This window comes from Mytilus trossulus, chromosome 1 (assembly GCF_036588685.1).
Source record: "Mytilus trossulus isolate FHL-02 chromosome 1, PNRI_Mtr1.1.1.hap1, whole genome shotgun sequence".
NCBI lineage: Eukaryota > Metazoa > Mollusca > Bivalvia > Mytilida > Mytilidae > Mytilus > Mytilus trossulus.
Window position 1 is genome coordinate 6179648 of NC_086373.1, and position 144179 is coordinate 6323826.

Below are 144179 nucleotides of genomic sequence, written 5' to 3' on the forward strand. Positions count from 1 at the left end.
AACGTATACCTCGTGCCTTAAAAGCAAATAGGGAACGAATAAGAAACAGGGTATTATCCGAGCGTTGGAACGAGTACATATGCGCTAATAGGGGTATTTCATCTATAAGAACACATTGTTTCCACCAGAGATATGAACTTAATTGATTTTTTTTTTCTAAAAGATGCAACGTACAACAAACGTATCAAAAGCGAATAGGTAACGAATAGGTAACGAATAGGTAACAGGGTATTAACCGAACGCTTGAACGGGTACATGCGCGCTAATAGGGTCATTTCATGTCTAAGAACACATTGTTACCACCAGAGAAACGGACACAATTGAAAATCCTTTTCTAAAAGGTGCAACGTACAACAAACGTATTATAAGTGAATAGGTAACGAATAGGTAACAGGGTATTTACTGAGCGCTGGAACGGGTACATGCGCGCTAATAGGGTAATTTCATTTCTAAGAACACATTGTTACCACAAGAGACATGGAGACAATTAAAAATCCTTTTCTAGAAGGTGCAACGTACAACAAACGTATTATAAGTGAAAAAGTAACGAATAGGTAACGAATAGGTAACAGGGTATTAACCGAGCGCTGGAACGGGTTCATGCGCTCAAATAAGGTCATTTCATCTCTAAGAACACATTGTTACCACCAGAGACATGAACACAATTAAAAAACGATTTATTTCAAGGTGCAACGTATACCTCGTGCATTAAAAGCAATTAAGGAACGAATAAGTAACCGGGTATTATCCGAGCGCTGGAACGAGTACATATGCGCTAATAGGGGTATTACATCTATAAGAACACATTGTTACCACCAGAGATATGAACTTAATTGAAAATTCTTTACTGAAAGATGCAACGTACAACAAACGTATTAAAAGCGATTAAGTAACGAATAGGTAACGAATAGGTAACAGGGTATTAACCGAGCGCTTGAACGGGTACATGCGCGCTAATAGGGTCATTTCATCTCTAAAAACACATTTTTACCACCAGAGACACGGACACAATTGCAAATCCTTTTCTAAAAGATGCAACGTACAACAAACGTATTATAAGTGAATAGGTAACGAATAGGTAACTAGGTATTTAACGAGCGCTGGAACGGGTACATGCGCGCTAATAGAGTAATTTCATCTCTTAGAACACATTGTTACCACAAGAGACATGGAGACAATTAAAAATCCTTTTCTAAAAGGTGCAACGTACAACAAACGTATTATAAGTGAATAGGTAACAGGGTATTAACCGAGCGCTGGAACGGGTACTTGCGCACATTGTTACCACCAGAGACATGAACACAATTAAAAAACGATTTATTTCAAGGTGCAACGTATACCTCGTGCCTTAAAAGCAAATAGGGAACGAATAAGAAACAGGGTATTATCCGAGCGTTGGAACGAGTACATATGTGCTAATAGGGGTATTTCATCTATAAGAACACATTGTTTCCACCAGAGATATGAACTTAAATGAATTTTTTTTTCTAAAAGATGCAACGTACAACAAACGTATCAAAAGCGAATAGGTAACGAATAGGTAACGAATAGGTAACAGGGTATTAACCGAACGCTTGAACGGGTACATGCGCGCTAATAGGGTCATTTCATGTCTAAGAACACATTGTTACCACCAGAGAAACGGACACAATTGAAAATCCTTTTCTAAAAGGTGCAACGTACAACAAACGTATTATAAGTGAATAGGTAACGAATAGGTAACAGGGTATTTACTGAGCGCTGGAACGGGTACATGCGCGCTAATAGGGTAATTTCATTTCTAAGAACACATTGTTACCACAAGAGACATGGAGACAATTAAAAATCCTTTTCTAGAAGGTGCAACGTACAACAAACGTATTATAAGTGAAAAAGTAACGAATAGGTAACGAATAGGTAACAGGGTATTAACCGAGCGCTGGAACGGGTTCATGCGCTCAAATAAGGTCATTTCATCTCTAAGAACACATTGTTACCACCAGAGACATGAACACAATTAAAAAACGAATTATTTCAAGGTGCAACGTATACCTCGTGCATTAAAAGCAATTAAGGAACGAATAAGTAACCGGGTATTATCCGAGCGCTGGAACGAGTACATATGCGCTAATAGGGGTATTACATCTATAAGAACACATTGTTACCACCAGAGATATGAACTTAATTGAAAATTCTTTACTGAAAGATGCAACGTACAACAAACGTATTAAAAGCGATTAAGTAACGAATAGGTAACGAATAGGTAACAGGGTATTAACCGAGCGCTTGAACGGGTACATGCGCGCTAATAGGGTCATTTCATCTCTAAAAACACATTTTTACCACCAGAGACACGGACATAATTGCAAATCCTTTTCTAAAAGATGCAACGTACAACAAACGTATTATAAGTGAATAGGTAACGAATAGGTAACGAATAGGTAACTAGGTATTTAACGAGCGCTGGAACGGGTACATGCGCGCTAATAGAGTAATTTCATCTCTTAGAACACATTGTTACCACAAGAGACATGGAGACAATTAAAAATCCTTTTCTAAAAGGTGCAACGTACAACAAACGTATTATAAGTGAATAGGTAACAGGGTATTAACCGAGCGCTGGAACGGGTACTTGCGCACATTGTTACCACCAGAGACATGAACACAATTAAAAAACGATTTATTTCAAGGTGCAACGTATACCTCGTGCCTTAAAAGCAAATAGGGAACGAATAAGAAACAGGGTATTATCCGAGCGTTGGAACGAGTACATATGCGCTAATAGGGGTATTTCATCTATAAGAACACATTGTTTCCACCAGAGATATGAACTTAATTGATTTTTTTTTTCTAAAAGATGCAACGTACAACAAACGTATCAAAAGCGAATAGGTAACGAATAGGTAACAGGGTATTAACCGAACGCTTGAACGTGTACATGCGCGCTAATAGGGTCATTTCATGTCTAAGAACACATTGTTACCACCAGAGAAACGGACACAATTGAAAATCCTTTTCTAAAAGGTGCAACGTACAACAAACGTATTATAAGTGAATAGGTAACGAATAGGTAACAGGGTATTTACTGAGCGCTGGAACGGGTACATGCGCGCTAATAGGGTAATTTCATTTCTAAGAACACATTGTTACCACAAGAGACATGGAGACAATTAAAAATCCTTTTCTAGAAGGTGCAACGGACAACAAACGTATTATAAGTGAAAAAGTAACGAATAGGTAACGAATAGGTAACAGGGTATTAACCGAGCGCTGGAACGGGTTCATGCGCTCAAATAAGGTCATTTCATCTCTAAGAACACATTGTTACCACCAGAGACATGAACACAATTAAAAAACGATTTATTTCAAGGTGCAACGTATACCTCGTGCATTAAAAGCAATTAAGGAACGAATAAGTAACCGGGTATTATCCGAGCGCTGGAACGAGTACATATGCGCTAATAGGGGTTTTACATCTATAAGAACACATTGTTACCACCAGAGATATGAACTTAATTGAAAATTCTTTACTGAAAGATGCAACGTACAACAAACGTATTAAAAGCGATTAAGTAACGAATAGGTAACAGGGTATTAACCGAGCGCTTGAACGGGTACATGCGCGCTAATAGGGTCATTTCATCTCTAAAAACACATTTTTACCACCAGAGACACGGACACAATTGCAAATCCTTTTCTAAAAGATGCAACGTACAACAAACGTATTATAAGTGAATAGGTAACGAATAGGTAACTAGGTATTTAACGAGCGCTGGAACGGGTACATGCGCGCTAATAGGGTAATTTCATCTCTTAGAACACATTGTTACCACAAGAGACATGGAGACAATTAAAAATCCTTTTCTAAAAGGTGCAACGTACAACAAACGTATTATAAGTGAATAGGTAACGAATAGGTAACAGGGTATTAACCGAGCGCTGGAACGGGTACATGCGCTCTAAAAGGGTCATTTTATCTCTAAGAACACATTGTAACACCAGAGACATGAACGCAATTAAAAAACGATTTATTTCAAGGTGCAACGTATACCTCGTGCATTAAAAGCAAATAAGGAACGAATAAGTAACAGGGTATTATCCGAGCGCTGGAACGAGTACATACGCGCTAATAGGGGTATTACATCTATAAGAACACATTATTATCACTAGAGATATGAACTTAATTGAAAATTCTTTTCTAACAGGTGCAACGTACAACAAACTTTTTAAAAGCGAATAAATAACGAATATTTAACAGGGTATTATCCGAGCGCTGGAACGGATACAAATGCACTTATAGAGTTATATCACCTCTAAAAGCCCAAATCTTCCACCAGAGACAACAAAACATTTGAAAATGATGTTTTAAAAGGTGCAACGTAAGATACTCGTATTATAAGCGATTATAAGCGAGTGATGGAACGAATTAAACAAGGTAATATCATGCTCCGAAACGATGTACACCCTGCTTACATGTAACTCCACCACATTATGTTAGTATGTGCCTGTCCCTAGACAAGAGCCTGAAAATAAGTAGTAATCGTTTGTTTTTGTGTTACATATTTCCGTTTATTTGTTTGTATATGAAATACGGCCGTCGGTTTTGTTGTTTGAATTGTATGAGGTTGTCATGTCTGGGCCTTTTATAGGTGACTACACGGTTTGGGCTATGCTCATTGTTGAAGACTTGAAAACAATTAAAAAACGATTCATTTCAAGATGCACCGTATACCCCGCGCATTAAAAGCGAATAAGTAACGAACAGGTAACAGGTTATTTACCGAGCGCTGGAATGGGTACATGTGTTCTAATAGGGTCATTTCATCTCTAAGAACACATTGTTACCACCAGAGACATGAACACAATTAAAAAACGATTTATTTCAAGGTGCAACGTATACCTCGTGCATTAAAAGCAAATAAGGAACGGATAAGTAACGGTATTATCCGAGCGTTGGAACGAGTACATGCGCGCTAATAGGGTAATTTCATCTGTTAAAACATATTGTTACCACAAGAGACATGGAGATAATTAAAAATCCTTTTCTAAAAGTTGCAACGTACTACAAACGTATTATAAGTGAATAGGTAACGAATAGGTAACAGGGTATTAACCGAGCGCTGGAACGGGTACTTGCGCACATTGTTACCACCAGAGACATGAACACAATTAAAAAACGATTTATTTCAAGGTGCAACGTATACCTCGTGCCTTAAAAGCAAATAGGGAACGAATAAGAAACAGGGTATTATCCGAGCGTTGGAACGAGTACATATGCGCTAATAGGGGTATTTCATCTATAAGAACACATTATTTCCACCAGAGATATGAACTTAATTGAATTTTTTTTCCTAAAAGATGCAACGTACAACAAACGTATCAAAAGCGAATAGGTAACGAATAGGTAACGAATAGGTAACAGGGTATTAACCGAACGCTTGAACGGGTACATGCGCGCTAATAGGGTCATTTCATGTCTAAGAACACATTGTTACCACCAGAGACACGGACACAATTGAAAATCCTTTTCTAAAAGGTGCAACGTACAACAAACGTATTATAAGTGAATAGGTAACGAATATGTAACAGGGTATTTACTGAGCGCTGGAACGGGTACATGCGCGCTAATAGGGTAATTTCATTTCTAAGAACACATTGTTACCACAAGAGACATGGAGACAATTAAAAATCCTTTTCTAGAAGGTGCAACGTACAACAAACGTATTATAAGTGAAAAAGTAACGAATAGGTAACGAATAGGTAACAGGGTATTAACCGAGCGCTGGAACGGGTTCATGCGCTCAAATAAGGTCATTTCATCTCTAAGAACACATTGTTACCACCAGAGACATGAACACAATTAAAAAACGATTTATTTCAAGGTGCAACGTATACCTCGTGCATTAAAAGCAATTAAGGAACGAATAAGTAACCGGGTATTATCCGAGCGCTGGAACGAGTACATATGCGCTAATAGGGGTATTACATCTATAAGAACACATTGTTACCACCAGAGATATGAACTTAATTGAAAATTCTTTACTGAAAGATGCAACGTACAACAAACGTATTAAAAGCGATTAAGTAACGAATAGGTAACGAATAGGTAACAGGGTATTAACCGAGCGCTTGAACGGGTACATGCGCGCTAATAGGGTCATTTCATCTCTAAAAACACATTTTTACCACCAGAGACACGGACACAATTGCAAATCCTTTTCTAAAAGATGCAACGTACAACAAACGTATTATAAGTGAATAGGTAACGAATAGGTAACGAATAGGTAACTGGGTATTTAACGAGCGCTGGAACGGGTACATGCGCGCTAATAGGGTAATTTCATCTCTTAGAACACATTGTTACCACAAGAGACATGGAGACAATTAAAAATCCTTTTCTAAAAGGTGCAACGTACAACAAACGTATTATAAGTGAATAGGTAACGAATAGGTAACAGGGTATTAACCGAGCGCTGGAACGGGTACATGCGCTCTAAAAGGGTCATTTTATCTCTAAGAACACATTGTAACACCAGAGACATGAACGCAATTAAAAAACGATTTATTTCAAGGTGCAACGTATACCTCGTGCATTAAAAGCAAATAAGGAACGAATAAGTAACAGGGTATTATCCGAGCGCTGGAACGAGTACATACGCGCTAATAGGGGTATTACATCTATAAGAACACATTATTATCACTAGAGATATGAACTTAATTGAAAATTCTTTTCTAACAGGTGCAACGTACAACAAACTTTTTAAAAGCGAATAAATAACGAATATTTAACAGGGTATTATCCGAGCGCTGGAACGGATACAAATGCACTTATAGAGTTATATCACCTCTAAAAGCCCAAATCTTCCACCAGAGACAACAAAACATTTGAAAATGATGTTTTAAAAGGTGCAACGTAAGATACTCGTATTATAAGCGAATTATAAGCGAGTGATGGAACGAATTAAACAAGGTAATATCATGCTCCGAAACGATGTACACCCTGCTTACATGTTTAACTCCACCACATTATGTTAGTATGTGCCTGTCCCTAGACAAGAGCCTGAAAATAAGTAGTTATCGTTTGTTTTTGTGTTACATATTTCCGTTTATTTTTTTGTATATGAAATACGGCCGTCGGTTTTGTTGTTTGAATTGTATGAGGTTGTCATGTCTGGGCCTTTTATAGGTGACTACACGGTTTGGGCTATGCCCATTGTTGAAGGCCGTACAGTGAACTATAGTTGTTAATTTCTGTGTCATTTTGGTCTAATGTGGAGTGTTGTCTCATTGGCAATCATACTACATCTTCTTTTTTATGCAAGCGCTAACACTGTGATTTCATACTGTCGAACCAAGATCCATCTTCAAACATACAAACATAAAGCAGTTAAAAGGTAGAACGTATAAAAAACAAGTAATGAACAAATGCGTATCGAACATGAAGTAAAAGGATCGGTTGAGCACAAACACATATAAATAGGTCATAAAAAGATCATTTTACCTCAACAAATTTAGAACTATTACCATATGTAAGAGTATTAACAACTAGATTTGTAATTGCTAGCAATAACGGATGGCACCCTTCCCCCTATTACCATGTGAGCGGCAGCCATTTTGACAATTCCAAAGTCAAAGAGAGCATCTACAGATGTCTAGTAACATTTTTGCAAAGTTTCATTAAGTTTGAACATTTTGAAATTTTTGATATTTTTGCTGTTTCCATGGTTACGGCGGCCATTTTGAAAATTCTAACTTCAAAATCCAACTCTTCCTATGCCAGTTACCATTCCTGTAAAGTTTCATCCAGTTTACTCAAAATTCTTATTTTTGAAATTTTTGACTTTTTTGCATTGTTTCCAGGGTAACAAGACCTATTTTGGAAATTCCAACTCCAAATGCCACATCTACCAATGTTGCTCATCATTACTGTGAAGTTTCATGAAGTTTTGAGCATTTGGAGAATTTTGAAAATTTTGGTGTAGTTTCCATAGCAACATAGTAGTTCCAATGATCGCCAAAATCATCCAACACCTGTACATAGTGGGCACCTACATTGTTTTAAAATATGATGATTCTGAGTTGAAACATATCCAAACAGATCACCAAAAACCAAAAACTGATTTTTTCACAATTGTGCCGTTTCCATGGTAACGGCAGCCATATTAAACTATTCCATGCCATAATTAAAAAGGGGGAAGGATATTAAAAATCAAATAAGTAACGAATAGGTAACGAATAGGGAATAGGGAATAGGAAATAGGTAACGAATAGGCAACGAATAGGGAATAGGGAATAGGTAACGAATAGGCAACGAATAGGGAATAGGGAATAGGGAATAGGGAATAGGTAACGAATAGGTAACGAATAGGGAATAGGGAATAGGTAACGAATAGGCAACGAATAGGGAATAGGTAACGAATAGACAACGAATAGGGAATAGGGAATAGGTAACGAATAGGGAATAGGGAATAGGTAACGAATAGGCAACGAATAGGGAATAGGGAATAGGTAACGAATAGGGAATAGGGAATAGGGAATAGGTAACCAACTTGACGCCCATAAAAACTGTTCTAAATGAAATATTTAGGGTAAAAAACATCATTTTTAAATTTGAAGCGGACGACGTAAAATTCCGCGAACTTTTATGTTATATTGACGTCATGAATAAAACTCTACGGAAACGCATTGTCAACGTCATAAACAAGGTGATATACGGTCAGTGACTGTATATGACATATGAATATACGGTCAATGCAATTTGACTGCTCAAATAGCACAGTTGCAGTATATAATGAAGTAAACATAACCACATAATATAAGATTACAAGCACATAATAAAATGACACAACCACATCATATAAAGATGTTTGCACGTAATAAAAGGGAAACTGCACATCATATAAGGATATGTACACACCATATAAGGATATTTGTACATCATATAAGTATATTTGAACATCATATAATGATATTTCCACATAATATAAGTACATTTGCACATCATATAAGTATATTTGCACATCATATAAGTATATTTGCACATCATATAGGTATCTATGCACATCATTTAAGTATGTTTGCACATCATATAATGATGGTTGCACATCATATAAGGATATCGGACCACAGATGAATTATCACGTTGTGATTGGTTAAACACCGTCACGTGGTGACCCCCTATGAGACCGTATGGGGTTAGTAAGTTTCATATGGGGTTCATGACGCGTTAATGGCGACGTCATCTATTAATGTTGTTGTGTTTCATTGTTTATTTCTCAACAAAACGCCGCAGAAAAAGTCCAACGTCCGATAAATTCGTTATACGGTTAACTACCGACCCCCTACGGATCCATAGAGGGTGAATAAAATTCATAGGGGACTCGGCCTCCGGCCTCACCCCCTATGGATTTTACTAACCCTCTATGGATCCGTATGGGGTCAGTAGCGAACCATATAACTTATAATGTGCACATCATATAAGGATATTTGCACATCATATAAAGGTGTTTGCACATCATATAATGACAAGTGCACATCATATAAAAGTAAAAGCACAGCATATAAAGGTAAATGCACATCATATAAAGGTAAATGCACATCAAATAATGAAAATGGTCATAACAAGACAGTGTTGGCGTTCCAAACAAGTAGATACATTGATAGGACTCAGTGTCTGTAAATTGTGTCTTTTAAGGATAATGAAGTTTGTATCATGTAGATACATTGATAGGACACAGTGTCTGTTAATTGTGTCTTTTAAGGATAATTTAGTTTGTATCAAGTAGATACATTGATAGGACACAGTGTCTGTAAATTGTGTCTTTTAAGGATAATTTAGTTTGTATCAAGTAGATACATTGTTAGGACACAGTGTCTGTTAACTGTGTCTTTTAAGGACAATTTAGTTTGTATCAAGTAGATACATTGATAGGACTCAGTGTCTGTAAATTGTGTCTTTTAAGGATAATGAAGTTTGTATCATGTAGATACATTGATAGGACACAGTGTCTGCCAATTGTGTCTTTTAAGGATAATTTAGTTTGTATCAAGTAGATAAATTGATAGGACACAGTGTCTGTAAATTGTGTCTTTTAAGGATAATTTAGTTTGTATCAAGTAGATACATTGATAGGACTCAGTGTCTGTAAATTGTGTCTTTTAAGGATAATGTAGTTTGTATCAAGTAGATACATTGTTAGGACACGGTGTCTGTTAATTGTGTCTTTTAAGGATAATTTAGTTTGTATCAAGTAGATACATTGTTAGGACACAGTGTCTGTTAATTGTGTCTTTTAAGGATAATGTAGTTTGTATCAAGTAGATACATTGATATGACACAGCGTCTGTAAATTGTGTCTTTTAAGGATAATTTAGTTTGTATCAAGTAGATACATTGATAGGACATAGTGTCTGTAAATTGTGTCTTTTTAATTAAATATATTTTGATTTGTATCAAGTAGATACATCGATAGGACACAGTGTCTGTAAATTGTTCCTTTTTAGTAATTTTGATGTGTTTTAAGTAGATACATCAGATACATAGTGTACATGTCTAGTGGCTTTCGAAGCATTCCGTAAAATGTATAATTATGATATCATTTGGACACCACTTTTAGAATCACTTTAGGCACTTTTATTGCATGTAACTATATTTATTGCTTATATATCACTTGAAACAAAATAAAAGGGTTTATAGGACGGCTAACTGTTATCCGTAAAGAAAGATAATGTTGCAAAATTTTGCTAATATTGTTATCTCATTCTCAAAAACGGATCAATGTTGTCATGGTACATGTATAGAAATAACAGAAACTAAACTAAAATATTGTCTAATTTATTGGTTAAAAATATGAAATGCACAGACCAAAGGTCAAAGTCCCCTTATTCTCTGACTTTGGTGACAAGTACCAGTGTTCATGTGTTCTAAGTTTTAAAGGTTTGAATGCATGTAGGAATAATGGATTCAGTTTTAATTTTACTTTATCTCATGTGGGCAATTGTTTTTCTTATTTCATTACAGGGTAATTTAGATATAAATATATGTGGTCATTTAAAAGTACGGTCACGGCGGGTGTGTTGTGTCGCTACCGCATTTGTGGCGGTGGTCGAACTAAGTGTCCAATAACTCTTGACATAGCCACTGAGTTCGACCATGTGGCGAAAATAGCGACACAACATCTACAAATATATTATGCTTCTTATAATGGAATTATGTATCCGCTGAGCTTCTGTTTCCCAGGGCCAGCATCCGATATATTTTGGAAGCAATAATGTTAATAAGGATATTATATTGATATATAAGGAAATGACATTATAAGGAATAACAATAAGGTGGAAATAAGGAATAAGAATAATGTGGAAATAGGAATAAGGAATGGACAATAATGTGGAAATAAGAAATAAGGAATGGACATTAATGTGGAAATAAGGAATAAGGAATGGACTATAAGGTTTAATTATATATACTAGGGACTTGCCAATTATGTTTCTCGGCAGTCCCATTCTTTGTCAAGCCGTGGCCGTACAATTTTGTTCTTTTGCCAAATAAAATATTTCTTACTTTATATGTGTATGTCATTTGGCCACACGTTGTCTCAGATAACCGATATCATTTGTGAAACGGTTATTCCATAACGATCAACCAACTCGTGATGGCGTCCGTAAATTTTACAAAGGGATGATTTCAACTTCACCATTTGGAACTCTTGGTTTAATAACTTCCTTGTGATCAGTAACCCTCTATCAAGAAAATTATGATAAGAAATGAAAGCACTGGAATATCAATTGGGATTTATACACCCCGTATGCAGTTGCTGCTGGAATGTTGCTACTTAGAAATGGAAAGTTAATATTTGGAAAGCTGAAATCTTCCCTTATGGCATAAAGTTTTGTTTTCAACCGACCCTCATTGTCAATTTCTAGATGTAGGTGACATGAGGTTCTTTTTCGATATTTGTTCATAGGAATAATTGCAACTTCACCATTAGGAACTCTTGATTTAATAGCTTTCTTGTGAGCAGTAACCCTCTTATCAAGAAAATCATGATAGGAAATGCAAGCACGGGAATATCGTATCAATTGGGAGATATATACCCCGTATGCAGGTACTGCATGAATGTTGCTTCTTAGAAATGGAAAGTTCACAATTGAAAAACTGTAGTCATCTCTTTTGTCGTAAAGTTTTATTTTCAACCGACCCTCCTTGTCAATTTCTAGATGTAAGTCAAGATATGAGGCCGACTTAACTGTATCTGTAGTATCTTTTATCTCAAGTTCGATGGGATAGATGCGTTTCAGATAGTCACCAAATTTTGAATTATTTAGTGAAATAACATCATCTTTATAGTGGAAAGTAGAGTTAAAGGATATTGCTAACTTCTTATCTTTCTTCCTAAGAAGTTCCTGCATGAAATCAGCCTCTTAATAACAAAGAAACAAGTCGGAAAGTAGAGGGGCACAATTTGTTCCCATTGGAATGCCGGCAGTCTGTTGAAAAACACGGCCTCCGAACGTTAGAAATATGTTGTCAATCAAGAATCAAGCATCTTTTGTTTGAATCAGAGTGATCCTTTACAAAGTAGAATTTATCCCCCTGTAAGACAAGATATTAGTATCTACGTTGGCCATTCTTTTTTATGAAGCAAAGCAATACCAACTCTTTCAATTTGTCTTTTAGTTTGGAATGTGGAATACTTGTGTAAAGGGAAGAAAAGTCAAATGTTTTAATACTGTAACCAGATCAAAGAGAGTAAGATTGTATTTACTCTAAAAGATAGGCAGTTTCACAATATCTTTGAAGCCCGTCTCTGACTGCTGATAAATTAGATGTTAATAATTTAGATAGAGGTTTCGTGAAGCTTTTGAAAGACCCAAAAGTATACCGTTGTTTGTAAGGACACAATGTAGATTAGGTATCCAATACAATGATGGAAGATCCATTTCTTCATTTTTGGTTGAAATTCCAAAGGAACATAGAACAGACCTATGATTATCCAGGATTTCCTCTTTGGTAAGTGTCGTGAGGGTATATGTTGCGTTTCCAAGTGAATTGTCAATACCTTTATCAAGTTTATCTCGTTTATCAAGCAGTTAATGTAATGAGTTTCACACACAGAACGATGTTATTTGAGGACTTATCTGCAACAACAAATTTGTCATGAAGGTGAGGATAAGGGTTTGGCAACATTTTGGTCTTTAAAGATTGACGAAGCATGGGCATTGATAGACCCATTTAGTTAATTCGGGTTTGTATCAATGACCTCCCTGCCTTAATTCATTCGGAAAGAGTGTCTACGTATTCCTTCTCGCGCTTAGCCCATTGCCTGGCTTAATCCTCGACTGTATCCATCAAATTTTAAAGATGTATTTCCTATTGATGGATTTAAGCTCACGATATTTTGGACCTTTCGATAACACATTTCATAGAGAAGTGTTATTAACAATGTTGAGGTCACCGGTAATAACGTGGCCAGCCGGATTATATGTGAATTTCAATTCATCATGCTTTGCATTGGCAACAACCAATTTTGTCCGGTATGGAACCAGTCGACGATTGACAAAGGGAAATCTTAAAAAAGTGTGTAATAAAAGAATCAAATCGGTAATTGGCAAAGGGACTATTCTTAGGTTGATTTTTACTTATGACTTTCAGTATCCCTTTGGTATCTTTCGCCGCTCTTTTTATCACATCATATCACAATGCTTGCCATTCCGAGAACCGGACATTTCCGTTCGGTGTTTGATTTGTGCTGCTTAATCTTTGATTTTCTGTGTAGTGTTTTGTTGACTGTTAAAGTTCTTTCACACTTTTTGGTTTTTAATGATGGTGTTGTATTTCTTCGAATTTTGAATTCTGATTGGTCTTTATGTGTATCTGTTTATAAATGTCTTCTTATTATTACAAAGAAGGCGAAAGTACCAATATTTGTGCACTTCTTCAGTACGCCTAATATTTACTGAAACATTAGATTGATGCACTTCAATAATCATGCTTTTTTTAATTGACTTCGTTCGAGCAACTTTGAAGGGATATAATTCGGACTGTAATTGGGAATAAGTTTCACCCGCCATGACATTCCCAGGTTTATAGAGGTAGAACGACATTGTAAGCAAAAAGTAAAATCACAAAAATACTGAACTCACTCCGAGGAAAAGTAAATCGGAAAATCCCTAATCACATGGCAAAATTAAATGACACAACACATAAAACAATGGACAGCAACTGTCATATTCCTGACTTGGCACAGGCATTTTCAAATGTAGAAAATGGTAGATTGAACCTTGTTCATATTTGCTTCCACCTAGAGCGCTTCGATCCAAAAGAATTGCCGTATTTGTCCTATTGGAATCGAAATAATTCATGGGGACTTGAATCGCTCAGGGTAAAATATTTGTCATAAAGGGACAGCCCGTGGTAAAATCAAGATATATTCAAGCCCCCAGGATTTATTTCTTAAATAATTACATGAGATGTATGTTTAATTATAAAACGTTATTCTGATTGGCTACATTACAATCCCGCGTTACTCCTTACTCAACTTCATTATATGTCTCGGTTATTGTATAGAAAGGTATATACTATGAAAATAAGAGCGCGGGGCTTTGCCCCAAGCTCTTATTTTCATAGTATATACCTTTCTATACAATATCCAATTTAGCACATATTTACAACTTGAGTAATCCTGTAATTAGTCTATTGACATGTTTTGGCTGACTGGATGTAGCTCATTTACGTAGTTTTGTAAATCTACTCACTATAATATCATTGTAAAAATGGGATTTCAAAAGGCCCTTGACTTTAGAATGTAAAGAAGGTAGCTGCTGGTGTAAGTATGTTTATTGATATAAAGCGTTGTTTTACTATACATGTACTTATTTACATGGTAAGATGACAAAATGAATTCACCAAGAGCAGACAATTCTTAAATTGCAGTGAAAGCTTTACATTCTTGAAAACATTTTTTTAATTTCACATAAAACCTAAAACTATCTTAAAAATGCCTTTGAATGAGTACAAACAGTTGGACCCCCCTCCCACAGCTTTGGTTGAAATACCTATTAAAATGGCTGCATCTGCCCCTGGTATTTACCCATAGGTAGTCTAGTGGATAGTTTAGTTGCATGAAATATTTGTCACTGGACATTAGGCAACCAATTATCGACCAATTTATGACTAGATATATCAAATTGCTTTATTAATAATTTCCCTTCAAAAGATTCATGGTTGACTCTTTTTGTGTGCAAAGTAATTGCATGGAAGATAAAGGATTACAAATTTTAGATTAAGTTGTACTTTAATTATTATTACTCTTTATTTTATTGAAAGAAACTTTTGTAATTGTCAAAACAAAATTTAGATCAAAAGATTGATTAGTAGGATGTTAAAAATCTGTTTGAAAACTAATTGCAAACTATTTAGTTTAATTTGGAACACATAATTTATTTCAAAATAGTCAGTAGCAATTTTTGTTCTAATATCTTGATTACAATACAATGTAATCTTACCCTTGTGGTCATTCATGCGTAGTTACTTAGTTACTTAGTACACGGGAAAAGTATGTACTATGAGAATTAGAAGGCAAATTCACAAGCAATTTGATTGGACGAGAAGTTGTAAGTATGTGCTAAAGTAAAACTTATCATTCATGATGACACACGAGGTCCCACAATAAAGTGCACAGGTAAATTAAATAAAAACTTTCATGATCCTAGTTTAAAAAAGTATTTATAAGTATTGAATACTTCTTTTTGTAACTTCGTTGGATTGAAAAAGCGTTGAACGTGCGCACATTCTTAGAATGAAGCGCTTCCGCGCTTCATACAAAATGTACTTCGGTCAACGCTTTTACACCCTAATGAAGTTACAAAAAGAAGCATTCAATTCTTAACACTATCACAATCTTGAAATTGATAAAAAATAAACCCAGTTTGAACGGACATCAGAGACGCTGATACAATTAATAAAACATAATATAAGAAGATGTGATATGATTGCCAATGAGACAACTCTCCATTCAAGTCATAATTTGTAAAGTAAACTATTATAGGTCAAAGTACGGTCGTCAACACGGAGCCTGAGCTCTGCTTATGACATTTATGTAATTTTAAGATTTAGCATCTATACTAAAGCAAGATAACTAATCATAAACAGCAACAAGGAGATGAGCAATTCTGTATATAATAGTGCAGCATTCAAAATATCTGTATCAAAAACTTGAAATTTGCATCAACTATTTTGTCTCTTTCATGCTTTCCATTGATGCATTGTGCATGCCATTTTTAATGATTATGGTGTATGCAAACATTCTGATGATAAATATAACCTTCTAATGTATTCAATATTAAATGAGTTTGTAACATAGGAACAGTTGATGATAATAATCATTTTGTGAATAAACTTATACGTAAGATATGTTAGAAGATTAGATCCAAATTATATATATGTAATTTCTTTCTGTTGCGGATCATTGATTATTATGAAACAAAAAAAACCCTGTGCTTTATATGTTTCACAAAAGAATTTAGAATGTATCACTATATACCAAATGTATACTTGATGAGATGTCATTTTGTGAAAGAAGGACGAAAGATACCAAATTAAAGGGACAGTCAAACTTATAAATCTAAAACAAACTGACAACGCCTTGGCTAAAAATGAAAAAAAAACAAAAAACAGACAAACAATAGTACACATGACACAACATACCTGATAGAGAAATGCATCATTAATCTATGTTACCAGACAATTTAAAAATACTTATTTAAGCTTTCATTGAGACAAATTTTTATACAAAACTTCATTACAAGAAGGTTAAATTGCATTTTCTGAAATCAAGAAAAAAAACCCCGTTTGTATTGTAGTATATTTTATACATTTGGAATATGTATTTAAATACGCTGTTGGAAATTATAGTACATGTCAATAAAACACCATAACTTTGCACTTCATAAAATAACTTGCATTTGTTAATCAAACAGGTCAAATACGGAATCTTTTAAAGCCGATATTTAAAAAAAAACTCAATTCATTAAGCTTGTTATTCTAACAAATACTTCATAGCAATTTTGTTTTAATATGTACTGGAAAAGGTATTCCCAATAAACATGGTAATCTCATTACTTGTCACAATTAAAAACCAATTGTGCAGAGAACAATTGAAGGTCTCATCACCAAAAACCATGTAGTTTAGATGGTGACGTTGACTTCCCTTGTCACCATCTTACGGTGTTTATATATCTCAGCTTGTACGATTCGCTCGTGTATGTAACAATGTTTTAGATTTTAACGAGAGAAATTTATGTATTACTGAAAAATTGTTACACCAGGCCTTGAAGGCATAAAACTTTGCTCAGTGCTCGGAGCACAAAAATCATGCTCGAAACATCAAATCCAGCAATTTGATTGATTGATTTTCGAGTCTGAGTACAAAAATCAGGCTCGAAAGTTTTATGACCGTGAGGCCAGGGATTTCGATATCACAAACTGGTCAAAACATTTACTAAATTTTATCATCGGTATAAGGACATCATTCGTAAATATAGCTCAACATGCAGACTTCCTATATGTTTAGGTATTTCACATCCAATTTTTTATGGCAATAATCTTTATAAAGCACAAAAATGTCAGTATTGCTTATTTTAATCCATAAAAATAAAGTAATGACATACAACATATTGAATACTTGGACATGCTCTGTCAATTTGTAATTTGAATTTTTGGAAATACTTAGACTTTTCTACCTCAGGAAAAGATGACCTTAGCTGTATTTGCCAAAAGCAATTTTTGGTCCTCACTGCTCTTCAACTTCGTACTTTATTTGGCCTTTAAAAAAATAATCGTCGCTGAGGAATTGTGACATAGACAAAACGCGCGTCTGGCGCACATAGAACATTTCAATCCTGGTATCTGCAATGAGTTTATTTTGTTTCTCTAAATCTTTATCTATTCTACTTTAAAACATTATGATATTAAATTTATTATGTAAGTATCCGGTTCAGGGAATACAACCGGGATCTCAAACACTTTACTATTGAAAAGACATGTCAGGAAAATGACTGTGGATCATGCTTAGCACTAGATCGGCACAGTTAATTCAATTGTATATTTTTTCTAGATTTTTATGAAATGAGCGTAGTATTAAGATGCGGAGATAGTATTTAAGATAATAACAGTAAACAGATTTTATTGCGTTTCTTTTTGTAAATATTGAAAATAAACGTGGTTGCAGTTAATAGTAACATATTTACCACACCGGTATAGCACAGTCATGTGCACATAGGCATTGGCACGTGTCTCTGATATTTTTATAACTTTTATACCTTTTTTTTTTTACATATTGTATATATGTAAATATATGCACAGACAGGTGCCTGGACAATCAGGGTAATTACTTACATATAACAGTTTAAAAATACTTTTTTTTTTATGAATTTGGGAACCGAAGTGAACAAGTTATGAAATCTTAATAACCCTCAGTACAAAAGATGGCTTTAAAAAAACGTCCTTGACCCACAAGTTATGCAATCATTAGTGTAATTTAGTACAACACCATATTTTATTATGAAAAATACAAGTATAAATTATAAACACATTCACAATTAGGATCCAGAAACAAGCAACAATTGCTTATATTAATCTGTCTCCTTAGTGTAATTTAAATACAAGCTTTGTAGACGCATTGGATATAACTATCCGAGGCGAATTGCTAAATTACTTTTCATAACATGATTTAAAGTTGATTTTTTCATCTTTAACACTATCTGATAAAACCTCATGAATAAGTGATCGACCTAAATAGTGGGGTAACCGACGGGAACGACCTATATCACGGTGGGTATGGTTGTCCTGCGAGAGAACGTACTGTGCTGGTGATTCGGTCCTGACGGGTGCTGGTGGGTCCTGATTCTATGCTGGTGGGTTTGTTTACATTGTATCAGAACGGCAATAAAACGACTGTTTTGTTGCTTAATTTTTCTCTGATGCGTCATAAGTACCATGCAAAGTATATTACAACAATATTATATTGCAAAAGTCGTGCAAGTTCGTTTAACGGAATTGTCCTGACGCGGTGCTGGTGATAAGAAAAACGGTCCTGGTTCTGTGCTCCGATGTCCTGGTTCTGTGCCTTTTTATTTTAGTTAAAAGTGGCATATCTTCAAGATCATTGATGCTGTACTGTTATTGACTAATTAACTGTTGCCTGCTTTCTTGAAATTGACATTGTTTTGAATCCGTTTACTGTTATTATGCAAGAAAAAATACCCTATTTTTTTAATTTTTTTTTTAAATTAACTGTAATTTTATTTATTGGCCTGTTAATGGAACCCTTCTTGTCCCCTTTTAAGATAAGAAAATATGTTTACGATTTTCGGGATTACGATCATTTTGCAAGATCACCAAAATACGTTGTAATATATACAATACTTATAAAAAGTAGATGATGTGGTATGTTTGTTGTCAACGGACAAGTTTCCTTAAGAAACCAAAGGAAGTATGTGTTAATAACCATTCGTCATCGTAATACCTTCAACAAAAACCCATTATATAAAAATGTAAAAGGTTACCGTTTTGCACAAAAATGGAGAGAAAAAATATAGAACAAAGAACTTTCTGAGCCTTTGAATCATATATCTTTAGCAGCTTAAATCACATTTTTTTGTGAACAATTGAGAATGACAATAGTATTGAGGGTTTGTTTGATTGGTTTTTTTTGGGGAGGGGGGGGGGGGGGGGGGGGGGTAGGTAAGAGCGAGGTTGCAGTAAAAGTTTTAAGCTTGGGATAGTTTCCCGTAAGATTAAAAAGTTGTATTTTAAAAGAAAAATATATTTTATAGCCATTAAGAATCACTTGCTGTATCTGTAAGATTTTTTCAACATAACTTTTTTGTCTGAACGGTTATCCGGTTTTTTTCTCGAAAGTTCGATAGATCACTAAAACAAATCACTATTTTATGAAAAGGCAGACTAGAATATATCAGAGAATGAAGACGAGATAACCTAGAGACCACTATAAACAAAACTAAGATTTCTTAGCTTTTTCATTTCGAAATTCCAAAATAAATAAATATTTTTGATAAAGAATTACGGGGGAGGAAGTGAACAATGTGTCCTACAATGGTAACTTTGTACATACACAGAAAATGTTAGAAAATCAGGGCAGAAAAGCATTATTTAGTTTATATAGTAAAATATATGATGATTGTTTTAACCATGAAACTATGTTATCTCTTTTTGACACATATGTATCTAGTATATTAAATTATAGTTGTGAAGTCTGGGGACATCACAAAGCCGAAAATATTGAGAAAGTCCACTTAAGTTTTTTAAAACGTATATTGAAAGTCAAAACAACTACTGTTAATTATATGGTATATAGTGAATTAGGTAGATATCCATTGTACATCGAGAGATATTGTAGAATGCTTAGATATTGGTGTAAAGTATTGAAAACAGATAACTGTATTTTACAATCTTGCTACCAAGAAATGTTAGAAAGATCAATATTAAAACCTTGTGACAAACAAAATTGGGCATGTGAAATAAGAAACATATTATTTCGTTATTGTTGTCAAGATATATGGTTACACCAAAATGTTATTAATGTTGATCAGTTTTTGCTAGAAATTGTTAATAGAATGAAAGGTAGTTTTGTCAGTGAAATGAATGCTTTTTTCAATGAGTCATCAAAGTGTATTTTTTTATAAATATATACACGATCCAGATACTCTACAATTTTACCTACAAAAACCTGTAAACTATGTGTTTAAGATATATATTAGTAGATATAGATTGTCTGCACACTGCCTTAACATTGAAACTGGTAGATTTTGTAATATTGAAAGAGAAAACAGATTATGTAATATGTGTGATAAAAACATCATTGAAGATGAATACCATTATATTTTAGTATGTGAGAAATATTCTGATATAAGGAAAACATATATAAAACCATTTTATTGGAAAAAACCATCTAGTTACAAACTTTTACAATTATTGTCTGTTCATAACATCAAAGAGCTTAACAATCTAGGTAAATATCTTTATTTAGCTGATAAGATTCGTTATTCATAAGATTATACTTATATTTCATTATTTATATTATTTGTCGTCATTCTCCGCCATTGATACAAACTGTATTTGATTATAAAACATGTATGTAATTATTCACTGATGCTATTATATTTGTATATGTAAATTCTATAAGCTGTATTGCTTCTGAATAAAAGACTATTATTATTATTATTACTATATTTAAATATTTTTATGAATAAAAATCAAATGTGCCTTAATTATAATTGAAAATGAGTAAATGGAAAAAATACCTAACTAAAATACACTTTTATTTTAATATTGATAATATCACTAAGCTTTTAAGTTTTGTATGTCAAACACACCATCTCTGTAGTCCATTTGTTTTGCCTTTTCTTATATTGTGAATTCTTAGTATTATTATATTTAAATGTAGCCTTAATTTATATTTAAAAAAACCGAATCTAAAGGCAGATATATCAAACATTTTTGTATCCATCTATCCGTTTTCAGGACAGTAACAATCAACGTAAACACGCATGGAAAGTAAAATGCGTACTCGGCTGTCTGTAATCGATCATTTTTAGACACCCTCTTAAAAAACAAACCGGGGTGGGGGTTCAGAGATGCAAATTAAGTACTCAGATCAATATTTTATCTTTTTGTGTATGGTTTATGACCCCTTCTGTGGCTTGTCAATTACGAAATGTGCAAACTGCAAAAGTATCAAAACAGCACAGACAATGAATAATAGAGACATAATTTTGTACATATATCAAGGGGAAACTTCTTGCAAAGCATTAATATTTATAGTTCATTACTGTTTTTAGTAGAAAAAGAAAATTTGGTGAAAAGAAAATCACTATTTTTGAAGAAAATTCACAGACGTTTGTAAAGAGATTTTTGTTATGTTTAGCATTGGATCAACGCAAGGGTACATTATCCTTAAAAATCTATTTAAAAGTATTTGAAACTAAAGTTTGCTTTGTTAATTGTGCATTTCAAAATTCCCCAAGGGTTACTGGGAAATAGAAATATGGTCACTTGGTCTTCTCCTGACCGGCAGTAAAACGCTTGCCGAAGTGGGGCGTCCGTTTGGCTGTGCGGGATGTATCAAGTTCGCAGTCGCGTCCGGTCAGAATGGGGACGTTAAATCCTATGTCTCGTGTAAAGAGAGTGACACGCTCTTTGCACGTTAATAACCCTTGCAGCAACTCTTTGATGGGTCCGTAGGTGGCCTGCTACAAGGCAAAATTTCTGTTCCTATCCAATACATCCTCATTTTTCAGTGGCAGTCCAAATATCCACGACTATTGGCCTCTTTTATGACAAGACCTACCTATTGTATTTATTGTGAACTTGTTCTCGTCTTGAATATGCATGAACTATTTGCCACTGGACGTTAAGCAACCAACAATCGATCAATCAATAGCTTCATACTACCAATTGAGTTTAAAAAAGAAATTCTTAGATTAAACACCTACATTTAACTTTAAAAGGTCATAACAGTTTAAAACAATACAAATCTACACACACACAAAAACTGGCTTAATTTCAAATGGTTATCAACCTGAATCGCTATAAGATCATATATAAGCTCACCTGTGTCGAGGGGTCGTGTGAGGTTCATGTATTGTCTTGGCGTCCGCAATTACAAAAAGATCTTTTCTGAAATTACTTGACCAAATGTTACCAAATGATTTTTCAAGAGTGAATCTAGGAAAAACAATATTCATCAACAAATATGACCACTGTCTGTTAAAATGTATTCGAGTTTTTAGTTACAGCAGATTCCATCGAGTATATAGGCAAACATAATATCTTTGGTTAGCTTGCTTGTAAGCTAAACCGTACCCTCCTTTCGAAGTAGCCTGGTCCTACAGACAAAAAGATGTGTCATTTGTCGGACAAGTATACTCTTAAAGTAGGGTAGTTTACATAACCTAACAATGACTTTTCTGTTCATCAAGCAATATAACCAAAGATATTCCCTTTGTCTTCACACTCATTGAAATCGGCTTTAATATTGCAAAAGTTCAAGCAATTAGGGCAAAACTTTCCGAGTAAAAAAAATCAAAATGTCTTTCCACCTTGCACATTTCAGAAAATTCAGATCAGATAACGAAACTGGGTCCAGCAAAATTTATAAGCAATTTAAGATTTTGACCCTCACAGTTTCCATTCACCTTCCATTCATGATCATTAAATTGAACTGTAAAACATTTCTTGGTACCGTCTTAATTCCTTTATAAGTCTCATGTAAACATAATTATGACAATAACTGTTGTGTGCACAAGATTCACTGCACACTTTCAAATTTCTGCCGCTCATCAAACATTAAAATGTGAACTTAAGTTTTGAGACTTTTAATCGACACGATTGAGATTTTTGTATATGAGAACATGGTTTATCTATTAGTTGAAAATGCGGCTTTGGACTAGCTTTCAGTACCTGCGAGCATTCGTTGTTCAATAATGTGTGTCTTTGTGTAATTATTTAATGTGATAAATTGTTGTGTTGGTACACCACTGTAACAATGAAGGAGGAAATGAGGAGGGTTGGTTGGGTGGAAGTGGGGAGGGGTATGCGGAGCGCTGACAAACATGTCTATGCGGCATGGGCTTTGATCATTGTTGAGGCATCAATGTAAGGGGCATTTAATATATTAATAAAACTATTCTTATTTTAGATACTATATATTGTTCTCTGATATTGGACGAAAGATGTTGCCCTTTTATGTAATTATGTAATACAAGTTACGATCATTTGAAAACACATATTAAACAGCCAAATGGATGCACAAGAGCTAAATAGGAGTAATAGATCCTATTGACAACAATTAGCTGCCCAATTTTATTGATTTTGTAACATTTGTTCAAATATGACCAACTTCTAATCCAAAATCACCAGCACCGTATCAGGACCCACCAGCACAATGACAGGACCCACCAGCACAGTATCAGGACATGAGTAAATTGAGAAAATGCTAAATTTTTATAAATTGCAATGTTTTTTTACAAAATAGTTTTGTCGTGTGGATTGTGGTATAGAAAGCGGACTCTACGAGCATTTTTGTTTTAATTTTTTCAGTTTGAGATTTTCTGAAAATGAGCATTTTTGTGTTAGGCTAACTGAAACAGTTTAGAGGGTCAACTTTTCAATGGTTTATATATGAACCCATAAGAAACAAAATTGAAAAATCTCAACTGTTTTCTTCCATTTTTTATTAGTGAAAACGTCAAAAATCATCATTTTTGTCTTTGTTTACATTTTTTCATTGATCACCAGCACCCGTCAGGACCGAATCACCAGCACAGTACGTTCTCTCGCAGGACAACCATACCCACCGTGTATATTACTTCTTGAATATGTTTACTTAAATGTAAAACAGTGACTTTTTAAAAAATCTCGACTCACTGATTAAGCAACCGCACGCAGAATTTGATTGAAACCTGGCTAATCAGACCTCGTTTTAGCGACCTCAGTAACTTAACTTGACATACCGAATGCTTGTAGCTTGACATACTAGTCTCGATGTAAAATGATACTGATTATTAACCTCCGAGAGATATTATGTACTTACATGTACTTTAACAGAACTAGCGACCTTTATCAGTCGCTTACATAACTACTTGGGTTTGCGGGACGATATTTATACCTTGTATCACTGCATAGGTGTAAGTATAATGTAAATGAGTGAATCTGATCGCTATTATAAAAGTGAACGTGTTACGATAAAACATATATTTGTAAAAAAAACACATAAAATTATAAGAAAACGTTTGCATGTTTCGGAATACGGATATTATTTATTTTTCAAAACACTTGGATAACCGACAAAAGACTCATAGTGTTTTAGAAATGGGATATGAAAAAGGAACTACAGCAAAACGTCAAACTGTAACGCTTATTATCGAAGGAGAAAAACTGTGTGCATACAGAGAAGAATTGATTAATGTTTCTCCAGTTTTTAGGAAAATGCTAAGCTCAAAATTTAAAGAAACACATTCAGGTGAAATTGAATTTCCAGGGAAGAGTATGCTACCATTTAAGTGTTTCATGGAATGTTTGCAACGCGGACCTTCATCTAACGTCACAGGTAACTTTAATTTATATCACGGAAGGTCCTCTAAAGTCACCAGTAACCTTAGTTTTTATCCTGTTAGTTCATCTAACGTCACATGTGACCTTAATTTGTACCACGCAAGGTCATCCAACGTCACAGATTACCTTAACTTGTATCACGTAAGGTCATCTAACGTCACGGGTAACCTTAATTTGTATCACGTAAGGTCATACAACGTCACAGATAACCTTAATTTGTATCACGTAAGGTGATCAAACGTCAAAAATAACCTTAATTTGTATCACGTAAGGTCATCTAACGTCACAGGTAACCTTAATTTGTATCACGTAAGGTCATCTAACGTCACAGGTAACCTTAATGTGTATCACGTAAGGTCATCTAACGTCACCGATAACCTCAATTTGTATCACGTAAGGTCATCTCACGTCACAGGTAACCTTAATGTGTATCACGTAAGGTCATCTAACGTCACAGATAACCTCAATTTGTATCACGTAAGGTCATCTAACGTCACCGATAACCTTAATGTGTATCAGGTAAGGTCATCTAACGTCACAGGTAACCTTAATGTGTATCACGTAAGGTCATCTAACGTCACAGATAACCTTAATGTGTATCAGGTAAGGTCATCTAACGTCACAGATAACCTTAATTTGTATCACGTAAGGTCATCTAACGTCACAGGTAACCTTAATGTGTATCACGTAAGGTCATCTAACGTCACCGATAACCTCAATTTGTATCACGTAAGGTCATCTAACGTCACAGGTAACCTTAATGTGTATCACGTAAGGTCATCTAACGTCACAGATAACCTTAATGTGTATCACGTAAGGTCATCTAACGTCACAGGTAACCTTAATGTGTATCAGGTAAGGTCATCTAACGTCACAGGTAACCTTAATGTGTATCACGTAAGGTCATCTAACGTCACAGATAACCTTAATGTGTATCAGGTAAGGTCATCTAACGTCACAGATAACCTTAATTTGTATCACGTAAGGTCATCTAACGTCACAGGTAACCTCAATTTGTATCACGTAAGGTCATCTAACGTCACAGGTAACCTTAATGTGTATCACGTAAGGTCATCTAACGTCACAGATAACCTTAATTTGTATCACGTAAGGTCATCTAACGTCACAGGTAACCTTAATGTGTATCAGGTAAGGTCATCTAACGTCACAGGTAACCTTAATGTGTATCACGTAAGGTCATCTAACGTCACAGATAACCTTAATGTGTATCAGGTAAGGTCATCTAACGTCACAGATAACCTTAATTTGTATCACGTAAGGTCATCTAACGTCACAGGTAACCTTAATGTGTATCACGTAAGGTCATCTAACGTCACCGATAACCTCAATTTGTATCACGTAAGGTCATCTAACGTCACAGGTAACCTTAATGTGTATCACGTAAGGTCATCTAACGTCACAGATAACCTTAATGTGTATCACGTAAGGTCATCTAACGTCACAGGTAACCTTAATGTGTATCACGTAAGGTCATCTAACGTCACCGATAACCTCAATTTGTATCACGTAAGGTCATCTAACGTCACAGGTAACCTTAATGTGTATCACGTAAGGTCATCTAACGTCACAGATAACCTTAAAGTGTATCAGGTAAGGTCATCTAACGTCACAGGTAACCTTAATGTGTATCAGGTAAGGTCATCAAACGTCACAGATAACCTTAATTTGTATCACGTAAGGTCATCTAACGTCACAGGTAACCTTAACTTGTATCACGTAAGGTCATGTGACGTCACAGATAACCTTAATTTGTATCACGAACGGTTCTCTGAAATAGTATACGAGGTGTTTGATATTACAAATGAGCGATTTGGCTAGCTTCAAAACCATGTTAAATCCACCATTTTCTGCATACGCAAAATGTCTGTATCAAGTCAGGTCAATTGTTAATAATTTTTTTGATGGGTTAGACCTTTTCATTTTGTAATTTGCTTAGATACTTTTCCTTTATATAAAAATATAAATCACAAAAATACTGAACTCATGGCATATTCAAAACGGAAAGCCCCTAATTAAATGGCAAAATCAAATGATAAAACACTTAGAACGAATGGACAGCAACTGTCATAGTTCTGAATAGGTATATGTTTTATTAGATGTAGAAAAATGGTGGATGAAACCTGGTTTGATAGCGCTAAACCTCCCACTTGTATGACAGTCGTATCAAATTCCATTATATTTAAAACGATGCGTGAACAAAACAGACGTTCTAGGTGAAATATTTGATTTACGGGTACAGCAGTCATCACTGTGTCACAATCTCAAAACAAACAAATATTTAACAAAAAAGCACAAAAGCATCTATTAAATTAAAAAAACCACATGCATTGCTTTGTGTGTTTGACGTCAGAAAATATAGACGTCACATAGAAAAAATATAAAATAATTTTGACTAAAGACAATAACAATCAAAACTTTAAAGACACTAAAAGAGGGACGAAAGATACAAGAGCGACAGTCAAACCAATAAATCGAAAATAAACTGTCAACGCCATTGCTAAAAATGAAAAGGACAAACAGACAAACAATAGTACACATGACACAAAAAAGAAAACTAAAGAATAAAAAACACGCACCCCACTAAAAACTAGGGGTGATCTCATATGCCCTGGAAGGGTAAGCAGATCCTGCTCCACATGTGGCACCCGTCGTGTTGCTTAAGTGATAACAAATCCGGTAAATAGTCTTAATTCGGTAGGTCACATTCATGAAATGGAAATGTAGTTACGACGTAAGGAACATATCCGATATCATTTGTGAAACGGTAATTTCATAACGGTCAATTAACTCGTGATGGCGTCCGTAAAATTTACGAAGGGATGATTTCAACTTCACCATTTTGAACTCTTGGTTTAATAGCTTCCTTGTGAGCAGCAAGTATCTATTAGGAAAATCATGATAAGAAATGCAAGCACGGGAAGAACGTTTCAATTGGGAGATATTAATCCCGTATGCAGGTGCTGCTGAAATATTGCTACTTAGAAATGGAAAGTTCACAATTGGAAAGCTGTAATCATCTCTTTTGTTGTAAAGTTTTGTTTTCAACAGACCCTCATTGTCAATTTTTAGATGTAAGTCAAGATATGAGGCAGACTTAACTGTAGTATCCCTTATCTCTAGTTCGATGGGATAGATGCGTTCCACATGGTCACCAAATTTTGAATTATTTAGTGAAAGAACATCATCTATATAGCAGAAAGTAGAGTTAAAGGATATTGCTAACTTCTGATATTTCTTCCTAAGAAGTTCCTGTATGAAGTCAGTCTCATAATAATAAAGAAACAAGTCGGCAAGCAGAGGGTCACAGTTTTTTCTCATTGGAATGCCGACAGACTTCCGAACGTAACAAATATGTGACCAGCCACGACATATCCAGGCTTATGGAGGTAGAACGTCATTGTGATAAAAACGCCGTCAATTATATGTGACTAGCCACTTCCAAGCTTAGGAGGGAAAATTGTCTAAAAATTGCTTTTTGTATATTTATGTAGAATATTCAGAAACAAACTCTCTGTCATGGTATTATGACATACTTGTTGTAAAAGCAATGAAACGAGTCATTTCGAATAACGGTATGGAAATGAGACTGTTCTATGACGACTTTTATTTGTTGAAGTCACTAATATATAAAATACAAAATTATTGTATTTATTGGCTCTTAGTGGTGTTCAATAGCATATTTGAATAAAATTTCAAAAAATTAAATTTACAACAATACAAACAATTCTTAGCTCTATTTTAGAACATGTAATTTAAACTTGTTGAAATGAAGTTAGTTTTAAATTTGTCAAAGTAAGCTCTAAGAATTCCTTCTTTTAATTTAGAGTTATTATCCATGTCTCTAAACATAATATGCGAAGCGTAACATTTATAAGTAGGTGCTTCCATATATGCATTTGATATGGTGCATTTATTATGGATATTTTCCAGACTTCATTTTTGAAAGAAAATCTTTAGGAGCATTTTTGTTTTGTTTGTAGCTCAATTTGAAACATGTTATTTAAACTTGTTGAAATGAAGTTAGTTTAAAAGTTGTCAAACTAAGCTTTAAGAATTTCTTTTTTAATTGAGATTTATTATGCATGTCTCTAAACATAGTATGCGACGCGTAACCGTTTATAAGTAGGTGTTCTCTTATAAGTATTCGATGCGGTGTATTTATCATGGATTTATTTCAGACTTCATTTATGAAAGGAAATCTATAGAGCAGAATTTTTTTTTTTTTTATATCAATTTGAAATGTAGATTCAAATATTTTTCAATCAAAACGATAAAGTCAAACTTCTTCAAAACTTATATATGATGTAGAGTTCGGCGTCCGCAAAAAAGAAGCCAAGGAATGTGTTAATCTCTTCTTCACAAATACGTATTTCATTGAATCTCGATATTTATCATGTTTTTAATTTTTCTACCAATGACAAGCAATATTTGATGAATAAAATTATTATGTAGTTAATAAATTAACAATGACGTTCTACCTCCATAAGCCTGCAAATGTCATGGCGGGTCACATATGTTGTCAATCAAAAAATCAAGCATCTTGATCAGTTTCAGAGAATTTTTTTTTTGAATCAGAGTGATCCTTTACAAAGTAGGATTTTTCCCTCCCTAAGACAAGATACTTGTATCTACGTTGGCCATTCTTTTTTATGAAGCAAAGCAATACCAACTCTTTCACTTTGTTTCTTATTTAGGAATGTGGAATACTGTAATAATGTGTAAAGAGTAGAAAAGTCAAATGTTTTAATACGGTTTTAAAGACTCACAAAAGCAAAGGACATTATCCCCGAGGGTATCACCAGCCCAGTAGCCAGTACTTTGGTACTGGAATGAAAATACGGATTTTTTGTGTGATTAAAATTTGCTGTTACAAAATGTAAGAAATTATTATAAATTAAGGAATGTATATCCCTCATGCAAAGCTCTGATTCCTTTCACGACTTTTGATATACTGTTTGGAATTTTTGGATTATAGCTCTTCATCTTTTATATAACTTTGGATTTCAAATATTTTGGCCACGAGCATCACTGAAGAGACATGTATTGTTGAAATGCGCATCTGGTGCAAAAAAAATGGTACTAATTAAGAAACAAAACGAACTCCACTAAAACCTGGAGTGAAATCAGATGCTCCGGAAGGGTAAGTATTTCCTGCACCGTATACTGCACCCGTCGTGTTATTTCTTTGTTCAGTTCGGTATTGATGGAAGGTTTTTATGACTGAAGAAGAATATCAGATAAGATTTCTGACACACTTTTGTCATAATGCCCAATCAGCTCATGATGGCGACCTTAACATTTCTTGAGTGATGACCTTAATTTGATTGATTCATATCCCTGTCTTAGCAACTTTTAAGAAAGCAGTATACCTCGTTCAACAAAATCAACGTACTTTGAGCTAGCTCTAGAGTAATGTATCAATTGAGACACATATACTCCATATGCTGGTGCCGCTGGGATGTTGCTACACAGAAATGGACAATTGACTATAGGGAAATTAAAATCATCGCGTTTGTCATATTTAAATTTTGGTATTCAACCTACCATCAGTAGTCATTTCGAGAAAAAGGTCTAAAACAATTATAATTTCATCTGGGAAAGTTGATATACAGTGTTAAAAAATCTAAATTATGTTAGAATTAATTTAAGAAACAGACCGAGATTTAAATAATCCAGAAGTTATTTAGAATTTTTAAGAATCCACATATGGTTAATAATTTTGTCGTTCAAATTATTTTCAACTTTATAATAGAACAATAACATAATGACATACAATAGAACAATAACACATTGGCGGGATCTTTACAGAGTACAGAGTCACGTCATATGAACCATAGAAACTAAAAAAGTCGCACATACAAAACAATCCAGCAAAAATGAAAGATAATGCAAACAGATTGACGGGATGTATAAGTATCGACCCACGTCAATTTTAACAGTAAAGGTTATATTAATAATAGATCAAAGACAAATGAAAGAACAATATAACACGTTGTTAAGATGATAAAAACGTCAGTACGCAGAATCTATGCATCAAGACCATCATGTATCATTTGAGTAGTTGATAATGAATATTTATCATCAAGGTCTTGGTACCTTCCGATGAACTTTAAAGAAAAAAAGGACAAGACGTAATTTAACATATACAAGGTTCATCAACTTTCTGCTCAGACACTCAGCTAGGTGACATTTTACAGTCTGAATTTTCCTCGGAGTTCGGTATTTTTGTAAATTTACATTTTGAAAGCCAATGACATCCCTAGTATGCGATTGTGACTTTATCTGAGTTTGAATGTCCTTCTGGTATCTTTTGTCCATCTTTCAAGACAAGAAAAGATAAGACAATTTATGACAACTTATGCACACGTATGGTGCTACAAGAGAATAACAATTATACATTAGCAATGATATATATAATTATACATTTGCACACAATAAATAAATTAGTAATATCATACATCAGGAGTACAAACTCGTAGTAGATATGACCCCAGGATTCAGGGCTGTAATCTTTTAAATGAGACTTAATGTTACTCTTTTTATTTATAATAATTTTAACAGGTGATAATTATTTTTTGGTTTCAGATGAGAACGTCCATGACATACTACCACTTGCTCATGAATATCAGACCGAGGATTTGCTCAGTGAAATTGACTCTTTATTAGCTCTGATAAGTGTACAGGACGATCATAAGATGTCTCCTTCTGACGTCATCTATAACATCGTAGAGGCAGAAATGTACGGGTTAAAACGATATCTTGACATTAATATAGATATCGCATCAAAAGAGAGATACATACCAGCTTTACTAGAACCCGGATTTAAATTCATCTCTAATCACAGTAAAACAATAATGTCAGAAAAACATTGGGATTATAAGGATAAAACCTATCACAACTTACATCTAATCTCCGTATAGTGTTTATTCCAAACACATTACGATTATAACTTGAAATGGACACTTACTACTTTTTTATCACGCGAAAAAGAAAAACAAACGGAGATGCTCTATAATACTTTTCAGGATCAAAGCAAGAGGTTAATCATCTTCTAAATCTTTTTTTTTTTTTTTTTTAAAGTATATTGGTATAAAAGTTAGAATAATACAATCGCTCAGATTATTATGTTCATGCATGTTTAGATGTTAAGGTCATTGAACATACCTGCAGAAGAAGGTTTCCATGAATCGTCAAAAAATGTTAATCATAATTTTTTTTTTTTTTTTAAATTATCTGAATACTCTTAAGTGAATAGTGATCGCCGAATGTATAAACTACAATTATTGGTAAATGTTTTCTCAAATATTTCGGAAGTTAACATTTTCATGAACAACGTAAATAAAAGGTATCAAGAGTATGATTTGAAGCAAATGATCAGATTGGTATACAGATTAGAATAAATAAATATTGAGTCTTCTCAATTGACGTATTGTTTGGAATGGTTTGTTGTATATACCTGCAAGCTTGTGTGGAGGTACTGATCTTTATCGATATCTGTAGATTATATCTTGTTGAGGTAGTTGATTTTCTTCCATGTTTGCAAACTGCAACTTCTCCTTCTAAAGTTGTTATTAAAAATTAGTGGTAGAATGATTTTCTGCTTTGTTTTAAGAGTTTGCAATGATACTAGGGTATGATAAATATGTCCTACTGGTCCTTGTTCGGGGTTCAAAAAAGTTGAGCAAGTATATATGTTTATGCTGGTTATTTTCTTGCAACTGCGTTAATGGTGTTGATCGGTTACGACTTCAAAGATTTGTTTTCATTTTTGTATGTGTTCTATGTTTTCCATACTGTAACAACGTATCGTGGACCGTATTTAATCAATAATTTTAATATTTGTAGTACTTGGTGTCCATTTATAAATGTAAGTCAAGTTCTAAAACCCATTTGCAAACTGACATGGAAACATTCTGACCTATGTCAATCACGTTGTTTTCATAAAACCGCACAATTATTATAATTATTTAAACTCATAAGATCAAATATCAATTACTCTCTACAGAAACAGTAAATATGTATAATACTATACAACACTGAGCAAAAATAACTCTAAAAAAAAAACCCCCCAAAAAAACCACACGTTAAATAATGTCATGCGTCCGAAGCAGTTTCTGGATTTGCCTTCACCAAGAACGCTCGAAACCAAACATTTGAAAACTATTGGTATTCAGCTATATGACGAAAATACCTTAAACAATAAACCAAATTCCTCTAAAGTCAATTTTGCCTGAGGGAGTTGAAACCTTACTTTCTTAATGATTTCAAACTTTATTAGCGGACAATTTAAGAAAAAGATGTCTGTTGTTTGGCCTTGTTCATTAGATGATAGGTTAAGTGAAGTACTAAAATAAAAATAAAAAACGAGGAGGAAAACACTAAACTTATTACAAGATTAAAAATTATTTAATAGTTCAGGAGTAATAAAACAAAGGTCAGGAGTAAAGTGCTTACTAAGTGTGTATCTCTTTACTTGCATTGTGATGGCAACGAACAAGACAAACATACCGGGGTTATTCTCAGTTAGATATTTTGAAAATCTGAATATAATTTTAAATCTGAAATTGGAAATTCCCTTATCAAATGGCAAAATCAAACGTTCAAACTCATCAAACGAATAGTCAAGAACTTTATTATTCCTGACTTGGTACAAGCGTTTTCTTATGTGGAAAAATGGTGAATACTTTAACCTGGTTTTAAAGCTAGTTAACCCTCTCACTTGCATGACAGTTGCATAAATTTCATTAAATTGACAACAAGTTGGGAACAAATCAAACAGACAAAATGGGTAAAAATATAAAAATTAAAGGTGCAGCAGTCAACATATTGTTATATTCTTAATCACAATAAAAAGAAACAAATATGTCAACAAAGAAAATCCAAAAAGGCATAAAGACAAAAGCACATCAGCAAAATCGAAAGAAAAGAATACAAAAATAACCACAACACAACAAAACATTGGCAGGATACAGAAGAATGCAGTGAATTCATAGATTACAAACACTAATACAAGAACACTGTAACAAGTCACTAAGACGACAAAGAACGTCATAACCTAGAATCTTTATTGCAAGAACATCATGTATTATTTGTGAAGTTGGAACGAAATATTTAGCAACAATGTCTTGGTATCTTCACATGCATATTTCGTAAGAAATAGGACAGAACTATGGTTCATCAACTTTCTGCTTATACACTGGTGACACTTATGACACAAACCTCCTCTCGTTTCGATATAGCTTTACGTCATATGAAATGTTGTTTAGTACATAACGACATGGAAGACTCACGTATTGCATTGTGTGTCTAAACACACATAGCTGTTAATAATCTTCTATCTTTATCAAGTGTTTTGCGAAATTGTAAAATCATTCTTTGTAAGGAGTCTGTTTCAAGTTCGCTGTTTTATCCAGTGAGAAAACGTTTAACTGTTTTACGCCAACTTCAGCTCTGACGTTGATATAAGGAGGTGCAGCCAATGAAAGGCGATGAACATTCTCCATATTGTAAGAGATGTCTGGTTGTAGAGGCAGTAAATTTTGAACCTTCGTCTGGAGATAGTTCATTGTAAGCCTTCACTGTGATTATCAGTTATAATATATACCTACGACCACCGTGTAATTGAATCCTTTTTAAGGGAAAAATCAGTGCACAAACATTGAAAAAATGAAATCGGATAAACGGTTAATTGAGCACACGATTTTGATTGTGCCATTCGATTACACAGGTTACACTCTTAATATCTGGGGTTATTTAATGCCAAAAGACTGATTATTTTGGGCTTGACATCATTGATATAACACTCTAATGTGCTTATTTGAGTACTAGTATTGCCAAGGCGCTTTTTCTTTTCAACATAGTAGTGCTGATTATTTAGCTTGTGATACCACTGGGGAGAAAATCCCCTGCAGTGGCCTAAACCTAGTGATTGTAAATGAATTCATTGTAATTCATAGATCATTGAGGACCAAAGTTTCTGGAAAGTTTAGCCGAATGCTATTCATATGTATATGTACAACGGGATTGATTTTTAGAGTGGTTATTGATGATGATGCAGCAAGATAGATTTATTCATCTAAACACACCGAATATCAATCTTCTAGCATGATGCAAGACAAGAAGTTGTTTCGAATTCCCGAATAATAAAGGCAACAGTAGAATACAGCTATTCAGAAGTCCAGGTTACAAACTTAAACCGAGGGAAACACATCAACTATAAGAAGAAAAAAACCCAACGAAACTACTGAAACACTGAAGTGCCAAAAAAAATACAAACGACAATGCAACATACATAGAAACGAACTATAAGATAACAATTGCCATATTTCTGACTTGGTACAAGACATTTTGAGTGAAAAAATAGTAGGTTGAACCTGGTCTTGTGACTAGCCAAACCTCGTGCCGAAAAGAACTGTAATCATTTTTTTTTTTTTTTTATAATTGATGCTTTATGATCAATTATTTGAATTGATTTCAGCTACGCCTACCTTCTTCAGCACTACGGTATTGTGCTCCTGTGACATGCATCATTCTAGACATATAATTCAATATATTTTCCTTGAGGTTTTGAGCCTTGCATTTGAAATCTGTGTGTAAGTAGTTATTTGTTATCAATGACAGTTATATGTTCGTCACAACCAGACTACGTGTCTTTATCTAGTGTGCAACAACAGATAAGGCTTTAATATTTACTGAGGCATGCCGTGATTCAGCACAATGAGTAAAGTGATTTCCTACTGGTGTAATTTTCCAACCCTCTGCGCAACAGAAGGGTAAAACCTTTGGGCATTCATAATGATTCTGGAATAACCAGAATCCAAGTCCAGATTTAACCATCTTGCTAAGCACATCGTTTTAGATTTTTTCAAATTGTTTCGTTTGTATAATTAGCTGGTTAATCTCTTCGTCAGAGCTGCTAAAGGTCCACCATACTAAATTCATATGAAACCTGATTGACCAAATCATGATCGAAAGTCTCTCATGATCTTCGGTGTAGGGAAATCCAACATCACTTACATGTATCTTTTGAAAGGTGCAAACTATCATTTGTAATTCCGAATTCAGCACTGAACCATTTGTGCTAAGTTGATTTTTATTCTGGTTTAAAGTTAAACCATGTTTTACACAAAGTCCAACCAATCATGACAAGCCTGAAAGCGCTTTTTTCAATATCATCGGACCACAATAGAGTAACATAGACATATTAAAAATCTTGTTTGACACATTGGCCACTACAAAATTTAGAATGCATGCTGCTTGTAATCCTCTATACAATTTCCCAGGCATAGATTATCTGAGCCGTATTTGGCACAACTTTTTGAAATTTTAGATCCTCAATGCTCTTCAACTTTGTACTTGTTTGGCTTTATAAATATTTTGATATGAGCGTCACTGATGAGTCTTATGTAGACGAAACGCGTGTCTGGCGTACTAAATTATAATCCTGGTACTTTTGATAACTTTTTATAACCACTGGTCGATGCCACGGCTGGTAGACGTTTCGTCCACGAGGGTATCACCAGCCCAGTAGTCAACATTTCTATGTTGACATGAATATCAATAATGTTGTCATTTTTATAAATTTCCTGTTAACAAAACTTTGAATTTTTCGAAAAACTAAGGATTTCTTATCCCAGGCATAGATTACATTAGCCGTATTTGGCACAACTTTTTTTGAATTTTGGATCCTTAATGCTCTTCAACTTTGTTCTTGTTTGGCTTTATACATATTTTGATATGAGGGTCACTGATGAGTCTTTTGTAGACGAAACGCGCGGCCGGCGTACTAAATTATAATCCTGGTACCTTTAATAACTATTTACACCACTGGGTCGATGCCATTGCTGGTGGAAGTTCCGTCCCCGAGTGTATCATTAGCTCAGTAGTCAACATTTCGGTTTTGATATGAATATCAATAATGTTGTCATTTTTATAAATTTCCTGTTAACAAAACTTTGAATTTTTCGAAAAACTAACTTAAAGGATTTCTTATCCAAGGCATAGATTACCTAAGCCGTCTTTGGCACAATTTTTTTGAATTTTGGATCCTCAATGCTCTTCAAATTTTTACTTGTTTGGCTTTATAAATATTTTAATATGAGCGTCACTGATGAGTCTTATGTAGACGAAACGCGCGCCTGGCATACTAAATTATAATCCTGGTACTTTTGATAACTATTTACGAATATGTTGATGAATTTATAAACATTGTGTTTGCATTTGCGAGTAAAGACGTTAATGGATGTTTTTCGCAGTTGCCACACAATCGGTGACACTTTTGGCCTTATTGTATTGCTTCGACATATGGATTCATAGTGGTTTTTGCGTTCACAGTATTTGCAAGTATGTCCGTAAACAGGACATTATTTTTTCTGATCATGGGCGGAGAACATTTTTGTGGCACTTTTTCTAAAATAACCACATACAATGAGATCAACTTGTCATCATGTTTTGTGTCGTTGACTTCATTGGCGATACGAAGTAAAGATTGTGGGTCAACAAGGCATTGTGCAGAACGCTTACCGGCTTCCTTGGCCATCGAGAATTTAAAGACCTGTCCTAAATGTTATCTCCTCAGACATCTAATTGAATCCGCGGGTAAATACATCACTTAAGTACTTTTTAGGAGGTTAGGGGAGAGTTGGGAGTAAGTTCCGCTAACATGTTTAAACCCCGCCACATTCTCTATGTATGTGCCTTTCCCAAACCAGGAAGCTGTTATTCAGTGGTTGTCGTTTGTTTTTGTGTTACATATTTGTTTTCCGTTCATTTTTTGTACAGAAATTGGGATGTTGTTTTTTTCTTTTTCTCGTTTGAATTGTTTTTCGTCATTTTGTCATTTCGGGGATTTTTATAGCTGACCTTAAGGTACGGGCTTTGTTCATTGCTGAAGGCCGTGCGGTGACCTATAGTTTTTAATTTCTGTGTCATTTGGTCTCTTGAGAGTTGTCTCATTGACAATCATACCGGTGACATCTTCTTTTATATATATAAAACGGTTTATATCAATCAATACGGTATATACAAAGCAGGACAACTCCCGGAGGACATCAGATATTTATAAACTTATTGTATTTTTTTGGATTGATTTTTTGTGAAGATAGGATAGTTTTCTCTCAGAACTTTAACCAAATTGTTCGTGTTGTTATTCAGACCAATTTCAGAGGTCAGTCACTGAACATGTCATCACTGATCTGACAATATCCAGAACCGTTTTTTTTGTAATTTTCCCAAGTTATGAAACTTATCTAAAACTGTCGTAAATGTTTCTAAATGAAAAAAGACTAGTCATTCATCTTCATGATCGTGTGTGGGTCGCCGCGATATAGCCTTTTGTGCTAATGCGGCGTAAAGCAACCAACAATCAAGCAATCATGATCGTGTTCAGTGAGAAAACTTACTTAAACATAATCCACCTTGACATGATTTTTGCCAAGGGCTATCAACAACTCCTGAGACTATGATTAATTAGCCTAAATCACTACAAAGTGAATATTTTTTGGTGATTTTTTATATTAAAAAAAAAATTCAAATGCATGCTACTGTTGAATTTGAAGTTAAAATCGGGTGTTTCAATGATTCCATTTCACAATGTTTCATTCTAGGCACTTTTTTTATTATTATTTACCTCTTAATTTTTTCACATTATATTATTTATAGATAGATTTGATTTCTCCCTTAGAATTTTTTGCGATAGTGCTCCAGAGGAACATGGCACAGTAAACAAGGAAGAAGTTTTTAATCGTAATTATTTCGGGTAGATGTGTACATTCGGAAACGAAATGACCGACTCTGTTTTTTTTATTTTAAATGCATGGTTATTCACCGCGGACCTGCTTTGTTGACATATGGCCGACAAAATAAACTTGGCAGGTTTCAGCGCGTTAGGGCCAGTAGAACTTCAGATGTTTAAAAATGCATTGATGGAACTGGAAGATGACAAAGACGATGATATGTACAGTAGGCCTGGGGCCCAGTTATCTGGAAAACAAACGTTTACAAGTGAAGACGGCAAGAGCGTTACTGGATACCCGGTGCTCGTTGACTTTCGACGTCTTTTGCAATTATCTCCCAGCAATCTGACAGCAGCTTTCACAGGAGACAGTTCAATAATACCTGGTGTATGAAATTATTTATGCTTTAGATGATACTTATTTAATAATTCGAAAATCCCAGGAACATGAAATCTTGAGGTCCCTTATCAAAGACATTCCCAAATTTGAAAAAAAGAATTTCCAGATCCCAAGAGAATCAATCTCGAAATCCTGAGCTTTAAATAAAATACCCGATCACAGAATCCTGATGAAGGTCCCCCCCCCCCCTCCCTCCCTAAAATATGCAATACAAAATTGAAAATATTATCCCCATTTAATTAGTCCTAAATGATTGTGTATGAATAAACATCATTTAGTTAAATTCTTAATTGATTGTTAAATATAATGATATTTGAATAAACATCATTAAAATAACAAGAACATTGTAGAGGGTGGGGGCCAGAGGGGACCTGAATTCAGGGCTTTCCATTGAAGCTGGAAGCCGGCGGAAATCCCCTGTTTATGGTGGCTTCAAGTGCTGGCTACTTCACTGACAAAAATATAAATTCAAAAAGAAAAAAAGATCTTTTTCAAATGTTTACATGCAGCTGTGAGACGTATTGTCGCAAAGTCGCCGTCACGATAAACAAGGATGAAAAGTCAGTGTTTACCTTTGGCTAAATATAGTTCACATGAATTCAGGTCACTGATTGGTTGTCTATTTAAAGTCAGAATGCATGGTTTCTTTTGAAAGATGACAAGAGAGACGTTCCGGTGGTCATTAAACGATAACAATAGAGACGTTATGTTGGTCATTAACTCGTTATCTTTTTTTGGGCTTTTCAAATGTGAAGACAATCAGATAGGATAACAATCTTATGTTATGGAATAATATCAGTCAAACTTAAGAAAGTGTATACGTAGAAGTTCATATTGTTCAGAATCTGGAAAACAATATCTTTTGAAGTTCATTTTTCAAAGCCCACATGGTGTTCAGAGAATCAAGGTCAAAGGACAAAAATGAAAGTGGAATATTGTCGACTCAAATGAGAGGTCCAAATAAATAACATTTCCAACTGATTTATGTTTCCGACTTATTGAACAGTTTACAAAAAAAAAGAGAAAATCAGAGGATACAAAATGTATATCAATTTTCTGTCAATGCTTGAAAAATAATTGTATGATTTAAGGTGGCTTGTGGGTTCAAAAAAAAAATCAGCAAAAAATTAAACCTTTATTTTTTCATTACAAATTTTATATATTACACTATTAGTTATTACTTTATGATATGGTATAAAAACCAACCCCAAAAAAAAATCGGTTTGGCCTCAGACATTTTTTGCCAGATGACTTTTAAAATGTTTTATTGAAAAAGCTCCAAATTATCTCCCTTTGGTGCAAAAATGTCATTTTTTGGCATTAAATTTGAAATATCTTTTTTAACTCTTCTGTGACCTATGTTTTTTTGTTATTGTTTTCAAATAAGCTATACATAAAATAAATAATTGTGATTTCTGTAATTAGGTCATGTAGGTTATTTTTTTATTTCGATATCACCTCTTTTTCTCCTATTAGCTCAACAGAAAAAAAGGACATGAACAAAATTGTATGCTTCTTCCTGAGGCAGATTGTGAGCTTAAATGAACGGTGAGCCAATTTTTTTATTTCATTTTTCTATTAAAATTGATTAAGTACAAGATAAAGTTCATTTATAAAAAAATATAGCGAAATCTTGTAGGATCCTTTACTATAGATAATTTAGCTGATCTGTAAACAATAACATCTTCATGCCTTATATATCATGTACTGTAGTACACCGCTAGATTAAAACTGACGTGGAAAGGTAACACATGACCACCGAAAGCTCTTTTTTTGACGGCTGCAGTGCAGGCGATTTGGTGTCACGATATCACAGTAGCATGGGTTCGAAATCCGGCGAGGGAAGAACCAAAAATTTGCGAAAGCAAATTTACAGATCTAACATTGTTGGGTTGATGTTTAGACGAGTTGTATATATATACAACTCGTCTAAATCAATTTTTATTTCTAATATATATATATATATATATATACAACTCGTCTAAACATCAACCCAACAATGTTAGATCTGTAAATTTGCTTACGCTTATATATATTAGAAATAAAAATTGATTTATACCCAGGAGCCCCCTTAAAAGTAAATGAATTTTAAGCATAAGGTAATAAAAATAAAAGACTATAACATAAAAAAAAATGAAATTTCTTTGAGATCTTTTTTTCTTTCTTCAATTTCATACATAAAAAATGGTCATTTGAAAGATGAAATTAGGTGCCTGGAGATTGCGAGAATGCATGATTTTGCTCTATATTTGCCAGACCTTCTTGGGGCCTTAAGCGGCCCCCCAGACCCCCTGCTGTAAGGCACCAAGCTTACAGCTTTGTGGGCGTTCCACTTCGCCGAATGCATGTTACACCTGCCTATAATTTTAATTCAGACTTCTACTTCAATTTCAAGGGTAAGCCTTGAGCTTCTGCGTACATTAAGCGGCCCTCAGACCCCCTGCCGTAAGGCACCAAGCTTACAGCCCTAAATTCGAAAAAAAATTATTCTCGAATACTGAAAGGATAAATCCCCAAATCCCAAGCATAAAAGCACTCGATCCTGATATCCTGAAAAAGGTCCTGCCCCCCTCATTGTAATTGTACATTGTTTAATTTTGCATTATCAGTATTTTATTTAAGTTGTTAATGAAATTTTATAATTTGTCCATGGAAATCAAGAGTGTATAGCTAGTGTTTGCAACTAATACATGTATGCTCTCGTTTGATCTTCACATCTCTAAAGAAAACTATATTTTTTATACCAACATGATCAAGAAATTGAACAAATGTTTAGAAAAATGATAAAAAAAAACCATTCAGGTACTATACTTGGAGAATTATTATAATTTACTTGATAATAAAAGCACATTATCACAAGTGAACAGGATGGTCAAACGGTAAACGGACAGAAAGTCACAGGACACAAAGTCACAAATTTGGTAGGACAAAAATTCACAAATAATTTGTTGACAATTGTATGAATATATAACTGAAATGTCTTGAAATATTTACTATTTACTACATATATTCATATTAAAGTTTAGGAAATGTGTCATTATCTTGAAAATTCAAGATTTATTTAATTTAAGTCGTGCAAAAGATTTATTTATTTGCACCATGATGATGAAGCCATTTAAGTGCCAAGCCACTTAGACAATTTGTTTTTTTAACAATTACTTGATCATCTTTGATATTTTTTTTATAAATTTTGTTAACAAATTAAAGTTGGTTTGGGCGTATGACATTTGCGCCGATTTTGAAATTTTTCATTCTTTCATTTGCGCCGATTTCATATTTTCATTTGCGCCGATTTAATATTTTTTCCTAATTGGATTTACAGGTAAGTTCATACTTTTACATTGGCTGAGCACAGAGTATAAAGACAAATCAAGTGACATTGCAATTGGTAAATGGCTATCCCAATGTTTCGGGTTACCATTCCTTTCCCTAAATGAAATCGATGACTGCGAACACATTTGACATTGTCTGACGCTCCGCTCCTTCTGATGAAAAATGTCATACATTCTTAGACAATGTACAAGTACACATTCCATATAATGGACAACCAATTAGTGCTGGCGTCCATAAAATTAACGAAGGGATGAATTTAACTTCACCATTTGGAACTCTTGGTTTAATAGCTTCCTTGTGAGAAAATGCAAACTCTAGAAATGCCCCCACCAGTTTGGTGCCAGACAAAAAAAAGATGGCATTCGTTATTGACAATTACGCCAAATATCAGAATATATAAGAGACGAAATCATAAGAAAGGAATATATTAGATGTATTGCCTAAACATACTCAGAAAGACAGATTTATGATATATGATTTGAATGTATTCCGTTTTTATGGATTTTGAATGCTGTACATATATTTTTAATTAGTCATTTTAGTATAAACAAACTAAGTGCTTTCATCTTAGGTTTTTACTTGTTGATTTTAAGCAGGAGACAACAGTTATATATACATGTTATAATTGACAATTCATAACATATGTACAACTGGCTAACGGAAGAGATCTTTAATAAGAAATGAAAATAACATTACTGGGATGGAGAGTTTTCTCATTGGCACTCATACCACATCTTTTTATATCATTTCACCTGTAACTTACCTGTAATTTACCTGTAAAAAAATCGGCGCAAATGAAATGCAGATCGGCGCAAATGCAAAACGCCGGTTGGTTTATATACAATAGTTCGAGAAAAAAACACAAATATTTTTGTAGAGATAAGCTGTTTTTCTTCAAAGAAAATAATCAGAAAATGAATATTATTAAGTACTAGCATTTGTAGGAAAGTGTTTTTTTGTCATTTCTATTCTATAGATTCACATACAATTTTTCATAATTAAATAACAAGAAAATTTTCTCAAATGTTATGTTATAGTATAATAAATACAAATACATACAATGTACAATGCATTAGAAACATAAAAGGGATGTTTAATCAAGTTGTGTGTGTTCCTCTTAGTTTAAGCTAGAATATACTGTTAAGGAAAGGTACATGTATATTAACATTTTGTTTACTATTTAAGATATCTAACAAAGACCTACTGCATTCAGTGATAGGACTATATGATGTATCTCTGTCTGAAATGACTCCTGATGTTCTTTATTCTACTGTCTGTGAAAAATGGGCCAGAACAATAGTTATTGTTAGAGATATAAAAGGTAAAATGTGAAAAATGGGCCAGAACAATAGTTATTGTTAGAGATATAAAAGGTAAAATGTGAAAAATGGTCCAGAACAATAGTTATTGTCAGAGATATAAAAGGTAAAATGTGAAAAATGGGCCAGAACATTAGTTATTGTTAGAGATATAAAAGGTAAAATGTGAAAAATGGTCCAGAACAATAGTTATTGTCAGAGATATAAAAGGTAAAATGTGAAAAATGGGCCAGAACAATAGTTATTGTCAGAGATATAAAAGGTAAAATGTGAAAAATGGGCCAGAACAATAGTTATTGTCAGAGATATAAAAGGTAAAATGTGAAAAATGGGCCAGAACATTAGTTATTGTTAGAGATGTAAAAGGTAAAATGTGAAAAATGGGCCAGAACATTAGTTATTGTTAGAGATGTAAAAGGTAAAATGTGAAAAATGGGCCAGAACAATAGTTATTGTTAGAGATATAAAAGGTAAAATGTGAAAAATGGTCCAGAACAATAGTTATTGTTAGAGATGTAAAAGGTAAAATGTGAAAAATGGGCCAGAACATTAGTTATTGTTAGAGATATAAAAGGTAAAATGTGAAAAATGGGCCAGAACATTAGTTATTGTTAGAGATATAAAAGGTAAAATGTGAAAAATGGTCCAGAACAATAGTTATTGTTAGAGATATAAAAGGTAAAATGTGAAAAATGGGCCAGAACATTAGTTATTGTTAGAGATGTAAAAGGTAAAATGTGAAAAATGGTCCAGAACATTAGTTATTGTTAGAGATATAAAAGGTAAAATGTGAAAAATGGGCCAGAACATTAGTTATTGTTAGTGATATAAAAGGTAAAATGTGAAAAATGGGCCAGAACAATAGTTATTGTTAGTGATATAAAAGGTAAAATGTGCAAAATGGGCCAGAACAATAGTTATTGTTAGAGATATAAAAGGTAAAATGTGAAAAATGGGCCAGAACATTAGTTATTGTTAGTGATATAAAAGGTAAAATGTGAAAAATGGGCCAGAACAATAGTTATTGTTAGAGATATAAAAGGTAAAATGTGAAAAATGGGCCAGAACAATAGTTATTGTCAGAGATATAAAAGGTAAAATGTGAAAAATGGGCCAGAACAATAGTTATTGTTAGAGATTTAAGGTGGTACCCAACACTTTCACTAAAATTAATTTGGCTCGTTTAATTTCCATAAAATTTTGTCAAAGTATTTACTTTGACCCTTTAACAAAACTATAAAAATTTAAAATATTTTGAACCAACCGTTTTGTCAGAAAAATTATACTGGTTTTATAGCAGTTTGACAAGCACCATTTTTGATCATTGAGAAGCTTAGTATACCTTTTACAACACAACGTAATTAAAACGTTTAGCTGACTTTACAGAGTTATCTCCCTGTAGTGTTAGGTACCACCTTAAAAGGTATAATGCGAAAAAAATGGGCCAGAACATTAGTAATTGTTAGAGATATAAAAGGTATAATACGAAAAAAATGGGCCAGAACGATAGTAATTGTCAGAGATATAAAAGTCAGATCTGTTTACTTGTTCTTTACATAGTTTTCCATTTTTCATGATTTATGCTGGGCTGAACATATAAACTTAAAAAAATATCATAATGGCCTTATGAATAGTAAAAAGCTTACTTCTGAATACAAAATAGAAAGAGGGATAACTGCTAGAAAACTACTGATAAAAAAACCCAGTAAGATTGAAGCAATATTTGATTACAGTAAAATGGTTAGGATTAGGCCCCTTTGATTCAAATTCAATACATGTACTTTATAGACCTCTATCAAATATCTTAAATTGCAACAATACTGAAATAAATAAATGCTGAACATAGTAATACCATTACTCTTTTTATTCTAAAATTATTAACTTCAAATAATAAAATATAAAAAAACATAAACATTAATTTTTTTTTAGACACGATCATTGATATGGAAGAGCATAAATTGTGTAAAAGTGGTAAAAAAGAAAAAGAACCAGAAAATGAAATAAAAGAAGATGAAGATGGAAAAGATAAATATGAAGAAGGAGAATCAACTCCTAGTAAATTTGCTGGTGTTTATAGTGATACAGAATCTGAGGAAGAGGAAGAAGACGAGGAGGATGAGTGAGTTATCTCCCTTGTTTGAAAACTAGAAATATGTTTACTCTGTGTAGTTTTTAGTATGTCTTGTTGCCAGTTTATGCTGTTATTTTGTATGCATTTTCATCTAGTGTGTATGTCCAGTAAGGTTTATAAATATCAGGAGAAAATTTAGATCAAGGTCTAATGTTATAATTATTGTCATAGATTTTGCACATCATTTAACAAATGTGCAGTAAGGTTTGTGAATTTTCTGGATTGGAGGATTTGACCAAAGTTACCTTTTACTAGAAAACTGTTATAAACCATGGTGAAATTGAACCAACACTGTTGTAACAACACGTATACTGTAGAATTATGGTAATTTATAATGTGATATACCAAAAGAAGTAAATAAAATTGAGAAAGGAAATGGGGAATGTGTCAAAGCGACAACAACCTGACCATAGAACAGACAACAGCCGATAGCCACCAATGGGTCTTCAATGTAAAGTTTGTATTGCATGTAATAGATATATCCTAACTGTTTTTTTAACATTTACAGAATCCTGGCCAGATTAAAAAATATCAAAATCCAAGGGCCAGTTTTAGCCTTTTATGAACTTACTCATTTCATGCTTTTTATTCATTTATGTTCAGTATAAAATTTTGTACTTTTCAGAGAAGAAGACTTTTCACTAGGTATTAACTCATTTATAAAAACAGCAGTTCAAAGAAGAAAACAGAGAAAATCTAAAAATAAGATAGAAGAGTCAGATTGTGGAGTAGAAAATAGAATTCTTGGCTGTGCTACATATGAGAAAAAATACATGTAAGTTATTTATAGATTATCGTGTGGAGTAGAAAATAGAATTCTTGGCTGTGCTACATATAAGAAAAAATACATGTAAGTTATTTATAGATTATCGCGTGGAGTAGAAATAAGAATTCTTGGCTGTGCTACATATGAGAAAAAATACATGTAAGTTATTTATAGATTATCGTGTGGAGTAGAAAATAGAATTCTTGGCTGTGCTACATATGAGAAAAAATGCATGTAAGTTATTTATAGATTATCGTGTGGAGTAGAAAATAGAATTCTTGGCTGTGCTACATATGAGAAAAAATACATGTAAGTTATTTATAGATTATCGTGTGGAGTAGAAAATAGAATTCTTGACTGTGCTACATATGAGAAAAAATACATGTAAGATATTTATAGATAATTGTGTGGAGTAGAAAATAGAATTCTTGGCTGTGCTACATATGAGAAAAAATACATGTAAGATATTTATAGATATCATGTGGAGTAGAAAATAGAATTCTTGGCTGTGCTACATTATAACGAGAAAAAATACATGTAAGATATTTATAGATTAAATCTAATATTTCTTCTCTCATTATTTAACTCATATCTATTAAGATATTATTATCAAGTTTTAATCTTCAATGCAATTCATGTTTAATGAAGATCAAAGAAAGATAATAGCAATTTTCTTGAAAAAGACAACTGTTAGAAATGCTCCTTGACATAGCATTTGGAGTTCAGATAAAAAAATATAAAACAAGAAGTTGTGGCTTGTTTGCCAATGAGACAACTCTCCACAAGAGACAAACTGACACAGAAATTAACAACTAGAGGTCACTGTACAGCATTAATAATGGGCAAAACCCATACTGCATTGTCAGCTATAAAAGGCCCCGAAATGTCAATGTAAAGCAATTCAAATGAGAAAACTAATGGCCTAATTCATGTACAAAATAATGGACAGAAGAGTATTTTTTTCTGACCTTTCATGAATTGTGTTTATTTGCTTACAGTCATTTGAAATATAAGATTGAAAAAAACTTTTTTAAAGGAAATGAGGGGAAAACATCCAAGAAAGCACTTGTAATACCTCAAACTAAAGTGTTTTCTTATTTATCACATATTTGTTATGAATACCTTAGGTTTTGCATATGCAATAACCTTAAAATTTCCCAGGGCAAGAAAGAGTATATTGATATTGTGCCCTGATTCCAAATGATGTGACGTCATTGTGTCCTTAAAGACAACGGCAAACAATGACGATGTTGTAATTATAGATTATTGCATGGCATTTTCCATATGGCCCTGGTATCATCCATCGACCCATATCAGCCCTTTGCTAAAGCCTAAGGGCTGATATGGGAGTGTCAGGATGATACCAGGGCCGAAATTGAAAAGGGCATGTTATAATCTGTACTTATATAACAGCAAAGATCATAATATTAGTTATTTTATTTTTTTTGTATAGTAAACACAAAGAAAGAGTGGTACATCTTACATTGGTCACCGTGAGAAAAAGATTTAGGAAGTATGGGTTAGGCAAATATCTTCTTCAGGTAAAACTTTTTGTATAACTTTTAACACGCTCAGTTATACTCTCAGAAGCATCTTATAAATGAAGAGCTTGAAAGGCATTAAAGGTTATATCACTATTTTATTTTAAAAAGTTGTTGTGTATTTTTTTTTTTACTTTCTACTTCATTGATTGTTTTGTCTGTTTTATTTGAAAAAAATGCATAGCTAATGGAGATCATTGAGTAAGATTAATTTGATATGAATTGTAAATATATCAAAAATTTATAATGGAATATATCCAAAACCACAAAATAATTCTTGAACACTAGCCAAACAGTAATTAGATCACTTTTATTTAAAAGAATAGCAGTTTGTCATAGCCTGGATGATTATTTATTATTTTAGCAAATTATAGACCCAGCTATAGTAGGCCAGTATGATGCTGTTGTTGTACATGCAGACAATGCTGCAGTCGACTTTTTCCAGAAGTATGGATTTTCTGATGATATTGTGTTAAACAGTAGATGGAGGTAGGTTTATAAAGGTTTCAAGTTAGAAGAAAAATCTGATTGTTCTACTCAAAGGACCTCTTACTTTTACCTCCTGTTAGTATTATAAAAAATGTACCTTGAGCAGTGATCTGTCACATGGTAGTTTGAAGATACTTTTACCATACCATTATTTAGAAAAGATTTGGTTACTAATATTAAACCAATAACATTTTGTAAACAATTGAACATAGATTATAGCATATTATCAAGGATGAAATGTAATAATATGATACAATTTCTAGTAAAGAAACTTACAAATTTTATCTGTACAAGGACATCATTGGAAAATATAAATCAACATGCAGACTTCTTATACTTTCAAGTATTTCACATACAATAATTTATGGAAATATTCTTTACAAAGTACAAAAATGTTGGCATTCACCTCGAAAGCTAACTAAACCTTTACACAGACTTATTCAGAAGGAATATTGATAGTTAATACTGTTGTTAGGTCATTAAGTATGACATATTATGGTATTAATATTGATTCACTCATAGGTTCTTTGCAAAGGAAATAAACACATTTATTATAAAACCAGTTGTTGGCATGGTACAGGTTATGTCCTTATATATTGTATAATGGTATGATACTAAACCCCTTACTGGAGGAATTGTGCTTGCATTTTTTTTTTTTTATTCTATTAAAGCCTGTCAGGAAGATTATAGTTTTGACTTCTAAAAACAAAATTGATTAGAACATACATATAAATGATAAATAGATAAACATCTAGAAGGCCCAACATGGCTGTCCTACCTGAGCATAGTTGATACACATGCAGATATTTTTTTATATGTCTGAATCAATGTTACCGATTAAGGAACTGACATTAAAATAGAATATAAATTTTTGAATTATAAAATGTACTTTTTTCTTTTCCAGTGATTTAGCAGAACAGTTCACAAATTGTACATTGATGTGCTACTTACCTGGCTTCTCAGGTTAGTCAACCAATTAAGGTGGTACCCAACACCTTTACTAAAATTAATTTGGCGTGTTTAATTTTCATAAAATTTTGACAAATTATTTATTTTGACCCTTTGACGAAATATAAATATTTCCAAAAAATTTGTAATTTACCCGATTTTATAGAGTTATCTCCCTGTAGTGTTAGGTACCACCTTAAGATTAAATGGTAATTCAATTAAGACAAAAATCTTAAGTATTCAATTTTTAAATGATAGATTATCTCCCCAAACATAGGCTATTTTATACTTTTATGCCAGTTTGAATTTGCATTTTATTTTAAGTTCAAAGTTTATTCTTAAAAAAAGTATTCCTGACAGATTAAGTCTAATAGAAAACTACTGACTATGTGGTATGGGCTTTGTTCATTGTAAAAGGCTGTAGGGTGACCTATAGTTTCTAATTTCTGTGTCATTTTGGTCTCTTCTGGAGAGTTGTCTCATTGGCAATCATAACACATCTTCTTTTTATATGTAATACTTACCAATACAAACAAAAGTAAAAATAAAGGAAACAGAATGCTGAAGTTATCAATTCTATTAAAGTAAGATTTAAATTGAGGAAATTTTGTATATAGGGAGTTTCAATACATGCAAGCCTCTAAATAAATTTTGTATGGTATTCCAGTAAGGGAGTTTTTACACATGCCAGTCTATAAATATATGAAGTCCATGAAATTTGCTTCACATATTTTTGTTATATAATTGATATATATATTATTTTCAGGGCATTCATTACTAAAGACAATCAAAATACCAGACTTTGAAGTATTTGAATTAGAACAAGAGTTTAATAAATGGTGAGTACATTTTATATAAGTGCCAATTATTTTCAAGCAAACCAGTTAGATTAGCTAGAACATTTACAGTGTTTATTATTATCTGTGTGTTACTATATCTATCTCGGATCTCCACTCATGGAGTGTAGTGTTTAGTTTTTTGTCGATTACATACACACCTGTTGAGTAACATAACAAATATGATTCATGGTTTATATCTTATTACAATTCATTATTAGAGTTGATATGCCTCATTTATGGGTATTATGTTTTCTGGTCTGTGCGTCTGTTTGTCTGTTCATTTGTCTGTACGTTTGTCCCGCTTCAGGTTAAAGTTTTTTGTCGAGGTAGTTTTTGATGAAGTTGAGGTCCAATCAACTTGAAACTTAGTACACATGTTCCTTATGATATGATCTTTCTAATTTTAATCCAAATTTGAGATTTTCCCTCATTTTCACCGTCCATTGAACATAGAAAATAATAATGTGGATGGTGCACCTCATAAAAACTACATTGATTGATTGATTGTTGGTTGCTTTACGCCGCATTAGCACAAAAAGGCTATATCGCGGCGATATAAAAACTACAGGATTTGCTTTAAAACTGTATTGATCAGGGTTAATTTTGTAGAGTTTAACCTGTTTTATGTTTTATGCTTAAATTTATGTCATATCTAAACATTCTTATAATAAAACAACATACCAATATTTTAAAATTAAATTTTTCCTTTGAAGATACTCCACTAATTCTACTAGTTAGTTTAAAATATGAAAAAAGAGTTTTGTTTTGTTAAGAGAGCATTTATAAAATTTAAAGATATATAAATAAACTGATGAAGATGAAGAAATTAAGTGCTTTAAAAAGATTATTTCATTTTTGTCCGCTTGAAAATTTTGTAGGAAATCAAAAACAACAGAAGTTTACCAGAATCAAGTATCCATAGTTATGAGAATGAAACATGAAATTATACAGCTCAAAGCATTGGTAAGGAGGATTTTATGTTTTATTCATTGTCATTGTGTCTTGTCTATTGTGAATGGGTTAATTTGTTCGTCACTGTGTCAGTTCCTCTTTCCTTTATCCATTTCTCATCTTTTGTTAGTGTGTTAACAAGATGTTTTGTCTCAAAACACTGAAAATAATTTTGTTTCTTTCTATATATGAAAAGAACTGCCATTCAAATAATGTTTCAAAGTAATAACATTAACGGTACCAATTTTCTGCACCAGATGCACATTTTGACAATAAATGTCTCTTTAGTGATACTCAAGGCCAAAATATCAAAAGCTTATTAAAAAGATGACATGCTATAATCCCAAATTGTACAAAAAGTAGAGCCAAAGCCGGGCAAGGCATTAGAGCTTCCTATGAGGGAGATCCAACAGATTTTAAGCTCACCTGGCCCAAAGGGCCAAGTGAGCTTTTCTCATTGCTTGGCGTACATCATGGATCTCGTCTGTTGTCCGTCGTAGTTAACTTTTACAAAAATCTTCTCCTCTGAAACTACTGGGCCAAACTTAATCATACTTGGCCACAATCAGATGAATCTGACAACTGGTTGTAGGTTTGCTGCCCCTGAATTGGTAATTTTAAGGAAATTTTGCCTTTTTCAGTTATTATCTTGAATATTATTATAGATAGAGATAAACAGTAAGCAGCAATAATGTTCAGCAAAGTAAGATTTACAAATAAGTCACCATGACCAAAATGGTCAGTTGACCTCTGAAGGAGTTATTGCCCTTTATAGTCAATTTTTAACAATTTTCATCAATTTGGTAAATCTTGGCAAGTTTTTACAAAATATTTTCCTTTGTAACTAAAGGGCCAAGTTCATTACAGATAGAGAAAATTGAAGTAGCAAGAATGTTCAATAAAGTAAGATCTACAAACACATCACCAAAACACAATTTTCTCATGAATCCATCTGTGTCCTTTGTTTAATATGCACATAGACCAAGGTGAGCGACACAGGCTCTTAAGAACCTCTAGTTTTTTTATATTTTCTTTGAATAAACATGATAAGGTATATAAAAAATTTGGTGTTTATTATTTTGGCGGATTAAAAACTTTTATCAATACGTTTGCAAGTACACTTTTTAATTGGAAGAAATTTATTTTGGCAATTTTGTTCTCTCAGCAAAAAATTTACACCCTGCAAAAATAATCCGCTATACAGTTTGTGAATTAAAATGATAATTATCAGATTCTCATAACAATGCTGTACTTTTAACAAACTATGACAAAACTTAACTATCTATAGTGTTCAAAGAAGTGATAAAAGCTTTATTTTATACAAAATACAAATTATATATTATTTACAAAAACTGACATAGTATATAATGAGTTATTGGTAACTGATAAAAGGGAGATAATTTCTTAATTGCAGGTTGATAGGCAGCAAAAATTGATTGAAACCCTCCTAAGAGACAATGACAGAGTCAAAAAAGAAAGGGCTACAATAGGTAAAGAATTAACTTTCAGTTTCTCTTAAAAGCACTTTCAACAGCATTTTCCCAGTATCGTCAGATTTTTATGCCCCATTTATGGGCATTATGTTTTCTGGTCTGTGTGTCTGTTCATCTGTTCCCCGTTTTCATGGTCCACTGAACATTGAAAATGATTGTGCGGTTGGGGCATCTGTGTACTGGGGACACATTCTTGTTTATTTGTCACTTTAAGAACTTCAAAATTGATGGGATTTTTCCTGCAATTAGAAAAAGAAAGTTGTGTTTCTAAAATATTTCTTGAGGGTTTTTGCAGCAAGACAAAGGGACCAGGGTTTCCCCTGGGTCAATTATATTTTTCGCCACCTCTTTCGCCAAAACAATAAACTTTTCGCCACTTTATTATTTTTTTCGCCAAGTAACATAAAATTTTTGTTTAAAATTAACCTTTTTTTCTACCCCCCCCCCCTCCCTTAAATAAGATGTTTTTTTTCCCATTGTGTCTATGATTATGCTCTCAAACTCAAAAGGTGCCTCTATTCTTTTATTAATAAAGAAGATGTAAGTCCTGGAATATAACAAGTTAATGGACAGGTTTTTATCATATAATACCAGTATAGTTTGTAGGGCAAGTTTCTTTAAAAGAAAAATACTGATGTGCCCCTTTGTACTAAGAAGTGGTTTTTACAACAAAACAAAAGCTTTCATCACATGAAATTGATCCCTCATTTCATGTGTAATCATTACCTTGAAGGGTTACTCTCATTCGAGGGGTTGTTCCCAACCTTTTTGATAAATTTCTTCATAACGAAAGTTTTCTTTTCTTGACCATTGTAAGTGAAAAAGGTGAGACGTAAAAAAAAAACTATGCTTGAAACATGTGTGTCACTCAAACGACTTGAGAGTAGTATTAAAGTCACAGGATAATTAAGTTATTAATCGGAGATTTTTCTTGCTTTTGAACATTTTTCCTCACAACAACAGATTTCTTTTCTTAACTATCTTTGAAAGGAGAGGAGACGTCAAAAGTTTGCTTCAAACACGTGCGTCGCAAAGCTGTAAATAAATTCTGTATGTGACAGTTAACAGAAGCCATTTAACCATATCATTTTGTCAAACAATTCAATCAACACCTTTATTAATTAGTCCTTTGTTATCGATAGCTATAAAATGCAATCAGCTTATTATTGATTTTCTGTCAAAATCGTAATGAGGTCAAGGTGAATTCCGAGTATTGTCTGATCGGGTAAAGTCCGAGAAACTCGGAAAAAGTAAATAAACAAGATGGAGGGAAATAAATCAATGTATATATTTCTTTCGCCAAATTCTTTCGCAAATGACGAATTTTTATCGCCACAATTATTATTTTTTTCGCAAATTGCGAAAATGGCGACCGCCAGCGGAAACCCTGAAAGGGACTGACAGTCAACAATAATCTGAAAAAGTAATTTTTACTGTAAAAAAATTGAAAGACAATAAGATACAGTTTTCACAAAGGGAGTAGGTACATCTTTTTATATGATAACTGTTTTATGGTCACAATTATTTAAAACAAAATAGTTCCAACGCATAGCTGTACCTTTGTCAATAGAGGGAATATTTGGGTAATTTTTGTATCAAATGAAAGCTTAGGTACTCAGCATCATTGTAGAATCATTGTTTAAAGGTTCTATTGAATGATATAAAACTATATAAAATTTTGATAGGAGGGCACATTTGTCCTGTTGTTCAGATCAGAAGTACCTGTTTTTGTACTATTAAACTTTCTAGAACCAGTTAACTCTAATTTATGCAATTAAGGGTATGTTGAATTTTTCAGCACAAGTTGCAGAATTTAGCATAGAAAGCAATGGGGCTAGGAATTAGTGGTTATATACCTATAAGAAAGTTAAGCAAGTTAACGTTTACTTACATTACAATGTAATTTTAGCAATTTTAGAAATATGATTTGAACATGGTATAATATGTATAAATAAAAAAATACAAATAGTGAGAAAACAAGACCATGAATAAATAACCTTATTTTAACTTACATATTTAAGATCAGGGTTTCCCCTGGGTCAATTATTTTTTTGGCCACCTCTTTCGCCAAAACAATATATTTTTCGCCACTCTATAATTTTTTTCGCCAAGTAACACAAATATATTTTTCTTTTAAAATTTTCTTTTTTTTCCAGCCCCCTCCCCCCTTCCCCCCAACCCCCTAAATAAGAAGTGTGTTTTTTATAACAAAACGAAGCATCTTATCACTTGGAATTGATCCCTCGTGTAAGGTGTAGTCATTACATTTAAGGCTTGCTCTCATGCCAACCTTTTGAATAGATTTCTTCATAACGAGTTTTCTTTTCTAGACCATCGTAAATAAGTAAAACTATATGCTTGAAACACGTGTGTCACTGAAACGACTTTGAAATACCCACTCAAATCAAAGATCTAAATGAAAGTTAAATGATAACGTTTTAAATCAGAGACCTTTCTTGCTTTTGAACATTTTTCGTCATAACAACAATTTTCTTTTCTGAACATTCATTAAAAGAAGAAGAGGAAGCGTAAACATTTTGCTTCAAACACGTGCTTTGCAAAGTGGTTAATAGAATCCCTATTGTGACATGTGACAGAAGCCATTTAACCCTACCATTTTGTCATATCATACAATCTCAACACCTTTATTAATTAGTCCTTTGATGTCGATAGCTATGAATGCAATCAGCTGATTATTGATTTTCTGTCAAAATCTTAACGAGTTCAAGGTGAATTCCGAGTATTGTTTGATCGGTAAAGTCAGAGAAACCCGAAAAAAGTAAATAAACAAGATAAATCGTTTTATATATTTCTTTGGCCAAATTCTTTCGCCAATGACGAATTTTAATCGCCAAAATTATTATTTTTTCGCAAATTGCGAAAATGGCGACCGCCAGCGGAAACCCTGTTTAAGATTATAAACTTCAAAATGTATTTTGAAACATTTGAAATAAATCTGCAATAGTTAGTTATGTAAAACATTAAGAAAACATTTATATGTTTAAATTTCAGAACATAAAAAGGTGCACATTGAGGTATTCTAGTATAAATAAATATGTTTTTGACCCAAAGAAATTGAGATTTTGTTGTTGCTGTTGTTTATAGAGCATGCTCTCTTTGCGTTATAACCACTCCTCTGTATTTCCATTCACCTGCCCCTCCATCTTTTCCTAACAATCTATGAACAATATTCCTCCTCTGAAAACTGAATAAGACATTTTTCTATCATGTTATTTGGACCATAAACTATTCCATGAATGCTCCATTTTGAATTTACAGTTTTGCTAGAGTTATCAGACTTTGACCATGTTTTGACTGATGTAGTACAATGCTCTTAACATGCTCAAATTATGTTGAAACTTCCAGACTGATAATGAGGAAGTACAGGGCTTTGACAATTTAGGGTCATATTTTACCCAATTTTGTGTGTTCTTGTGGAACCCAATAATGTTATAGCTATAGACATGCACATTTAATGCACAATAGTATTACATCAAAGGGGGATAAAAACATTGTCAAAAATACATCAGGAACAACAGACCATATCAAACATCAGCCCCTTGTGACTTCTCTGAAACACTAGACAAACAAACACAGACAAGCAACATCAAACAAACCATGGTACAGATAAATCCAGACTATGATCATTCGGGCCAGGTATTGATTGTTGATCTGTGATTTGTTTCATTAATTAGAATAATGCATTGAAGATGAAAACATTAGGATGTATTTTTTATGCCCCATTTCTGCGCGTTATGTTTTCTGGTCTGTGCGACTGTTCCTTTGTTCTTTTGTCTTTCTGTCCCTCTTCAGCTAGGTTTAAGTTTTTGGTCAAGGTAGTTTTTGATGAAGTTGAAGTCCAATCAACTTGAAACTTATTACACATGTTTCCTATGATATGATCTTTCTAATTTTAATGCCAAATTAGAGTTTTACCCAACTTTCACGGTCCACTAAACATAAATAATGATAGTGTGGATGGGGCATCTGAGTACTAGGGACACATACTTGTTTGTGGTTCCTTTGTTAAATTTTAGTTTGCGCTGAGATTTCCGGAAGGTCATACGCTGGGCAGGCTCTGATAAGGTATAGAACCACTAATTCAGAGCCCCATTGCATTCTATGTTAAATTCTACAATTTCAAGCATTTATGGCTACTTTGTCTTAAGTTCAAATAAAGTGGCAGTTATTTCATGTCAAAACTGTACCTTATCCTAACTTGTGCTGAAAGAATCAACATACCTTTAATTGCATATTAGAGTGAACTGGGCATGGTTCCCCAAAGTTTTATAGTACAAAAACAGGTACTTCTGATCCGAACAACAGGCCAAATTTGCCCTCCTATTCAATTTTATATACTTTTTTATTATTCAAGTAAAACTTTTACCAAGGGTTCTACAGTGATCCCAAGTCCCCAAGCTTTCATTTGATACAAAAACTACCCAAATATTCCCACTATTGACATAGATACAGCTATGCGTAGGAACAATTTTGTTTAAAATATGTACTACTTTCTTGTATGTTCTTTCCGACTGTGCCTGAATTAGTGGTTCTATACCATAAATGGTACATAATTCATAAATGAAAAGAAAAATGTTTAAAATTTTGATGAATTTTTTGTACCCTCGAACAGCAGATTGCATACCCTTAAGGTGGTACCTAACACTACAGGGAGATAACTCTGTAAAATCAGCTAAACGTTTTAATTACGTTCTGTTGTTAAGGGAATATTAAGCTTCTCAATGATCAAAATTAGTGTTTGTCAAACTGCTATATAACCAGTGTATTTTTTCTGACAAAACAGTTGGTTCAAAGATTTTGAAATTTTTATATTTTTGTTAAAGGGTTAAAGTAAATACTTTGTCAAATTTTTATCAAAATTAAACGAGCCAAATTAATTTTAGTGAAAGTGTTGGGTACCACCTTAAGGTTAAATTTGGTTTACTTTTTTTTATGGAGAGTAATCAATTTTTTTATCACCATCTCCTTTAGTTTTAAATTTCAAGAGTATTGAAAATACAATGAAGACATGTCTATCACATTAAGAAAATTGATGCAGATAATCAATATTAAGATAAGTTGATTTCTAGATGGATCATTAATGAAGGCTATCCTTTTTTGGATTTGACTGTAAATATAAGTTCTCCAATATACTAGAAGGAAGGTACCTAATTGTTATTTCTTGGACATTTTTGTTTGTTTAAGCTAATATTCCTTGCATTTTGGAGTTCTTTGACTGCCTGTCCTTCCATCTTGAACAAATGCTTTTCTGGATAAAATCTTGAGTTTTCTTTAATTTATTTTAACCAAAAAAGGGCGGTGCATTACGTTTGCGTGCATTACCATTACATTTGCGCGCAAAAATCATTACGTTCGCGCGCAGCTTTCCATTACATTTGCGCGCATTTTTTTGGCAAGTAAACTCAGGTAAACTCAGGTAAAATACAGGTAATAATGCTTATTTATCTATTGATTTGTTCAATTATTTATAAGTATCAGTATCCCTTCCGTTAGTCTTAGTATGTTGCCTCTTTGACACATTCCCCATTTCCATTCTTAATGTTATCAAAACTTGGGCACATATTTTGAAAGTATTCAATCTGTATTGTTTTAGGGAAAAACAGGTAATAATGCTTATTAATCTATTAATTTGTTCAATTATTTACAAGTATCAGTACCCCTTCCTTTAGTATAAGTCTCATAAGGCAGGGAAAAAAGAGATAAAACCGCAGATTTTTTTCGAAACCAGACACAATTCAATAAGTCAAAGGTGTTTGCAAAATTTTAAGGAAATCCGTGACATAGCCCATTCATATATTGTAACTTGACCTTAAGCTGTAACAGAGTTTTTACTTGCTTTTAGAATTCAATATGAACAGTATATAATTTGAATATTTTTAAAATTAATAATTGATTAATATGAAAATACAAAAAAAAATTAAGTTGTTTATAACTTAATATAATTTTTATTTATGTTTTTACCTGAGATTACCTGTAAAATAAATGCGCGCATATGTAATCAAAAGCTGCGCGCAAACGTAAAATATTTTAATCCCCAAATGTGCGCAAACGTAGTGTGCCCAAAAAGGGATATAGTATAATAGTAATAAAGACGAAGGTGATTGGCCTATTTATTTTGGTTGTCAACAGGTCATAATGCAGAGTTGTTACTAGAAAACAAATTGTTTTTGTGATATGGTTTCTGTGTGATAATTTGAATTCCTCTTGTTTTTTTTTTTATAAAAAGTATTTAGATGGATTACTTTAAAACTGGGACTACTAGTAGTCTCAACTTAAAGTGACTAACTTTCACTAGTAGAAAAAGAAAGCAAATATAAATCGACATGAACATGTAAAACTTGGATCTTTTGTTAGTTAACTTAATCATGTATCAATATACCATAGCTTTACAGTAATTGATTGCACACTAATGAAAATATGATTACTAATAACATTTTAAAGATATATAATTAGAAAAAAGATGCTTTTGGTTTATACAAGGTCATTTTCTAAACTATATAATCTTGAGCAAGCTTAAACTGTCTCGAAGACTAATTGGTTACTTAGCTACATGTACTTTTCTATATGAAAGTCATTAAATATTATGTTTTAGTTTACATACACATAAAAGGTCATGAACAGTACAAATTATATCTTGTGTATCACTGATATGGTAATTAATAAGGTTCTAGTTAAGGTATTTTCTATTTTAAAAGGCTATAAAGGAAAAAAAATTCTGGTGAAGAAATTATATGGGGTTTATTATAGGGTTACACCTGGATGAAGGGGCTCAAGTTTCAGTCCTGTTTTTGGTCAGTAATTACTGGATGCTTACATAGAAAATAAAAAAAAGTTGGGATTTTCCCCTGAAAAACTTCATTGGACCTGCTATTTGGAGGGAAAACTTTTTATAGATAATTAAAATTCTTTTCTGTTGTCATTTGCTCTTCTGTAACATTTAATTTTGCCAAATAGTTTTTATGACAGAATATTCAAAACGAATACTTCAAGATTGTTTTAAGATACATGCACAATATATCCTGTGCCATATAAAACTAATTATATCAACCAGTCATAAATAATATATTACTAGAATTTCTTATTGAATAGATTACCTTAATAGCTGTATTTAGCAAAATCTTTCACAATTGTGGTCTTCAATATCTGATACTGGTACTAATATTTTATGTTATTTGGTTCTTTTAACTCTTTTGATTTGAAGCTCACTGATGAATTCTATGAAGGCAAAATGCACTTCTATGAATAAATAAGTGGATGATCAAGAAATTTCATAGGAGGGGCCCACTGACTGCCTAAGGGGGGCCTGCTCGCGACATGCTTCAGTGGTTCCCTAAATGATCAACAAATTTTTTTACACAAAAGGGGGGGAATTGGCCCCTGTCCCCTCCCCCAAATCTGCCTCTGTATCTGGTGTTTTACTTATCAAGAAAATTATAACTTCTGCAAGGTCAGGAATCTAATATCTATTCTAAGACTATAAATGATGTCATCTTTAAAACACATTGGAGTTATCTTCCCTTGTCTAGAATTGCTGTTAAATCAACCAATGCAATATTTAATTTTTCTGTCATCGTTAACTTTTACAAAAATCTTCTCCTGAAACTACCCGTCCAAATCAACCAAACTTGGCCACAATCATCCTCTGAGTATTTAGATTAAAAACTTAACCTATGATCCTGCCCTAGAACAAAGTTGGTCGACATGCAAGAAAATATAACGCAGTGATAAAATACAGTTTTTAGCTCATATCTCTGTACTGAACTTTAGAGCAAATCTGATATAGGATAAAAATGTTTATCTGGTTGAGATCTATTTTCAGATGAATCAGACAACCCACTGTTGGGTTGCCGCCCTGAATTGGTAATTACAAGTAAATTTTTCAGTTTTTGGTTATTATCTTGAATGTTATTAAAGATTGAAATAAACTGTAAACAGCAATAATGTTCAGCAAAGTAAGATCTACAAATAAGTCAACATGACCAAAATTTTCATCGACCCATAAAGGAGTATTGCCCTTTACAGTAAATTTTAAACTATTTTGCATAAATTTTTATAATCTTTTTTCAAAAATCTTCTTCTCTGAAACTATTGAGACAAGTTTAATCAAACTTGGCCACTATCATCTTTAGGGTATATAGTTTTAAAAATGTGTCCAATGACCCTTCCAGCCAACCAACATGGTCGACATGTCTAAAATTTGAACATAGGGGTAAAATGTGTTTTTTTTGTTTTATATCTCTGAAACTAAAGCATTTATACATGAGCAAATCTGATATCGATAAAAATGTCTATCAGGTTTAGATTTATCTGCCCTGAAAATTTCAGATGAATCAGACGGTCAGAGTACACAGTTATCGTCCTTTGATTTTCGATGTCCACGAATAGTCCTAAATGTGGACAGTGTGTTACTTGCCAATTTTTGTTATACCCCTTCCAAATTTAATTCTCTATGTTTTATGCCTCATATAGCAAGTTGGGGGTGAAATGACACTGTAAAAAAAAATTGGGTCATAAATATTTAGGTAAAGTAGTGATTAGGTCCAGCTGAAAAAGGTAAAAAATTAGCACTTCGGCAGCTGTCAAAAGATTTCAAGACCCCCTTAACACAAAATTGTCCATATTTTGAGTTAGAGCTGATGAAGTTTTCTATAATTTTGATATGATTTGTCCCTAAAGTAGTACAACACACTGTAAAAATATTATTGAGAAAGCGCAGGTGGGATTTTTTTTATTTACATTTATTGTGTAAAAGAAATGCACTACGAAATAACTGTGTACTCGGACCTAAGAGGTGAAATCAGGAAATATAGAATCTGTACTTTGGCAACTTCCCTGAATGATTTAATGGTGTCAATTTGTCAAATAGCATAAAACTAAAGGATTTAAACTTTTATTTGATAGAATTTCTGCAAAAATGACCAATTTTGGCATTATATGGTCAAAATAAGCATTTCATAGCTTTTTCAATTTTGATGCATAAGTGGCATTTTGACTTTCTATGTGACATGTTTTCATGTGTCAATTTTTGTGTTTCTATGCTTTAATCCAGTTGTATTACTCATTTGTGAACTCTGAATCTACAGAAAAGAAAATTATCTCAGACAATATGAGCAAAGTGTGTTGTATAAATGACTCTCATCTAACGCCTTGTTTAGATCAAGTTAAATGTGAGGAGCTTGGCAGATAAAAGTTGAAGTCCATTTAAATAAAGACCTCACTAAATTTGTATAAAAAGCCTTCAACAATGTCTTTTGTACCCGTTTCATTTCACATAATATCTTTCTTTACCTCTGTAGGATACCATGTGGTTCAAATATAAGCCTGTTGAGACTAAAATTGCATGCAAGTTTTTCACTAAAAAGTGAAAAATCTTTTTATCAGACCATACTGTCTGCTCAAAAAGTTGAATGTAAGAGCCTTTTTGTGCTCAGAAATATTGTATCATTTCACCTTAGTATAGAAATGATAGAAAAGACACATTTTTTTTATTTCCTATAGCTTCAATATGCATTTTTAAATGTAAATGTGTGCTACGGCCTTAATTGACCCTAAATTATTTTTAGTCATACTTGGCCTAAGACCCTTTTAAACTAATATGATATGTTATTTGTAAGTTTTCTTTCCATTTAAAGTACATTAAGTACATATGTAAGGATTATTTATAATCAAAAAGCTTCACAAATTTAAAATTGCTGGAAAATATTACATCTTCAAGTAAGGCTCCCCTTCATTGGAAAACCTCCATTTTTAGGCACAGGCTCATATAAATTTGACTTTTGAAAAATTATGCTAAGTCTGATATATCAAATGAGTACTCCATTGCTTTTAATACATGATGTATTATATATTAAGGCATTTTAAAAGTATTTTTTTGCAATATTTTAATTTTAAAAGCCCCAAATGTTGATAGTTGAAATTTCTCAATTTTAACGTCCAAATTTAACATGTAAAGTTGAATATAGAATTAATCATAGTGTCTATAATATTATATCCTATTGCTATGAAACTTTGTAAGCAGTCTTAGAATATATTAAGCTTTTGTCATACCAAGTTTTATAAAGATTGGTCAACTTTTTCTATCCTATTAGGTCCAAGTACACAGTTATCATCCTTTGATTTTCGTTGTCCACGAATATAGTCCTATAAAATGTGGACAGTGTGTTCCTTGCCAATTTTTGTTTTACCCCTTCCAAATTTAATTCTCCATGTTTTTACCTCATATAGCAAGTTGGGGGGTGAAATGACACTGTAAAAAAATTTGGGTCATAAATATTTAGGTAAAGTAGTGATTAGGTCCAGCTGAAAAAGGTAAAAAATTTGCACTTCGGCAGCTGTCAAAAGATTTCAAGACCCCCTTAACACAAAATTGTCCATATTTTGAGTTAGAGCTGATGAAGTTTTCTATAATTTTGATATAATTTGTCCCAAAAGTAGTACAACACACTGTAAAAATATTATTGAGAAAGCGCAGGTGGGATTTTTTTTATTTACATTTATTGTCTAAAAGAAATGCACTACGAAATAACTGTGTACTCGGACCAGACAATCTGTTATTGGGTTGGTGGCCCTGAATTAGTAATTTTAAGGAAACTTTGCAGCTTTTGGTTGTTATTTTAGATGTTATTATATTATCTAATAATATCTAATATTTAATTTATTTATAGTATCTTATACTATTAATTATGATTTTAACCTTATTTTACATGATTTCCTAAACAACAGTAAATGCAAGTGAGAAACACAGGCTCGTCAGAGCCTCAAGTTTAAATTGTAAGCAGTAATTTGCTGTTAGAGAACTATAGGACCTAGATTTATTAAGAATATACATATAATGTATATTATGTCATTGGCGTTATTGCATTTTTAAATTCATTTGTTTTGTATGTTGATTTTGTGACATTTACTTTGCAATTATAAATAGGTTTAATGTATATCATTTCCATGGAGACTTTTATACTTTGCCAAACTTTTGCATTCATAACGGACCATTGACTTTCAAATGTTTGCATTATCGACATGATTTAGTTCTTACAGAGAAAACGACTATGATAGGCTTTTATTAATATTTGTTTTTGGTAAATTTAACAAGTCTTAGTGATATGTGCATCTTTAAGTGTACTACCTACTGAATCCTATGATTCAATTTTGTTTTTTTGGCTATTAAGCTGTCACCAGTTTCATATCTTAATTTAATTTAAAATGGAGCTAGCAAAATGTATTTCAGACAAGTCTGTTTTCATACTAAAAGATAAATTTTACATCACAAAGTTTGCTCTTTTGGGCAATTATGATGCCAGCTAGCAAGAAATTTAACTCAGGAGTTTCACATCTTTGTTGAATTTAAAAGGGAACAAGTAAAATGTAATTGCTAGACAAATTTTTCAATCCTAATGGTAAGTTATGATTCTATATTTGGTACCTTCTTATAATAATAAATTAATGTAAAGGGGATGTATGCTTTGAAGCTTAACAAAATGCATTAAATTAAAAGATTAAATGTTATATAAATCTTATGAGATATCATTAAATTTAGATTAATATAATTAAGGGATGGAATAGCTGAATGTAAGATCCAAAATATTCAATTCTGACATGTAGAATTGATTTGCAAAGGAACACATGAAATAGAAATATTACTAATAACATGCTGAACAACACGTCTGGCTAGAATAAGGTTAAATACCTATATATAGTGAATCTATTGAAAGTATACCTTCACATGGTTTTCATGTTAAGATTTAATTAAGTGGAAGTTCGAGGATACATTATCTGGTAAAAGACATTTATCCATAATGAGATTTACATTTTATATTACCTGCTATTTATCAAGAGTTAGTTCTAACCTGTAGATGTAACAAACTAGTTTAGTAAATACAGTACAGGTAAGAAGCTTTCAGCCTTTAATATCAAATAATCAAACAGTTGAACCAAAGTCTGCAAAAATTTCAGTATTTAAAGTCAAATCTTGCTGAAATCTAATGCAAATGCTTTATAGAAGTGATTGATCTTAAAAGCAGTTCTTTTTTACTCTCCTCTTTGTTTTGGGTATAATTTATAGAAGATACTAAGTAGAGGAAGATAAATTTAAGTAGAATCCCAATTCCAGAAAAAAAAGAAGCGAAAAATAATTGATCTACTTGAGTTACAGGAAATCTGAACAAAATTTACAAAAAAAGTTTATATTTCATAATTAATTTGGTATGGGTGTCTAAATAAAAAAAAGATAGAATTTGTTTTTATGTGATTAGAATCTAAACTAAATAATAGAACTTTAAAATGAAATAGGAGTAGATAACTTTTAAAAAAATGCATTTAGAATATCAAAAGAAAAGATAGGGTCTACATACTTTTTTTTCTGACTAAAATAGCAAAATTCTATGCAGGTTCCTTAAGAAATTGCACTATTTTGGAGTTACCTCCCTTTAAAATGCCATGTTAAAAACATTAAAAATCAAGCAGAAAAAATATTCAATTGTAAAAATATTATAATTTAGAAGTTTTAATCTTATAAATTTGTTCTTTTAAATGCAAATTCACATTAGTTATCTGCATTTCTGCATCAAATTTTGCCAACTTGATTGAAAATCTTGACCTTAGGTTCCCTGCTTTTTACAATCCAAAATGATGAAAGACACCCATACCACCTCAAATAACCGTTTAATAGAAATTATCCTAAAGTTTTTGTCCTCCTGAATATATATTAAAATATATTCTATATGAGGTTAAGCAAACAACAATACAATCAATAATTGTAAGGTCAGTGTTCACCTTATTTACATAAAGTTTTCACCTGTTAATGAACTTTTTGTACAAAACAATTTAGACACTTTTTATTAAGGCTGTGAAAAATTAGATCTTATAATTATATATATATATAAATATGTAGACACTCAAATTTCAAAACATAACGATTAAATGTGACATTGAATTAACACCTTTAATAATAACACAGATTAAATAGTATTAAAATTTTTAATAACTTATTGTTTACAGAGGTCCACACATTGGAATTATTGAAACATAAATACCTAAAGGTCTTTATTCAAAAAGATGGTTAAAAAGAGAGATATAAATTTAATATTGTAATCTTTATGTAGTTTGAGAGGTCCTTGTTTCCTAAGATTGACATTGTGTGACTGTTAAACAATATATACACATTGTGTGACTGTTAAACAATATATACACATTGTGTGACTGTTAAACAATATATACACATTGTGTGACTGTTAAACAATATATACACATTGTGTGACTGTTAAACAATATATACACATTGTGTGACTGTTAAACAATATATACACATTGTGTGACTGTTAAACAATATATACACATTGTGTGACTGTTAAACAATATATACAGATTGTGTGACTGTTAAACAATATATACACATTGTGTGACTGTTAAACAATATATACACATTGTGTGACTGTTAAACAATATATACACATTGTGTGACTGTTAAACAATATATACAGAAAGCATGTCTTTTTAATATTGAATAGGATTTAATGGTCATTTCTTTCCAGTGTTCTAATAGCGTACACAGGGAATTTAAATCAGCTAATTAAATTGTACAATGTTTATTTTTCCAATTTACATCATTGATGTCTGTATATAGGGAACCTTAGGTTGAAATAAAAATGTTATAAAAGAAAGAACATTTATTTGTGATATACTTGTGGATTTTATAGCCTTGAGTTCATTGAATGTAGAAAGTAAAGTAAGTGTTTACTTCAAAATACAATTTTAATTTATTTTGCTTGAAGTAACATAGTTAATAATCCATTTATGTACATTGATAATATTGATGGATTATATCAATATGATATTTTAAAACCTATTTAAGGTAGATATTAATGATAAATATTTTATAAAATTATTCTTCTATACACATTTGAATTTTGAATTTTCATAAAGATGGAATAGAAAATGAAGAAAACTCTAGGGTTATATATGAGTCAATGTACTTATAGGAATTTGTTATCAATGTGAAGAAAATAATCAAAATATATGTAAATAAATAATCATAAAAGAGGCCCATTGCTAACAGTTGTGTTTATGATTGATGATGTTAATAAACCGGCTTCAGTTTTGATTTGAATCCATTTAGGCAATTGTCATTTTTTCTGCTTCCAGGGCTCACACTACTTCAGAATTATAGGGAGAAGTGACTTCTCTTTTTGAAACTGATAGGGAGAAGTGGTGAGATTTGAAAGAGAAGTGCTCATTCGCGCGGTGCACTACAATATTTGGATTTTACTGTAGTATAAACGGTCATTTGTAAATAATGTTCTTTTTATATTGTTCTATTCATATCTGAGTATTCAATTAAAGTAACATTTCAAATTAAAAGTTGTTTAAATTTTACTAAGGTCCTTGGGAGAAACTACCAAATTAATGTCTAGCACTAAAAAAAAAATTTTTTTTTTAAAAAGGTAAAGAATTTATAATAAATCAATTACAATTTAATTACAAATTATCTTGTTTATGAAATCAGTGTTTCTCATCAAAAGATATATAAAGGTAAGCTGGGCCATAATATATTGATATTAGTGTAATAGTCTAAGAGTTAGGCAACTTTACAATAGTTTACAACAATCCATATAAATTATAGGGAATTATATACACCAATCAATGATGAGTTTGTTTAGATGTAACCAAAAGTCTTTTGATGCAGTTGGAATGCGTAATTTTTCCTTTTGGGATCAATATTCTCCTGTCAGCTGTTCCATCCGTGTTCCGTAGTAATTTTGTAAAAATACGGATTTCGGTCATAGTTGATCCGTTTCCGATATGTAGTTTAGAAATCGGACAATGGTGGACGATTGCAAGAAAATTTACAAAAATAAACGATGTTTGACAAGTTATTTGGATCATTACGCCTTCAATTCAAAACATATTTGATAGTAGTTTATGGTAAATTTCTGCAAAAGATTCTAAAGGACAGGGCAATTAAGAGCTAACTAACATTTTTTGTAAGCACCTGCTGTCAGTTATTGAAGAGCTATTAAACTCTAATTTTCATTTGTTGTGTTTGGTTACTGTCTCATTGACCGACATCCCACATTTTCTAGTTTATCATCCATAATAACTTCACACCTGAGTAAACGTAAATAAGCTTGACAATTCAATAACAGCAGTAAATATTGCTAAGTATTATTGACAATCAAGAAAGATGTAAAATAAGGGGATTTCAGTCACCCTAGTTTGCCTGCAATTGTGAGTAATTACGAAAAGTTAGAACCTGAGATTGACCAGGGGTAAAAAGAAGATATTTTCAATGGGACATTTTAACCAGATGATATTAAAAAAAACTAAACTAAAAAGCATGTGAACTGTCTAGAGTTCAATATACAGTCTTTGAACAACAAGGTCAACATATGATCTTATACAATAGATAATTGTCCATACCATATTTTGAGTTCTAAATAGAGTCTTAAAAGATGTGATAAAGTTTATAAGATCATATCTTAGATACCAAAATCAATTAAGATGGGTCTAGGCCAATTTTCTCTTCCTATTGCATGTTTAGTTGTCAATATCTTAAATTGCTGGTGATGTTTCTTAGACACAATATGTTATGTCCATTCAGGTATAATCAACTACTACTATGTGTTAAGAAATATTGATATTGATTTCAAAAACGTTATCATAATATAAACACTTCTACAGTAAAGTTTGGATCTATGTGGGTAGCATTATAACGAGATACATGACATTATGGTATTATTTAAGATAGTAATTAGTGGACAAGAGAAATCTCATTTATTCCACTAATAAGCTTATGACACTGGAAATAATATAGCATGATTACCTTGATGAGTAGAAAAGTGCATAGATTTTATGTTCATTTCCATTGTTCTTAGTTTAACGGCTCTTTAGGTGAAAGGATTACTGCTATTTATTAGGATCGGTCAAGTTTTTGTAGTTTAAGAATTGTAAAAGATTCCTGAGATAAATATCAAAGTAATTACATTTTCCCGCGTTTCTAGCTGTCTGGGTTATCGGCAATATGAATATATTGTTTTGTTTTATTATAGCCTATGTATTCAAGTGGAAAAAGGTTAAGGTAATACATATTGATACAAAGTAGGGACAGTCTGGAAACTGTCAAAATAAATACAATAATAGATTGACAATAAGAGTTTTCTCCCCTTGAATATAATAATCATTTTAATGAAATATTTACTATAACATGCAATTTTCTATTTACAGAGAAAGAGTTTTTGGATTACAGATTAGGCAGTACTAGTATAACACACAAGTTTTCACCAACTTTAATTGATAGACTAGATGGTAAGTGTCCCCCATTTTTATGCCCCACCTACGATAGATGAGGGGCATTATGTTTTCTGGTCTGTGTGTCCGTTTGTCCGTCTGTCCCCATTCAGGTTAAAGTTTTTGGTCAAGGTAGTTTTTGATGAAGTTGAAGTCTTAGTACACATGTTACTTATGATATGATCTTTCTAATTTTAAAGCCAAATTAAACTTTTGACCCCAATTTCATGGTCCACTGAACATAGAAAATGAAAGTGCATGTTTCAGGTTTAAGTTTTTGGTCAAGGTAGTTTTTGATGAAGTTGAAGTCCAATCAACTTGAAACCTAGTACACATGTTCCTATGATACTATCTTTCTAATTTTAATGCTTAATTCTTTTTTTTATCCAATTTCACGGTCCATTGAACATGGAAAATGATAGTGCGTGTGGGGCATCTGTGTACTTTGGACAAATTCTTGTTTTTTCCAATTTAGTGGTAGAATTTTCATTATTAATATATATTTTAGTAAAATAGTTTGTAAGAACCTTTTATTAAATCAAGCAAGGGTTGTGATATTTTTCACTATCATGCTAAAGCTCTATGGCTTCATATGGTAGTCTTGCTAGATACCAGGGCCAAATAGAAAATGTCATGTAATAATCTATTTATCACACATTTTTTTACTAATATCATAATATGCACGGTTTTTTATGGCCAATAAAAGCAGAAGTCAAGGTTTGTTATTTTCCTTTGAAAATCCATACTGTGCCCGAACTTTGACATCCGGTAAATTGTCAATTAAAAACTATAAATAATTTTGTTTTTTAGCCATAGGACCAATATCAATATCAATCCTATAAAACCCATATCATACCCAAAAATTGACGTTCATAAGAAAAATCATTATTTAATCACTGTGATACATTTTTTTTTTCAAATGTTTTTTGAATTTCTGTTGAAAATATGAAACTTTATTTGAAATATGCTTTTTAGCTCACCTGGCCCGAAGGGCCAAGTGAGCTTATGCCATCACTTGGCGTCCGTCGCCGTTGGCTTATAACTCAAAAACCAAAGCATTTAGAGCAAATCTGACATGGGGTAATATTCTTTATCAGGTCAAGATCTATCTGCCCTGAAATTTTCAGATGAATCAGACAACCCGTTGTTGGGTTGCTGCCACTGAATTGGTAATTTTAAGGAAATTTTGCTGTTTTTGTTTATTATCTTGAATATTATTATAGATAGAGATAAACTGTAAACAGCAATAATGTTCAGCAAAGTAAGATTTACAAATAAGTCAACATGACCGAAATGGTCAGTTGACCTCTTTAGGAGTTATTGCCCTTTATAGTCATTTTTTAACCATTTTTCATAAATCTTAGTTATCTTTTACAAAAATCTTCTCCTCTGAAACTACTGGGCCAAATACTTCCAAACTTTAACTGAATGTTCCTCAGGGTATCTTGTTTATAAATTGTATCCGAAGTTTTGATCTATCAACAAACATGGTCGCCATTGCTAAAAATAGAACATAGGGGTCAAATGCAGTTTTTGGCTTATAACTCAAAAACCAAAGCATTTAGAGCAAATCTGACATGGGTTAATATTGTTTATCAGGTGAAGATCTATTTGCCCTGAAATTATCAGATGAATCAGGCAACCCGTTGTTGGGTTGCTGCCCCTGAATTCGTAATTTTAAGGAAATTTTGCCGTTTTTGTTTATTATCTTGAATATTATTATAGATAGAGATAAACTGTAAACAGCAATAATGTTCAGCAAAGTAAGTTTTACAAATAAGTCAACATGACCGAAATGGTCAGTTGACCCCTTAAGGAGTTATTGCCCTTTATAGTCAATTTTTAACCATTTTTCGTAAATCTTAGTAATCTTTTACAAAAATCTTCTCCTCTGAAACTACTGGGCCAAATACTTCCAAACTTTAACTGAATGTTCCTTAGGGTATCTAGTTTATAAATTGTATCTGAAGTTTTTATCTATCAACAAACATGGTCGCCATTGCTAAAAATAGAACATAGGGGTCAAATGCAGTTTTTGGCTTATAACTCAAAAACCAAAGCATTTAGAGCAAATCTGACTTGGGGTATTATTGTTTATCAGGTCAAGATCTATGTGCCCTGAAATTTTCAGATGAATCAGGCAACCCCTTGTTGGGTTGCTGCCCCTGAATTGGTAATTTTAAGGAAATTTTGCTGTTTTTGTTTATTATCTTGAATATTATTATAGATAGAGATAAACTGTAAACAGCAGTAATGTTCAGCAAAGTAAGATTTACAAATAAAACAACATGACCGAAATGGTCAGTTGGCCCCTTAAGGAGTTATTGCCCTTTAACGACTTTTTTCACAATTTGTTCATCATGTTGACTTACTTTAAACAATCTTCTCCTTTGAAAATGCTGTATCAATTTTAGCCAAACTTAGGCTAAATGAGTTTCAGAGTATCTAGTATAAATTATATATTTTATTTCCTTGTATGTCAAGAAACATAGCTCCTATGGCTAAAAAAGAACATAGGAGAAATTGATTATTTTTTTTGGCTTTTGAAGAAAATAGGACGATCCAAAGAACATTTAAATAAATTGAAAAGCCAAAATAATCATTGATGAGAGATTTAACCAAAGGAATTAAGGTGAGCGATTCAGGCTCTTGAGAGGCTCTTGTTTTTTTCTCCAGCATGAAAATACGTGATAATATTAGTTGATTCATTGATTTAGCAGAATATGAACTCTATGGTTGTGTTGTAGCTTTGACAAATTCCCCATTACCATTAATATTGATTATATTCTCAACTTTATTTGAATGAGGTTTCTTTAATTAATTTTGACTGATACTTTCAAGGCCATATAATTTAAAAAGAAAATGTTTTGCACATATTTAATTTGAGCATCAGCAATGCCTGCATAATTGTTTAGACAATTATTTATAAATGCATTGCTTTTAACACTTCATTAGATCTTTGATCTTTGAAGTACTAGGTATTAGAAAACACAATTTTAATAAACCAAAGAAAAAAAGGGGTTTACAGTTTCAATTTATTCATGTTAAATCTAATGACAATTGTGTAACACAGTGAACAAACTTATTTTCTTAATTTATTGATAAAATTCTTCATGTATAAAGTACTAACATTCAAGAGTAATTTGCAGGTGTTTAATTTGTAATTAATACTTTAATTCAGATGATTAAAATAACCTTGATAGTTCACTGTAGTAGTAGTAATAAGTACATGTACTGCCAGTTGAGGTGTCAGACCACTAATTACTCCCTCCAATTTAGAACGTATGTAAAAGTAGTCCTACTTTGACACAAAATAGTGCTTTTGATGTCATTGTTTACTTAAACTTACCAACAAATTTGCAGAAATGAAACTTTTGGTGAAAGGGAAATATATTTAGACCATTTTGAGCCAAAATTCACTTGCCTATGAGTTTGCATTAAAAATTAAGGATTAATGCGCTACATAGTACACTAATTTAAGATTTCCAGAAAACTGGGAGTTATTTTGGTAGTACCTGTCTTTTCAAGTTCAGAAATTTGTTCAAGACTTTAAACATAACTTGAAAATTGGCATGTAGAAAGGTGATATATGTTCAATTCAGGATATATCTGGTTTCCTTGAAGTTAAACTTAAGGTGAAATATTTAGAAAGCTGTGAAAATTGCAAAATTTGGTTGAACAGATAGGGATTTTTAATTGGTGGTTTGACACCTAAAGGTAAGTAATTAAAGGGATTTTTAATTGGTGGTCAGACACCTAAAGGTAAGTAATTAAACAGCTAGACCTATCTCTATCACCTGTATTACCAGAAACAGATCATCAGTGTTTCCATAATTTGAATTGGAACAAGATCTCTTGGGCAGTTGTCTGCTCTTTGGTCGGGTTGTTGTCTCTTTGACAGGTATATTCAGTATTCTGTTTTCCTTCTGTCAGTCTATTCCTTATTTTGTCTGATGAATTTCTGTCAAGTACTTCTGTGTCAGGGTAGAATGACTCTTATTTCCTTTGGATTGTTTCCTTGTGAACTAATATGTTAAAAATTTTGCAGGGTTCATATTAAATCAGAAAAACTTTTTCTCTCACAAATACTAATTGCCACTCGACAAAAAGTCCAAATAATGCTATCAATCTTAGAATAAGACAAATAGAGTGCTACAAGAATAATTTAGACAAATTTACTGTTAATACTGAGATGCTTTAAAAGCTTTTAAATACCTAAAAGTTTCTTCTTTTTGTAGATGTAGAGGATGAAATCAACACAGAGATATTAATTAATGATCTACAAAAACAGGTAGAACTCATGGATCTTACAGTCAAAAGAAAGAGGATCGAATCTCTATTGGAGACTGACCCCATGAATAGATCTAAACTGACTACTGTAGGTAGGTACACAACAAAACAGTATACAGTATCTACTGGAAACTTATAAAACTAATAGAGTGTAGGTAATTATATTTTAATGACAGGTGGTTGTTATAACTTTTCAAAAATGAATTTTTTTTTGTATGTGATTTGTATCTCAGTGTTATGGATCACCACTAAAACTTATATTTCTATATTTTATGCAAATAAGGAGGGAGATAATTGAGAATATTTAATTGTAGATGATTGTAAATATCTATCCTTTCCACCAGCCAAACAGAGGAATGCTAATAATGAACCATATGACCACATGAAAGATGCAGCATTTTTTTATGACGTGACAGAAAGATTTAAAAAAGGGATGAAATTAGATCCAGATTTTAAGACAAGGAATGTTGAAGTTAATACAATTTCAAAGGTAATATTCATTTTTGGGATACGATTTCAAGCAATCTATAGACTTATACCATTGACTCAGGGCCATCACTTCAACTGTTTTAATCTAAGTAATAAGGAACATCTCAGATTCTGATGATTGTCTTGCTTTAAAAGGTAAAAACAAACAAAAGGATATTGAACTTGAAGTTGAACAACTTTTCTATAGTGTTCTTCTCATAATCTTCATGTTTGATATTTCCCTTGACTTATATGCGTGTTTTTAACAAAAAAGAAAATCATAATTAAGCAGTATTTATATTTAGTGTTTTTATAAATTTAGAAACACGTCTGAGGGAATTCCCCAGTTTTGATAAAATGCGAGAGTTCTCTGAATTTCCATAAATCTATTTCTGTCATATAAGAACTGGAGTGGAGTTTTTCTTGCATGTCACCGTTATGAAACTGATATTTGATATTGTACTCTCATAAAGAAATGGAGAACCATCTAGGTTGTTTAATTAACATTTAATATACGTTCTTGCCAAATCACAAGTCTAGGGTTTGTTTAGGTAATTATGCGCCTGCGTATAGTTTTCTTGACTTTAAGGGGTATTAGATTGAATGGTTGCTCTGGATTCCCCTCTCCATTGATTAATTTTAAACTCATGGGGGACTTTTCTATGTCTGTCTGCTATTGAGGGTTATTTTTGTTGCATAATTTTAAATCATATGCATCATTTAAATAAAAATAAGTGTAGTCCACATCGTGAAGGTGTAAGTCCAACACCCCTTCAGCTGTAATGGGTCTTCCATATTATTGTTTCAAGTTGTCTCACTTTCGCAAGTACGCAAAATACAATACGACTCGTTGAGAAAAATTAACTCGATAGATGTCAATAAACGTCTTATTATATTAAAAACGATCACAATTTAAACAGAGGAGTGTGTACAGAAAGGAGTCATGCCCACTGACCCAAAGGAAATTAATATTTAAAGAGTAAGAAATGGGGTTCCTCCTAGAATTAACGTAAGAGAATAGGTGATAAGGTACGCAGTGAAATACCTTCCCTCACTCTCAGTGACTGCTGTGGAAAGTAAACTTTGAATTGATAGTACAAAAATAAAACACAATAAGTACATTGTTCATACATTTGTATTGAGAATTGGCTATTTTTAAAGTTGAGTAACTATTCAGATTACGTATATTACATTTTACATGTGCAGTTGAATTAATTTTGAAAATAATACTATTCAGCTATACATGTGTCAATGAAAACAATGGCAATCTTGTACCTCAGAGAAATCTGCTCTTTGATTTTAAACTAAATGATCCATTAGTTGACAATTTTTTATCTGGTTTAAAAGTTCTAAAGACATATGGATATTCAGATAAATTCTGGGCGTTTGAATAATAAAATGTTCAGTATTCTGAATAGTTTCTCAGATAAAAATCTTAATTCATATAATTTATGCTATGTAATATTAGTTATCTTGGTGTAATAAGTGGTGTACAGAATTTAACATCTTTGTTGAAAATTCATACACCCTGAGACACCCCTTATAACACCTAGATAACGAATTTATTTATTATGAACAATTCCTTTACTAATTTTTAAACCAACATGTAAAATTGAAAATGGAAAATAAATTTCAAGTGTATCATTTTTTCGATTATTTCATGTCGATGCTGCTGCTCATCGTCAATTTTTTTTCTTCTGTATTTTGGAGAAGGTTCAGAAAAAAATGGTGTTCTTTGAATTTTCAAGATTTTTTTTTATTTTAATAAGAAATTTTTTTCTTCCTTTTTTGGCAAAATTTTCTTGTTTTCCTTTTTTTTTGCAATTTTTTTTTTTTTTAAATTTTTTAAAATTTTTTTGTTTATTGAAATTTTTTGAAATTTGTTGACAAAATTTTATTTTTTGATTTTTTTTGAATTTTTCTGTTTTTTTTTAAATTTTATGACAAAAGGAGTAGGTCCTGTAAGGACTCATTTTGGCCTCAAATTTCAGTTTCATCTAACGAAAGATTTTGACCACTTTTTAAACACTTTTAGTGTCTATTTCACTTGATTCAATTAGTTTTTGTGAAAGATTTTAACAAATTTAGTCATTAAAAACGATCCGATTCAAATATGAATAATCTCTCAAATATGCCAAAAAACGTCACTTTTCAGATGGTTTTTGTCAAAAATGAAAGTGGCCGCATCCGTGTTCATCCACAACCTTTATATATGTTATGTATTATTATAAAATACTACTTACATTTCAATATGAAGAATAACAACGAATGCGGCCACTTTCGTTTTACACGGAAACCGTCTAAATTTTAACTAAAATGATAGAATTTTGAAGATTTCAGTAATTTAGCATGACTTAATGGTGCAACAACCCTACAAATGTGCATTGTATTGTCAAAAACTGCCCGTATATATGTAGCAGAAGGATTCAACTGTCCAATAAATAACTGAAAGTTTACATTTTAACAATTTTGTAAAACTGCAATATTTTGGGCCGAAAATGGGTACCTTAATTTTTTGAAATTTTATTGACAACATTTAATTTTTTGAAATTTTTTGAACCAGGGTGGGGTGTCATTTACACTGGGGTAGTCAACCAATCAGATTGCAGTATTTTTGCTCCATAAGAAATAAAAGTTTATACAATTAATACATCTTGTGCTTCTGAAGCACTTTTCTAGATATCTACAGGAATGCTCAAACTAGAACTTTTTAAAGCTAGGAATATAGAAATTATTCAATAGGTTATGACACTAAGGTGTTCCTCTTTGAATGCTAGGAATATAGAAATAATTCAATAGGTTATGACACCAAGGTGTTCCTCTTTGAAAGCTAGGAATATAGAAATAATTCAATAGGTTATGACACTAAGGTGTTCCTCTTTGAAAGCTAGGAATATAGAAATAATTCAAAAGGTTATGACACTAAGGTGTTCCTCTTTGAATGCTAGGAATATAGACCAAGGTGTTCCTCTTTGAAAGCTAGGAATATAGACATAATTCAATAGGTTATGACACTAAGGTGTTCCTCTTTGAAAGCTAGGAATATAGAAATAATTCAATAGGTTATGACACCAAGGTGTTCCTCTTTGAAAGCTAGGAATATAGAAATAATTCAAAAGGTTATGACACTAAGGTGTTCCTCTTTGAAAGCTAGGAATATAGAAATAATTCAATAGGTTATGACACTAAGATGTTCCTCTTTGAAAGCTAGGAATATAGAAATAATTCAATAGGTTATGACACTAAGGTGTTCCTCTTTGAAAGCTAGGAATATAGACATAATTCAATAGGTTATGACACTAAGGTGTTCCTCTTTGAAAGCTAGGAATATAGAAATAATTCAATAGGTTATGACACCAAGGTGTTCCTCTTTGAAAGCTAGGAACATAGAAATAATTCAATAGGTTATGACACTAAGGTGTTCCTCTTTGAAAGCTAGGAACATAGAAATAATTCAATAGGTTATGACACTAAGGTGTTCCTCTTTGAAAGCTAGGAATATAGAAATAATTCAATAGGTTATGACACTAAGGTGTTCCTCTTTGAAAGCTAGGAATATAGAAATAATTCAATAGGTTATGACACTAAGGTGTTCTTCTTTGAAAGCTTGGAATATAGAAATAATTCAATAGGTTATGACACTAAGGTGTTCCTATTTGAAAGCTAGGAATATAGAAATAATTCAATAGGTTATGACACTAAGGTGTTTCTCTTTGAAAGCTAGGAATATAGAAATAATTCAATAGGTTATGACACTAAGGTGTTCCTCTTTGAAAGCTAGGAATATAGACATAATTCAATAGGTTATGACACTAAGGTGTTCCTCTTTGAAAGCTAGGAATATAGAAATAATTCAATAGGTTATGACACCAAGGTGTTCCTCTTTGAAAGCTAGGAACATAGAAATAATTCAATAGGTTATGACACTAAGGTGTTCCTCTTTGAAAGCTAGGAATATAGAAATAATTCAATAGGTTATGACACTAAGGTGTTCCTCTTTGAAAGCTGGGAATATAGAAATAATTCAATAGGTTATGACACTAAGGTCTTCTTCTTTGAAAGCTTGGAATATAGAAATAATTCAATAGGTTATGACACTAAGGTGTTCCTATTTGAAAGCTAGGAATATAGAAATAATTCAATAGGTTATGACACTAAGGTGTTTCTCTTTGAAAGCTAGGAATATAGAAATAATTCAATAGGTTATGACACTAAGGTGTTTCTCTTTGAAAGCTAGGAATATAGAAATAATTCAATAGGTTATGACACTAAGGTGTTTCTCTTTGAAAGCTAGGAATATAGAAATAATTCAATAGGTTATGACACTAAGGTGTTTCTCTTTGAAAGCTAGGAATATAGACATAATTCAATAGGATATGACACTAAGGTGTTTCTCTTTGAAAGCTAGGAATATAGAAATAATTCAATAGGTTATGACACTAAGGTGTTCCTCTTTGAAAGCTAGGAATATAGACATAATTCAATAGGTTATGACACTAAGGTGTTCCTCTTTGAAAGCTAGGAATATAGACATAATTCAATAGGTTATGACACTAAGGTGTTCCTCTTTGAAAGCTAGGAATATAGACATAATTCAATAGGTTATGACACTAAGGTGTTCCTCTTTGAAAGCTTCTTTCAGTTTTACTGAGCTGTTTGATGATCATGATGATATATTGAATGTTCATGAAACCCACTGACCATTGTCCAATAATGACTTGGAATATTCTTTGCATGACATCTGGTGGGACTTTCTATTCAAATGAATATTTTTGGTTGCCAAAAACAAAATATAATGTCAAATCTACCAAGAGGTTTACCAACTGGATTTCTTTAATACTGTTTAAAAATTTCTTTCTAGCAGAATGCCATTTTGTATCTCTTTATTTGTTTTTCAATTTATTTCATTTTTTTTGGTTTTAAACAGCAAAACATTAATTTTACCACATTTTTACAAATCGGGATGCAATGGTATGAATTTGTGAGCTCTGCTCAAAGTATTGTAGGTTTTTGTTTTACCACTCCAACCTCCAAGTCCTACAGAAATATTTTATCAGCAAATTTCATTTTTTTAAAGGCAACATTAACAGACAGATTTCAAGAAAAGTATCGTGATAAAATCAAGGTTTTACATGACCCTTCAATGGTTGCTGATTTATACTTCTGTTCAGACAAAATGGAAAGAGCTCAGGACATTTTAAAACTGGGATTTTCATCTTCAGGTAATGTGTCAGTTTGAAGAAATCAGAAATAGAAAATAATCACAAAATATTTTCATCTTATGAAGATGTTACATTTTGAGGTACACACTTTAATAAGAAAGTAGGTGTTATGCATTTACTGAGTTCAAATGCATTACACCTATGTCTGCAAAGAAAAAGATGATATTGCTTCTTTGAATTTCTTTAATCAGTATTTACTCGCAGTATTGCTATCTCTCCACACTGCAATTGTCATAATTGGTTTAAATAATGAATGCTCTTCTGTTCTTATTCCTTATTTCAGTTTTAATAGAGATGTTTTCTGATGAAGGGGAGGTTACCATTTTTGAAAACATTTATTTTATTAAAATTGAAAATGGAAATAGGGAATTGAATAAGTAAAAAAAAAAAAAAAAAAATCACAAAAATTCTTAACTCTGAGAAAAATTCAAAACTGAAAGTCCGTAATCAAATGACAGAACACATCAAACAAATGGACAACAACTGTTATATTCCTAATTTGGAACAGGCATTTTCAAATGTAAAAAATGGTGGATTGAACGTGGTTTAATAGCACTAAGCCTCTCACTTGTATGACATTCACATCAATTTCCATTATATTTACAATGTTGTGACAGCAAACAAATATTTAACAAAGGACACAAATCAAATTTAACAACCACATTCATTGCTTCGCATGTCTGATGTCAGAAAATGTAAACGTCATACAGTAAGAAATATAAAATAATTTTGTCAGTCAAAGTATTTTCCAAAAAAATAATAATTTCACATGGGGAATGTTGGTATACAGGGTTTAAAAATCAAAAGTTTTGTGAGAATTAATTTCAGAAAAAAACTGAGATATTTATCCAGAAGTTGTAAGAGACAGCAACCAGATCAAAGAGCAGACGACAGCTGAAGGCCACCATTATTACCTTTTTAAACTTTATTGTGGATTTTTGTACCTACATTTAAATTCTAAATTGTATAAATTATGTCATTTTTAAGGAATTTTCCATGATGGTTTGACACAATTTATGAGTTTAGTGTGATGGCTATTTTTTGTTTAAACTTTTGTAAGGTAATTTTTTTTAAAAATATTTAAAAATAAATGTTTATATTTGGTATTTACAGATATTGTAGCTGGATCTTATGGTAAAGGCTTATACTTCTCTAAGTTTCCCTCTAGAGCCTCTCAACATTCAAAGGTATGTTCCTATGTTGGTGCAGTAATTGTTACTTCAGAGTTACAAATTAATAGTTACAATTGAATGTGTGTCCAAAGATCTCTTAATGTTGTTTAATTAAAAAGATTTGGTAATTTACTTAAAATAGAACTAATTATCGCTATTTTGTGCATTTTTCCTTTGATCTTTTTTTGTAACATTTTTTCATATTATGCTACTTGCTTGAGATGGACAGCTATCACTAGAAACTAAGGAGGCAAGTGGTGTTGCTAATGAAATTGATATGAAATTGACAATGTTGTCATAGGTAAAATAGGGATAAACAGATTATCATTGGATCAAGCGAGAAAATCAATCTTGTTGAGATGATCAATGATAATCTATAAGTACATGTATTTATATTCCCCCTTTATCTTTTTTCTACGTTATAAATATTTATCCATATAAAAACCAAAATGTTTGTGTCTAATAGTCTTTGAACACAATATCTCTACAGAGTATATGAAATCTGTTAAATCATTAATCTAAATTGTTTAAATTGAAATGAGAAATTAAACTTGACAGCATACAGAGAAATCAAGGATGTCTACTTAAATTTTGACTTAAAATGATCATATAATTAAATTTAAAAAAAAAAAAGTTAATTTGAATACAAGGATTAAAATGATTAGTTTTGAAATTAGTGTAACTTTTGAAATACATGCTTTGATAGCACAGAGGTCATGTTCATGTGTTATTTATATTTTTCAGTCTGGAAAAGTATTATTAGTAGAAGTAGGACTAGGTAAAGTTGAGACTGTAATGAAGAGAGATGGACAACGACAAAAACCTGGTGCTGGTTTTGATTCTATTCTGGTTAGTACACATTGTCAGAAATTATATTTTTACATTAAAGCAATAAATTCTGCCTAGTTTATGCTGTTATATAAACTAGCTTTAAGGTTTCAGACCACCAATTAAATATCCCTATCTGTTAAATCAAATTATTCAATTCTCACAGCTTTCTAAATATTTTACCTTAAGCTTAACTTCATATCAGGTATATCCTGAATTGTACATGTATCAGCTTTATGCATGCCAATTTTCAACATACCTTTAAAGTCTTCTAAGACAGAAACTGACCTTTAAAAAGAGGTATTTCAAAAATAACTCCTGGTTTTCTAGAAATCTTAAATAAGTATACTATAGAGAGCATTAATCCTCAATAGGACAAGTAAATTTTGGCTCAAAATGGTCTAAATCAAGGATCTGGAAATTAAAGTAGCTGAAATGGGTCCCTGTTTAAATTTTCCTTTGCTCAAAAGGTACACATGTTTTTGAAAACATTTCGATCTTCTTGGCATTATCCAATTGGTGTGTGTCATGTTGTCATATTTTTTTCGAATTGCTCGGGATATACCATAACATACATTAAAAAGAAAGTGAATGTCCGTTAAAAATATTGAATAGAAGCATGTTTTCAGCTCCTTTTGGATAGGTGAGGGAAAGTTATGATGATAACTAGACTCAGTCACTGTTTTTAGGAAGGGTCCATAGAATGCACAGACGGGCGTGTTTACGTACCTTAACAAGAACAGAGCTCTAGATAAGAATTCACAAATTGGGGTTTTTACCCACCATTTTCTTATGTAATTGGGTGATGATTTTTTAATTGCATTATCAATTCCAATTCACCCCTCAAGTTAATATCAATTTGGGTTTTTCACCACCAAGCTCCTTTATGTATTAGGTTTTTTCATTAACACAATATTGAATATCAATATCAACCCCAGATGGTTTTACATCTTATAAATATGTTTCATTCTTTTCATATGTGTTAGCTGTTTTATTTGATTTAATCACTGATGAGCAGTTGTAGATTTAATTTCTGTCCCGTTTCAAAACTTCTGCCAGTTTTATATTTTCTCACAACTTATATAAACTGTAAAAAATGATATGTGTATTCACAGGCACTTGTCTCAGAATAATTTTTTTTCCTGTATATGCCTTTATATAAAAAAATTCTTAGACGGATACATGTCTAGCTAGGTGTGTATTCTTCATTAACTGTAAAATGAAAAAAATTAGTATATACACTCAAATTATACTTGAATGTTTTTGTTTTAGATAAAGGAAGATGTGGTGTGAGTGCCAATGAGACAACACTCCATCCAAATAACAATTAAAACAAAAGCCATTAAAAACCATTATAGGTCAATGTACATCTTCAACATAGAGCCTTGGCTCACACCGAACAACAAGCTATAAAGGGCCCCAAAATTACTAGTGCAAAACCATTCAAAACCAATGGTCTAATCTATATATAAAAAAAATAAAAAAATCATTTTACATAAATCTGATTAGAACTTTTGGTTTCCAATGCTTTCAAACTACATATCATTGATGTCATAATTGATTTGGCCTTTCACTTTTTCCAACTGATTTCGTTTTTCACTCAGTCCCTGCATATTTGCACACAAGTCCATCACCAAAAAAAGTATTTCCAATGCCTAAATATCTAGACATTGCTAAACAAATAAGTGATTAGAATGCTTAATCTGCTGTTTGGTAGGTTGCTGTCTCTTTGACATATTCCCCATTTCCATTCTCTATTTTATTTGTATATTTTTCTTTTTTTAGATTCCTGGAAGAATTGTACGAGACACAGGAAATGGAGACAGTACAATGAATGAAGAATATGTTATATTTGAACCAAGTCAGGTTTTGCCCCTTTGTCTAATCAGCATGACAGAACCTTGATATAACCTACTATTAAAAACCAGAACAATTAGTGCCATTTTAACATATCAGTTATCACCAATATGATAATGTTGTCACATTGGACAGAATTTCAACTATAACATTCCAGGGACTCATTGCACAAAAATCTTCTGAGAAAAAATACTTGTAAGTCAAACACTTTAAATTAACTTACAATTTGAACCTTAAGAAGATACTTTGTGAAAAGAGCCCCAGTTTTTTGTTTCATTTGCTTGATTATCCTTTATTTTGACGAGCCATCTTTTTGAATTTATGTTTAAGATATATTTTGTTTAAACTATGTTTTAACTTTTAAGGATTCATGCTTATATGTTTTTGTTTGTTTTTTATGAATGAATGTGAATGTTTGATAAGCAAATAGTTTTCAGGACAAGAGATGAACAAGGCCGCTACATGTAGACATGTGACATACATAATAGATTAAAATATCACAGAAAAAACACAAGCAACATAAAGTCGTAAAAAATCTAGGTGTTAACTGATGATAAACATATACTGCTTCACAAGTGGCACCCATCATGTTGATCTTGTCTTGATTATACTCCATATGCATTTATTCATTCTTTATTTAACATGCCATAAAAAGGCTGTATTGAAAAATGTTGTAGCCTAAAATCATTGCTCTGTTTCATTGAAAATAATGATTAAAAAGTTATCAATTTGTTTGAGGAAATATTATTAAATTACCCAAGAAAATGTTAAGCATGTAATTAAAACTCTTCTTAATTGAAGTGTAGTGTTAGATTATAGGCATAGACTTGTTATATTCTTTTAAATGCTGAATAAGTTTAAACAGTCGATATAGCTATATATAGGCAGAGTGTTTTTTTACAAAATTGTTTACATTCTTTTACAATGATTATCCGTCCAAACCACATAACGTGATACCTTGTGGTTAAGATTTTGACAATCTTGTTTGAGCTTAAATTTACAGTATTGTTGTTAATATCAAGCTTATCTTATGTAAATGGTATAATTTTTTGTTTGATAACATGTATATTAAAGATATTAATACATTAAACATATGTGCTAATCCTTTTCTATGTTAAATATATTTGTGGAATGTTATTTATCTTAAAAACATGTAGATTTTAGCATATTAAGTCATGGCACTATCAACGTATATAATAATTTAATTGCAGAAATATTTGTTTTTCTAAACTGCAGTTTGATGCATTGATTTTGTCTTATTTTTTGTTTTAATTTTCATAAATTTATCTGATAGCAAGACTTGTCTTTTATTACAGAACTGAAAGCAAAATTACAAACAAAGAAGTAAAGGGTTTCACTTATATTTTATATATGGTTACCTTTTGGATTGTGAATAAAAACACATCAAAGATTTTTATTTGGGTGAAAAATACCTTGAAGCCTTAATAATAGCAGTTGTTATGTTTTGGAGCATAAGTTACAGTTAAAGGTGCATAAGTTTTTTATCTATTTTTGTATCATTGAATGTGCTATAAAATGTTAAAACACAGTGCTATTAATAATTCTTCGAAAGGATATTCATTATCTTTTGTACTATGTTATGTTTTAAAAGTGATACATGCTTGTTTTTAAAGTGTCTAGTTTATATTTTTATTTGTAAAATAATATGAGGTATCTCTCCAGAGTGGGGATTATGAATGGCATATTTTTTGAAGAATATGATTATGATGATATTTTAAGAGTAGAAAGGTTTCTTAAGAATAAACTGCAACACCAAAAACTATAATTCATATTCAAGTTATAGGCTTAATTGAAATGTATAACAACTAAAACCAAACAAGTATATGTGTTAACGTATGGGACTTTGTCTATGGTATGTAGTGTATTTATATTTATTTATGTGATGGAAGTGTATTTATATTTATTTATGTGATGGAAGTGTATTTTTATAATAAATAGATGTGAAAATTAATTTTACTGTTTTTGTTCTAAACCACATGGTAGTTAGGTATGACAATATAAACTCAATGAAATACTCACTATTTGATTTTGCTATTTAAAACTTAATGTAAGATGTAATTTAAATTCAAAAGTTTGATTGAAAAGAGGAAAAATGCAAAACAAATTACTCTTCTGTTAATTGATTAAAAATCAAAGACACCTAGTAAAATAGAGATTATCATTCCAAAAGGACCAAAATACAAACTTGTGTCTATACACCAATTTAAAATAAATCAAGAAACAAGCCTACAATTAGGTGTTTGAAGTTTGTTGCTTTGTAACATATTTGATTTTTTAATCATTATTTGTAAAAAAAAAATAGGCTGTGAGTTGTCTTGTTTGATATGTTTTACATTTGTCATTTCCATGCCTTTTATAGCTGACTATATGGTATAGGATTTGCTCATTTATGAAGGCTGCATGACATCCTATGTTGTTTTTTCTGTGTCATTTAGTCTCTTGTGGAGAGTTGTTTCATTTCATGTTTCGTCCCAAGGGTATCACAGCACTTCGGTTTTGACATGAATATCAATTATATGGTCATTTTTATAAATTTTCTGTTTCCAAAACTTTTGAATTTTTCGAAAAACTAAGTATTTTCTTACGCCCAGGAGTAGATTACCTTAGCCGTATTTGGCACAACCTTTTGCAATTTTGGGTCCTCAATGCTCTTCAACTTTGTATTTGTTTGGCTTTTTTACTGTTGATCTGAGCATCACTGATGAGTCTTATGTAGACGAAACGCGCGTCTGGCGTATTAAATCATAATCCTGGTACCTTTAATAACTATATTCATTGGCAATCTTCCACATCTTATTTTTATATGTAAAGGTATCTATCAGTTAACAGAAAGGTTTTGAACTTGAAAATTATTTATATCTCACTATTAAAAGTAAAATTCAAGGAAACACAACAAATGAATGGAAAACAACTTTATTGTTCCTAAATTGCTACAGACATCTGTAATTAAACACAGGTGAATTTAACCAGGTTTGAACCTCTTATTTTTGCCATTAGATAAGGAACTTTCCTGATTTGAGTTGGGTATTTTGGTTATTTTACCTTACTCATGTATGATAGTTGCATAGAATTCCTTTGCATTGATAACAATATGTGAGCAAAACAAACATAGTAACAGATAAACATGTCAAACAATCCAGGTATAGCTGTCATTAATTTATAATCACTTTAAGAAAACCACTATGTCAACAAAGAAAAATAATGTTAATGAGATAACTGTCCACAAGAGACCAAAATGACACAGACATTAACAACTATAACTCACCATACGTTCTTCAACAATTAGCAAAGCCCATACCGCATAGTCAACTATAAAAAGCCCTGATATGACAATGTAAAACAATACAAACAAGGAAACTAACAGCCTTTTTTTTATTTAAAACAATTAACAAAAAAAACAAATATGTAACACATAAACAAACAACAGCCGCTGAATTACAGGCTCCCGACTTGGGACAGGCACATACATAATAATGTGGCGGGGTTGAACATATGTTAGTGGGATCCTAAACCTCCCCTAACCTGGGACAGTGGTATAACAGTACAACATAAGAACGAACTATAAAAATCATTTGAAAAAGGCTTTATTCATCAGATGGACAAAAATACAAATGGACGTGGCTGGGTACTTGTATATCCCGACCACAAAAAGACACTAGGAACAGATCTGAGAGTACTCACAGTTATTGGACAGCTAGTTCAAAGCAACTAACTAATAAAAAAATCATGCACCTCAGACTAAATTATCAATCCGTTCACATCCAACATCCAATGGATTTAGTGTAAAGACGTCATAAACAGTCAGGTCAGAGAAAAGAACATGACCTTGTGCAATGCCAAGTTACAGGTATCGACAGATTGAAGATCCATGAATGTATATATGTATACAACATACTAGTATTATTTTGTTTGCTTTTAATTTACTGATAGCAACATCAATATTTATACTAATAAAAACAACATTCAATGAACTTATTACAGTGTTGAATTGGTAACCTTTTAGAATAAGTTTATTTAAAGGATCATTTCCAAATTTATAGGAACAATTCCGTCTGAGATAAGTTTCTACAGGTACAACCAAACTTCAAAACCAAATCTTTATATCTATGGAAAAATGAATTAAAGGTTTTAAGTAAATTATGGTAACGATTTCCCTGGTTTAATAATTTACCAGTTAAACAGAGATTGCGTAAGTTAAAATCAAAAACGTCACAACAGAAACGGATATAGCGAAACGTGAACTTTAGATATTAATGAAAGATTATCAAGTATGTTTCGTAGATGCTGTTCTGGTTTAAGTTCAACTTTGTTTTTGCTAATGATGAGGTAATTATCTGGAGGTTTAAGATAAGCTGTCTACAATAATCATCTGACTGGTAGATATCTAAAGTTGAATGTTTCTGTTATCTCCAATTGATATGGAATATATTGGTGTTAATCTTTTGAACTTGGAACAAGATGGACTAGTGGTATTTACTTTAAACTTGATTGCAAAATTTTTTACTTTTTTATGCAAGTTTTGTGTATCCATTTTGTTGCTATCATCGCAAGATTGCTTACAAATTATGAAGGAAATTCATTTGTTTATATCTTGGGAGGAATAAAACCAATTGTAGTGTACCGGCGATTGTATACTGTAGATGAGTCAAACATGTTTTTTTTTCAACATTTTATCCACTACGAGACACATACAGTTTTATCTGTTATAGTTTAGGTTTGTATGCTTATTAATATTAAGGCTAAGTATACGTTTAGACTGTATACCTTTCTGACTGTTAATGAACTGATTATCTATCTTTAAAAATAAAAGTTGTTAGGCAGCACCTTAGTATTTTTCATATTACAGTTGTCTATCTTTTACTGCTAAAGTTATTCAGTGATAAATTTACACCGCAGACATGATAACGGACGGATTATATTTATTTTCGTAATTCCTGATCAAAACATAAACAAAAATTTGTAACCCAAGCATGACTGAATTCCTTTAATATAGCGTCAAGAACTAGAAATTAAAGAAAAAAGTTAAATCACAAAAATGCCGAGCTCCGAGGAAAATTCAAAACAAAATGTTTCTAATCATATGGCAAAATCGAACGCTCAAACATATCAAACGAGTGGATAATGGCAGTCATATTCCTGACTTGGTACAGTCATTTTCCTATGATGAAAATGACGGAGTAAACCTGGTTTACAATTATCTAAACCTCTCACTTTTATGAAAGTTATACTGACAATAATGTGTGAGCAAACCAAATAAACATAATAATACAAAATGTCAGCATTGTGTTGTACTCCTTATCACTATAAAATAAAACCAAACATGTAATAAAGAGATACAAAAAGGCATGAAGACAAGGCGTATAAGCAAAAATGAAAGACAAGAATACCAAATGTTATCGGGATGTATAAGTTCCGAGCTACTTCAAATAAATAAACCAAAATTAGTCTTATCATTTTTTTATTAGTTGTAAGAAGCTTTGAATAGTTGTCAGTAATTGCGAGTACCCTCAAATCTGTATTAAGTGGTTTTTTGTTGGTTCGATGTACAATTCTACTCTGTGATTTTGTTAAATGTGTTTCTATTTGTATCGATAAGATGAGTTAAGCCCTTTTAAACTGATTTTTATATTTGTTCTTATGTTGTACTGTTATACCAATGTCACAGGTTATGGGAGGGTTTGTATGTCATTAAATTTTTTAACCCCGCCACAATTTGTATGTATATATCTGTCCAAAGTCAAGAGCCTTTAATCAAGTTGTTGTCCTTTGTTGCTGTGTTACATAATTGTTTTTTTTTATTTCTTCATTTCTTTTGTACATACATTTGTTTTCTCGTTGGAATTGTCATTTCGGGGCCTTTTATAGCTGATTATGCGGTATAGTTTTGCAGCTGCTATTCAGACTATATAACACGTCAAAAGTGTAGCAGCACCAAGATTATGTCAAAGAAGTTTTCTTTTTCTAAAAAAGGTTCATCGAAAGATAACAAGACCTTTTTGATAAATCTTCCACAAATAACACAAACAATACATGATGGTTTTGAATTTTAGATTCTAGGTACTAACAATGGTAGTCACCATAATAACGTGTTATATTGATCTTTTTATTTGTCTTTGTAGATAATTAACCTCCTTTTTTTGTAATATCCTTTTGGTGTGGCTTGGTATTTATATATCACATATTTTGAATGTTGTGCTATGGTCATCTTTTGTGTTTTTGTTTCTCACTTTCGCCTATGTACCTTATTTAAACCAGAATTAATACACCATTTTCGTCCTAAGAAAATGTCAGTACCAGAAATAAATCAATTGTTATCGATTTCTCTGATGTGTTAGATTTTACTTGTTTGTACTGTTGGCATAGTGTTTTGATATTTGTTTTTTGTCGAGCCTTCGACTTTAGTCGAAAAAGCGAGACATAGCGATCCTAAATTCCGTTGGCGTCGGCGGCGTCAACAAATATTCACTCTGTGATTAAAGTTTTTAAAATTTTAAGATCTTTCTTCAACTATCCTGGATCTCTGCCAAACTTGGACAGAAGCTTGTTTATGTTCATAAGATAGTATCCAGAAGTAAATTTTGTAAAATTTAAATTCCATTTTTTCCGTATTTTACTTATTATAGGTCTGTGTGTGTCACATTTTAACGTTGTGTCGTTTGTTTTCTCTTATTTTTTTAGTGTGAATTCACATTACTGTAAGACATATCACGATACTTATTTATCCCAAATTCATGTATTTGATTTTGATGTTATATTTGTTATTCTCATATGATTTTGTTTAATGTTTGTTCTTTTCTGTGCGTGTTACATTTTAATGTTGTGTCGTTGTTCTCCTCTTGTGTTTAATGCGTTTCCCTCGGTTTTGGTTTGTTGCCCCGATTTTGTTTTTTGTCCATGAATTTATGAGTTTTGAACAGCGGTATACTACTGTTGCCTTTATTTACTTATGAATGGACAGGAAACATTGCATTCACTTTGTGGTTAAAGTTTTTAAAATTTGATGATTTTTTGATAAGCTTTCTTAGACTATCCTGGAGTTGTACCAAAATTGGACAGAAACATGTTTCGAATCATAAGATAGTATCTAGTAAATTTTGTAAAAAATAAATCCTATTTTTTCCTATTCTACTTATACATGGACTTTTTTCCTCCAGTTAACATTACATAAAGTCTGCACTTAAAGTTTTTAAAACAGTTTTAAGATCCTTAAACTATCCTGGATTTTTACCAAACATGGACAGAAGCTTCTAACAATCAAAAGATAGTATCGAGAGGAACGTTTTTATTGATTTCTTTCATCATTTTTGTTGAGTGTGTGACTAACAACAAAAGAAGGCGAGACAGTGGGTTCTGCGGAACCCTTACAAATTTTTTTATGATTAAGATTATTATAAAATCCCAAAATTCTGTGCCACTTTTTTTTTTAACATTTTAACCTATTCTGTCTGTTCGTTTTGCTGACACAAATTTGCAAGTAAAATGTGATTTTCGTACGACTTAAAGGTTAAGCTAGCTTTTAAACCAGATTAAATCCACTTTTTTATAAGAAAAATGACCGTACAAAGTCAGGATTATGAAAGTTGTTTTTCATTCGTTTGATGTGTTTGAGTTTATGATTTTTACTTTCAGTTCTGAAATGTCCGTGCAGCATGCTTTTTTTTTAAATTTTACTTATTCAATAACTCTGTGTGTTCATATTTAAATAATTTGTAATTTAACCAGATGACCTGCTTATCCTTCCAGAGAAACTGAGATTATCAGCGTTGTTTTGTGGGATAAGTGTTGATTTGTCTCTAATTTACTGTTTCATTGTGTATGCTCTTGTTTGTCATTTGATTGTTTTTCCTCATGGCGTTGTCAATTTTTTGTTTATTAGTTTGAATATCACTTGGTTCTTTTGTCTTTCTTTTAAAACTACGATTTTAAACTCATCGTTTTGCTGTAAACCTGTATTACGAAAATGATTTCCTTTCGAATAAATAAACGTATATGACTTGCGAACTACATGAATGATGGAGTTATTGATCCAAAGAAAGTACTTTTAAGAACAAATTGGGACTATCAATATATCCTCACTTTAAATAGAACTGACATGAACAGAGTAAAGAACTATCGGAAGTGTTCATACAAAAATATAAAATTCATTTCTGTTCCAAACAATTATCTTACATGACAATATGTCTAACAACAATCGTATTGCGCAATATTTTGAAGCTTTTCCGGAATATAATATATACATTGTCACGATTCACACATTAATGGTTCTAAAAAGGGAAGAAAAAAATGATCTGGAATGCAATAATATTTTGTGATAAATATCTTACAGATTATGAAATGAATAGAAAATGCTGTAAAATTTTCAAGTAGTCTAATTATTCTTTTGATGAAGTCTTAACGTCTTTATAACTTAGATTTAAATTCTTCAAACCTTATAGCTTGTAACCATGAAGGGTATGTAATATACATAGAATGCACAGTGCTATGCCTGTTTAAGCTCCACATTTTGAAAACGTGTTCTTAGTTTCATATATCGATTTCTCACTGTTTGCAGAGTGGTTGGCCGCCTCAGCCCCCTTCGTGTAAAAACTTTTCTGTTGATATCCAAGAAATGCCTCCATCTATCTGGGAAAATATGTGAAAGTCTGAGTTATTAAATATGGAATTAATAAGAACAAGTAAGCAAAGTCAGTTTAAACATTTTACTACTGCGGGATACAAATGTCATATATTTTTAATTTCAAGCACTTTGACAATATGGAATGTAAACGACAGAGCTGGAGATATGCAAGTAATTGGTCAATCTATTGGTGTCAAGACTAAGAATATTTTGTTGTAATTTCTTGACCATTTTTTGGGTGATTGTCTCTGTATAAAATTGAGGATGGAAATGGAAATATGTCCGAGACAACAACGACTGATTCTGCTAATGGAGTTGATTCCAATTTAATCCAATCTTATATAAAAACTATTAGACAATCTTTAACAAATAAGATTTTCTTATACAGCTTGACTATCCTAACTATTCGTCGAACAACACTTGCATAGATTTTCGATTGTCATCTCTGTAAACTAAGAAATAGTTCTGAAGATTCGAACGAATTGACTGTCATTGTCTATGCATCTAAAAGTTGTTGTATTAATGAAAGTTCCAATAATGTGTACTGAAATACATGTTCAATCATCAGAACCATTGCAAAAGACGGTCTTATTTCTTTATGATATTGTGCACTCATTTAAAATTCTAAATATGTTTTCAACTTCTACTCGGAAACAATCAAATGTAACCCAAGCAATTCAAAATGAATTACCTTACTCACATTCACCTTCATCAGTTATTCTAGATACAGGCAATAGTCTGTGTCAAGATCACATGGTCGAGATGTTCGTAGGCGAGTATAAGGGCAGAGATGATGCGCAATTTTATAACGTATAGCGGGAAACATTAAAAAGTGCTTTCCCGCTCAAGAGTTGGTATAATTCAATTATACAATCTAGTATTTTAGCTTTACTTGTTTTACATTGTCCCATTTGGTTTTTAAATTTAAATTTAAATTTCCATGAAATTACTTAACATAGCCCCCAAAATTTAATTTCAAGAACACTTTTTGCAATTTGACAATTGAACAGATATAGCACTGTAAAATAATCTTTTTTTAAAAATTCAGCACTGCACACAAGTCTTATTATTGCGTTGTAAATGGTAGTACTTGGCCTAAAACGATAATTCGTTTAATAATCTAGGACATAACCTTTACACACTGAGGTTTCACGGGATTCGTGCAAAAAGATAAGCAGAATAGTTAATTTGATTTCAGAAGTACGAAAAAATATAAAAAATGGAACAATTTAGCTGAGAAAAATTCACTACTACACCAAAAGTGTTGTAGTAGACGCACATCATATTTGACTACATTCAGGCGTCGGGTATACATGGTATACATCAATGATATATAGACCACAAGACAAAAAAACTCAAAAGATTCTAGATGTCTACTGTATACATACAATCTTCAACAATAGACAATGTTAAGCTTTTCGTCGTTCAGAGACTAAAATGATACGAATTAATTTAACAGATTACATTGACAAGGGATGTTGGGTAAATGAGACAGCAGCCAATCGATAAATATAACACGGCACAAGAACGAAAGCAAAATGTAGTATCGTATAACAGATATGTATCGATACAACATGCCAAGCTTTAAATTGTCTCTAGACTTTTTTAATTTTCTAAATTATCAAATGTCTGACAATCTTCACACCACAAAATAAAACACCAAAAAAAACCCACCCAACAAATCATCATGATATGACACAAGACACTGCCTTCAAGTATCTGTCATTAAACATGTGGACGAATAAGAGATTTGTTTTAATCTTCTTATTTTGAATGTTTTAATATCAATCAGTTGAATAATACGCCAACACCATTTGGTCTCTGGATGAGAGTCGTGTCATTGACAACCATACCACATCTTCTTTTATATCATACATGGTACGCAAAAGAAAATACAATAAAAGCCAGTACAGTAAAATCACTATACTCGTAAATAACGATATGATAAGTTATAAAGACCATCACGAATCTACAACAGTGTAATTACATCCTTTATGGAAGTACACCACTAATTCATGGTCCCATTGCTTTCTATGTTAAATTCCTCCGTTTCAAGCAGGCACACCTCTTTTATTTTAAGTTCAAATAAAGTGGCAATCGTTGCATTTCAAAGCAACACTTTATGGTGTCTTGTACTGAAAAAATCAACATACCTTGCATGGCATATAAGAAAGAACTGGTTCCCTGAACTTCAGATGTACCAAAACAGGTACTTCAGATCTGACAAACAGACCAAATGTACCCTCTTTTTAAAATTTGGTGCAGTTTTTTTAATATTCAAAACTAAAGGTCCGAAAGTGTTCTACAATGATTACCAGTCCTTCAGCTTTCATTTGATACAAAAAATACATAAATATTCTACATATTTTGAAAGTTACACTCATGTGTAGGAACTATTTTGTGTTAAATATGTACTACTTTCTGGTATGTGCTTTCTGGCCGGGCCTGAATTAGTGGTGTTACACCTTATAAATAGGTTAACAAAGCCAAAATACAAATATAATGAAAATTTGTAAGCTTTGTAATGTTATCTTTTTTAAAATAAGGACATGAAATACTTTGAGAGTTTTATTAAAGTCATCAAGGTTATATTAAAATCTGTTTATAGATATTTTTGATAAAATTTAGTAAACGGGTTGAATTTTTTTTTATTATTTGTTCTAGATTCAAACATAAAACAGGAAAGATCTCTGCAAATACATTGATATAATTTAAGACAAACGCTGACTTAAATTTAAGCCTCTCTCTATTTTATATTGTTCAGTGAGATACAAACATGTCTTTAGCAGAGCCTTCAATAAAGATTTGAACTGCATATTCATTTAACCTTTTATGCACTTTACGTGTAGTAATAAAAGAGTAATCATAATAAGATTAACGGTACCAATTTTCTTGCACCAGATGCGCATTTCGACAATACATGTCTCTTCAGTGATGCTCGTTGCCATATAGTTATCAAAAGTACCAGGATTATAATTTTATACACCAGACGCGCGTTTCGTCTTCATAAGACTCATTAGGGACGCTCAGATCAAAAAAGTAAAAAAAAACCCAAATAAATACAAAGTTGAAGAGCATTGAGGATCCAAAATTCCAAAAAAGTTGTGCCAAATACGGCTAAGGTAATCTACTCCTGGGGTAAGAAAATCCTTAGTTTTTCGAAAAATTCAAAGTTTTGTAAGCAGAAAATTTATAAAAATGACCATATATAATTGATATTCATGTCAACACCGAAGTGCTGACTACTGGGCTGGTGATACCCTCGGGGACGAAGCGTCCACCAGCAGTGGCATCGACCCAGTGGTGTAAATAGTTATCAAAAGTACCAGGATTATAATTTTATACGCCAGACGTGCGTTTCGTCTTCATAAGACTCATCAGTGACGCTCAGATCAAAATAGTTAAAAAGCCAAATAAATACAAAGTTATATCCAAAATTCCATAAGCCGCACTAAGTTGACAGTCCCTTTGGTATCTTTCGTCCCTCTCTTAAAACAATTGAAATTACAAAATATGTTTTAAAACATTTTTTTTTCTTCAAATATCTATATGTAGCTATAGTCCAACGTTCAGGCTGAAGATCTGTTTTCAATGATTGCTACTATAAAAAAAATCAAAACAAAATACTGTTGCTGACAACCAAGGCAACGTGTGGTTAATAGGTTGTTAATTTAATAGCTCGCCTAAAACCTCCAGCCAAATTGTTGACATGAGATAATACATGTTATTCGAAAATTAAAGTATCTTTGGAAAATGGATTATTATAGTTTTGATGTAATTTAATAGTATCCTAAAACAGACGTGATCATTGCTGATCTAACATTCCCACACAGAGATAACTTCTGGCGAAATTAGAAAAGTGGTTCATCTTTAACAAAAAAACAATTTTAACGTATATTTTCAAAAGAAAACATCGCGTGTTGTTCGGAACTATATCAAATATCAATTATTGCAGTATTAACTTTGTAAGCATGCCCGGAGACCCTTAACTGCAAAGCACTGTTGTTATTTCATCATCCAACCTTCTTGTTCGTCTGTGATATCGTTTAAAAAAATTACATCTTTTTTACTGCAAGAATTTTCATAGATAACATATATACATATAAGAACAGTTACTGCCTATCCTCTTTCAAAAGCACATCGTTTCAAATATCAAGTACATGTATGTGAATGTCAGCCACAATTCAGTCAGTGTTAATTATTATAAATACACCTATTTACTAAATAACAACATCTCTTAAACATCTTTTTCAAATTCATCTCTTCAACTTTTTTTTCTTAATTGTCTGACTTTATTCCCTTTTATAAATTAAATTTTATAAAACAAATTGACAATTAATTGATCTATACAAATAGGAAAATTGTAACTAAGATTGTGCTTATACCAGTTAAGTCAAATTTGCACACACCTGATAATTTTACTATTAAAACATTTATGTACAGGTAAAAATGACCTAGTTACATGTTTGCAACAAATGCTACGTTTGATGTTGCTAACGTACATGTTGTAGTGTTAACAATTGAAATACAAGGACTAATTACTACTATAAAAAAATGTAATTATTATGGGAAAAAAATTAAATTAATGAGAAATGTAATTGAAATCCCATTCCTTGCTTATTAGTTATGTTAGTTAAACCGGGATTTATTTTTAACCTTTTGGTTTAAATGTCCCTTTGATATCTTTTGCCCTTTTTCTACATTATTTCTTATCACTGCAAGCTTTAAAAGAAGAAACATGCAATATAATGCAAATATAGATAACCAGGCAACAAAAACTGAATCCAAAAACATCTCAAGCGCAGAGAATCTGTATCAATATCTACATTTTTAAAGTGTATATTGGGAAATTTGTTCTGATATGATTAAGTATAACCATGAAATGAATAAAATATCGAACTCTGAACACTTAACAGACGATTACAATAGAAAACATAAGAAAACATTAAAGATATCGGAAGTACCTAGTACTTGTCTGGAAAATTTGCATGTCACCGATATTTGAATTAGATAAATAACAAATTATGTGGTCACACGAAATGCCAACGATACCAATACGGTCTTCAAGGTTATCGAAGTATGTATAATCATTGTAATAATGTCTTTTTTTTAACACTCTAATTGATTCTTTATTGCACATATTGCTGTTTAACAATTAAACTTGGTGTACAGCATTTCATCAAGTTTCCCTGTTAGATTACAAGTGAATACCCAGGAATAATATTCAGTAAAATTATCTAATAAATTACATTGGTTTAATTCACACCACTACGGTCTTCAAGGTTATCGAATTATGTAGTAATCATTGTGATAATTTCATCATATTAGCACATGCTATATAACAGAAAAGTTTTGATACTAGGCATCAGTGTCTATACCATATATATTTCGTGGCAAGGTTTGGTTATATAGGATCAGTGTACACACACAGATAAACCAAATATTTAAAAGAAGGTTTTCCTTCAGGTATTACCTACAAAAACATAATCACATCTCTACTGGTACGATAAAGTTGCGTATAGAGCTCGTAAACTTAGATACAATTGCATTACACTTTTTGATCCTTTGAATAAACTTATTTTTAAAAATGATCAATAAAAAAGTTTTTTATCACGAAATTTATAAAAATGACCACATAATTGATATTCATGTCAACACCGAAGTGCTAACTTCTAGGCTGGAGATACCCTCGGGGAAGAAACGTCTATTAGCAGTGGCATCGACCCAGTGGTGTCAATAGTTATCAAAAGTACCAGGATTATAATTTAGTACGTAAACCGGATAGATAATAAAGTTGTTGATCTGCTGTATTGCTTCTGCGTGTACTGTAAAGTCGTTCATGAGAAGACTTATATGTTACACATTAATTAATAGATAAACATAAAAAGGGGTGTTGGGTGAATGTCAATGAGACAGCAGTTTCCAGATTATATATTCGTTATAAAAATATGTCACTGTTTTTTATGTCCTATGCTGTAGTTAATGAAAGATATTCGTGTTTAAATCTGCGATTTACATGTTTTAACGAATATTAAATTATTGATTTGTGTGTTTCTCTGTACTGAATGTTCTAGTGTTTGTTTGTGCTGTATTTCTGTGATGGAATGATATTTTTTTACCGATATGTTTTAACAAATGTTAGCGGGGATGTATGGCTAGCCCTAAAACCAGGTTCAGCCCTTCATTGGCGGTTGTTTTTGTTGCACTTTAGTGATTCTGTTGTTCAGTTGTTTCCCTCTAATTAGTGATGTGGTTTCCTCGGTTTTAGTTTGTAACCTAGATTTGTTTTCTGTTCAATCCATTTATGACAATTGAACTACTGTTGCTTTTGTAAATGTTCTGAATAAATCTAACACCTGACATTGTTCAAACCACAAAAACAATTAACCGAACAAATCATTAAGATATAACATAAGACATCCATCTACAAGGTTTCTGACTTAGGACATGCAGATAAATAAAGTAGAAATTAAACTATATTGTTTCATATCTCGATCTTGACCCTTTAAGGTAGCTCCCGACACTAAGGGAGATAACAACGTTTTACTGATGTAAACCTGGTTCCCGTTAAAAAAAATTAGGATATATCGCCTGTATATCTAGGTCACGGTAACAGTTCCAATGTCGTCTGTTGACAACGTGTGTAAACAACTTCTAAGTTACAGCCCATCGCTCAGAAGAAAGGAAGGTTTATCAGAAAGGATAAATGCATGCGTTCTTTTAAAATAAAGAATATGAATAGCTTCAACTTGAAAGTTCACACAGTCTTAAATGATTCTCAACTTATAAGATCATATGATATAAGTTTTTGGAAGTTGGAGAAATTCGGCGTCCGATCACAGACAGTGACTCTCCGTTTGACGAAACCTGGAAAGAAGGTCGAAGGATAGCTCCAGTTGATCACCTAGTGCAGAATAAGTTCGTTAAGATATAAAACTGTCCCCTGCGGATACTGTCTGTGAACGGAAATACGACCGTCAAGGCTTGGACCAGGAGCCGAGGCGGAGGCCGTGGAGCTTTTTGTCCATACCATATCGTTGTAGCTGCAGTGAATGTAACCTGCTTATCATACATGTGTAACAGTGTTGAAACGAGGAAAGAAATGGAACTGGTGAATTGTTATCAATTCAAAAGCTGTACATGGTAAGAGTTTAATTTTCTCTTTAAACGTTTTAATTTTACTGGGTGGAGAAGGTGTATGGTTTCATGTCTTGAATAAATGAACCTGCCCCACACCTCTCTTTTTCTTTCTTCAATTCCCCTCTATTATGGTCTGGGGTTTATGTGGTTTGAGGGTAAAAAGCTTTATTTTGAGGGGAAGTGCTGCTCAAATTTTTTATGAAGCTGGACTTGGTAATTTTTCTGGAATTTTGCCCCTGGAAGTTATTTATCATTTTTGAAATGAACAGAAAGACATCTATAGATACATAAGGGACTTTTTAGTTTTGCATCCAAAAGGGGAGGATTCTTTTGTAAATACTTATTTGGTAGCAATTATATAACCATAAATAAAATTAGAATTGAAAAAGTATGATTCATTCACAAAAATAATGTTTTACAAACTTAAAATATTAGTTTTCTTTATTTTATAATCAGAATTTTCATATTTAATAAGTCTTCTTTTGCAAGTGATCAGAGACCAAGTGGTCTGATACCTTACATATTTAGTCATTTAAAACACCTAGAATAATGTGTAGAATGCAGAATAATGCATGAAGGCAAAAAAGAAAATCAAGAAGGAGGGGGGGGCACCCACCCTCATTCCACATTATTAGAAATAAATATGAGTCTGTGATCTATAAGAAAATAGATAAACATGAATTCACAATCATATTATATAAATATAAATTGAAAAAATCAATTGTAATAAAATTATGAACTAAGTCTAAATAGTTTATAGTTTATCTAATTAACCAATACATGTGCCATGATGTGCAGAATGACATTTCATATCATATTTTTCAGGAATGATACATGCAGGAATTTGTGCCACACATTTCAACAATTTCCTTAATGGATTGAATGTACTTTATGTGAATTCATCAGCCATACTTAAAAAGAAAAAGGAGAATGAAACTGGAAAGAAAATATTTGCAGTTGCAAAAGAATGCTGTAAATAAATTCAAAAGAAGAAACAGTTTTAAACATGGTTAATTTAATGAATAATTGGAAGGTAATTAAATCTTTAGTCATATAATTTCAAAGTTGTTTTTTTATAATTTTCCTAAGTGGATATAAAGTATAATGAGGACCATAATTATATTCATATTTGCACTTAAGCAGTCATAAAAATGATTTAAAAGATCTTGGAAATAATTTTAAGTTTAGGGTAATTTTTTTTAAATCAATTTTGTGGTAAAGCATTGTTATATATATACTTAAAGACTTTTATGTATAAAACATGTCAGAATTTGTCTCAACAAAAAATATTGAACTAGAATTAGTAACATTTGTATTTATTAAATTAAATCTATATTAATGTATAATTTCAACAAATTTAATGAAACCTATTTGGTTTTGAAAGCCTTTATACATATTATTATTACAAATTTCATTGTTAACCGTCTGAGTTTCCAGTTAATTTTAAATGTAATATGTTTCAGCTATAGTATTTGAACACTGCATGCACTTTCATTTAGATATATTTGTAAATTTTGTTACTACTTTTTTTCATTAGGTTGAAGCTACTTTTGTTGCAGAATGGCAAATGTTTGGTACTGGTTGAAACTATGAAAGTGATACAGGTAAATTTAAAGAATTTAGGCTTAAACTTTATTAATAGAAAAGATATTCCCAAATGTCAAGGTGAAAGTGGACATTGTAGATTCTAAACAACCATGTGAAAGCAACAGTCTTCTATGGTGAGAGGATGCCAATACTTAGCAATGATCTTGTTATTATATGGAATAGGATTTTTTTTCTAAGTTTCGATGTGAGTGGATTTATAGTTTTTTTATTAAAAGAAATGGCTTTTTTTATCATTATTTTCATTATTTTGATATTGAACAACCAACATTGATAACAAGTAATTTAAAACTCTCACTTAATATAAATCTATATAATATAAATTTACTTATTTAAGTTTTTTTTATATTTGTTATCAATTGTAGGTCCCATGGTAATCATTTAACAGCAGGTTTTTAACAGCAGTTATGCAGAAAAATGAAGGATGACTGTCAATGGTAAATACATACATTTTAGGATGATTACATGTAGTTACCTTTGAGAAAAAACTTGAGGTTTCATTTGACACTTTTTAATCTAATAATGGTGTTTTGCAGGCATTTATAACATTTCTTTTTGGACAATATATTTAGTAGACTCAACTATAAAATGAAGGATCATGTAAACTTGTACACATATGTCACTGACCTACATTTTCCACTTCATTGACTTTGGTAACATTAAACATCCAATTTCATATACAACAAAGGTATATCTCAGCAACTAAAAGGTGCAACTCACCCAACAAAACTACATCTTCTTATTTATATGTAATGAATGGTACGCAAACAAAATACAATATTAAAAGCAGTACAGTAAAATCTCTGTACTCGAAAATAATGCTATACTAGGTTATACAGACTATCATAATCTACAACAGTATAATTACATCCTTTATAAGTAGGTTTACAAAACCAAAATACAAAATTAAATGAAAAATCAAAAGATTTGTAAGCTTTGTTCCTCTATCTTATTAAAAATGAAGACATAAAATACTTTGTAAGTTTGATTTAAGTCCTGAAGGTGAAATTAAAATCTTTTTATAGATATTTGTTATAACATGTAGTGCAAGGTTTAATCATTTCTGATTATCAAGTCTTAATATGAACAAATTGAAAAAGGAAAGATCCATGCAAATACTTTGATTAGGACAAAAGCTGAACTGATTTCTGGAATATGATATGAAGCTGTATTTATTCCCCCCTTAAATTTAAGCCTTTCCGTTTTTAATCTTGATCAGTGGAATTGCATGATGTCCGTGGTAGAGTGTACAATTAAGTTTTGTAGAGTACATTTACTTGTCAAAATGAAGATGTGGTATTATGACAAATGAGACAACTCTCCGAAATGACACATAAATTAACAGCTATAGTTCACAGTGCGGTCTTCAACAATGCCCAAAGCCCATACTGCATAGTCAGCTATAAAAGGCCCCGATATGACAATGTTGAACAATTCAAACGAGAAAACAAACGGCTTACTTTAGTTTTAAAAATGAACGAACTACAATTATGTAACAATCAATTATACATTATAAACTTATCGAAATATATAAGTGTAAACATTATCCACACTTAATGAGAGACAGTAGAAGCTGCGCAATGTACAAACGGAATGTACGAAAGCGGTTCTAAAAGTATACACTAATGAGCTGTGCCCTGTTGTGACAGCTAATCACGAAAAACACCAAATACAAAATCAATTGAAAAACAAAAAAAATAAGAAATATGCTTTAAATCATTTTGTTTAAAAATCTACATGCAGTACAAGTCTAACAGTCCGGTTTACGATCTTTTTTCAATGATTGCTAATGAAATCAAAAACAAAAACAAAAAACCACTATAATTGTTGTCAACAAAACCAGGTTGTTTAATTTAAAACCTTGCTTTTTTTTAAAGGTAAATCATGTTTATTAATAGTTATTCACATTTATTAGTACATGTTATAACTTGTATAATGCAAAAATACATTTTATAACCTGTACAAAATATTGCTGGAAAATGGTTTCAACTTGTACAAAATTGAAAAATAAGGAAATGTTTTTATTATCGCAATAAATGTTATTAACCTCAATAATATTTTCATCACTTTTTTATTATTCCTTTATGCTAGTGTGTTTTGTTCTTTTTTTTGATACAGTTAATGTCCAGGGGTCGGTATTTTGAAGCATTGCTAAGACCTGTCATAAGATATATATGTCTGAGGATAGCCAGGATAGATGTGTTTACAAATAAAATTGAGAATGGAAATGGGGTATGTGTCTAAAAACAACAACCCGCCGATGGAGCATACAATATCTAAAGGCCAAAAATAAATACTTTCAAAGTAGAGGATATATATTTAAAACAATCAAAATGACATTCGCCTCATGTAATGATCTCATAGTTTATAAAATAAAAATTGAGTTACAAATTTACATAAGTCATGCTGAAGGCCAAAAATGTTGAAGAGTAGATCCAAATATATTGACAATGAAGCGTGGTCCAATTAAACTATTTCAGCTTTCTCTTGCTTTTACAGAGTAAGCATATGAGAAATTGTTTTAGTCTTTGCATGCTATAAAAGGAGAGGGAGGAGTATTACCCAAAATTATAAGTCATTGTTCTTAAACTTTTTGGATGAATTTAGTTAGTAGTATATAATGTAATTGTCATTGGGGAATTGCAAGCTTTTAGTAAATAGTGTCGCACTTATTTAAGCCATGATGGAACGCATAAAACATACAATTACATAAAAACACATTTTGACAACATAAGTCATGAAACATATATTTCTGAAATTTTGTGATCATTGTCCTCTACAGAAACATTATTTTAGTTGTTCTTTATGCATTGGTGAATTTAAATATATTTTTCACTTCATTAAGATTAATCTTAAATTTTGTACAAGTTAAAACAATTTTTAAGCAATATTTTGTACAGGTTATAACATGTATGAGGTACTTTTGTACATGTTATAACTTGTATTTTTGCATTATACAAGTTATAACATGTACAACACTTTTGTACATGTTATAACCTGTACAAAATCGCAACTTGTAAACGACAGATACATCAAATACCGGTACCTTATCCCGGCTTCGTTAACCGTTAGTAGTATGAAATACATTTTGTTAGTACTTGATAGTTTAATTTCTGTGTAAAACATACATTTATAAATTTTAATATATCCAACTTATTGTTAGTCAATTACAAATAGAAAAAATACAATATAGGCATATATAACTGCACATCATTCACATTTTAAATTACGTAATTTTGTTCCGTATTTGACCTTTACTTTTACATCCTCATTATTGGATACAATCTACCTGACACATATTGCTCGTTTTTAAAACCTTGCTTTAAACCTCTAGCCAAAACATTGACATGACATAATAAATGTTATTCGAAAATGAAAGTCCCTTTAAAAAAACTGAATATTATAGTTTTGATGTAATTTCAAAGTGTGATTCCGGGTCAGACGCGTTCATTGCTTAAATAACATTCCCACACATAGATAACTTCTTTCGAAACCAGTAAAGTGGTTCAATCTATACCACAAAAACAATTTTTGCGTTAATTTTCTAAGGACAACATCGTATGACGGTATGTCCTCTATCAATAATTGAAAAATTGACTCCAAGGCATGCCCGGAGACCCTTAACTGTTAAGCACTGATGTAATTTCATAAAGCAATCTTCCTGTTCGTCTTTGATATCGTTTTAAGAAAATAACGTCTTTTATGTTGTAATAATCTTTATAGCTAAATTATTGTGGAATTACATATATATAGGAGAACCATTATTACCTATCCTCCTTCAAAAATATATCTCTCAAAAGTACAAGTACATTTTATTTTTAAATTTAAAAAACAATTCAGCCAGATGTGATCTTTATATAAAAAAAAATCACAGACAATAATACAATATCTTTGTATAAATAATTCAAAAATATATTAAAAAAATCGCCTTAACATGTTTTCAAATTGTGTGATGTTTTTTTAAAGTAACGTTCATAAAAATGAAGCGACGAACAATTGTTCTAAACACAATAAGGGAGATTGTTACACATGACCTGGTTTTACCTGTAAAGTTAAATTGGCACACCCGTGATTTTTTTACGACTAAAACAGTTGTATTGGTTGACCTATATATTTTGTTTGTTACAATTGTTGAGTTTAATGTTTAGTTGATACTCCTATGTCTTTCGAATCTGACGTTATAGCGTAGGATGGTGCAAGACAATGTTTGTCCCTCAATGTAAATATAACGGAGTTCGATGACACTGTCATACAAAGTGATAGGTTTAGCGATATAAAACCAGGTTTAATCCATCATTTTCTACATTTGAAAATGACTGTACCTAGACATGAATATGACAGTTGTTGTCCATTCGTTTTTATGTGTTTTGTTATGTGAGTTTTGCCATGTTTAGAGTCTTTCCGATTTAATTTTTTTCTGAGTTCAGTATTTTTGTGATTTTACTTTCTACACCGCAAAAAGAAAGAAGAAAACTGATGGACAATAACTCCTTATTAGTAGAATATGAGACTATAGGAATGCATCTCTCTTTCAGAAGTCTGCCACACTTTCCAGTTTACTCCAATGCCATTAGTCAAGGCCGTAAGTTGAAATTCATTTATTTACAGACATGCCCTTTGATGTGTAAAATATATTAATAAAATATGGTATGAGTGCCATTGAGACAATACTCCATTCAAGTCACAATTTGTAAAAGTAAAAATTATAGGTAGATCTTTAAAAGACAGTTCTACCTCATCTCGTTATTTTTAAAATTCACGTAGTGCGAATCATGTGAATTGAATTTGTGATTCAGATTAAAAAAAAACCCACAGTAAACGATTTATGGATACCATTTGCATATTGAGTATGTTAAACCATGATTGTAAAACTAGATAGATGGTTAAATAAACGGATTATCAATTTCACTGTCGGGGTTCGTGTTACCTGTTGATACAATTTGCACTGCATTATTTTGTTATTTAATGATTACTTATCTATAAATTTCGTCTCACTATGTTTGATAATTTATGAGTGTTTTGTATGAGGATAAATGACCACTTCGGTTCTTGTAATATGAACAAAAAAAAATATTTATTTTGTAACTTCCATAACCTTACTCCATCATATACCTCACTAAACAGTTTTTATTTATTTAGCTGCCTATGTTATTTCCTTTGGTACTGGTTTGTCCAAGGTTATGTTTGTCTTTGGGTATTGGTTAACAATCCCAATGTTTTATTAATTGTTAATGAGACTTTTAATTGAGAGAAACCATTTCAATGGATATTTCATTGTATGCCTTTCTATGTGGTGAATTTACACATTTGTTTCAAATTGGTAATGGTTTACCCCCGATAAAACTTTGAAACTTGCTAAATTTGTATTCACCTGTTTTTCGTCAGGAACCTGATGTTCAGTGGTTTTCGTTTGTTGAGTTGGTTTACAGGTGTTTTTCGTTTTTCGTTTTTTTAAATAGATTAGACCATTTATGTTCCTGTTTGAATGGTTTTGCCTTAGTCATTTTGTGGCTCTTTATAGCTTGCTGAAGTGAGCCGAGGTTTCGAGTTGACGCGTACTTTGACTTAGAATTGTTTACTTATATACATGCAAGTAGTATGGTATACAAAAATGAAATGAGATAGAAATTTGATTAGAAACCCAATAAATTACATAATGGTTATAAAGTGTCTGTTTATTTTTTATTTGTGAGTTTGAATATGATATATTTTTGCCTTTTTTCGGAATAAGTTCTTAAGTTCTTATCCCTGCAAATTTAAAGAGATAAACTATTCATTGTTACACAAATCTAACCGTCAACAGAAACCATAAACATCTCAAGCACAGACATTCTACATCAAGATTTACAATTTATTTAGGAAATGAGCGAAATCATTTATGTTACCTATTACTACCTAATAAAACCAAGAGAAATAAATATTGAAATCCAAAAACTTTATAGACGGATACAATAGAAACACCAGAAACCATTAAAGCCATCTGCAATGACTATTTGTCTGAAAAAAATTGCATGTCACTGATATTTGAATTTATTAGAAAACAATATAGTGAGAAGACAAATTATGTAGTCCCGTGAAATTCCAATGATGTCAAAACGGTCTTCTCTGTAATATGTATCATTATCGTAATAATGTTATCACATTAACACATGTCATACATGTAAAAAACATAAATATTGAAAAAATGACATATAATTGACAGGTTGTTAAAAAACGAAATGTTATAGCTTTGAATTCTGTCAAATAGATATCCCCAGTTTTTAATGCTGCAATATCGATATTTTCATATTCCATTATTAAACAAAACTGAAAAAAACTACCACAAAAAGCCCTGACATTACTATCTAAAATTTAAAAACAACCGTACCGAATTTATGGTTTGAAGAAAAATATCGTATAGAAATCTACAAATAAATTTATATGTATGAAATACCATTTTGAATGAGCATATTGCGTATATTGGACTTCATCAAAGTGAGGTGTTGAATGTCAAAAAAAACATTTATTTGGCCTTTCAGTGATATATTGAATTTTGGATTTTAGTTTAAACTGATCAAAAGTATCATCCCATTCATATATAATTTGAAATCACATTATTATTTTATTTAACTGAAAGCAATAACAATGTCTTTTATGAAATAGTTCAGGAACTGGTTTTAGACAGTCTAATGGCTAAGTGGTTGACATATATGATATCAAAAACAATTTATGTTTCACCTATTAATACTTTTAAAGGTTAAATAATTTCAAAATGGAAAGGACTTTCTAAAGCGTTTAGCCAACTATATTAACAACATTATTTAAATTGATGTAAATTTAGCGAAATGAATGTTCATCTAGACAGGCGAACAAACAGCAGTGACCTGGAAGTGAGAATACTTTAATGAAAATGGCCAGACTGAAATAAGAAACGTCATGAGCTGGCTTCATTCACCAATCACAGATACTTTTTGTTTACAGAATAAATGTGTAATAGACAGGAAAAATGCAGAGTATAAGAAAATTAGAGTAACGTGCAACAACACAAACAGATACCCAGTTGGGGTGTAAACTATTTTAATAGAAGAAAAGGGTCCAGGCAAACTTGAGTAATGTATTCAGTCATACGTTTTAATGTAGAGAGTTATAGACGATCTTTAGCGTTTTCTCTTTTTTTCCCAGTCTCATTTAGTACATGCATGCAAATTATTAGTTAATAAATTATGTGATTGTACAAATGTGCAGTCAAAGTTTAGTTGGTACAGTATGGATATTTACCTCATTACACGAATAATTAGATGTGGTATAATGCCAATGAGACAACGATCGACCTTGTTCAAATGAACCTGTTCAAATGAACAGGGTTAAAGCAATTATTTGTCGCCTACGCTCCTAAACTATTTCAAAGGTTTGCTATCTAACATTTTCTCTTGATCGTAAAAGAAGAAAAATGTATTCCAGTTATACATGGCAATCGTACAGACATATATGTGTATATAGTAGACTAATACAAATGAGAATGGAAATGGGGAATGTGTTAAAGAGACAACAATCCGACCATAGAAAAATCAACAGCAGAAGGTCACCAACAGGTCTTCAATGTAGCGAGGAATTCCCGCACCCGGAGGCGTCCTTCACCTGGTCCCTAAACAAATATATACTAGTTCAGTGATAATGAACGCCATACTAATTTCTAAATTGTACACAAGAAACTAAAATTAAAATAATACAAGACTAACAAAGGCCAGACTCCTGACTTAGGACAGGCGCAAAAAATGCGGCGGGGTTAAACATGTTTGTGAGATCTCAACCCTTCCCCTATACCTCTAGCCATTGTAGAAAAGTAAACGCATAACAATACGCACATTAAAATTCAGTTCAAGAGAAGTCCGAGTCTGATGTCAGAAAAAAACCAAAATGACAATAATGCATAAATAACAACAGACTACTAGCAGTTAACTGAAATCCCAGCTCCAGATTTCAATTAACCTGACTGAAAGATTATGATTTCATCATAAGAACGTCAGGCACAATCCTTCTCGTTAGGGGTTTAGAATCATACCATCATAACATATATGAGAAGAACATAACCCGTGTTAGACTAAACATTAATAAGAATTAACAAGGATCAATCATGTTCACCATTTACTTACACACAAATAAGAATGTGTAGTATGTTTGCAATAGAACAACTTTCAACCAGGGATCAAATGACGTAGACGTCATGTGGGGAAGGTAGACTGGTTTTAATGTAGACTTACGTTGGTGTTATACGGTTATTTGAGATCCTTGACTTTTGTTACTGTTAGGGTTGTATTTCTATATCACATACAATGTATTTCCCGATGCTATGGACATTCCGTTCATTTCATTTCAGTATTTCTATATCACATATAATTTATTTCCCGATGCTTTGTACGTTCTGTTTCATTTAATTTCATTTCAGTATTTCTATATCACATATAATTTTTTTCCCTGATGCTATAGACATTCTTTTTTATTTCATTGTATTATTTTGTCATATCAGTCGTTGTAAAACAAATACCAATATCATTGGAGCCAGAATTATTAAAGGTTTCTAAAGAAAGGCTATGTTAAACCCACTGGACATAAAAACTAGAACAATAAATTCAATTAAAGTGCAGACACCAATAGCTAAGTTTTTCTAATGGAAGAAATGGAAAAAAAGCTGGCTTCCAGACAATTGACTAGTCTCAAAGACATATATCCAAATTGATTCTTAAAAACAAAACGTTTACACAATATATATTTCGAAGTAATGGGGAGCTAAGGCTATTTGTTATTGGAATAAAACAAGGAAAGTGTCATACTGAATTAGTAAATGGGCGAATTACATTGTCTTTATAGATATGAAGTTAATAATTTAGAAATGGATTGTCCAACAAGATACATTTTTCTCTTGTATGATTGTCTTAGATTTCGGACTTTGACATTCAAAGAGAGAACAATTGATTACGTAGGACAGAAGTAGGACACAACTGTTACTTTCAAATGTCAGAATCTATAAAACATCAAGATAAAAGAAATGTAACAGTGTTCATTGCTTTTCCTGGACTCATTTTTTCTGTTTGATTATAGGTTTATGCTGAATTGAAACATATATATATATATAGATTTAAAAAAATCTTGCATCTTTTTGGGATTTCAATCCAGAAAAGTGGAAGGATATCATGTTTACTGGAAGTAGTGCGGCCTAGTAATAACACTAAACAGAAAGTAGAAAAAAATGTTTTGACTTCAGTGCTACATAACTTTCTTTTTCGTGTCATGACCCACTTTTTTTCCGATTAAATCACAATTTCACATTAGTACATACATGATATGAACATGAATTTATTTTTCTATGAAGCATTTTTTATTTTTTTATTTTCAAAGATTAGCTGTTTAGCATGTAAGCCTATGGTCAAATACAAGACTGCAACCTGCATAGGGTAAACTTTTCATATGTTCACTTCAAGGATTTAAATGACAGTACTTAACCATTTAAGTTCAAACATAACAAACACATCATCATCTCAAAATGATAAATTGAACATAGTGATTTTCATTCATATAAAATCCATTTCGTTTTGCAACTTTGTCATAACAAATTTAACGTATGACTGTTTCATTTGATAAACTCATCATTTCATTTGTCTCTATAAGGTTTTCTTACATTTCAATTCTATACATTTGTAATTTACAAGTAAGTCATTTGTGTAGATGTCGAACAACAGTAAGCATAACATAGCATTATCTGTTTCAGATAAACACACAAAACATATGCATGCTTTGTTTTTAGTAAACTAACTTTAACATGGTATAAATAGATACGTTGAATTTCTAAAAAGAAGATGTGGTATGATTGCCATTGAGACAAATGTCCACAAGAGACCAAAATGACACAGACATAAGGTTACCGTGCATCCTTCAATAATGAACAAAACCCATACCCATAGTCAGTTATAAAAGGCCCCGATATGACATGTAACACAACTCAAACGAGAAAAATATCTACCTTATTGTTATATAGAAAAAAATATGAACGCAAAACAAATTTGTAAAAAATAAATAAAATCACAAAAAAACTGAATTTAGAGGAAAATCTAATCGGAAAGTCCATAAACATTAAACGGTTTGTCTGTAAATATTAATCAGTTTTACCACTCTTAATCGCATACTTTCTGACAACAATATCAAAGTCCTTAGCAAATAAACAGGAAGTTCACAAACGGATTATAATTTGTGTTCGACCACGATTATTAATTAAGTGGATGAAATATTATATTGTAATGCAGTAATCTCTTATTAGGATGGCAAAACATACATTCTCTCTGAACTCGAAAGGACATGGTTGGTATATGCATAACTTTATTCTACTAACTACACAGACTATTATAGTAATTACCCGTCTGATTAGATCCATCATAGTCTTGTCTGAAACACAGCCATTGCAATAAGGAGAGTAAGATTTAATTACGTTTCTAGGAACCCAATGTACTGACCGTGCTAGAATTTTCTGAGAATTAATGCTTTAATCAAGATCTAATTTTAGACTATCGTTCCCTTGTGTGAAATTAGCGTATATTGATAAAAAAATCCTGAGAATTAATAATTTTTTCGATCATTCTTATTCTGTTATTAATACATTATAGTTTAATCTCATCTAAATTAAATATATCATATATAAAGTCGTTATTTTATTCGAAAATTTGATTAAATTGATAATAATAAGTGTTCTGGTATTTTAATTGATATAACGTTGATCCAAACGATTGTTTACCATTGTTAATTAAAACGAAAAAACGCCATTTTTATGGTGTAGTCTGTGTTGTTTATTCTTTAATTTTCTATGTTGTTTCATGTGTACTATTGTTTGTCTGTTTGTCCTTTTCATTTTTAGGCATGCTTTTGTCAGTTTATTTTCGATTTATGAGTTTGACTGTCCCACTGGAATACTTTGTTTGTCACTCGTTTGTGGTTTCCTCATGTCATCGTGTGCTGTCGCAGATTCCCGGGGATGTCTGTTGATATTTTAAGGTTTACATGTTGTAATGTTCTACTATATTATTAATCTATGTATTTCTCTGGGGTGAATTTTCATTCGTTTGATTTGTTCTATATTCCTGTCAAGTAGTGTTGTCAATTTAGCATTATCTTTAACATAACAATATAAGCGGAAAGTTTGGCAAGTCATAAAACCAAGTTCAACCCTCAATGATTTTTTAAAAATGTTTTGTTCTAAGTGAAGAATATGCCAGTTGTTATCAAAAAGACCTTTTCTATTTTTGTTGACGTTTGTTGACGATGCAGTTCAGTGTTTTTGATTTCCTATTTTAGTTGATGTGTTTCCCTCGGTTTAAGTTTGTAACCCGTATCAATTCTCGTTTAATCGATTTATGAATAAAGGCAACAATAGTATACCGCTGTTCAAAACTCATAAATCCATGGACAAAAAACAAAATCGGGGTAACAAACTAAAACCGAGGGAAACGCATTAAATATAAGAGAACAACGACACAACACTGAAATGTAACACACAATGAAACGGACCAAGCATCAGACAAAATCCCAAGAGATTTACAAACATAATATCAAAACCAAATACATGAATTTGGGATAGACAAGTACAGTAACACGTCTTACCGCAATGTGAATTTACACTCAAAAGTAAGAGAAAACATACAACGCAACGTTAAAATGTAACACACACAGAAACGAACAATAATATAACAATGGCCATATTCCTGACTTCTGTGAAGTTGAAATAAAGTTGGTTCACCGTTATGGAATAACCGTTTCACAGATGATATCGGATATGTTCCTTATGTCGTAGCTCCTATCAACTTATCTTTTCAACACGAATGTGATCTACTTATTTAGACTATTTACCGGGTTTTGTAATAAAATAAGCAACACGAGGGTTGCCACATGTGGATCAGGGTCTGCTTACCCTTTCGGCGCACCTAATATTATCCCAAGTTTTTGGTGGGGTTCGTTATGCTTAGTCGTTAGCTTTCTATGTCGTATGGCGTATGTTGTGTACTACTAGTTGTCTGTTTGTCTGTTTGTCTCTTTTTTATCTATGGTTTTCTATAAATCGATTGTCCCTTCGGTATCTTTCACAGCTCTTTTAGGATCTGTATTAAATCGTCTCATCAAAACAATCAGGTAATGAAATTCAATATTAGTTTCGGCTTCAAACTATTTGTTTTAACTTTCTCTGTATATCAGCGTTTCTTAGTAGTTTTCATAATGCAATTTAAAATACAGGATTCCCAGATGGAGTCAATCATAAGTATCCATTTGAGGTTATTGGGAACTCATTGAGCGACTTCTTGAAGAGATGTTAGACGAGCTTAGCAATTCAGTCATATTTTTGTAGGCTGTACTTTAAAAATTTGCAATTGATTTATGGCTTTTTATTGTTCTATTGATATTTTACTAGTTCTTTGCCGGCTGCGTGACCTTTTCATTAATAAGTGTTTGTTTTTCTCCCCTCATATTTCTGTGCGTTTTTTCGATGTTGTATTTGTATTGAAGAATTGCACAGTAATCTCCTAGTAAGCACACATCTTCACTTTAAGTGTACTAATTGTCACAATGCTTGTATATTCTATAAGCATGATAAGTAAATAGATCATCCTGTACAATAGTTTAGCATGATCTTGAATTTACGAAAAACTAAGAATTTTCTTATTCCAGGCATAGATTACCTTAGCCGTATTTGGCATAAAATTTTGGAATTTTGGATCCTCAATGCTCTTCAACTTTGTACTTGTTTGGCTTTATGAATATTTTGATATGACCGTCACTGACGAGACTTTTGTAGACTTTTATCACGTCTGACGTACTAAATTATAATCCTGGTACCTTTGATAACCTGCCTTGTTGAAATACCCAATCTTCATTCTTTTATAGTTCATGCGATTCCCACAGTTTCTTTTTTCTGAATTTTCTATTCCTATTCGATTACCAAAATATGAACATCGGTAAACTAATGTTGCCTTTATTTTAGTTATTCAATTCATCATGTTTAACAACAAATGACAACTCTTGAGTTCGAGGTAGAGTGTGCTTCTGTATGTTGGACAGTAGCATTGAAATCGTCTAATCAAGATATTGTTATCTTTAGATTAAGCTTTGTTCGATTTCTTCTTTAGTTTCTAAATAAAATTTGTATTTCCTGTAATTAATTTACTTTCCTATGTTTTTAACCAATTTTTCATTCATTGTGCTAGTGTCTGAATAACAAGTTGTTTCGTGTATAGACTTCTGATATAAATTCTTTCAAAGATAATGCTTCCTTTAAATGTTAATTTCTGAACGTTTCTTTTTAAATGTAACTGAGTACAGCCAACATACGTTCGTTGAATAACAATTATCTTTCTGGAAAATTCTATCACGCATACACTTGTATGTTTTAAATTGTGCTTCTGTGATAATTTGTGCCTTGCCTTGAGGACTTTTCGCCATAATATTTATAAAAAAAATGGTAGGTATTTGTGGTTGTTGTGAAAGTACAATTTACACGACGTAACGTTATATTTATTCCCGTACTTTCACTTTCCCATTGTTGACGTCAACTTCCGCCCAGCAATTGTTTATATGGTTTTGAAGAGTGAAGTTACGTTAAGGTGAGAGGTACGTAAATGAACGCCTCTAGCGGAAAACGGGAAAAATCGACGTTTGTTGCTATGGGAGTTATCTCCCGTACACCAGAAAAAATATTTTCAAAATGTCGGAATATATTTCACTTCGTAGGAATAATGGTCAATTTGGTGCAAGCGTATTGAATGCATCTCATCAAAATGTAGCAAAAAATGAAGAATGTAAATTCAAATATCTTGTAAATTACAGTTAAATAGCGCTTCCCTCCAATTAAAAGTAAAGAAACTTGGCATATCGTGATGGCCGGAGAGTGATTGAGTTGGGTTTACTGGTTCCGTACTCGTTGGCCAACTTCAAGTTCTACAAAACAGTTTAAAGTACAAAGAATGGGTCTCGGAAGTGTTTTGTTTATACTTTGGGGTAACTGTCAATACATTTATTAACTTACTATACGCTCGGCTAGTATACATCGGCACAGATCCAGAGACTTAACTTGCAAATCGGGAATGTTGATATGGGGCGTGAAAACGGAATGTAGTATTGATAAGAAATCATAAACATGTAAATGCGTTACACACATAAACTCCCACAATAACAAATTAAAGCTTACACTATATATTTGGTCGTTTTATATATTAAAATCCCATAGGCATAACAAAAATAGTCACAGACTTACATCATCATCAAGTTCATTCATATGCATTCAAATAAATAAAATTTCCTAAAGTCACAGTGAAAACGGCTAGAACATATTCAATCATCGACAAAACATATTCTTGATTTGATATTCCTCTTATGACTGTAATATAACCCTTATTTTTTCTCATCAAAATATAAATACATAAACCTTTTTTTACAGTGCTTTCTTTCACGTCCGCGATATGGTCTATAAATAGAACTTGAAAATGAAAGTACTTGTACGTACTATTTTAAAAATAAATAATTTATAGTAAAAAAACATGGAAAAGCAAAAGAGTTTTATTGCTGCCTGTGTGACATAAAATTTGTGAAGTACTAATATAATGTCGGAAATAACTTCAGACGGGTAAACAAGATAAAGGGACAATACACATGAGGGTCTGGATTGGAGGGGGGGGTATGTTATTCTGTAAACATTTTATTTTCACCCCCTATTTCTCTAATCTTCAAAAAAATTAACCCCTTTTTTCTCTTATTTTCAAAAAATTTGACCACGCATTTCTCTAATCTTTATTTGTTTTTGCCCGTTATTCTCTAATCTTTTTAAGGGCATTATATTCTTTAATCATTTTACCCCATCCAAACCCTCACACATGAACGAGAATCGGAACGGGGATGGGGCCTTATGCACGGATCGACAAACGGGAATAAGATTGTCTTTAAAAATGAACGAACATTACAAATAAATGTTACACCTTGCTTTTCACTCAATTTGAATTGAACTACAAGCTTTCCAACATGAAAAAGCGGCAAGGGTAAAATAGAGATCCGCTGATTGAAAATTACTCTTTACCGCCACTTCAAAAAGAAAATAATTAGCAAAGTACATTTATCATACTGAAGATTAAAAAAAGTCTGCGTGCATCAATCAATTCATTTTAAAATACGCAAAATTGCGGAACTACAGTTATTTAGATTTCAGTTGATACTGTTTGTATATACATGTACATGTGCAAATGCTGCTATAAAAAAAAATGAAATATAGTTTTAATTTTTTCTATACGTATATATTTCTTCTCAATTTTCGCAAAACTTAGCAAACAATTCTAATGTATGAACAGGAATATCGTTGGCATACATTACGAGGTACATAATTCTGTTGCCGATTTCCAATCGCTGCAACATTTAATCAATAAATTAAAACTCGCTCGAAGACGATTCATGTCAAAAGCACATGCAGCTTTTCTATTCAGTACATTGTTGGCTTGATCATTACAGCTCACAAAATCCAGACTGGATACATTTATCTAAACGTCGTACAATGTGTGTTCAAAGTCCATAACAACACATTACTGAGTGGGGGATAGAACAGATTGGTACCCCGAGAAAACATTGTAAACCGCGGCGAATTAAGCCAAATAACAAACAAACAAAAACCACCAAAAGATGAATAAGTTGAAAATTATATACAATGGTGGAAAAAAGTAAAGATAATATGCAACAAACTTTGAAATATTCTGTTTGTTTGTCTCTTGCCTATAATTTACATTTGTCCCACATTTCCTTTCGTGTCATATTAAACACACAAGTTTCTTAAGTTTGCAAATGACCAGTGCGTATTTGGATCGAAGTATTTGTTCATGTTTGTGTTGTGTTCTCGTGATCCCATTGAAACATAATTTTAAATATTTTATATTTTATATGCATGACCCCCTGCAACTATCACCTACACTAATCGGGGGGATAAAGGTGTACTGTTGTGTTTTTATTTATGCACCTGTCGTAGCGGAGGGGGCATTAAGTTTAGAACTTGTCCGTCTGTCCGTCCGTCGTACCGTCCAAAATTGATTTTTGTTCTCTAACTTTAGTTTGCCTCAACCCAATATTAGAAAACTTAAACACAATGCTGATCACCGAAAAAAATTAAAGATATAGTTTTAATCTTGGTGTCGGCACTTTTACCCTTCTAGAGTTATGCTTAATAACATTCATATTATGTTTCCGTTCTCTAAGTTTAATTTGCATCAACCAAATGTAATGCAACGTTTGCGCAATTCTTATTATCATAAAACTAAGACCAAGTACAAATTTGAGTAGCGTCACTTTTACAGTTTTTATAGTTAGATCACTTTATAAAATTATATGCAAGCAGGAGCCTCATCTGTGTCCCATGGAAATGTTTCCCCATTTTGTATGTTTTCGGCTTATAAGTTTCAATTTACCGTTGCGCGGTATATATTGCCTTCCTTATTGTGAAGCAGCAAAATTGTGGTCGAAAAAGTGAACATTGAATGTATATCGTCATTCGGAGAATCTATCTTAATGACAGATCTTTTATCGTTTGGTATTTTTAAAGTTGTCCTTTATCATTGTGTTTAATAATTCCAGAAATACTTTATAAATACTTAGGATCTCGAATAACCACTGAAAAAACAATAATAGGTTTTCAATATCTTTTTACAGACAGGATAATATGCTCTATAGCGCATTTGAATAGTAAAATAAATTTAATAATGAAGGATTTGTTGTCTTAGCCTTGACGTTGCGTTATCCTTTCGGCGACGTCGTGGTTTTTCTCTCTTTTCCCGTCATCAACACCCTTTCAACGGCTGATATATAAAAAGGGAGTTCGGTAACCCCATGAAAATTATATATCAAAATAAAGGAAAATAATACCTTAAAAACATTTGATTTTTATGGAAAAATCGTAGGATTGGTTTAAACTGCAGATGAACTACAACTTGAAATTTCGTATTTTTTGTTTAAATTTGACGTTATGTCTATGTACTTTATGTTGTTTCCTTACCATCTTCAGATGTCTGTTACTCGGAAATTAGATCGGTGACCAACTTAATTTTTTCGATTTTTCATTTTCTTTTAACAAGTTTTACGTGCATGCAATTTCTTTTTACAATCGCAGGACAAGCCATTTACGTACCTGTTACCTTAAAGAATAAGAAGATTGTTTTTTGACTAATTACATATTTTATAAAGGTTAACAGCATACATTTCACACACGATAGTATTTTACTGATCTCCGCATCAGGTTCTAAATATATACTTTGCCCTATTTATAAATCGTAGTTTCCCCTGTTAAAATAGCGCGATCGGCATTTCAAACACATTAACGTTGGTTGTTCATTTGTTATTATTTATTCGCGTATTCCTGTGTGTTGTATATTTCTTGTGTATTATAATAAAGTATTGTATTTTTACATGTTGTTTGCATATAAACGTAACTGCAGTATAAAGTTGTGGTAATTGTTTAATGAGACAAATATACTTGTTGTGAAGCCCATGTATGATTATACCCGCTCGGACCCGTTTGTTTTAAATAAGTAAGTTCACAACAGTGGTTATCGACTTTGACATAGTTTAGTTAAAAAGCCTTAGAAAAATATTTACTTTGATCTTGCGTGTCAATATTTTTGACAAATAATATACTTAATGAGCGTAAAACACATTTACCTTGTCATGATCCTGATGAAGTACAAACAAGCAGCTACTATACAGGATTGTATATCTACCATTTTCTACAATGGAAAATTACTGTACCAAGTTAGGAATATGAAAATTGTTGTCCATTCGTTTAATGTGTTTTATCATTTAATTATGCCATATGATGAGGAACTTTCCTCGAAGCTCAGTATTTTTGTGATTTTACTTTTTAATATATAAATTAATTCATCAGTTCAGCTGATATGCCTTCTCATGGCAAACAACAGTAAAAGTTATTTATTTAATAAACAACTAATCACTGATTTATTATTGGTATATACGTTTTTGAACAATCCTCAAATCTAATAATTTTTTCAGATATTGTCGTTCGGGGTTTTCTTTCACCACAAAGTCAAAGATGTACTTTTCATGCAATGATTGATAAATGAATAAATATTAAACAATCATTACCTTCTTATAACCGTTTGCAAAGAATCCACATGTCGTAGCAAGGGTAAATATACGGATTAATTATTTGCACATAACTTAGCCCTGTATATATACTGTGCAGAAAAGTCAACACATCATCACATATGATAAGGTAATGAAGATATTTATTCTTCAAGATTACCAGCAGTATCAGTAACTAGTAAACCTAAAAAGGTACAAAAGGAAGAAGGAGCTGTGACGTAAGCAACCACTTTTTCACCAATACGTTAAATTTCTGTAAACAATCAACCTTCAGACAGACAGCCCTGTGTCTAAACCACATCGGCAAAATTCGTTCGAACTCGATGGTATCTTACATCCGGCACGATGACGGAACATCAGTAGACAGAATATATATACATATACAAGTATTTTCTATTGGGAGATGCAGTATTTTCTACAACCCTTCTACATTAACGGAGAAATAAGTAAAAATGGACGTGAAAATGACGAATTGAGTGAACCTTGCCTCGAAATTGTTTAATTTCTCGTTAAATTATTCACATTGTTCTGAAAAAAAGGTACGTAAAGATAGATATTGACACGGAGACTGCAGAACTAGTCATTATGAGCATCTCAATACTTGTATTTCTGTGTATGGAACGAAAGAAATGGGTCAGGTCAAATTAAAATACACCGGTTTTGTCAATGTTGTTTACTACAGAATCACCCGGTTTCGTCTATATATTTGACCCGGTTCTTTAATTATTTTTTTAAAACAACGTTTAATGAAAAGCAGCGTTAACACAGATCTGAACATTGTCTTTCGAAAGAATTTGAAAATATATTTATTGTAAAGTAAACTTGACGTGTTTAGATTTATTTTAAACGGGCATTGGGTCGTTGTTCTCCTCTTATATTTAATGCGTTTCCCTCGGTTTTGGTTTGTTACCCCGATTTAGTTTTTTGTTTTGAACAGCGGTATACTACTGTTGCCTTTATTGGACATATGTAGTTATAGTAATACATATTTTCGTAGTTTTTCTAGCAACACTTGATATGTTATCCTATATTTAAATAGGAAGTTATTCTATACAAGCTTTTCCAAACAGATAAAAATGCAAATCCCTGGGCACTTGTGACATACAACAATAAATAAGATTATCAATGTAAAACAAATAAATAACGGACAAAGAACAAATTCCCATCAAAAATGTCCATTTACATTTGATGTTACAACATTTCAAGGGATTTCAAGGGAATTAACAAATATTTGGTTTATATTTAAGCCTTAAAGGAAAATGTATATCTACAGCCGTCGTTGTAATACTACAGAAACATTAACATACATGTATGTCTTTTCTAATAAAGCTGAAGAGTTTTTTTGTATGCAATGACCATATTTTATAGCAGTATGACCTCCATTGTATCAACGTTATTTATCCTTTAGGAATGGTCAGATGAATTTTACGATGACACATAATGTCTACATTTGTAGCTGTTCACAAACATAAATATTATGCACTTAACTAAAATGTAATCGTAATAGTGGCAATAAAGAGATTATATAACATATCCCTGATAAACTCTAATATAGTATTATCATATATATATAATCATATAAATGATGTCCTATCAATAGAACTTTGTACCGCTGTTCGAAAGTCATGAACCGATTGAGACAAAAAAAAATCCGGGTTACAAACCGAAACCGAAAAAAAACCACGCCAAATGATGAGGAAAACATCGAAACAACAGAAACTCTGAAGTGACAAAAACAAACAACAATGTAACATAGCTGGATTAAATACATGTGTTTCTGGACGATCTGTCAGTGATAAAATCAAATACTACATAGTCAGTCGTAGAATATCCCGTGATGATAAAATGTGAATCAGTTGAAAAGTGAAAACAAGACAAAAATCCCGGTAAGAAGTTTCAATATTTGAGTATACGTTAGTTGTACTCAGCACAGACATTTAGCCGTATCTTACTTTCAGTATTTCGACAGTGATGTTCCATGACACAATGCTACGGTTGTTATTTATCACAGCTGTATAATTGAAGGCAGTCTTTTGGTAGCACTTCACAGGTCTGAAATTTTGGCCCCCGTGGATTTTTTTTAAATATTAGAGCTTGTGTGCAATAACATTTATTTTTGGATAGCTGAGTACTCAAATAGCCTTCGTATTGGGTTTATATGAACATCAAGATTATGTAATGTATGTAATATAGGCTGTTTTCTGTATGACAGTCCGTATTCGCATGTCCATACCATATATTGGTCCAGTAATTATTGAAATGTTTTTTTCCAACTTTTTGTCGCACGAACTTTGTGATCAGATTTTATGAAAACATTAGGCAAAAGACACCATTTTTTTATTTTGTCATTAGGAAGAATAATGTCAACAGTTTCTAAAAAGGTATCAATCAAAGGCATTGAAATTCTAGTTTGATCCAAATTGTGAGGGGATATGTGACATGTTCACCCTCCTTTTTGCAATATTTTATGTTAAATAAATGCAGTGTGTTGCCATGAATACACATAAAAGTTTATTTTTCACCCTTTTCACTTTTGAAAATCAAATCCATGGAAGATTCTGATTGCATACATATGCACATGTAAAACACAAACAGTTAGGTTAATGTATTAGAAATCCAGGAATAGGAGATGATAAAACATTCTGTGGGTCATTTTAAATTTTATTTTCTAACTGTGGAGTGCTGCTACCTTACATTTGTATACGTTTAACGTCTATATGCCGTGTTTATAGTGAAAAAATGAACGTGATGAATACAAAAATTTGGTGTGAAAGTGTACCTGAATAAGGTATATTACAAACGGAATTGCACATTCTTTACTTTACGTTGATTAGTTTTAAGAGCCCGTAAACTTAAAAACGATCAAGTAAACGTATTGATTATATGAATAAACTTATTTCAAATTGTTAGGAATTCAACACTTTAATTAAATACTTTTTTTTATTATTTTTCTGCGGTAGAAATATAAATTTGTGAAATTAAAACCAAAATCTTGTGAATAGTTGTCTCGATGGTAATGAAACCAAATCTCATTTTATATAAATATAAAATGATTTACTCATATTGCCGTTTGATATGAGCTAAGGCTCCGTGTTGGTGATCGTAATTTAACCTATAATAGGTAAATTTGACTTACTATTTGGCCTTATAAAACATATTTGATTTGTGAATCACTGATGAGGCTTTCGTAGACGAAACACAGATAAAAAATGTTAATCCTTGTATCTATGATTGCAGGGTTTTAACTAGGTTAAAGGCTCCTTGCTCTGAATGGACATACACACTGGACAGGTTTAAACATGTTTGTTGACACCGAACAAGAATAATAAAAAAAAATACTTGGATTTGAAAAAAGGAAAAAGCAGTAATTAGAAAAGTGAAGAAACAAAAGAAAGATAATGGAGAATCTAATTACACTTTCGATAGAAAATCAAAGATCTTAAGTTGCCATTGTCTTCCAACTGTGTTAACCGATATAAAAGCATTCCAACAAAGTGAAGTAATTCAAGTGAAATGTAATTGTGCATTACATTTATTTTCCAGACAAAATTATGTACATGTATGTATATCACATTATCGTGATTGTATTGTTCAGTTGTATAAGTTTGAAGAGGAATCAATGAAAGCAGACTTTAATCTATATTTAATATTCTTATTTGCATGAATTGAATGAATGCGTGTTGTTGAATGTGTTGAAGCAAATAAAAATGTGATTAGCCAATACTTCATTCGGATCCAGACTAAATTTAACTGCAACTGACATTCCTATCTCAACTCCCAAATGAATAATATGGTCTGAAATTAAGTAACAGCGACAACTCATTTAACACAGGCCTTGAATATGTTAGCCTATCAATATCTAGAGAACAATCAGCTTTTCTGTATCAATCTAAATCTGAAAGGACGATATCATTTTTTCAACATGTTTAATCTATATTTATTTTATATTTTTAATCGTTAGACTTGAACATGTCATTCTAACGGTACTCAGAAATGAGAATGCTTTAGCAAACACATTTTATAACCATGATTAAAAAAACGTATACAAAAATTACATTACTTCAAAACAAAGTCAAAAAGAGGAGGTCTATGAAAACGGACCAAAAAAAACGTAACAAGTAAAAAACCACTGCAATATTTATGAGTTGGTACAGGCATTTTCCAAAGAAAATGGTAAGTTTAATATATTTTCATAGCTACATGTATCTACACCTACTATGAGTATGATAATGTACTAGCTTTACAGTTTTAATTGGTGATCGATTTTTCTTTACTCCCTTGTATATTTTCCCTGACTAAAACATTAGTTTTCAACCTTGTTTTCAAAATTAAGTGCTGTCTTTAATTTCTTACTTCAAGTTAGTATATATGCCATTAAAACTGTTGTTCTGACCAATATGCTAAGTATTTGTTTTATAAACAATGACCAAAAAGGAATCCTTTATTACGTTTCTAAACTCAAAGTCTTATAAAAAGTTATGCAAATTCTAAGACGTTCGCAAAAATATGCATATAATGAAACAAACTTCGAAGTATTTATGTTCAAAGGAATCAGAAAACAATATTATTTGAAAATCAGTCTGTGAAAAACAAGAATATTGTTTATGATATTTTTGGAATTTGTACTGGATAAGAGATTTAACCAGAAGTAGTAGATTACATACGCGATATTTCTTGCACTTTTTTTTTCCCAGATTTATGAATATTTTTGCACGATTTTTTTATCACTAAAGCTTGATATAGCTTATAAAGTTGTATATAACCGCTATAACTTGTGAAGCAGGATTTAATAACAGTGAAGGTAACCAAAGTTTTTGTTTGGTTTGAGTTTTTTATTCTTCAATTTTCTATCATGCTGCTTGTCGTTTGGTTGTTTATACATTTGTTTGCAACAATGTTAACGTTATCAGTTTATTATCGACTTATAAGTATCAAAGTCCTTTTGGTCGCTTTCACCTCTCTTTTTTTATAAAAAATAATTCACTTCTTGCAACGTCCATTGAAAATCAAAATCATGTCATGAATGCCGTGGTATCTATTTCCTTCAACAACCATTACTGCTGTGTTTTTCTAAAGTTGCTTACCATTTGGTTTTATAAGGTACACTACATAAATAAATTCACATTATTCCGATTATGACTTACATGAAACTTTGACACATTATTCAACCTTATTTGGTCATAACTAAATTTGCAACAACTCAGATTTTTTTTACATTGTCGTTTGTTTGTTATTACACTTCAGTGTTTCTGTTTTTTTGTTGTTTTTCTCTTATAGTTGACGTGTGTCGCTCGGTTGTAGTTTGTAACCCGGATTTGTTTTCCATCAATTGATTTATGACTTTTAAACAGATGTATACTGCATTTACTGTTGCCTTTATTATTTGTCTCGATTGTAATACTATGATCTCCACTTTTCATACGGATGAACTTAAGTATTTAACCTTGCGGTACAATCTAATTATCAATAAATGTTGTAGAAACTTTTCTAAATATGATAATGATGTGACCAAACACATTTGTTAATTAAGTTGCTTTATTACATGACCAGTACATTAATTGTTGAGACTTTTAACCTTTAACGACAATTTTCTATTTACTTCATTTTCCGGTTATTGCCTAGATTCGATTTTATTTACGTATACTAAACATCTGTACTATTACATCACATTGTCTCAAATTGATAATTATATCGCACTGGGACCGAATAAGTAGTGAAAAATGACAGCTGGAAAATGAATGTTTAGGCACTTGGTACTAGAATGAACTATAATATCCATGCTTAACGCCATTTTCAAATTTTCCTTCACAAGCTTTTTATTTTTCGACGTAGTTAGTTCATTATGAAGCTTGTGAAGGCAAATTTGAAAAATTAAATCAAGAATAGATATTATAGTTCATTCTAGTACCAACTGCCTAAACATTCATTTTCTAGCTGTCATTATTCTAGAACTTTTTCCGTCCCAGTGCGATAGAATTTACAGTAACAATGAGAATGTGTCACAAATGACAACATATTTTTGAGATTTACCTGAGTCTTGGTCCATTCTTCATCGTTAGTTGAGAGAGTACAAACAAATATATCAGCAAGAGTTTAATCACTTCAAAAAGTTCTAACCAAATGATTAAGTTTTATTTATTGTCATACTGTGGGTTATACGTTATTGAGTATATGTTGCGAACAGTTTGTAACTTGTTATTCGATTATGATATTAAAACAAGCAAAGGTCCACATTATATAAATATACTATAAATGGAGCCATATAATGCACAACTTAAGGATCTGTAAATAGTTATCAAAGGTACCAGGATTATAGTTTAGTACGCCACGAATCAATTGATTGTTGCATAACTTGAAACCCGTTACGCCAAAATTAAATGATTGATTTATAGATAGGTTTTAATCATTTCTGTGATATAAATACAATGGATAAGCGTTGATTCTTGAAAAAGAAACCATGAGCCCACATAATAATTAAAACTTTTGTGATAATGTCTTTTCAAAATTAAAGCCTATTCTTAATAAGAAGGTATTGTAAGAGATTTTAAATAACCATGTTATCGTGACAAACGATGCATTACAATAAGTTATATATTACATTTAAATGGTTAAAACAAACAAATAGATATAGGAAGATGTGGTGTGAGTGCCAATGAGACAACTCTCCATCCAAATAACAATTTATAAAGTAAATCATTATAGGTTAAAGTACGGCCTTCAACACGGAGCCTTGGCTCACACCGAACAAATAGCTATAAAGGGCCCAAAATTACTAGTGTAAAACCATTCAAACTGGAAAACCAACGGTATATTCTATATAAACAAAACGAGAAACTAGAAACACGTATATATTACATAAACAAACGACAACTACAGATTCCTGACTTAGGATAGGTGCAAACATTTGCAGCGGGATTAAACGTTTTAATGGATCCAAACCTTCTCCTTTTTTCTGAAACAATAGCATAACATCACAACATAGAAAACACACGATAAAATATCAATTGGCAGACTTAACTCAATCAAAAAACTTATGATTACACAATGAACGAATAGATTTGATCTGCGATATATGAATACAAATGCACAGTTAATTAAATATTAGAGACATACATTCATGACCAAAAAGCTAACAAACAAATTCAAACAAAGCCATGGCAGGACACCACTGAGAAATATTTAACCCTCCGAAAATATTGATATATATTCACTTTCCAGAAAAATCGGTTTTAAAAAAGATAATTATATAGTTAGAATAAGTGATAAAATGAAGATATTACAAATAATCAAAGCTGGTGTACAGACAAGATCCATATAAATAAAAAAATAACAAAAAAAAAAGCATTATAAACAGTATCAACAGGTCGAATTAACAAGAAAATACGATTTGAGAGTACTCGCAGTTACTGACAGCTAGTTAAAAGCCAAAACCAATTAATAATGAAAAAGCATACATCAGAGACACATGTTTTACACAACACATCTGCCCTTAAAGATGTTCATTTATCAGGCATCTGAACATTATATGTAGGTTTTGACAAAATAAATCATATTCGATCAGATTTCTTATAAAACTGAGAATGAAAATGGGGAATGTGTCAAAGCTGGGGACAACAACTTGACAAAAAACATATATATAGCATATATATAAAGCATTTGTCCATAATTTCTTACAAGAAGTCTTATTCTTGGCACATCACGATTTTCTTGCATAGGAATTTGCGAATAAACAGATGAAATCATACTATATTGATTTATAAATCAAAAATGGACACCTATAATACTAACATTTTCGTTTCAAACATGTGGAATAGCTAACAATGATCCGATAATAAACGACCAAACTCGCTTTTATTAAACAAAATATCCAAAATAACTTAAAAAACAAGAAACAAAACAGGAAAACTAGAGAATAGGGACAACAACAAAAAATACCAGGAATCGAACCTAAGTCGACAAGTTCTAACTCATTGAGCATGTGCATGAAACCTCGCGGCTATCAACTCATACTAAACGATTGCCTATTATTGTATATATAAAGGTACAATCAACGGGTGTCCGTTGTACAGATCTATATCAAATATTCATTTATATATATGAATTAGACAAGTTAATCGTAACCAATTGGTAGCAGGCATATATAAATTACAAAAATCAAAGGTAAATTTTTAATTTAATTCCATTACTGAACAGAAATCAGTAAATTGACCAATTCAACCTTAATGTAATTAGGCACACAAAGGAAACAAAAGAATATAAAATGTTGAGTCCATTTCAGCGACGAATTATGCAGGAAGTGACTGCAAAACAAAGAACAGACACATTAATGGTAAAGCCCAAATCTGTATTACAGTCGCCTCCCTTGGTATTCTCCACAGTGTTTTCAAGACAGGAATCACACATAAAGAACAATATCTTTAAACACTGGAATAAATGGAAGGATGACGAAGAGGCAAAACTGTTATTTGATAAAAGACCCCTGTTTGCTTTCCGTAGGCATAAAAACTTGAAAGACACAGTAACATCAGCATCTCTGAATAATTAATATGTTGCAGACTATGAAAATAGATTCTATACTTTGTTCGTTAAATTGATAAACAAGGTTAAGTAGATAAAGAGTATAGAAAAATATTAGTCAGACAGATCTCGAGGTATCGAGCCCCTAATAAAAATTACAGTATTTTTTATAAGTGTCACTATGCAATAGCTTGGGCTCCTGATGATGGACATGGCCATGGTCAATTATTTAATTTTAATTGGTCTAAATAGATGTTCAAAACACCTTATGATCTATGAAGTTGGGGTGCATTGGCAACGATTTATTGAAATAATTAAAGAAGCGTTGATTCTAGAAGAAGAATCCACGGTAAATGAATAAGCTGACGTCACCACAATGGTTTAACTATATTTAAATCTTTTACTAAAAATTATGATTCAGTATCTACAAAACAAGAGTTGTCTTCATCAGTTGACGTCCATTGTAAGCGTAACCGTCTTATTTATATAAAAAAAAAAGATAAAAAAAAATCTGATTAAAAAGAATGTAATAATGTACCTATTCTGTACTGCTACAAACATTGATCAACTTAAGTTTCTCCATTTAAGGTTGATGACCTAACATGCTGTTGGCTATTCATTTAACACTCGTTGTACTGTAATAAATTTCCCATGTGTTTAAGTTACTTTGATGTCAATGTTTGTTTCAAATATTTCACTTTATCATCACACAAATGAACATCAAACGGAACGAAAAAAATAGGTTATATTGCGGTTGGACATTAAACGTTTAGCACATAGATCCATAAAGTTGTAGTCTAGACAGTAACCGGAAGCAGAAGCATCTTACGTTATAATATTCTTCTATAATTATGATTAATCTGAATAGGATTATGTGAGAATCCATAAATATACGTAAAACCTTTTTTTGACAATTATCCATTAACCTTTTAGCAGTTAATTTTCAACAGTTTCGTGCTCAATTATAATGTTCTTATCTAAGGTTATAGCGTTCAATGCTAAGTATTTTCAAATTTTAATGGCTTTTTTTTTCTTCCATACATTTCACGGGTTTCAAGTTATGCATCATTATGATTTCTCCAGTTATTCTAAATCTACTTGGCGTTATTCTGTCTCCTAATATATTGTAGGGTTATTATGGTAAGGACACAATGCTATTTTTACAATCAAAATATGCCTGAATATCGAACATAATGAAATATATTGCTATTGTACTTGAAATTAATACATATACATTGAAAAAAGGACCAATAAAGGCAACAGTAGTATACCGCTGTTCAAAATACATAAATCTATAGAGAAAAAACAAATTCGGGTTACAAACTTAAGCTAAGAAAAAAGTTTCAGACATAAGAGAACTACGACACAACACCGAAATAAACCATTATATAACAATGGCCATTTTCCTGACTTGGTACAGAGCATTTTATGAAACAAAATGGTGGATTAAACCTGGTTTTGTGGCATGCCAAACCTCACGCTTTGATTGCAGTTTTAATTAAAATATCAAAAAGACAACATTACACGACAGGGTTACAATAAATAAACAGACAAATGGGAGAAAAATATAGGACAGAGAAACAAACGAATAATAGCCATCAAAAGGTAACAGGTTAACAAATATTTTTATACGCTAGACGCGCGCTGCGTTCACACAAAACTATGGTAAGATGTTAAAAGTTTGAAAGCCATAACAACTATAAAATTGAAAATCGACGAGGACCAAAAGTTCCAAAAATTTGTGAGGCCAGGGTCATCAGCCTGGGACAAACACATATTTATAATCAAGAATAATGCATAGTCGTGCAAATAGTAAATTTTATAAAATGACTATATAACAGATATGTATTATTAAACTGAAGTGGTGACTAGAATAAAATTGAATATATTAAAAAATCACGGCCCTGTTAGCCATAGTCAATGCAACGCCCAAAGTGACGTTACATTTAAATTTCTAGAACGTGTTCCGAAAATTAAGAAAGAATTTGGATGAAATTCATAATGAAATTTGTATGACGTAACTTAATTCTATTAATAACAGTGAAAATCATATTACTAATTGATATTGAATCGTAATAGCAATTAGATAATTAATTGTATTATCTAGCTATATGGATGTTTCTTCTGATCAAACTGCAAACCAAATATAGTGTAAATTTCGTTGATTCAAAATTAAATCTACCAAATGAACTGGATGAATAGTTAACCCCAACACCACAAAATAATACAACAGAAAAAAATACGATTTACAACTACAAACGTTAAGACATTGTACAAAATCCGATGACATCAACAAACACAACATCAAAACCAAACAAATTGATTTGGGACGGAAATGTACCGTGCCACGTCTTAAAGCAATACGAATTCATACTCGGCAAAACAATCACATTCGGGGAAAAGTCACGTTCGGTAATAAAAAGATCAGACGACGTAATGACAAACCACAATCTAACACGTCCATAGTTAGTTAAGTCAAAGATACATCGTATAGATCAACAAATTCGTGATGGTGTCGGTAAAATTTACGGAGTGTCATTTTTAACCTGTCCTCCTCATAACTTTGCTGGAGCAGTTTCTGCGTTAGGAGCACACTCCTGTATATGAAGTCCGTGTAGTGGGAACATGCACGATAATAACGTATTAATTGAGATATGTAAACACCATACGTAAGGGCAGAGGGTATGTTACTGCTGAGAAATGGGAAATTGATAATTGGGAAGTGGACAAAACTGGCGAATCCTGTTTCAAGATATTTTACTTTTTGTACAAAATACAAAAAAAAACCCAATCTTTTATGTGTTTACTTTTAGTAACGCCTTTGATTTGTATATAAATACTTTTCAAATTATTGGTATCTCATAAAAATCGTTATGCTTGTATAACTTTTCCCTGTACGATTAGTATCTTTATTTTTGTGACGTCCGACATTTATTTTTAAGGTGGTCTTATATATATATTTAAAATGAATGCGTATTGACAAGAACAATAGTTTTCATAATTAATGCAAATTATAATAATTTTATCAAACTCCTAAATGATAGACCAAATCCTATAAAAAAAAAACATTTTATCAGATAAGCACATTCAAACTAGAATAGATGACAAACGTTATGTTATGAACAGCAGCACCTTATATTTGCGTTCTTTGCACAAAAAAATTGACATAATGTATGTTTTACGGTCACCATCACAAATGTGTTGACTGCTACTATCTGTTAGTGCCCTTACCTTATCTTTTTGTGTTTATGCTTTGAAATCTTAACATATCAGTAGAATTGTCTGATTTGTAATTTCATCGATTATGTCCTAGTCAGATTTAGGACAGTTTTTTTCATCTCGTTTGATGTGTTTGAGCTTTTGATTTCGCCATATATTTACATTTATTTTGAAGGTCGATAAAGTCGTTATTTTAATTGCCTGATTGTGGCATTTTGACTGAGTGTGACCTCGCAGGGCGGATGATGTATGCGTAGTCGACGTTTATCAAGTTCCTTTTGATGTCCATGCCATTTATCAATGGTTGATTGCTACTCTGATGCTCTAATCCCAGGAATAGATAACCTTAGCTGCATTTGGCACAACTTTTTGGAATTTTGGGTCCTCAGTGCTATTCAACTTTATACTTGTTTGGCTTTATATCTAGTTTGATCTGAAAGTCACTGATGAGTCTTATGTAGATGAAACGAGCGTCTGGCGTCTTTAATTATAATCCTGGTACCTTTGATAACTATTGCGTCTATTTAATCGATTAACAACATTTGAACATAGAATACTTTATCAAAATACTGTATTAATCAGTCGGAATATTTGAGTAACTGTTTCTGCGTTAATTTCACCACCCCTTAAGTTCGTAGTTTGAATCCTTTTATTTAAGGCATAATAGTACTGTATTGAAGAGTTGCCACCGTAAATTGTCGATTTGACGGTCACAAATGCAGTTTTTCTGGCGATGCGTAGCGGAGACAATTTGTTGACCGTTATGCAATAACCGTCTCACACATGATATAAGATATGTTCCTTAGGTCTTAACTACAATCGCATGCCATTTTAAAGAATGTGAACGACGTCAAGGCTAAACGTGACGTCACACGAATGAAATATTACAAACTGGGGGTTATTGCGTCACCTCTACGATTTACATTCTGATAAAAACGCATTAAAAAGACTTATCCGAGGAAGGTGTTGTTTTATTTTCGATAATATTGTAGTAATTGAACATTTGTTGATTCAATCAATTAAAAATTGCGAGTTCCTCCTTAGTTACGCCTTGTCAACTGTTGATGTGACGGTATCTTTTAGCCAATAAAAAATATTGTTTCATGAAAAGTGCATTATAATGTATTATATAACGAATTGTTGGTAATTTTGTCAAACATTTATCTGATAAAGCGTGCAAAAAATATTGCTTTGTTTTCACCGAGATTGTTCGTTGATGGCACAATGTTGACTGCTGTGCCCCTGTTTTTGACACTTTTGCCTATTGTGTCTGTTTCTTTTGTTCACGCATCGGTGTCAATATAATGAAATTTGATGCGACTGTCATACAAGTGAGAGGTTTAGCTAGCTATAAAACCAGGTTCAATCCACCATTTTCTACAAAAGAAAATGCCTGTACCAAATCAGAAATATGACAATTGTTATCCATTCGTTTGATGTGTTTGAACTTTTGATTTTGCCATTTGATTGGGGACTTTCCTTTTTGAATTTTCCTTGGCGTTCAGTATTTTTGTGATTATACTTTCTGCCACCAAAACGTTAAGCATTTATATAATCTTTTTCAGTAAGCAAAATTTTATTCCCATGCATTAAAAGTGACAATGCACTTGGATACCTGAAATTTTGTGTGGTGTTAATTTTGGAGCATCTGAATTCAAATTCTTTTTTTTGAAATATGCCTTATGTACTACAATACGAAATGTAGGATAGACACTTAAAACATATATACCAAATAAAATTATACTGAATTATAACATATTTTCCATAACCTATGATACATACGGCATTTAAAGAAACAGGAAGTGTAACGTGTCAATCCTGAGTTTAACACTTCATAATGAAATGTATTTCTATGGAAAATAAGAACACATAAGAAAATCGACCACAATTGATAACAGAGAATAAGGTTCTTAATTTTCTATTAAGTATTCCTCTTAAAGTAACAGGAAGTCTAGCGTTGCATATCCTTGGTTGTGAGTTTAAACACGTTGAACATTCTATAATCATCCATTTAAGTTATTACATTATTCTTCTTCAGTCCATTATGTTGTTCAAATATACAAAATAATGTGGCAAAGTCAGATATGAACTTATGAACTTAAAATTTGTTTAGAACACATATTTTCTATCTACAAAGATACAACAAGCTTCTCAACTGTTGTTAACCTAATCAATTGGACAAATGTAATAACTAACAATTAAACAAATATAGATAATCAGGCAACAAAAACAGAAACTATAAATGTCTAGAGCGCAGAGAATCTGTATCAAGGTCTACAATCTTTCAGGATATTGCGAAATCGGTTATGATATAACTAAGTAAAACCATGAGAGAATTAAAATATTGAACTCTGAACACATAACAGACGGATACAATAGAAAACATAAGAAACCATAAAGATCATCGGGAGTACCTACTTGTCTGGAAAATTTGCATGTCATTAATATTTGAATTAGTAAGAAAACAAAAAAGTCAGAAGACAAAAAAAAATTAAGTAGTCACATGAAATAACAACGATGCCAATACGGTCTCCATGGTTATCGAAATATGTATAGTCATTGTAATAATGTAACAATACTATCACATGTAATATACAAAAAATGATGTCTTGTTACTCTGCAGCAGTGTCTACACCATAAATTTTCCGGGGGGAAGTTTGGGTAAGACATATACGATCAGTGTTACACACATGTAGATGCACCACAGATTTGAAAGAACGTTTCAATCAGGTAGTATCTGCAAAAATGTCATCACATCTTTACTTGTACGTTAAAGTTGCTTATAGAGTTCATAAACTTAGACAATTATCAGTAGTAACATATTATCTGCTCTGTCGTATAGTATCTACTCCACTTAATTGGTACGTTATGATCCTGCATGTTCACATTATATGGACTTCATTTCCAGGGTGCGCAGAAACTGCTCCAAAAAATATATGGAAAGCAAGATTTCAAATGAAACTTCGTAAATGTGAAAGAATTTGTTAATCTATACGATGTGTTTGTGTCTAGACTTTCTACTGAAATGTTTGCCGTGTCTTAGATTTAGGTTTAACATCTATTTTGTCTATCTTTAAGTACCGAGAGTAACCTATTCCGGAATATAAATGTTTTGCCAAGCGCGAATTTGCTTTGCTTAAAAACATGTGCATTGTACATGTTGTAATTGCATTTGTACACCCAACGTTTATGTAACAATTTATGATATTTTTGCTGTGGTTTGATATAAATATTGTATTATGTCGAATTGTATTATCAATCGAATTGGGCTTGTTCAGTCAAAGATATTTTATGTAGTTATGGTTTTCATGATGTATTGCTAAAACATAAATTCATACATGAGCTAAAACAAAGAATGAAATATACCTTTATTGCTGATGCTAATTCTTTTTTTGATAATTTATCAAAATGTATACTTCATAGATATATATATATATATATATGACACAGATATACTGCAAGACCTGTTAATCAAATGTATAAACCTTTTATATGTAAATATCGTATCTCCACCCATAGCCTAAATATAGAAAAAGGCAGATATTACAATGTAGATAGAGAAAAGAGATTATGTACTATGTGCACTAACAATATTGTAGAAGATAAATACCATGTTATTCTAGAATGTAATAGATATAGTGATGTTAGAAAACTATACATTAAGAAATATTATTGGCAATATCCATCCACCTTTAAACTTATACAGTTGTTATCAGTTCACAATGTGAAAGAACTTAATAATTTAGGTAAATTTTTGTTTAATATTCGTAATATGTAGTTGTATTATTTATTTATCATATGAATTTATTTTCATTCTCCGCCATGTATGTATTGTGTACAATTATTGTATTTATATTTCACTGATGCATTCAAAAAATATTGTAAAATTGTATATTCTATAAGCTGTATTGCTTCTAAATAAAGTATTATTATTATGTCTTATCGTTTGAAGTTTGAATTCTGTAAATTTGGTTTATTTCACATGTGATTTATTTGTTAGCAAAATTGAGTTTGTTTAATCTTTCGAAGAATAATATATTTTGTTTGTCAAAATAACTAAGACATAGTATCAAAGTTTATTTAAAATAGCTTTTCATAACCGTCATATCATAAAAATTTATTGGCATGGTATTGTGAAAATAATTGTATGATTTTCCAGTTTATATATTCGTTATAAAAAATATGTCACTGTTTGTTTGCATGTGCTGTCGTTAATTAAAACTGTTCGTTATTAACCTGCGATATAAAACATGTTTTAATTTAATGATTTGTGTATATTCTCTGTGTTGAATGTTCTTGCGTTTGTTTGTGCTGTATTTCCGTCACATAATGATATTATTTTAGCAGGAGGTATGGCTAGCCATAAAACTAGGTTCAACACTTCATTGGCGTTTGTTTTTGTTACACTTTAGTGTTTCTGTTGTTCAGCTGTCTCCCTCTAATAGTGTTTCCCTCGATTTTAGTTTGTTACTTATATTTGTTTTCTTTCAATCCATTTATGACTTTTGAACAATTATATAGTACTGTAGCTTTCATTTGTAAATGTTCTGAATCAATCTAGTATCTAACATTCTTCAAACCACATAATCAATTAACCGAAAATATTATTAAGATATGAACTAAGACATCCATCCTCAAGGTTTATGACTTAGGACATACAAATAAATAAAGGTAGAAGTTAAACTATATTTTTCTATATCTCGATCTTGACCCTTTTAATAGCATTAATTGGAATTAAACGCCAACATTATTTGTCTCTTGTTGGGAAAGTTGCATAATTTGCAATCAAACCACATCTTCTTATTTTTATTTCATAAATGTACGTTAAAGAAAATACAATAAAAACCAGTACAATGAAATCACTGTACTCGTAAATATTGCTATAATAGGTTATACAGACGACTCTACAACAATGTTATAACATCCTTTATAAAAATAGGTTTACAAAGCCAAAATACGAAACTAAATGAAAAATCAGAAAATTCGTAAGTAGATATAGGAAGATGTGGTGTGAGTGCAAATGAGACAACTCTCCATCCAAGTAACAATTTAAAAAGTAAACCATTATAGGTTAAAGTACGGACTCAACACAGAGCCTTGGCTCACACCGAACAACAAGCTATAAAGGGCCCCAAAATTACTGGTGTAAAACCATTCAAACGGGAAAACCAACGGTATAATCTATATAAACAAAACGAGAAACACGTATATATTACATAAACAAACGACAACTACTGTACATCAGATTCCTGACTTAGGACAGGTGCAAACATTTGCAGCTTTGTTTTGTTATCTTATTAAAATGATAAAACGGATTCTCAAATCGTACTGTCGTGGTTTTTCTACCTGTTGATTCAATTTGTAATGCATTTTTGTTGTTTACTGATTACTTATTTATAAATCTCGCTTTATAGGGAAAAAATGAAATAATACCCAGGGAACTACTACAGTAATTATATAGCATTAAAATAAGATTTTGAAAATAACCATAGAATTACTATACTGACTAAACCTTGAACAAAACAAATGGTTTACAATCTTACAATTAAGGGGAGATAATATATTGGATTATCTGTCTTTGATTGTTGAAATTTAGTTTGAGTGGGTATAAATGTTGTCGTGTTTTTTCTCCATTAACCCCTTACTTTTAAACAGGCAATTCAAAATTTGTTATTATTTATAAAAATCAGAAACGTATCATTATATGACTATCATGATTGTTGTTACTCTTGCTTTTTTGTTTATTTCAATTCTTATGATGTTTGCACAATGTTTATAAAGATTTATTTATGCATAAAGGTAGATTTATATATCAACTTGTTTATTTAGATATAATATTACAGCTTTGCATTTTCATAGACAGCGGTATGCGTCAAAGTGTTATTAAAGGAATGAAAATCATAAAAGGAATGTTTATGCTTTATCTGAGCTATTTAAATGACTAAGGATTCAATTTTTTTTTTCAACTTTTAATAAATGATGATCAAACCGGGTTAATTCCTGGCAAATATATTGGTAAAAATGCTACTCTAATTTATAATATTTTATATCATACAAAAGAAAATGATATACGCACGTCGCTACAAAACCCATAGCTCCTGGGTGTTGCTAATAGTTATCAAAGGTACCAGGATTATAATTTAGTACGCCAGACACGCGTTTCGTCTATATAAGACTCATCAGTGACGCTCATATCACATAGCATTCTTGCAAAGTCTTTTGAGCAATACAAACAGACAGAAATTTTTTTAAAATGTTAAATTTTGTGAGCTTTCCGCGGAACCCAGTTTCTCGCCTACTTTTGCTGTTTATCGCAAGTAAAAAAATTAATGAGAAACACAATAATACTCATATTTCATATATGATAACCAATATCCCAGGACGTTTCTAACCATTATCCCGGGGAACTTCACGCAAGTTTTTCTTAGTTCCATGATTGCTCCTTGTCAAATATGGAATTCTGTAGATTATCAATGATGTTTGTAATTAAATATTTAATTCATTAACAATTTTGTCCTATTATGCCGATCTCATATAAATCATTTCATTAAATGCATCACTTGACTGCCACACTTTCAAGGAACGGGACTATTGACCTAGTTATGCAAATATTGACGTCACATCATCTATGACGTATCTCTCACAACATTGAACTCCAAATTTGACTCGATCCAGTTTCTATGTTACCGTATTAAAAACGTCTTATAAGATAAGATAAGATTTATTTTATTAAAGTGTCACCATCCATATTTTATATTTGACTACCCGTAGGGTTCCACCACAGGTGGTACCCTACATCCCGTTAAAACATGTAGGTTAGGCAACGATTTGTCCCAATAAAACGTTTAAACTCGCTGCCTTTGTGTTTACCTGTTCTTAGTTATTACACCCCAGTTCTATTGTTGTACTTCATTGTTTCTATTTCTGAAACAAGTGTAAATTTATTAGATAAATTGTTCCGAATAACAATGAACTTTGACCACAGGATGTGACGAGCAGGATTTCTGGAAGTCCCTGCTCATCCATCACGCAAACAAAATCCATTGTTGTTCGTACCAATAAAAATTGATAACATTGTAAATAGCATGAACATAAGAAATAACTCACAGTGTTCACTACAAATTGTTTCCAGATATTAAATAACACATTTATTTTTGGAAACTACAATTCCCCACAAAAAAATAAGGATCTATTTAGAATACACAGAAAATCGTTTTTATATTCTCCTTCGCTTGAAGGTATTTTTTTAAAATTTATCCCAGTCATATGTCTCGATTCTAAAGCATTGATCTTTAAAAATAGGATTCTACCCATCTCCCCTCCCCATTTACCCAGTGATCGCTCTGGGGGAAGAGATTTCGGGTTGTATTCGAATTTTATTTAAAAGATCAATGCGTTTGAATGGTTGGACCCCCTTTTTGTCTTGAGTTAGGACCCCCGGGTCAGCTCCTGATTGCCCAAAAGAAGAGTTCCTAAAAAATTGTTCTGTAATTTTGTCTGTTGAGCATGTCTGGTAGTCGGGTCCTAATTCAGACACACCTTTCCCTTAGTATGTCTAAGTATGAATGTTTGATGTGTTTGTTTTTACATTTTTTTTATACTTTGTCTTTTTGCCATTTGTTTTTGCATGGTTGTTTATTTTTAATGTTTTAGATCAATATACAATCTTGACCTTTTAACCTTACTTTTTGTCGAGCCTTCGACGTTTTTCGAAAAAAGCAACATACATGTAGCGATCATACATTCCGTCGTCGTCGTCGGTGGAGTCGGCGGATTTCACAAATATTCTCTTTGTGGTTAAAATTTAAAAAAATTTAGTATCCAGAAGTAAATTTTGTAAAAAAAAATCCTTTTTAGCCGTATTTAACACTTATAAATGGACTTAGTTTACCTGACGGATAACATACCATTCTCTCTGTGGTAAAATGTTTTAATTTACATATTCTGTCTGTTTGTTTTGCTTTAAAGATTTTGCAAGAATGCTATGCGATAATGACATCCAATTTAAAGGCTAGCTTTACAACCAGATTTAATCCACTAAATTTTACATTAGTAAACGCCTGTGCCAATTCAGGAATATGACAGTTGTTTTTGAGCTTTAGTTTTTTTGTCATTTAAATAACAATTCGTTCTTTAATATCCGTGCCTTTTTCTATAACTTTGTGTTAAGGTTTATGTTAGTTCATATTCAAATAATTCTTAATTTAACACTGTTTTAGACATTTTTTTCCTTTCAGAAATATAAACATATACGAGGTACGAACTACATATATGATGGATGTATTGATTGAAAGAAAGTTCATTTTAAAACAACTATAGGTAGGACTGACATGAAAATAATACATAACTGATTTGTTTTGTTGAAATCTTACTTTTTATTGATAAAATCGATTTACATATTTTAGAAGTTTAACGAATAATCATTAAAAAACTCAAAAACTTGATTTGTAAAATCGCATTTGCGAAATCAAACTTGTTATATATATATATGTTGTTTGTACTAAAATTGGAGCAGGGAGTGTTATAGTTTTGGTTAACGAAGCTTTTTTTTTACCAAACTTGAACAGAACAATATGTCTCACAACAATCGTATTGCGTAATATTTTGAAGCTTTTCCGGAATATAATATATACATTGTCACGATTTACACGTTAATGGTACTAAAAAGAAGAAGAAAACAAATGATCTGAAATGGAATAATATTTTGTGATTAATATCTTATAAATCATAAAATGAATAGGAAATGCTGTAACATGTTCATGTAGTCTAATTATTCTTTTGATGAAGTCTTTCCGTTTTTATAACTTAGATTTAAATTTATAATTCTTCAAATCTTATAGCTTGTAAACATGAAGGATATGCAATAAACATAGAATGCGCAGTACTTTGTCTTTTTTATATCTACGTTTTGAAACCGTGTTCTTAGTTTCATAATCCGATTTTTCATTGCTTGCAGAATATTTGGCCGCTTCATCCATCTCCTGTTGATAAGAATCTTGTTGATATCCAAGATTTTCCTCAATAAGTCATTGATACTCGGTAAAAGCTTCAGTATATACTGTGTAGAACGCCACATGTGGGGTGTCAGCTATGTTTGACTTGTAGTGGCAAATTTGAAGCGACGAGAAGGTAACAAGGTAAGTTGAAGCATCAACATTTCTTATTTTTAGAACTCTCAGTACCATTTAATGTATTGCACGAAAGGAACCGCAACGTAAGCAGAAGCAGTCGTTTTCAGTACTCAGTTTTCTCAAACACCTCGCCCTAGTTTTCCATGCTGCAGATTTTATGGCTTTATTTGCACATTTCTGTATGAAAAAACTACTTTACACAAGTACCCTCCATATCATTTAAATGACATTTATATAGAATCGTATTCCTCTCATGGACTTATACCAAATACTAGTTTCTTAGTTAAAATTAATTGGTTTTAAAACTATTATTCATCAAAATATAAAGTGTCGCTCGGGGTGTAAAATTTTGCGTCTCAAGAGGTGGAGGCTTGTCATAAAAAAGAATACACTTTCTTAAAAGTCGGTCTTTAGCTAATACTTTTAAATTCAAACACACAAACCCTGTTATGATAACAAATTACTTAATTAAGGTATGTCATTTGGTCCATATTTTAGTCTTTAAAGAAATGTGCTATTTTATTAATAAACATAGCAAATAAAGCCTCAAAGTAGAAAAATAATTGGATATGAATAGAAGTATTATGATATTTGTTTTATATCATAACTTTAAAACACAAAAATATTGACAAATGCACGTAAGAATATGAAAATTATACGTATGAAGGAATTTCGTCAATGCAAATGTATATTCGAGATCGTAAATGATTTTATATAATTTTTATTCATGAACTGTATCAGCTTATTTTCACAAACTGATCCACGCCCAAATTGATTAATTCTTGTTTAGATAATAACAATCAAAACCAAGGAATCAAAGGCTCACAAAACCAAAGGATATTTACATCAACAGTTATAAATAATAACTAAGAAACAACACGAACTCCACTAAAAAACAGGAGTGAAATCAGGTGCTCGGGAAGGGTAAGCATTTCCTGCACCGTATACGGCACCCGTCGTGTTATTTCTTTGTTCAGTCCGGTAATGATCGAAGGTTATTATGACTGAGGAAGAATATCAGATATGATTTCTGACACACTTTTGTCGTAATGGCCAATCAGCTCATGATGGCGACCGTAAAATTTCTTGGGTGATGACCTTAATTTGATTGATTCATAGCCCTGTCTTAGCCAATTATAGAAAGCAGTATTCCTCGTTCAACAAAACCAACATACCTTGAGCTAGTTCTAGAGTAACGTATCAATTGAGACACATATACTCCATATGCTGGTGAAAAAACATTCCGTACCATGGACCTATATAAACAAAATAAAAGAAGGACACAAACAGAAAAAAAACCCACATTTGTGCTGAGTGTGGTGCTTGGTTAAATCAAAATGGCATTGAATAACCATGTAAGGTTTAAACATAGACAACAAAACCAGTGGTGTGTTCAATTTGTGACAAGAATTTTAAAAACAACTATATGCTTTTAAACGCCAACTTGAGTCGCACATCAAAACAAAGAAAGAATTGCAAACAAACTTTCAGGGATGTTGTACAGCACCTTAAAAATTGTAAAGCTCACAATTAAAGAACAAGACAGTACGAATGTGACATTTGTAAAAAGAAGGAAATTTTTGTGCAAAAGATATTTGTAAGCATCGAAATCCAAAATGTTTGTTCTTCCCTCGCCGGGATTCGAACCTATGCTACTGAGATATCGTGACACCAAATCGCCTGCACTGTAGCCGTCCCGCTTGACCACACGACCACTTGGGTTTCATAAAAATGAAGCTTTCGGTAGCTGGGTGGTACATTTCCATGTCAGTTTTAATCTAGCGTCGTACTACAGTACATGATTTATAAGGCATAAAGATGTTCTTCTTACAGATCAGCTAAATTATCTAAAGCAAAAGATCATACAAATAAATGTAAGATACAGTCACAGAAAATAATTATATTTATAAGTACATCTTAGCCAGTGACAACTCTACAACAGATTTGTCCATCGGATCACCAGCAGTGATGGTGAAACATGGCTGTGTACATTCTGTATATACAACTCGCCTAAACATCAACCCAACAATGTAAGACTGTAAATTTGCTTTCGCAAATTATTTAGTTCTTCCCTCGCCGGGATTCGAACCCATGCTACTGTGATATCGTGACACCAAATCGCCTGCAATGTAACCGGTGCGCTAAACCACACGACCACCTGGGCTTATATATATGCGCTCAGACAAGTTTTCTGTTATTTGTCCAATACTTTTTGGTCCACCCATGAAATATATGTTTTTTATTTTTTTATGTTATTTCTTCATAGACAGAACAAATATTACACTCACACTTTAAATAATCGTTTTTGTTTTAGATTTATGAGTTTGAGTTTCCCTTTGGTATCTTTCGTCCCTCTTTTGCATTATATTAATAAAAGTTAATGCATACTGAAATTCATGTCCATAAGTCTGAACCATTACAAAAGACGGTAACTCTCGTCGTATTTCTTTCTGATATTGTGCAATTGTTTAACGATCTAAATACGTTTTCAACTTTGCCTCGGACACAATCAAAATGTAACCTTCATAATGGAAAATGAATTACTTGACTCACATTTACCCATCATTAATTCGAGATACAAACAATAGTCGATGTCAGTGTATCGCGGTCACATGGTCTCGATGTTCGTAGGCGAATATTAGTGCAGTCAGTGTATCGCCATCACATGGTCTCGATGTTCGTAGGCGAATATAATTGCAAAATAGTGGCGCCATCTTTTAAACATAAAAGTGGAAAATGTTAAAAAAGTGCTTTGCCGCTCAAGGGTTATTATAATCAAATTATTAAAGCTAGTATTCTATTCTAGTTTTCCTTCTATATTAGTTCTCCCATTCGGCTTTTAAACATAGCTTCTCAACTGTATTGCTCTGATACATGAATTTGAATGTTTTTATGCAATACAATTATTTCGAGAGAAAAATATTTAAGGCAGAATATTCTTTCAGCATTGAATTTTAATTTCAATTTCCATGAAATTACTTAACTCAGTCCCCAAAATTTGATTTCGTGAACACTTATTGCAATTTGACAGTTAATTTGACAGTTAAAAAGATATAACAATGTAAAATAATCTTTCAGAAAAATCAGTACGGCACATGAATCATATTTCTGCGTTGTAAATGTTAGTACTTGGTCTAAAACGTTAATTAGTTTAATAATTAAGGGCATTCATTTAAGCACTTTTTTTTCAAAAGTTTTCACAGAAATATGTGCAAAAAGATATGCAAAACTGTAACTTTTATTATGTTCTCTGATTAAAAATGAGGACTTTGATTACTTTGTGCGTTTTATAAAAGTCCTGAAGGTGACATTAAAATCTGTGTAAAGGCCAATTTCTTGTTCAGAATTGAAACAAATTCCGTTTTGCAAATTTATTGATTTTTGATGAAACTAACTTAGGTACATTGGTTACTTTCCCCTACTTATATATTTCCCTGAAAATTGAGAAATGGGTCACGACAATTTTGAGCCCTTTAATTCTAAATAATATAGAAATATCAGAGCCTAACAAATAAGGTATGTTGATTTTTACATTTATTCTATGCATTTTGTGATAATATGAAAGTTAATTTAGCTATTTTAATGCCGTTAAGGTGAACTTGACACAATGACAAATATTGCCAATCTGATAGTTGTTGATTTTCAAAAATACGAACTTTATTAATAACTTGTGTAAATCCTAGATGTTACAATGACTGTTTTCTATATGTTCACTCCTATGTTTATATGTTTATGAATGGTTTGAACATTTTTATTGGTATATATCTCATGATAATTCCTTTTTTTTAGTCAATCTCATCTTACTGTTTATACTTTGGATCCAGCCACTTCACTGTAACTTGGAATATTTTGGAATAAACTTGAGGTGTGAATTGAGTTATATTCATTACGACTGATATTAGTGGGAAATAATCTGTTTATAGATATTTGTGATAAAATTTAGTAAACGAGATAATCTTTTTGAACTGTATATTCATTCCACCTTTTAAACACTATTTACTTGTAGTTATGAAATAGTAATTATAAGCAGCACTCAGTAAAATTAATTGTAATTACACAATAAGTTTAAAATCATTTTGTTTTCAAATATCTATATGCAGCTAAAGTCTAACGTCCAGGCGGAAGATCTTTTTTCAAAGATTGCTACTATAAAAAAAAGTTAAAGCACAATACTGTTGCTGAGAGCCAAAACAACGACTGGTTAACAGGTTGTTAATTTTAATAGCTCGACGAAACCTCCAGTCAAAACGTTGACATCAGATTATACATGTTATTCAAAAATTAAAGTTTCTTTGGAAAATGTTTTATGATAGTTTTTATGTAATTTCATAGTGTTATTTTAAAACAGACGTGATCATTGCTTATAAAATATCCCCACACATAGATAACTTCTGGCGAAATCAGAAAAGTGGTTCAATCTTCAACAAAAATAACTATTTTAACGTTTATTTCCAAAGGACACCATCGCGTGATAGTACGAACTATATTAATAATTGCAATTTTTACTTGGTAAGCATGTAAAACAAATTTCTTTGTTAAGGGTCTAAAAACAGCACAGACAACATTTTCCAAAAGACAAAA

General features: G+C 31.8%; 2 protein-coding genes and 1 long non-coding RNA gene across 4 annotated transcripts; all 3 read left to right on the forward strand.

Moving 5' to 3' along the window:
- Positions 1-14540: 14540 nt before the first annotated feature.
- Positions 14541-85131, forward strand: LOC134713367 (uncharacterized). 2 transcript variants are annotated; one of them, XM_063574937.1, is made up of 17 exons: positions 14541-14804; positions 43783-43918; positions 45846-46035; positions 46673-46822; positions 48267-48354; positions 48719-48843; positions 49748-49806; positions 50558-50630; positions 51509-51593; positions 52996-53071; positions 69311-69391; positions 73612-73755; positions 73978-74153; positions 79209-79353; positions 80467-80540; positions 81270-81374; positions 83139-85131. In XM_063574937.1, exons 2-17 carry the CDS (start codon positions 43843-43845, stop codon positions 83256-83258), a joined length of 1767 nt encoding a protein of 588 aa, XP_063431007.1. In that variant the 5' UTR covers positions 14541-14804; positions 43783-43842; the 3' UTR covers positions 83259-85131. The 2 variants fall into 2 exon arrangements, with proteins under 2 accessions (XP_063431007.1, XP_063431006.1); XM_063574936.1 differs by lacking the exon at positions 14541-14804 and adding an exon at positions 38943-39252.
- Positions 24535-32159, forward strand: LOC134713393 (uncharacterized). The gene is made up of 2 exons (XM_063574938.1): positions 24535-25106; positions 31718-32159. Exons 1-2 carry the CDS (start codon positions 24794-24796, stop codon positions 32050-32052), a joined length of 648 nt encoding a protein of 215 aa, XP_063431008.1. The 5' UTR covers positions 24535-24793; the 3' UTR covers positions 32053-32159.
- A 13289-nt stretch (positions 85132-98420) lies between the features above and the next one.
- On the forward strand, positions 98421-101296 carry LOC134706473 (uncharacterized). The gene is made up of 4 exons (XR_010105625.1): positions 98421-98991; positions 99814-100021; positions 100526-100592; positions 100959-101296. It is a non-coding gene; the product is annotated as an uncharacterized LOC134706473 (long non-coding RNA).
- Positions 101297-144179: the final 42883 nt, after the last annotated feature.

Coding starts and splice junctions, on each gene's coding strand:
- LOC134713393 (XM_063574938.1), top strand. CDS start 24,794: ATGTTTCGGAATACGGATATTATTTATTTTTCAAAACACTTGGATAAC. Junction 25,107..31,717: donor ACCTTCATCTAACGTCACAG/GTAACTTTAATT, acceptor TTTTGGTTTCAG/ATGAGAACGTCCATGACATA.
- LOC134713367 (XM_063574936.1), top strand. CDS start 38,980: ATGGCCGACAAAATAAACTTGGCAGGTTTCAGCGCGTTAGGGCCAGTA. Junction 50,631..51,508: donor GAACAAGAGTTTAATAAATG/GTGAGTACATTT, acceptor AAAATTTTGTAG/GAAATCAAAAACAACAGAAG. Junction 51,594..52,995: donor TTATACAGCTCAAAGCATTG/GTAAGGAGGATT, acceptor TCTTAATTGCAG/GTTGATAGGCAGCAAAAATT.